This window comes from Salmo salar, chromosome ssa05 (assembly GCF_905237065.1).
Source record: "Salmo salar chromosome ssa05, Ssal_v3.1, whole genome shotgun sequence".
NCBI lineage: Eukaryota > Metazoa > Chordata > Actinopteri > Salmoniformes > Salmonidae > Salmo > Salmo salar.
In genome coordinates this window covers 82,747,838-82,892,016 of record NC_059446.1, presented here as the reverse complement: position 1 = coordinate 82,892,016, position 144,179 = coordinate 82,747,838, and the positions used below count along the sequence as shown (strand labels likewise).

The following is a 144,179-nucleotide window of genomic DNA, read 5'->3' as shown; positions in this document are numbered from 1 at the left end:
TAGGGCATCCCTCCGTGATTAGGAATCCTATTTTCTGAGCTCTGTGACCAAGCTGCCAAATTATACCCCTGATTACCCAAATTGCCTTGTGGGACCCCTCTACCACCACCACATCTCTCTCCCACTCTCCCACCAAGTGCAACAGGCAGGAGGGGGAGTCTTCTCGGTCTGTCAGCGGCCGGCCCGAGAGCACTGCTTGACGTTTTGTTTGATGGTGCTTGCCAGAAAGCATGACCGGCCCATGTTATTTCTGGGCTGGTGTTCCCTGTCCCCCAGTGTGGAGGCAGAGCAGCGTGGGTGCAGGGCTGGCTGGGCTGGCTGGGCTGGGTGGCTGGCTGGCTGGCTGGCTGGGCTGGCTGGGCTAGCAGGGCTGGCTGGGCTGGCTGGGCTGCAGACTGTACTCACTGGCCGGGGTAGGCCGTCATTGTAAAATAAGAATTTGTTCTTAACTGACTTGTCTAGTTAAATAAGGTTAAGTAAAAAATGTATGAATAAAAAAAATACAATCACTGCTGCTCTCTCTGCTTGGACAGGTGGCCAGGCAGGCAGGCCACACCAACGGGACTGTAGACATGGACTATACAGCTTTACCTCCCAGCTCCTAGGTTTGGGTTCTGACTGGAGGTTTGGGTTCTGACTGGAGGTTTGGGTTCTGACTGGGAGTTTGGGTTCTGACTGGAGGTTTGGGTTCTGACTGGGGGTTTGGGTTCTGACTGGAGGTTTGGGTTCTGACTAGAGGTTTGGGTTCTGAGTGGGGGTTTGGGTTCTGACTGGAGGTTTGGGTTCTGACTGGGGGTTTGGGTTCTGACTGGAGGTTTGTGTTCTGACTGGGAGTTTGGGTTCTGACTGGAGGTTTGGGTTCTGACTAGAGGTTTGGGTTCTGAGTGGGGGTTTGGGTTCTGACTGGAGGTTTGGGTTCTGACTGGAGGTTTGGGTTCTGACTGGAGGTTTGTGTTCTGACTGGGAGTTTGGGTTCTGACTGGAGGTTTGGGTTCTGACTGGGAGTTTGGGTTCTGACTGGAGGTTTATGTTCTGACTGGGGATTTGGGTTCTGACTGGAGGTTTGGGTTCTGACTGGAGGTTTGGGTTCTGAGTGGGAGTTTGGGTTCTGACTGGAGGTTTGGGATCTGACTGGGGGTTTGGGTTCTGACTGGAGGTTTGTGTTCTGACTGGGAGTTTGTGTTCTAACTGGGGATTTGGGTTCTGACTGGGAGTTTGGGTTCTGACTAGAGGTTTGTGTTCTGACCGGGGGTTTGTGTTCTGACCGGAGGTTTGTGTTCTGACTGGAGGTTTGGGTTCAGTCTGGGTGTTTGGGTTCTGACTGGAGGTTTGTGTTCTGACTGGGGGTTTGGGTTCTGACTGGAGGTTTGGGTTCTGACTGGAGGTTTGGGTTCTGACTGGAGGTTTGTGTTCTGACTGGAGGTTTGGGTTCTGACTGGAGGTTTGGGTTCTGACTGGGGGTTTGGGTTCTGACTGGAGGTTTGTGTTCTGACTGGGGTTTTGGTTCTGACTGGGGTTTTGGGTTCTGACTGGAGGTTTGGGTTCTGACTGGGGGTTTGGGTTCTGACTGGGGGTTTGGGTTCTGACTGGAGGTTTGTGTTCTGACTGGGAGTTTGGGTTCTGACTGGAGGTTTGGGTTCTGACTGGGGTTTTGGTTCTGACTGGGGTTTTGGGTTCTGACTGGAGGTTTGGGTTCTGACTGGGGGTTTGGGTTCTGACTGGAGGTTTGGGTTCTGACTGGGGTTTTGGTTCTGACTGCGGTTTTGGGTTCTGACTGGAGGTTTGGGTTCTGACTGGGGGTTTGGGTTCTGACTGGAGGTTTGGGTTCTGACTGGGGGTTTGGGTTCTGACTGGGGTTTTGGTTCTGACTGGGGTTTTGGGTTCTGACTGGAGGTTTGTGTTCTGACCGGAGGTTTGTGTTCTGACTGGAGGTTTGGGTTCTGACTGGGGATTGGGTTCTGACTGGAGGTTTGTGTTCTGACTGGGGGTTTGGTTCTGACTGGGGGTTTGGTTCTGACTGGGGTTTTGGGTTCTGACTGGGGGTTTGGGTTCTGACTGGAGGTTTGGGTTCTGACTGGGGGTTTGGGTTCTGACTGGAGGTTTGGGTTCTGACTGGGGGTTTGGGTTCTGACTGGGGTTTTGGTTCTGACTGGGGGTTTGGGTTCTGACTGGAGGTTTGGGTTCTGACTGGGGGTTTGGGTTCTGACTGGGGTTTTGGTTCTGACTGGGGGTTTGTGTTCTGACTGGAGGTTTGGGTTCTGACTGGAGGTTTGGGTTCTGACTGGGGGTTTTGGTTCTGACTGGAGGTTTGTGTTCTGACTGGGGTTTTGGTTCTGACTGGGGTTTTGGGTTCTGACTGGAGGTTTGGGTTCTGACTGGGGGTTTGGGTTCTGACTGGGGGTTTGGGTTCTGACTGGAGGTTTGTGTTCTGACTGGGAGTTTGGGTTCTGACTGGAGGTTTGGGTTCTGACTGGGGTTTTGGTTCTGACTGGGGTTTTGGGTTCTGACTGGAGGTTTGGGTTCTGACTGGGGGTTTGGGTTCTGACTGGAGGTTTGGGTTCTGACTGGGGTTTTGGTTCTGACTGCGGTTTTGGGTTCTGACTGGAGGTTTGGGTTCTGACTGGGGGTTTGGGTTCTGACTGGAGGTTTGGGTTCTGACTGGGGGTTTGGGTTCTGACTGGGGTTTTGGTTCTGACTGGGGTTTTGGGTTCTGACTGGAGGTTTGTGTTCTGACCGGAGGTTTGTGTTCTGACTGGAGGTTTGGGTTCTGACTGGGGATTGGGTTCTGACTGGAGGTTTGTGTTCTGACTGGGGTTTTGGTTCTGACTGGGGTTTTGGTTCTGACTGGGGTTTTGGGTTCTGACTGGGGGTTTGGGTTCTGACTGGAGGTTTGGGTTCTGACTGGGGGTTTGGGTTCTGACTGGAGGTTTGGGTTCTGACTGGGGGTTTGGGTTCTGACTGGGGTTTTGGTTCTGACTGGGGGTTTGGGTTCTGACTGGAGGTTTGGGTTCTGACTGGGGGTTTGGGTTCTGACTGGGGTTTTGGTTCTGACTGGGGGTTTGGGTTCTGACTGGAGGTTTGGGTTCTGACTGGGGTTTTGGTTCTGACTGCGGTTTTGGGTTCTGACTGGAGGTTTGGGTTCTGACTGGGGGTTTGGGTTCTGACTGGAGGTTTGGGTTCTGACTGGGGGTTTGGGTTCTGACTGGGGTTTTGGTTCTGACTGGGGTTTTGGGTTCTGACTGGGGGTTTTGTGATGAAGATAAACAATGATGAAGCCTGATCAATGTACTGGGACCTGAGACCTGCTGGGCTGTGTCCCAAATAGCTCATATTCCCTATGCATTGCACTACTTTTGACCAGGGTCCATAGGGTTCTGGTCAAAAGTAGTGCACTATATAGGGAATAAGGTGCCGTTTGGGACACACTCCTGTCCCCCCCCCGTCAATCAGATTCTGACTTAAAATAAAAAATTATCCTAAAGTAACAAATGTTTGCATATGGTTTAAAGTAACAGTTGTGATGACAGTAGCATACTACCTGGACTACTATAGTGTCATCATAGACAATATAAATTAAAATAGCAGCAAGCATTGAGTCAAAGCATGTTTTGACTTGATACAGTATGCTGTTTCCCCTTGACGTTCAGCTAAAGGCAGTCCAAAACAGGGCTGTAGCCTAGCCACTGGGACCCAGTCATTACAATAACAACCAAGAATTGCAGGAATGGATACATTCTAGTGGGAATTATTACAATCCAGGCAGTCAAGAAAGAAACTCAGCTGTGTCATTGGGTTGTCATTTAAAACGACTGGGCAGAATCAAGGTCAAAGAAACACCCTAGTATCACTGCTAGGGCGGTGACTTGTTAGGGCGGTGACTTGTTAGGGCGGTGACTTGTTAGGGCGGTGACTTGTTAGGGCGGTGACTTGGCCATTTGGCCAACTAAACAGAGTGACTCCGAGGTGTTTTTGTGTACTTTTTCATGTACTACCTTTTGAAATACATGTTTAGTAAACGTATACAATTATCATTGACAACATAGTGAGGACTGTTGATGTTGTTGTTCAGCCAGCTAGTTGAGCAATTCTTCAATACAAATAATACTACTTTTATAATAATAGAAATAAAAAGATTAAAACCAAAACCAATTAGAAAGTTGGGCTGTTTTCTTGACATTTCACCACTGTACATTTTACAACATGATGACAAAACGTCCATTGCGGGTTTGGAATGAGTACCCCAGTCAGATGCTGTGATGATATTTACCAGTTGACCTGATTCTATCTTCCAAATATTATTCTAGTGCAACAGGGGCAGTCTTTAGAACAACAAAACGTTTTTTAAAGAAAAAATGCACTGCCAAAGAAAAACGTGCACATAAACTGTCCTCCCTTTATGTCCTGGGGGGTTGAAAGGAGAAAACTATTTACAAAGCAGGAAGATATTTGATCACCAGAGCCAAGGTCCAGAGTGTTTTAATGACCTGGTCCTATAGGTCCTGGGCTGGCTGCAGGCGAACTCAAACTGCAGAGGACCCAAATGGCATCCTCTTCCCTTTATAGTACACTACTTTTGACCAGAGCCCTATGTGCCCTATGGTCCCTGGTCAAAAGTAGTGCCCTATAAAGGGAATAGGGAGCCATTTGGGCAGCCTGCCAACCCTTGGGTCAGCGTTGAGGTGAAACAGATAAGACCATTGACTCTAATGAAAACCAGAGGGCCGGGTCCCAAGTCCGGCTAGCTAGAGGACTGGCCAAGTTTGCCATCTCCTTTCTCCTGGCTTTTTGTTTAGGGGGAGGGGGAGGGGTTGGAGGTTTCCATCCATGTTGAGCCTGAATTTGAAGAGAGAGAGGAGTTGGTGTGGAAGTTATTCCTTTACTGAGACCCTTCATTCAAACCAAGACCAGGGGTGGCTGGGCTGACTACACCACCAGACCCAGGGGTGGCTGGGCTGACTACACCACCAGGCCCAGGGGTGGCTGGGCTGACTACACCACCAGGCCCAGGGGTGGCTGGGCTGACTACACCACCAGACCCAGGGGTGGCAGGGCTGACTACACCACCAGGCCCAGGACTAGGGGTGGCTGGGCTGACTACACCACCAGGCCCAGGACTAGGGGTGGCTGGGCTGACTATACCACCAGGCCCAGGGCTGGCTGGGCTGACTACACCACCAGGCCCAGGACCAGGACCAGCCACTGCTGGGCTGACTACACACCCAAAGTAGTTCTACTTTGTAAACTCACTTTTGAGAAAAGGGCCTTTGAATGTTTGATACCTACTAGAGAGCTCTCCTTTGTCTACACACTTTCTTAAGCCAGCCCCACCCATCTCTTTAAGGATTCACATTATTACAATTTTTTGTTTAACTAGGCAAGTCAGTTAAGAACAAACTCTTATTTACAATGACGGCCTAGGAACAGTGGGTTAACTGCCTTGTTCAGGGGCAGAACGACAGATTTGACTTTGTCAGCTCAGTGATTCGATCTAACAACCTTTCGGTTACTGGCCCAACGCTCTAACCCCCAGGCTACCTGCCGCCCCATGACATGTGAGGTCATATGCTAAACAGTGACTAGTGTAGTAAAGATTAAGACTAACAGTGGTAGTAGCCTACAATAAGGAACAATTCCAGGTAAACAGAAAGTGTCCAGATAAAAATACTTTATAAATATTAGATGACGCTTACCCAGACACACTTGTCTAAATTGATGGGTCATGTGACATAAATGCTTTAACCCCAAGCCACATCCAGGGGTGGAAAAAAGTACTAAATTGTCATACTTGAGTAAAAGTATAAATCATTTCAAATTCCTTATATTAAACCAGACGGCACAATTGTATTTTTTTATTTATTATTTATTTATTGACGGAGAGCCAGGGGCACAATCAAAAGTAAAAGTAATTAATAGTAATTTCAAATTGATTATATTAAGCAAACCAGACGGCACAATTGTATATTCTCAATATTTATGTACGGATAGCCAGGGGCACACTCCAACACTCAGACATAATTTACAAACAAAGCATGTGTGTTTAGTGAGTCTGCCAGATCAGAGGCAGTAGGGATGACCAGGGATGTTCTCTTGATAAGTGTGTGAATTGGACAATTTTCCTGTCAAAATGTACTTTTGGGTGTCAAGTAAAATATATGGAGTAAAAAGTACATTATTTTCTTTAGGAATGTATTGAAGTAAAAGTTGCCAAAAATATAAATAGTAAAGTAATGTACAGACACTCCAAAAAACTACTTAAGTAGTACCAATTTGTAAGTCGCTCTGGATAAGAGCGTCTGCTAAATGACTTAAATGTAAATGTAAATGTACTTTAAAGTATTTTTACTTAAGTACTGGGCTGACTACACCACCAGGCCCAGGTTTGGCTGGGCTGACTTCACCACCAGACCCAGGACTAGGGGTGGCTGGGCTGACTACACCACCAGGCCCAGGACTAGGGGTGGCTGGGCTGACTACACCACCAGACCCAGGACTAGGGGTGGCTGGGCTGACTACACCACCAGGCCCAGGACTAGGGGTGGCTGGGCTGACTACACCACCAGACCCAGGACTAGGGGTGGCTGGGCTGGCTACACCACCAGACCCAGGACTAGGGGTGGCTGGGCTGACTACACCACCAGACCCAGGACTAGGGGTGGCTGGGCTGACTACACCACCAGGCCCAGGACTAGGGGTGGCTGGGCTGACTACACCACCAGGCCCAGGACTAGGGGTGGCTGGGCTGACTACACCACCAGACCCAGGACTAGGGGTGGCTGGGCTGACTACACCACCAGACCCAGGACTAGGGGTGGCTGGGCTGACTATACCACCAGGCCCAGGACTAGGGGTGGCTGGGCTGACTATACCACCAGGCCCAGGACTAGGGGTGGCTGGGCTGACTATACCACCAGGCCCAGGACTAGGGGTGGCTGGGCTGACTACACCACCAGACCCAGGACTAGGGGTGGCTGGGCTGATTACACCACCAGGCCCAGGACTAGGGGTGGCTGGGCTGACTACACCACCAGACCCAGGACTAGGGGTGGCTGGGCTGACTACACCACCAGGCCCAGGACCAGGGGTGGCTGGGCTGATTACACCACCAGGCCCAGGACTAGGGGTGGCTGGGCTGACTACACCTCCAGGCCCAGGACTAGGGGTGGCTGGGCTGACTATACCACCAGACCCAGGACTAGGGGTGGCTGGGCTGACTACACCACCAGGCCCAGGACCAGGGGTGGCTGGGCTGATTACACCACCAGGCCCAGGACTAGGGGTGGCTGGGCTGACTACACCTCCAGGCCCAGGACTAGGGGTGGCTGGGCTGACTAGACCACCAGACCCAGGACCAGGAGTGGCTGGGCTGACTACACCACCAGGCCTGGTAGTCCAGTTGAGCTCTGATACTGTTTGAAGTTCTGTGAGTGTTCCGCCGCCACACTGTTGGCCTGCTGGGCTTGGTTGCCATGACTACCCTAATTACCACACTTTACTGCCAAACTTTACAACACAGGAAAGGAGCCATTATATGTTTTGCTGGGCATTCGCCTCCCTTCTGGGGCACATGTCAAAGGTCATGCAATGGAACCCCAAATAATTTCACTTTGAGACATTCACTAGGTATCATATAGTACAAACACAACACTAACGAGAAGAGGGAGAGTTTGTATTTTATGCGTGATGTGGGAGAATGAAAGGAAATAATTGGGTACAAAGTAGAACTTTGATAACATCAACAGTTTTGGATGTTTGTTTTTCGTCTGTAGTTACTCAACTACACTGATGTCAATGGGAGATTTTTGCTGTTGACAAATTATTATCTGTAAGTCATTGCATATTTTTAGTCTGAATTCACCTCAATCAAACATCAATCAAAAACAGAGTATGTTGTGTTATATATTACAGGTGACATGCATGATGTCAAACATCTCTTAAAAGGGCCTGGTCCACTTACTCTGAGAAGGGGAACAAAGGGGTCCTACATGAAACGTACCCTTATAACAACAATCACACATCCACTTTCTTTGATTGTCAGGTTTATTTTGGCTACATCAAAGATCTACACGTCATTTAACCCAAATGACAAACTAATTAAGGGAAATACAGAGATGAGACCTATTCACAATCATTTACTTCTCAAAACCACTGAGAGAGGCTCTAGTATGAGCAAACCTCTCAATAACACTTACCCATAAAACTGCTTTTTCATCTAATGTAAAACATTAAATAATTGACCCAGAACTGAGTAATATACTAGAAATGAGTAACAGCACTGTTTTCCCATACAACTTCCGCTTCCAGTATATTCAGACATAGCCCATCGAGAGTTAATGCTGTGTGACACAGAAACAGAGTCATAATTGCATGTTTACTTCTGCTCGTGTAATGGCTGTGTAATGCTGTGGTACCCTACAGATGTAGGATCTTAATTTGATCAGTCTTTTGTTGCTGATAATTTCCCTACATATCTTCCTGCACAGCAGGAAATGCAAACTTGTATTTTAAGTTTAAAAAGGCTTCTAAAGTTTGTAATTTCCACTTTGAAATGTCAGACTTGATTTGCCCTAACAGAAAATATATCAACCACGAACAATAAAAGTCCATTAATTAGAATTCACATAATAATCCACATTTCATGTTGCTGCAGGATTATTTTCTTGCTGTAGAAAACTGGTCCAAATATCTGTCCCCTATCTCTCTCCGCAACCTAATCTAGACAATCAGTCGTACCACACTGTTTAGTTCCCAACCAGCGGAACATTAGACCCAGGATACTGCTGTTGCTGCTGTTGGTTCAACCAGCAGAACATTAGACCCAGGATACTATTGCTGCTGCTGTTGGTACAACCAGCAGAATATTAGACCCAGGATACTACTGCTGGTGCTGTTGATTCAACCAGTAGAACATTAGACCCAGAATACTACTGCTGCTGCTGTTGGTTCAACCAGCAGAACATTAGACCCAGGATACTACTGCTGTTGCTGTTGATTCAACCAGCGGAACATTCGACCCAGGATACTACCGCTGCTGCTGTTGGTACAACCAGCGGAACATTAGACCCAGGATACTACTGCTGTTGCTGTTGGTTCAACCAGCGGAACATTAGACCCAGGGTACTACTACTGCTGCTGTTGGTTCAACCAGTAGAACATTAGACGTACTACTGCTGCTGCTGTTGGTTCAACCAGCGGAAGATTAGACCCAGGATACTACTGCTGCTGCAGTTGGTTCAACCAGCGGAACATTAGACCCAGGATACTACTGCTGTTGCTGTTGGTTCAACCAGCGGAACATTAGACTCAGGATACTACTGCTGCTGCTGTTGGTACAACCAGCAGAATATTGGACCCAGGATACTACTGCTGCTGCTGTTGGTTCAACCAGTAGAACATTAGACCCAGGATACTACTGCTGTTGCTGTTGGATCAACCAGCAGAACATTAGACCCAGGATACTAATGCTGTTGCTGTTGGTACAACCAGCAGAATATTAGACCCAGGATACTACTGCTGCTGCTGTTGGTTCAACCAGTAGAACATTAGACCCAGGATACTAATGCTGCCGCTGTTGGTTCAACCAGCGGAACAGTCGACCCAGGATACTACTGCTGTTGCTGTTGGTTCAACCAGCGGAACATTAGACCCAGGATACTACTGCTGCTGCTGTTGGTACAACCAGCAGAACATTAGACCCAGGGTACTACTACTGCTGCTGTTGGTTCAACCAGTAGAACATTAGACGTACTACTGCTGCTGTTGTTGGTTCAACCAGCGGAACATTAGACCCAGGATACTACTGCTGTTGCTCTTGGTTCAACAGCGGAACATTAGACCCAGGATACTACTGCTGTTGCTGTTGGTTCAACCAGCGGAACATTCGGCCCAGGATACTACTGCTGCTGCTGTTGGTACAACCAGCAGCATATTAGACCCAGGATACTACTGCTGCTGCTGTTGATTCAACCAGTAGAACATTAGACCCAGGATACTACTGCTGCTGCTGTTGGTTCAACCAGTAGAACATTAGACCCAGGATACTACTGCTGTTGCTGTTGGTTCAACCAGCGGAACATTAGACCCAGGGTACTACTACTGCTGCTGTTGGTTCAACCAGTAGAACATTAGACGTACTACTGCTGCTGCTGTTGGTTCAACCAGCGGAAGATTAGACCCAGGATACTACTGCTGCTGCAATTGGTTCAACCAGCGGAACATTAGACCCAGGATACTACTGCTGTTGCTGTTGGTTCAACCAGCGGAACATTAGACTCAGGATACTACTGCTGCTGCTGTTGGTACAACCAGCAGAATATTGGACCCAGGATACTACTGCTGCTGCTGTTGGTTCAACCAGTAGAACATTAGACCCAGGATACTACTGCTGTTGCTGTTGGATCAACCAGCAGAACATTAGACCCAGGATACTAATGCTGTTGCTGTTGGTACAACCAGCAGAATATTAGACCCAGGATACTACTGCCGCTGCTGTTGGTTCAACCAGTAGAACATTAGACCCAGGATACTACTGCTGTTGCTGTTGGATCAACCAGCAGAACATTAGACCCAGGATACTAATGCTGTTGCTGTTGGTACAACCAGCAGAACATTCGGCCCAGGATACTACTGCTGCTGCTGTTGGTACAACCAGCAGCATATTAGACCCAGGATACTACTGCTGCTGCTGTTGATTCAACCAGTAGAACATTAGACCCAGGATACTACTGCTGCTGCTGTTGGTTCAACCAGTAGAACATTAGACCCAGGATACTACTGCTGTTGCTGTTGATTCAACCAGTGGAACATTAGACCCAGGATACTACCGCTGCTGCTGTTGATTCAACCAGTGGAACATTAGACCCAGGATACTACCGCTGCTGCTGTTGGTTCAACCCGCAGAATATTAGACCCAGGATACTACTGCTGCTGCTGTTGGTTCAACCAGCGGAACATTAGACTCAGGATACTACTGCTGCTGCTGTTGGTTCAACCAGCAGAATATTAGACCCAGGATACTACTGCTGCTGCTGTTGGTTCAACCAGCGGAACATTCGACCCAGGATATACCATCAAAGGGTAAATTGACAAGATGGGGTAAAATGCATTATGGAGAATGGTCTATAGAAAAGGATTTGATTAAAATATAATAAAATAGATTTGATTATACTGTAAATTAATAGAGCAACTCAAAGGAACTTGGAGCTAATTCATTACCAATGCTTTGAGACATTTCTCCTGATGAATTAATTAATTAATGACATTTTTATTTTCGTGTCAAATCGCCAATTGGCAACTCATCCCTTATGGGATTAATTGACACATAAACAAATATTACAACAATTCACTATGGTAATTAAATTATCATTATTCTTCCGGTGTTCTCTGCATTGTGCATCACATAAAGAGTGAAAAAAAAGTAAGGTAAAAATCACTACATAATAGTAAATTACATCCCCAGAGCAGTAAAATAATATACATACATAAATAAAAAGATAAATAAATACAGAATTTTTTTAAAAAAAGAAACAGAAGTCTGGCACAAAGAGAAGATTCATATGGGAGACAATACACAATCTACATACACACGCCACTAACCACATAGTAGCAAAATCTTTTTGGGGTTATGATTTAATTATAGGTAGCCTTTTTAAATTTTATTACAGGCTTTATTTAAATATTCCGCAAACGGAATATTTACACTGTACACTGATAGCCATAAACAGCCATTATTTCAGTCCTACAGTACCAGAACGTTTAATAGATCTTATTGCTACTCCTCTAGCCTCCGTTGAAACTCCAGACCTTCATAAAACATTCATCCACCGTGACACCAAGGTCAGTAGAATTAATAAGGGAAGGGTGAAACTGTTTATCCAAGTGTGGCTTCATGTCACATGGACTCCTCAGGAATCTAAGTCTGTTTCCCAAATGTCACCCTATTCCCTATATACTGCATTACTTTAGACCAAGGGCCTAGGACCCATTGGGCTCTGGTCAAAAGTAGTGCACTATAAATGAAATAGGTTTCCATTTGGGATGCACACAAACTCTTCTTGGTTAGTGTTTCATATAACATTACTCTAATCTGATTTCTGTAATTTACTGGAATGGTGGTGGATGGGCGGGGGGTGGGGGTCTATGTGTGATGTTGCCTCAACACATTTGAATAGTGAATGCTATCCATGACAGGTATGAGACTAGCAAACGCAAACAGCCAAGATGTAATAATAAGACAACTGAACAAGTGAGATTGAAAGTGAACTGGGCCAGGGTGTAAGGTGATATCTGTCAGGGTGTAAGGTGAGATCTGTCAGGGTGTAAGGTGATAACTGTTAGGGTGTAAGGTGATATCTGTCAGCGTGCAACCCTCTGCTTTGAACTTGATTTATCACACAGGTTTACAAACAGCAAGGCTGTTCCCTCCAGCAGGACGGAGCCAGCACCCTGGTGACACGGTGATTGGCGAGGGAGATAAGTCAAGCTTTATGTCGTCCTGCAACGTTAAAGCAGGGAGATACCAGGGTCCTCGTAACGGGTCAGCGTCCCAAATGGCACCCTATTCCCTATATAGTACACTATTTTGACCGGAACCCTATGGGCCACTACATAGGGAAAAGGTATGTAGTGCACTATAAAGGGAATAGGGTGCCATTTGAGAGGCAGATGGGTTTCCTGCAGGGATCAGGGTACAGACACATGACACTGTGGTATTATGTCTAAGAGGTTTTGGGTTGTTTAACGAGACTGAACACTTTCAACTCTCAACTTCTGTGACCCCCCGGATTAGTTTCACAAACATTTCAATCTAATATAGATGATACAGTTATCGGGTCATCGTACATAGATGTTCAGTAGTTAAAACAGCCTTCAATGTCTTTAATATTGTAAAACCAAATCTTGTTACAAAACTTTTTGAAGATAACTTCTCATCAAGCACCAAACATTAATATTTGCAATAAAATGTGCCAACATACATTTTCTCTAAATAAATACAAGAAAAGCAAAAATGGGTATTTACAAACTACACCATAATCAAAAAAATACTTGTAAAACATAACATCTATAAATATACTCCTAAAAAGAAAGTGTGTGCAATTTCACTTTTGTAACTAGTGATCATCCACCCATTATTTTGTGGATATCAATTCCTAAATATTGCATCATTGCAAACTTGTCCATGTTAGCTTCAGTATGACTGTTGTTTGTGTCATAAAGTTCTCCATGCTATTCTATCATGTAGTATCATTTTGCATGTATGAGTATCACATCAGTATTCCACACGGTCTCATCTGGAGAAGTTCATTGATGTGGGCCTATTTGTTGTGAGGAACTGTGGTCCTCTCCAGCCCTGTTTAGTCCAGAAGCAGATACACCAGGACATCCATTGGTAGATTCAGTCGGACCTCAATGGAAACTTGCAGTCAGGATCATAGCTCTTACACCATCCAATCAACTGTTGTTTGTTTCTTGTTGTTGTTGTTGTTGTTGTTGTCAGGGTCACCTGACCAGGTGGCAGATGATGAGGACTATATCCTGTGCAGTGTCATCTTGGCAGAGGGACACGGTTCTGGGGCCATGTGTGATGAGTCAGCCTGTTGACGACCTGCTTCACAAACGCCCCTGCTGGGAAATGAGGACAGAGATGCTGGTGACTCATAGATACTAGAACACTAAAGCCTGGCTTGTCGCCCTAACGACCACTCAAAACAAAGAACAAAAGCTAAAACGTCCCCCCAAAAATAATGGTAAGAACTACACTGGAAGACACTTCCAATCCCCAATTTTTTTGCAAATATATATATATATATATATATATATATATATATATATATATATATATATATATATAAAATATACATACATACATACATACAGTTGAAGTCATTAAAACTCTTGTTAATAAACTATAGTTTTGGCAAGTCGTTTAGGACATCTACTTTGTGCATGACACAAGTAATTTTACCAATAATTGTTTACAGACAGATTATTTCACTTATAATTCACTGTATCACAATTCCAGTGGGTCAGAAGTTTACATACACTAAGTTGACTGTGCCTTTAAACAGCCTGGAAAATTCCAGAAAATGATGTCATGGCTTTAGAAGCTTCTGATAGGCTAATTGACATCATTTGAGTAAATTGGAGGTGTACCTGTGGATGTATTTCAAGGCCTACCTCCAAACTCAGTGCCTCTTTGCTTGACATCATGGGAAAATCAAAAGAAATCAGCCAAGACCTCAGAATTCTTTTTTTGCAAATGGGTCTTCCAAATGAACAATGACCCCAAGCAGACTTCCAAAGTTGTGGACTTCGACTTCAACTGTACATACATACACACACACACACACACACACACACACACACACACACACACACACACACACACACACACACACACACACACACACACACACACACACACACACACACACACATACATACATACATACATACATTTGAAGTCGGAAGTTTACATACACCTTAGCCAAATACATTTAAACTCAATTTTTCACAATTCCTGACATTTAATCCAAGTAAAAATTCCCTGTCTTAGGTCAGTTAGGATCACCACTTTATTTTAAGAATGTGAAATGTCAGAATAATAGTAGAGATAATGATTTATTTCAGCTTTTATTTCTTTCATCACATTCCCAGTGGGTCAGAAGTTTACATACACTCAATTAGTATTTGGTAGCATTGCCTTTAAATTGTTTAACTCAGGTCAAACTTTTCGGGTAGCCTTCCACAAGCGTCCCACAATAAATTGGGTGAATTTTGGCCCATTCCTCCTGACAGAGCTGGTGTAACTGAGTCAGGTTTGTAGGCCTCCTTGCTCACACACGCTTTTTCAGTTCTGCCCACAAATTTCTATGGGATTGAGGTCAGGGCTTTGTGATGGCCACTCCAATACCTTGACTTTATTGTCCTTAAGCCATTTTTCCACAACTTTGGAAGTATGCTTGGGATCATTGTCCATTTGGAAGACCCATTTGCGACCAAGCTTTAACTTCCTGACCAATGTCTTGAGATGTTGCTTCAATATATCCACATAATGTTCCTCCCTCATGATGCCATCTATTTTATGAAGTGCACCAGTCCCTCCTGCAGCAAAGCACCCCCACAACATGATGCTGCCACCCCCGTGCTTCACGGTTGGGATGGTGTTCTTCAGCTTGTAAGCCTCCCCCTTTTTCCTCCAAAACGATGGTCATTATGGCCAAACAGTTCTATTTTTGTTTCATCAAACCAGTGGACATTTCTCCAAAAAGTAAGATCTTTGTCCCCATGTGCAGTTGCAAACCGTAGTCTGTTTTTTTATGGCGGTTTTGGAGCAGTGGCTTCTTCCTTGCTGAGCGGCCTTTCAGGTTATGTTGATATAGGACTTGTTGTACTGTGTATATAGATACTTTTGTACCTGTTTCCTCCAGCATCTTCACAAGGTCCTTTGCTGTTGTTCTGGGATTGATTTGCACTTTTCGCACCAAAGTACATTCATCTCTAGGAGACAGAACGCATCTCCTTCCTGAGCGGTATGACGGCTGTGTGGTCCCATGGTGTTTATACTTGCATACTATTGTTTGTACAGATGAACGTGGTACCTTCAGCCGTTTTTTTAATGCACTGCTTCTAAGTGCTAGAGGCATCACCACAGACCCTGGTTCGATTCCAGGCTGTATCACAACTGCCTGTTATTGGGAGTCCCATAGAGCGGAGCACAATTGGCCCAGCGTCGTCCGGGTTAGGGTTTGGCTGGGGTAGGCCATCATTGTAAATGAGAATTTTATCTTAACTGACTTGCCTGGTTAAATAAATAAAATAAAAAACATACCATTGACTATTTTCCATCATCACTCAAACAACGTCCTTGCGTTTATAACTCTCAAACAAGCCTCTGCATAAGATCAAGATGCCGCAGCTCAGCTCATGCCTGCCTCAATTTTCTCTGCTTCCTCTAATACTCCCCCATTTGTTGAGATTGGTTCCAAATTAGCTCGCAATTAAAGTTCCCTGACATGTTAGGAGGACGGAAGAAGGAGATCATTGTAATGCTGTAACAACACATCAGTTATCAGGGTGACATGAGTATCACTGTGTGCTGTGTTGTGGGGGACGCTGGGCCGGCAGGTTAATGAAGGCAGGGGGATTAGCACCCGGGGAGAGAAAGAGAGAGAGAGCGGAACCTAAGGGATAGGGGGGCCATGGCCGCTGTCATTACACTAGCTAATTACCCCCAGGCCAGGACAGGGCCGGGCTAAAGCAGGACAGGAAGAGAGGGGGCCAGAACAGGGCTATAGCAGGACAGGAAGAGAGCTGGCCAGGAAACTAATATTACTATACGGTAGAAACTACCTCGCCAACAAACTGATATTACTCTACGGTAGAAGCTACCTCACTAACAAACTAATATTACTGTACGATTGAAACTACCTCACTAACAAACTAATACTACTGTAAGATTGAAACTACCTCACTAACAAACGAATACTAATTTACAGTAGAAACTACCTCACTAACAAACGAATACTACTGTACGGTAGAAACTACCTGACTGATAAACTAATACTACTGTACGATAAAAACTACCTCACTGCCAAACTAATATTACTGTATGGTAGGAACTACCTCACTAACAAACTAATACTACTGTACGATAGAAACTACCTCACTAACAAACTAATATTACTGTACGGTAGAAACTACCTACCTCACTAACAAACTAATATTACTCTATGGTTGAACCTACCTCACTAACAAACTAATATTACTGTACTGTAGAAACTACCTCACTAACTGTCAGAGTCTAGGTGATGTGGGTAAGGCGGAGTCAGGCGCAGGACACAGAGATGAGTAATAATAGTAACTTTACTCAAAAATAATCCTCCAACAAGGAGAACGATAATCCAGAATCACATAAACGAGACAACTGACAACAATAAACACGCACAAAACCATGATGGCTCCAGAGGGTTAAATAGGGAAATAATTGAAACTAAATGGGAACCAGGTGTGTACAATACAGACAAAACAAATGGAAAAATAAATGTAGATCGATGGAGGCTAGAAAGCCGGTGACGTCGACCGCCGAACGCCACCCGAACAAGGAGAGGCACCAACTTCGGCGAAAGTCATGACAGTACCCCCCTTGACGCGCGGCTCCAGCAGCGAGCTGACACCGGCATCGGGGACGACCCAGAGGACGAGGCGCAGGACGATCTGGGAGGAGACGTTGAAATTCCTGCAGTAAGGAAGGATCCAGGATGTCCTCCACCGGCACCCAGCATCTCTCCTCCGGACCGTACCCCTCCCACTCCACGAGGTACTGAAGGCCCCTCGCCCGACGGCTTGAGTCCATAATGGCTCGCACAGTATACGCTGGGGCCCCCCGATGTCCAGAGGGGGTGGAGGAACCTCCCGCACCTCAGACTGCTGGAGCGGGCCAGCCACCACTGGCCTGAGGAGAGACACATGGAACGAGGGGTTAATACGGTAATCAGGGGGAGCTGTAACCTATAACAAACCTTGTTCAGTCTCCTCAGGACTTTGAATGGCCCCACAAACCGCGGACCCAGCTTCCGGCAGGGCAGGCGAAGGGGTAGGTTTCGGGTCGAGAGCCAGACCTGATTCCCCGGTGCATACACCGGGGCCTATCTGCGGTGGTGGTTGGCGCTCGCCTTCTGCCGCTTGATGGCCCGTTGCAGGCACACATGGGCAGTGTCCCATGTTTCTTCCGAGCGCGGAAACCATTCGTCCACCGCAGGTGCTTCAATCTGGCTCTGATGGAACGGTGCCAGGACCGGCTGATAACCCAGAACACATTGAAAAGGAGATAGGTTAGTGGAGGAGTGGCAGAGGGAGTTTTGGGCCATCTCTGCCCAGGGGATGAAAGCCGCCCACTCCCCCGGCCGGTCCTGGCAATAGGACTGCAGAAACCTACCCACATCCTGGTTAACTCTCTCCACCTGCCCTTTACTCTCGGGGTGAAAACCTGAGGTGAGGCTGACCGAGACCCCCAGGTGTTCCATAAACACCCTCCAGACCCTAGACGTGAACCGGGGACCCCGATCAGAAACTATATCCTCAGGCACCCCGTAGTGCCGGAAGACGTGGGTGAACAGGGCCTCCGCAGTCTGTAAAGCCGTAGGGAGACCGGGCAAAGGAAGGAGACGGCAGGACTTAGAAAACCGATCCAAAACAACCAGGATTGTGGTGTTTCACTGTGACGGAGGAAGATACGTCATGAAATCCCCCGATAGGTGTGACCACGGCCGTTGTGGAATGGGTAGGGGTTGTAATTTCCCTTTGGGCAGGTGTCTAGCTGCCTTGCACTGGGCGCACACCGAGCAGGAGGAAACATAAACCCTCACGTCCTTAGCTAAAGTGGGCCACCAGTACTTCCCACTAAGACAGCGCACTGTCTGACCGATGCCAGGATGACCAGACGAGGGTGACATGTGAACCCAACAGATCAAACGATCGCGGACATCAGACGGAACGTACAGACGCCCAACTGGACACTGGTTGGTAGTGGGCTCTGTACGTAACGCCCACTCGATGTCCGTGACCACCTCCCATACCACTGGTGCCACCAGGCATGAAGCCGGAAGTATGGGAGTGGGATCCGTGGACCGCTCCTCTGTGTCATACATCCGGGACAGTGCATCTGCCTTAGCGTTCTGGGAACCTGGTCTGTAGGAAAGGGTGAAAACAAAAGGGGTGAAAAACATGGCCCACCTTGCCTGACGAGGGTTCAGTCTCCTCGCCGCCCAGATGTACTCCAGATTGCGGTGGTCAGTCCAAATGAGGAAAGGGTGTTTAGCCCCCTCAAGCCAATGCCTCCACGCCTTCAGAGCCCTGACAACAGCCAACAGTTCCTGATCACCCACATCATAGTTTCGCTCCGCCGGGCTGAGCTTCTTCGGAAAAAAAGCACAGGGGCGGAGCTTTGGTGGCGTACCCTGGCGCTGAGACAGCACAGCTCCTATCCCAGCCTCGGACACGTCCACCTCACCTATAAATGCCAAAGAGGGATCAGGATGAGCCAGCACGGGAGCCGAGGTAAACAGAGCCTTCAGGTGACCAAAAGCCCTGTCCGCCCCAGCTGACCACTGCAGTCGCACCGGTCCCCCCTTTAGCAAAGAGGTAATGGGAGCCGCTACCTGACCAAAGCCCCGGATAAACCTCCGGTAGTAGTTGGCAAACTCTAAAAACTGCTGTACCTCCTTTACCGTGGTGGGAGTTGGCCAATTACGCACGGCTGAAATGTGGTCCTTCTCCATCTCCACCCCTGTCACGGACAGGCGGTACCCTAGGAAGGAGACCGACTGTTGGAAGAACAGACATTTCTCAGCCTTGATGTACAGGTCATGCTCCAACAGTCGACCAAGCACCTTGCGCACCAGGGACACATGCTCGGCACGTGTAGCGGAGTATATTAGAATGTCGTCAATATACACCACTACACCCTGCCCGTGCAGGTCCCAGAAAATCTCATCTACAAAGGATTGAAAGACTGATGGAGCATTCATCAACCCGTACGGCATGACAAGGTACTCATAGTGCCCAGAGGTGGTACTAAATGCCGTCTTCCACTCATCCCCCTCCCGGATACGCACCAGGTTGTACGCGCTCCTGAGATTCAATTTTGTGAAGAAGCGCGCCCCGTGCAATGACTCTGTCACACTGGTTATGAGAGGCAGCGGGTAACTGTACTTCACTGTGATCTGATTTATACCTCGATAGTCAATACACGGGCGTAAACCTCCATCCTTCTTCTTCACAAAAAACAAACTCGAGGAGGCAGGTGAAGTGGAAGGCCGAATGTATCCCTGTCCCAGAGATTTGGAGACATATGTTTCCATAGCCGCCGCCTCCTCCTGTGACAAAGGATACACATGACTCCTGGGAAGTGCTGCGTCTACCCTGAGATTTATCGCACAATCCCCCCGTCGATGGGGTGGTAATTGAGTCGCATTCTTTTACAGAAGGCGAGAGCCAAATCGGCATATTCAGGGGGGATGTGCATGGTGGAGACCTGGTTTGGATTCTCCACCGTAGTTGCACCTATGGAAACACCTACACACTTAGCACTGACGTGACCATCCCTTGAGAGCCCCCTGTTTCCACGAAATAGTGGGGTCATGATTGGCCAACCACAGGAAACGCAGGTGAATCGATCAGAAAGAGACTAATTCTCTCCTTCTGATCCCCCTGCGTTATCATACATAGTGGAGCTGTGACCTCCCTGATCAGTCCTGACCCTAAAGGACGACTATCTAAGGCATGTTCAGGGAAGGGCACATCAATAGGGATCCCTAATCTAATTGCAAATGAACGATCAATAAAGTTCCCAGCTGCACCTGAATCTACTAGCACCTTATGCTGGGAATGCGGGGAAAACTCAGGAAATTCTACACATACACACATGTGCGAAACAGGAAGCTCTGGGTGAGTCGGGTGCCTACTCACCTGGGATGATCCACCAGTGCCCTGCCTGCTGCCTCGACTCCATGGAGAACCTCCCCAGCACCGACCAGCAGTGTGCCCTCTGCGGCCACAGGTGGTGCAGGGAGTGCCCCCTCCCCCCTCCGGTCCCCCTCATAGCAGCACCTCCTAGCTCCATCGGCGTCGGATCTGAGGTGCTGGGAGATGGAACTGACGAACCCCGATCCGGACGTCCGCAGGAGGCCAAAAGGTTATCCAGTCTGATGGATAGGTCCACCAGCTGGTCAAAGGTAAGGTTGGTGTCCCTGCAGGCTAGCTTCCTACGAACGTCCTCGCGTAGACCACACCTGTAGTGGTCAATCAGGGCCCGCTCATTCCATCCCGCGCCGGCAGCCAGAGTTCGAAAGTCCAGAGCGAAGTCTTGTGCGCTCCTCATCCCCTGTTTGAGATGATACAAGCGTTCCCCCGCCGCTCTCCCTTCAGGTGGATGATCGAAAACCACCCGGAAGCGGCGGGTAAAATCCTCATAATTGTCCAACTTCGGTCCTTCCCTTCCCCAGGCTACGTTGGCCCATTTCAGTGCTCTACCAGTCAGACAGGAGATGAGGGCGTTTACACTCTCGCGTCCCGGAGGAGCTGGGTGAACGGTTGCCAGGTAGAGCCCAAGCTGGAGTAGCCGTTCCATCGTATACCCTCGGGAGCGCGAGCCGGATCCCACTGGATCCAGATGAAGGAGGGGTGGACAGCGGTGTGGGTTGTTGTGGGAGCTGGGGTGATGATGATGCTATTGCTGGTAAACCCCGTCTCTCCCATCGCTCCATGGTTTGCAGCACGCAATCCATGGCTGTGCCGAGACTTTGCAACATAGTCGCGTGCTGCTGGACGCGCTCCTCCATAGGTAGAGGAGGGCTGTGTGCACCTGCTGACTCCATTGAAGGTGCGTGTTTCTGTCAGAGTCTAGGTGATGTGGGTAAGGCGGAGTCAGGCGCAGGACACAGAGATGAGTAATAATAGTAACTTTACTCAAAAATAATCCTCCAACAAGGAGAACGAAAATCCAGAATCACATAAATGAAACAACTGACAACAATAAACACGCACAAAACCATGATGGCTCCAGAGGGCTAAATAGGGAAATAATTAAAACGAAATGGGAACCAGGTCTGTACAATACAGACAAAACAAATGGAAAAAGAAATGTAGATCGGTGGAGGCTAGAAAGCCGGTGACGTCGACCGCCGAACGCCGCCCGAACAAGGAGAGGCACCAACTTCGGCGGAAGTCGTGACACTAACAAACTAATATTACTGTGTGGTAGAAACTACCTCACTAACAAACTAATATTACTGTATGGAAGAAACTACCTCACTAACAAACTAATATTACTGTATGGAAGAAACTACCTCACTAACAAACTAATATTACTGTATGGAAGAAACTACCTCACTAACAAACTAATATTACTGTATGGAAGAAACTACCTCACTAACAAACTAATATTACTGTACGGTTGAAACTACCTCATTAACAAACTAATATTCCTGTACGGTAGGCACCCCATTTGACATTCTAATGGCCGACCCTGAGGCACTTGTTCAGTAAGATACATCACAGGCCCATGTTAAAGGTAAAAATCTGTTGTTCTGCCACTGAGCAAGGCAGTTAACCCACTGTTCCCCGGGCGCCGAAGACGTGGATGTCGATTAAGGCAGCCCCCCGCACCTCTCTGATTCAGAGGAGTTGGGTTAAATGCGGAAGACACATTTCAGTTGAAGGCATTCAGTTGTACAACTGAGTAGGTATCCCCCTTTCCATTTCCCTAAGGTGACTTCCTTTAAATTCTTAAAATATAGTGCACATGTGACATGATCTGATTTGACGACAAATGCATTGGAAACATGATTCAAACCATAGCCAAATGTGTTGTAGGACTAGGGGCCTTGTGCGGAGCCTGGCTGGATGTGAAGGTGGTATGATAACACAGCCAAAAGACTGAAACAGTTTTGAGAGCCAAACAGTTTACATTTACCAAGGAGGTGTTTCTCTCTGCTTCCTCAGAAAATAAGATTTCTGCTACGCTCTCAAAACTGTAACTCTGGTTAAATATATAGCAGCCTATATTAATCATGATTGGACATAAACAGGAACATTTTAAATCATTGTGTTTGGGGCTGAAACCGCTTTTCCCTTCATATGTGTGTTTATGCCTCCTATGAGGGGCCCTGTAGTTACGGACAACCGGAGAACACAAATAATCATCCCCCTTAAATGAAAAATCAGCATTTATCATCCATGAACGTCTGCAGTGCCATTGTGTACTCTCGTGCTGCCTCCTGATTGCTTGTTTATTATTCCAGGATGGCCTCTGAGCCAATGGGGGACGAGCCAGCTACCTCAAGGTGCCAAGTCATTCCCAGCCATTTCCTGTCTGTGACATCATTGTGTATTCCCCAGAAAGCACCCTGATCCGTGTCTTGTCTGCAGCCTGGGTGGCACACGGCGCACACAGCTAGCGTAAACACAAGGTGCAGTGGTGAACCAGTCATTTAGCCTGTTCTCTGGACAGCTATGAAGGGAGAACTCAGGGCTCTGGACGCAATCTGATGCCACGTTTCAATTACTCAGTCACTTTGGATTACCAATGTACCATTCATTGTGATGAAACACTGACCTGTTATGATTTTATTCAGACGTTTTATTCTTAGTGAATTGTTGAGCTGGAATCTGTCATTTGCCAACTCAAACATACTGTGTGCCTTCAGATTCAAATGAGGGGCCAAATGAATTGGCCTTTCCTCTGACAAGCAAATTAAGTATGCAAATCTTTCTTTAGTCAATTCTCTCTCAACATAGCTCATTAAACTAACCAATGCAAAGTGTAGCAAGAAAGTATTTAATTTACCATAACTTTATACATCGACTGCCAAACTAGATTGTATTGGTTATTTGAGACCTACCTGAAAGTCATATAAAAGGCGTATCTCTGTTGACTTTTCCTCAAAAAGCCTAATTTGATCATCTATTTCTGGAACATTTCTCTAAATATTTCTGTATTCTTTGATTGAATTGTAAGGACATATGACTTATAAAAAGACAAGTCTAACTGGTCTCTGTTTCATTTTCTCTCTTCACACTGATGAAGGCTGCAAAGCCAAAATGTCCATGTACGCTATTTCTGATGCAGTGAAAAATAATTTTAAAAATGAAGTAAGCTTCATGCGACATGGATTTGAGTGCAAACCCATCACACCTTTTGCTTGTCAGAATTCACAATTAGGCACCAGCCAAGCTTCTGGGAGAGCGCCATGATCCCCTTTTGATTAACTCTCTCACCAACCCACCTGAGAGAAAAGCAGCTCTCCCTCCCCAGCTATACATCGATTCACAAATCCAAGGGCAATCCTAATGAAAACAAGCTTTCCTCCAAGGCTGAGATGATATGGGAGCTCGGTCAATAAATTACACCCAATTCCCTACATAGTGCACTACTTTTGACACGAGCACTATGAGCCCTGGTCAAAAGTAGTGCACTGCAGTATATGGTAATATGGGGCCATTTGGAACTGACTCAATATGGTTTCAGTTACACTGAAACAATGATCTGAGATCTGTAAATCAAACATGAAAAGGCCTTGGAGGAAAAGACAGAATAGATTTTTCATTGGTCATCCAGTCAGGCATTACTTTGTCCATCTCTTCAGGAATGGAAAGGTTCAGTCATCCCCATCTGTAGTATTGTACAGCACTGCTTTCCTGAATACGCCTTCTTATCAAAATGACTACTACTTTCAAACATTCTCCAGTTGAATGAAACAATAAAGATATAAGATTTAGTCTCAGTGCTGAAATCGTACATTTAGTGTACTGTGGATGTGCAACTCTACTCATTTCCAGCTTCCAATGGGCTCATTCAATCACTGTCCTATCCTCCTCGCCAAGTTGTTGTAACTCATGTCGCTCATCACTCATGGCACTCTTCATTGACTACAGCTCAGCGTTCAACACCATAATACCCTCAAAGCTCATCACTAAGCTAAGGATCCTGGGACTAAACACCTCCCTCTGCAACTGGATCCTGGACTTCCTGACGGGCCGCCCCCAGGTGGTGAGGGTAGGTAGCAACACATCTGCCACGTTGATCCTCAACACTGGAGCTCCTCAGGGGTGCGTGCTCAGTCCCCTCCTGTACTCCATGTTCACCCACAACTGAATGGCCAGGCACGACTCCAACACCATCATTAAGTTTGCAGACGACGTAGGCCTGATCACTGACAATGATGTGACAGCCTATAGGGAGGAAGTCAGAGACCTGGCCGGGTGGTGCCAGAATAACAACCTATCCCTCAACGTAACCAAGACTAAGGAGATTATTGTGAACTACAGGAAAAGGAGGACCGAGCACGCCCCTATTCTCATCGACGGGGCTGCAGTGGAGCAGGTTGAGAGCTTCAAGTTCCTTTGGTGTCCACATCAACAACAAACTAGAATGGTCCAAACACACCAAGACAATCGTGAAGAGGGCACGACAAAGCCTATTCACCCTCAGGAAACTAAAAATATTTGGCATGGGTCCTGAGATCCTCAAAAGGTTCTACAGCTGCAACATCGAGAGCATCCTGACTGGTTGCATCACTGCCTGGTACGGCAACTGCTCGGCCTCTGACTGCAAGGCACTACAGAGGGTAGTGCGTACGGCCCAGTACATCACTGGGGCTAAGCTGCCTGCCATCCAGGACCTCTACACCAGGCGGTGTCAGAGGAAGGCCCTAAAAATCGTCAAAGACCCCAGCCACCCCAGTCATAGACTGTTCTCTCTACTACCGCATGGCAAGCGGTACCGGAGTGCCAAGTCTAGGACAAAAAGGCTTCTCAACAGTTTTTACCCCCAAGCCATAAGACTCCTGAACAGGTAATCAAATGGCTACCCGGACTATTTGCATTGTGTGCCCCCCCCCCCCCCAACCCTCTTTTTACGCTGCTGCTACTCTCTGTTTATCATATGTGCATAGTCACTTTAACTATACATTCATGTACATACTACCTCAATTGGGCTGACCAACCAGTGCTCCCGCACATTGGCTAACCAGGCTAGCTGCATTGTGTCCCGCCACCCACCACCCGCCAACCCCTCTTTTACGCTACTGCTACTCTCTGTTCATCATATATGCATAGTCACTTCAACCATATCTACATATACATACTACCTCAATCACCGGTGTCTGTATGTATCCTTGCTACTTTTATAGCCTCGCTACTGTATATAGCCTGTCTTTTTACTGTTGTTTTATTTCTTTACCTACCTATTGTTCACCTAATACCTTTTTTGCATTATTGGTTAGAGCCTGTAAGTAAGCATTTCACTGTAAGGTCTACACCTGTTGTGTTCAGCGCACGTGACAAATAAACTTTGATTTGATAACTACATGTTTTCAAACACCTTACCTGGTAAATGCATGTAAGTAAGTGAATAAATACAGAAACAACTCATGCCATGTCAGAGCTTATTTCACTTAGTAAACCTCATAGACATCTTGCCATGCCACACAGCTCTCAGGGTTTTTCACTGTAAAGCACAAGGCAGCTAGAGGTTGAGTCTCAAATGGAACACTATTCCCTATATCGTGCACAACTTTTAACCAGGTCAAAAATAATACACTATAACGCCAATAGGGAGACATTTGGCACGCATCCACACTGTTCCGACAACAGCAAAGCTAAACAGATTCAACAAGCCCTCCCCTTACATTCTAGAACAGTACCGAGCTACAGGGGATATGGTGTGAGTCTCAAATGGCCCTCTATTCCCTATATAGTGCAATACTTTTGACCAGGACCCATAGGTAAAAGGGGTGCACTATATAGGCAATAGGGTTCCATTTGGGATGCAGCCAGGGGCCTTACTCTTCATTTCTGCTGGATGAGTCTCACTTTGTCTGTAATAATAATTATGGCCAGCCTTTTAGCTTTGTGTCTCTGTCTTACCTTCCATAATATACAGCTAAGAGTTCAGGCACCAATGGGACTGGTCCTTTCTTTTTCAGAGACCCTGAGGTGATCTCTCTGACACTGGAGGATGTGTCAATGTAAGCTGGTGTATAGCAACTATATGTGGACAACACCAAATTAATTGTTGCAATTTTAGATACTTATCTTGTAGATCAGCACATCTGGACTGAATATGAGGGGTTTCGTTCATTAATTATTCATAGATTTTCAGTATTCAAACAATCAGCAGACTTACAACCTCAGGGTGTGTGTGTGTGTGTGTGTGTGTGTGTGTGTGTGTGTGTGTGTGTGTGTGTGTGTGTGTGTGTGTGTGTGTGTGTGTGTGTGTGTGTGTGTGTGTGTGTGTGTGTGTGTGTGTGTGTGTGTGTGTGTGTGTGTGTGTTGGTCTCCTGTCTACCAAAGCCTTGTCTGGATTGAAATACTGTATCTTTGATCGTATCTCCAGCCCTGGTCTGGCCTGCACCGCTCCTTTGTTGAATCCTCACATAGTTTCCTATTGGGATGCCACTAGGTCTTAGCTCTGCAGTCTGCACCTGTTTCTTATCGGGATGCCACTAGGTCTTAGCTCTGCAGTCTGCACATGTTTCCTATTGGGATGCCACTAGGTCTTAGCTCTGCAGTCTGCACATGTTTCCTGTTGGGATGCCACTAGGTCTTAGCTCTGCAGTCTGCACATGTTTCTAATTGGGATGCCACTAGGTCTTAGCTCTGCAGTCTGCACCTGTTTCTTATCGGGATGCCACTAGGTCTTAGCTCTGCAGTCTGCACATGTTTCCTATTGGGATGCCACTAGGTCTTAGCTCTGCAGTCTGCACCTGTTTCTTATTGGGATGCCACTAGGTCTTAGCTCTGCAGTCTGCACATGTTTCCTATTGGGATGCCACTAGGTCTTAGCTCTGCAGTCTGCACATGTTTCCTATTGGGATGCCACTAGGTCTTAGCTCTGCAGTCTGCACATGTTTCCTATTGGGATGCCACTAGGTCTTAGCTCTGCAGTCTGCACATGTTTCCTATCGGGATGCCACTAGGTCTTAGCTCTGCAGTCTGCACATGTTTCCTATCGGGATGCCACTAGGTCTTAGCTCTGCAGTCTGCACATGTTTCCTATCGGGATGCCACTAGGTCTTAGCTCTGCAGTCTGCACCTGTTTCTTATCGGGATGCCACTAGGTCTTAGCTCTGCAGTCTGCACATGTTTCCTATTGGGATGCCACTAGGTCTTAGCTCTGCAGTCTGCACATGTTTCTAATTGGGATGCCACTAGGTCTTAGCTCTGCAGTCTGCACCTGTTTCTTATCGGGATGCCACTAGGTCTTAGCTCTGCAGTCTGCACATGTTTCTAATTGGGATGCCACTAGGTCTTAGCTCTGCTGTCTGCACCTGTGGCCCACAGTTAAATCCACCAAACAAAATATTGTCAAGTCCATTGCCCTGCAATATATCCATAGTGTATTCGTCATCGCAATGTATTCTGTCAGATATTTCCATGCAATCTAAATTGTTAAATTCGTCAATCAATCATATTTTTCAATCATATTATCACTTTACATATTATTGCTGAATAATCAGCGAGGGTGTAGTGGAAATTGAAGTTTCCCACTGGTCACAAACTGGTTGAATCAATGTTGTTTCAACGTAATTTGTCAAGGTATTGTGATTTGGAATCTACGTGGAAAATACATTGGATTTGAAAAAAGTTATGAACTGTTGTTTTAAGGGTGAAATTTCAACTACAGGACTATGTCATCATGGTAAACAAACTTCAACATAGACAAACCTTGGATAAAATATGTAATGAACATGTACCTTTAAAACAACGTCAGATGTTCAACTTAACTCCTCTGGCCAGCACCTCCTAGTGGAGAATTGATGTATCTATCTACAGCTACCCTTTGGTCTCCCATCCAGGGTTTTAACCAAGATCTAAGTTAAAGAATAGGCCTAAATCAAATCAAACTTTTTAAAGTGCATTTAAAGTTTGATTTTCTTTGATTTAGTCCTATTCTTTAAATTAGATTTTTGGATGAAATGGAGACGTGAATACAACATATTAATCATTAATTGTAGACAACTGTAATTAAAGCCAGACTAAGTCAATGGCCCAGAGGAAACTATCCAAGCAGAATGTACATTTCTCATATGTTGATATTTGGTTGTGTTGACAACCAAAGACTAATCAATATCACTTTTGAAATACAACAAATTGCATATTCATTTGTCCACACGTTAACAAATTACACTGTATGTTGGATTCACCTCTCTAACTCAACCAAAAATCCAAGTTAAAGAATGTGATGACGCCAGTGGTTCAGATGGAACTGTCCAAGCACTAGATACATCGCCTTTAAATGTTGATATCTGGTTGCGTTGTCAACCAAAGACAATTCAATATTACATTTGTAATATTAAGTTAAGGCTATTTTACAAACTAATGTAACATTCAACCTTAAAATGAGTAACACATCCTTGGCCACATTGAGGTTACTGTAACTATACATGTCTACTTGTGTAAGCGTACATAGCGTACATGTTCTACATAGTCATCGCAGGTCTGTGATATCAATTACTGTAATCATCTGCGCAGAATCTCTAACGGCATTGATCACTTGCGCCATGTACTTTTAATGTAATCTCAACTGCAATCTCGGTCATTCGGTTGTGCTAATATATTAATTAAACACAGTGATAACACATTAATGCTGAATAAATAAACAAAATATTTGACGTTGAATTCCCATTTTAATTTTGCTGTGGTTTAAAAAATTTTTAAGTGCATAGACATTTGGTTGACAATTCAACCAAAACATCTGACACTGTTTTCGATTGGAACTTCGTGGTCCGTCCTTACTTCCTGACTGACTTTATTGTCCCCATGGGGAAATGGTGTTGCACTGTCATGGACACGTTTAAAGTGGCGTTTAAATACAAAACAAAATTGACAATAAACATTCATAACAGTTACATACCAATATTATTTTTTTAAAGACTAGCCTGCTGGCCTTACTGAGTCGATAGGAACATTAGCCCGAGCTATTTAGGAGGGATATCACACCTGGCACAAATGATTGTCTAGTTGTGTTTTCCTGCTGAGGGGTGCTCTATACCTGCGCCCAGAGGGGAGTAGTTAAAGTCCGGGTACAGGGGGTGGCTTGGGCCTAAAATGATTTTGGACGTTTAGATGGTTGAAAGCATAGTGACAACACATTGGAAATTCAACTAACTTTTGGGTGTATTTTTGAGTGGGTGAATAAAGGTTGTAATCTCATCAACGTCTCAACCAAATATTACCCCACTGTCCACGATGAAATGACGTGGCGTGCCCAGTGGGTTGTCAATATTATGATCAAGTTGCATCTACCGACTCACTTCATGTTACAGCAATGCTTATTGCATTAACTATTCATTAAATTATAGAAAACATATAATACAACATTCACAACAGAACGGTATAACAATCATAAAGAAAAAGGAAAGGAAAAATACAAGTAGGCCTTTACCACGGAAGGTTTTGATGCGGCCCGGAACGACTTGGCCATTGAGAATGTTTATATGTTACACAACAATTATAATGGTAGTGTACATATTTAGCCATTGAAAATAGCGTCATTGGAATAGTAGTTTATGCTATTTATGAAAGGATTGTGTGCTATTAGGAAAGCGGCCTGTGGTAGAATAGGTCTATATTCCACCTGTTCTCATGCATGTCACAGCCATTCTTTAAACTGTCCACTTGACCTAGTCCCCTGCTATACCAGAACTCAGGCACCACTCGCCCCATTTGGGTGTCAAGTATATAATAATAATAATAATAATAATGATAATAATAATAACAATCCTAATATTCATTATAATAAATTGTGTATAATTATAAATAACAATTTGATCAAATGTATTTTAGGCCAAAATATTATTTTATGTAATTTACCATGGGCCAATTGTTAAGAAACGAATGAACTGAATATAGAATACTACAGATAGTATCAGAATGCCATATATCCTCGAAGGAAGGAATGCATTCTGGAGATAAAGAACAGCTGTTACCAATGTATGCAGTTACTTATTCAACACTCATTTTCTGATGCAGATATTTGCACCCAGTGATATAAACCGAGACTACAGGGATGAGGGATTATTTCAGATTTTTCTTTTAAAAACACGTTATTTCATTCTTAAATTGCATTTAAATGATACATTCGGTAGGCCTATAATTTGCTTATTAGGAACATCACAATTACTTCAACCCTTATAGAAAACATTCAGTTATTGGTCAACACAGACAATAGTCTATATTATATTGATTTATGATTGATTTTATTTTCTTGTCCTTTTCAAAACCACATATTTGTCATCGAACATTTTACATCCCCATTTTCTAACAAAAAGGTAGCGTTTTGCATCCCGATTTTCTAAGAAAAGATACTCTGCAAAGTATTGGCTAAGGTTTATCAGTCAACGAAGAGCAGGAAACTCACTGCAGGTCGGATTGAAGGCCCATATCAGACTAACCTTTTGTACCAAGGTTCAATTCCACACAGGCCTGGCCAATATTATATTCAATATCTCAATAGATACGCGCGTTTCAATAACTATCAGACGTTATTTGGCGTCTTTCCAACAACCACTAGGCTACGGTATTGCATCCTGCCATTATCAAAACAACTTACATAATACTGGTTAATAACAATGACGTCGATTGCTGTAGGCCTTCTCCCAGCACATATAAAAAATGCTATATTCTCTTACCCCCATCTCCAGCAAATTCCTGCGCGGTTGGAACCGTCCATTTTAGTTTGCTAGATTTCCTATGGGACTAGGCCGAGGTTCCATCGCAGGTGAGGCCCGTGGTAATCTATTATCACCCACACGATGTGCTTAGTCGTTTTTTCTTGTGAATAGAACGCTATTGCTTCTCTCCGATCTTATTTCGAAGCCTTTCTGTCGAGGAATGCTCTCGAACTAAGGCGAGTCCCTGTTCCACAAGAACATCTGTTCATTTCACGTGACTTTTGTAAAATACTAACATCTGTTCAAAATAGGTTTCATTCGGTGCCTCTCTCTGCATCGTGTCAGTTGCCAACTCCTCTCCGCAAACACAGGAACGTATACTTGCTCTTAGTTGTATTACATTTCTGAGTTGGAGAGAGTTTTTCTGACTTAAAATTAAGCTATTTTGCTTGTCAACTGGAACAGCTTGGATGTTCATATAAGCAAGTTGTGTTCTTAGGTAGGCTAAGGACTAGGTTTATCTTTTGCATTCAGGTTTTTAGTTTGCACATAACTCTATTTTGCGTTTTGGAACTTTTCTTGTGATTCTGCAGTGACTGTGTCCATAAAAACAAGCTGTGTATAGGACACTTTCACATATGCTGGCTGTATACTCCACCACCTCCCACTAGCCTACAGGGCCTACCAAAGGCGCCTTGAATTTCATAGACATCTGGGAATTCCATACATGCCTCACAAGCCAATTGCACACCTTCAAACGGACACGTGCTTTGAATGAAACGACTTCAGGAGGGTTGAAGAGTCCAACATGCTTTACCAGATTCAACAAACGGATGGACAGATTAAGCGTCCAGGGGCAGTAATTGCAGGCTATGCAATACTTTGATTGAACATGTATTCTGAGGGAACACGCCTGCGATCGACGATTGACAATCAGTTATTCTGCGTTATTTGCTTTAAAGGGACATGTTTACACAGCATCTACAACTGATGCACATGGCCTTTAATACATTCTAATGCTAATAATCAATCAACACCCGTTCACGTCAAAGAAATCGGTGAAGAATATGGGGATCAATTCATTGGACGTGCTTTGATTTACAGGCGGTTTGCAGGAGCTTTAGCCTAAACGCTTGCTATTATAGCCCGCCATATGGGAAATAACGTGCGATCATCAGTTCGACTTATTAAATAGTTTATGTTTATATGAAAGCCACAGACAGAAAATAAAACACGCCAACAATATTTGTTAACTTAAGCTTAATATTTTACTCTGTCTCGCATCAGTAGCCTATTACATTTAGCAAAGTAACATGACTGTTTGTGAATAGATTAGAAGTAGCCTAAGATAATACAGACAGTCAATTACAATAGGCCTGCTACACCGTCTAGGCTACATACTAGGCTATATTCAATATCATGATTTAAGGTGTTATGAATCGCATATCAATATATATATCACAATTGAATAGGTCTATATTAATTTAGTATGTTTCAGCTTTTGCAAAACTATTCTCCATTTCTCATTAAAGAAAGAAGCAAGTTCACGCAACTGATCAATCATGTCGAATTGCAACCTCATTTATCAGGAAGACTGAATAACCTCATTTATCAGGAAATGGAGTAACTTCATTTATCAGGAACATGGAATAGCCTCACTTATCAGGAACACAGAATAATCGAATTTATCAGGAACATGGAATAATCTCATTAACAGGAACGTGGAATAACCTAATTTATCAGGAACATGGTATAACCTAATTTAACAGGAAAACAGAATAACCGCATTTATGAGGAAAACAGAATATTCTCCTTTATCAGGAACATAGAATAACCTCATTTATCAGGAACGTGGAATAACCTCCTTTATCAGGAACGTAGAATAACCTAATTTGTCAGGAAATTGAATAATCTCATTTATCAGGAACATAGAATAACCTCATTTATCAGGAACGTAGAATAACCTAATTTGTCAGGAAATGGAATAATCTCATTTATCAGGAACATGGAATAACCTAATTTATCAGGAACACTGAATAACCTCATTTATCAGGAAAATGGAATAACCTCATTTATCAGGAACATGGAATAACCTCATTTATCAGGAACATGGAATAACCTCATTTATCAGGAACATGGAATAACCTCATTTATCAGGAACATGGAATAACCTCATTCATCAAGAACATGGAATAACCTAATTTACCAGGAACATGGAATAACCTAATTTATCAGGAACATGGAATAACCTCCTTCATCAGGAACATGGAATAACCTCATTCATCAGGAACATGGAATAACCTCCTTCATCAGGAACATGGAATAACCTCCTTCATCAGGAACATGGAATAACCTCCTTCATCAGGAACATGGAATAACCTCCTTCATCAGGAACATGGAATAACCTCCTTCATCAGGAACATGGAATAACCTCCTTCATCAGGAACATGGAATAACCTCCTTCATCAGGAACATGGAATAACCTCATTCATCAGGCACATGTAATATTAGCAAATGTCAACACTATAGGCTTTAGTGACGCACAAAGTATTGCCACACAATTATAAACGGCAAAGTTTGCCTACTACTATACAATAATAATTAAAGTAGTAGTCTGGTTTATTTTACAAATAGGATAATAATAATATTGTTCATAATAATAATAATATGAATAATACATTATTCCAACAATGTCCGTTCATTACTACAAAACAAACATAATAAATATTATGATTATTTAGTCTTTCATAACCCTCAGTCCCATTGGGTCGAGAGAAATACGATATTCGGAGGCATTTCAGGAGTATGTTGGTTTAAGATGAAGCGTGATTATGTTGATTATAAGACCATGCCAAAAACAACCGTGAAACGTTTCCCAGGTGGACACAGTTTTAACACATTTCATACACCCCTCTTACTGAATGATCTCTGCGAAAGTTGTTGTCGTAAATGTGAATGTTAAGCATGGTCCACTTGTGGATTGGAGCAGGACACATTATAAACATTCCCTTCAATGTGAAGACTTACTGACAATTTATTAACTCTTTGTGTCAGAATAAAAGTCGAAGTAGCCTAACTGGTAGCCCATCAGATAACTCTGCTGCATAACATTGCATGTTTGCATCAAAAGAGGGACTTACTAAAGTATTTGACAGTTGTTCGATCCTACGACATTTAGATTTGTATATTCATACCATATTTGTTTGGTTAAAACTTAATTCATGAAGTAACCAAAACTTAATTAATGAAGTAAAAAGGGCAATAATTTTGTTTTATCATTTACTTTATTGCGGAAAATATACAATTATTTACACAACAATAATAAAAATAGGAATGCATTTCAGACATAATATCTATTCCTCATGTAACATGTGTCATCAATAAATAAATAAATGTATTCTGAAAAGAATAACCTCAATTCTTTTTGCACAGGTTGGCGACACATTATTTCAACCCATTAGCCTATAATACCGCAGTCAGTCCTCATCGAAAGTCTCACACGGAAACTGAGACAAATGCGTCGATGCTGCCCTTTAACCTCCACAGAATACGGTCCACAGAGTCAAAGACATGCATAAAAACATACATTTCCAAGTAACATTCGTCGTCAACAATAAAAAAAATAACGTATATCAGAATGTAGTAGTGTAGTAGCCTAGCACTTGAATGCAGATCCAGGTCGTCCAAAAGCGGGCCTTTCCCAGGCAAAGTGCTCTCCCCACGCCCTGTCCTCTGGTTTTAAATAGTTGTCAAAGTTTGCTCCCATAACCCGCAGCTCTGTGTGTTTCCAGCATTATTCTCCAGAATTGCCCCGTTGTCATATTGATAAGCAGAATCAGCTGTCACCTGCAGATCAGAACATTTATAAAAAGACGATTCATTATTAACCCCAGACTACGAAAAAGTTCAACAAAACACAGCAACCTAGACTTGTTTGTGTCTGCAGTATGACTCACAGATCCAGGAAAGTACAATAGTCTATTAAAGTAGAACACTATTTAAGCTGATACTGTTAAAAAAACCAATAGCCCAAATAGGCTATAGTCAAATGTAGTAGGCCCATAGGCCTAAAGTGATTGTTTTTGTATTTAGCCATTTTTGTACAACGAACATCAACTGAAATGGTTGCTATGTAGTACGGTCTTAAAAAGTAAGACAATGAGTTGGAAAACAGAGCATACCATTTTGGACTACAGCTCTTCGGCCGTGAGCTAGTGAGATGCTGACATGGACCAAGCGCCCTCCATCCTCCATACAGAAAACGCATAGCTTAATCTCTCATGAGCCACATAACTACAACTTGCCATTTTGGAGTCCAATTCATCGCTCTGCAGAACTTGGTACAGGAAATCGATGTACCTGGCAGCAAGTTTTAAGGTTTGTATTTTGCTCAGTTTGTCTGAGGGCAAAGTGGGGATAATTTTCCGCAAAGACGAGAAAGCTTCGTTGAGTGACTGCGTCCTCTGCCGCTCGCGCACGTTCGCCATGACTCGTTGCGTCTGTAGGTCTTCGAAAGAATGTGGACTGCTGCTGCTTGACTTTTTCCCTCTTTTCCCAGGGGTAGGGCTATCTGAATCCTCCCCGTTTTTCCTGCTTGATGTCCTTTTCCTCCCACATCTCTTCGGTTGCCTATCCAGTTCCCCCTCACTGTTGCTGAGACTGTCTAGTGGAGAGCCTGGGGAGCTCGACTCTTCCCCGGTCATTTCCTCAGACATCACCGCTCAGTTAGAAGACAGACAAGCGACAGTCAGTCCGAATGATCCTCGCATCAACTTAACGGTTAATTCCAGTTGCGCCTTCGATTCACCGCCTTTGAAGACACCAATAATAAAGTATCCATACATGGGATCCCGAGACAAGAAATGTTTTCTGATACTTGAGAAAGTTACGGAGTTCTTATAGCCTGTATGGCGTAAAGATTTGGAGAGAGAGAGGATTGGCCAATAAAGTATATTACGTGTAAAGAGGGGTGGGCGCGAGCAAGGAACTATGAGGAACTCCTCTCGCTGCATGGTCTGCTGAAAACAAAGTCGCAGACCGCTGAAAGCGTACTTCATCAATGGCGGGATTGGTATTGTATAGCCTAGAATATAAATTGGACAGGTTTATCAAAGCAACACATTTTGTTTGATTTTAATCTCGTTTAATAGGCTTATGTGTAATGACACTATTAGGTAAAACATAAATAAGGTTAAGCGTTGAATGCAATATTTGTTTTTATGCACAACAAACAATCTAGATTTTAACTCAACGTATGCCATGCACCATGTTGTAATTCAAGATGAAATGAAACACTAAAGTAAAACAGTAACACGATATGGAGCCAAACGATGAATATCTAAACGTTATTCTTATATTCCTCTAGTTTGGATAAACATGATCATTATACGCTGGCTCATTCATGCGCACAAGTGGCGCGTATCCAATTGACCACACACACACCACCTGTAAACATACAACTGGAAACCCTCTGCTGACCCAACCTTTAATTTGCCTAAACAGTTTTCGAGGTAATTATCCTGGATGAGAATTATCCTGGATGAGAGTATACCGATATATTTTTTCTTTAAGGGCATTGAAATGTGTCCTTAACTGGAATCCATGTATTTATGTATTAATATGAGACTTAGCCCATACTTTCTGTTGACTAGGCTACTGCAGTACTACGTTTAGCCCCTTATTCTGGAAACTAGAGATGCGTTTGAGTCCAACAATATCATAGTCCTCTATAGCCACAATTCTTCAGTGTTGTTGAAACTCCAATTCTACATGGGCATCAGTGTTGTTGAAGCTCTCTTGAGAAGACTGTAACTACATTGTCCACAAGAGGGCATATTCCTCTATCGTTATCTCTAGACTCTAGAGCAGAGCTCTCCAACCCTGTTCCTGGAGAGCTACCCTCCTGTAGGTTTTCACTCCAACTCTGTTCCTGGAGAGTTACCCTCCTGTAGGTTTTAACTCCAACCCGTTTCCTGGAAAGTTACCCTGCTGTAGGTTTTAACTCCAACCCTGTTCCTGGAGAGCTACCCTCCTGTAGGTTTTAACTCCAACCCTGTTCCTGGAGAGTTACCCTCCTGTAGGTTTTCACTCCAACCCTGTTCCTGGAGAGTTACCCTCCTGTAGGTTTTAACTCCAACCCTGTTCCTGGAGAGTTACCCTCCTGTAGGTTTTAACTCCAACACTGTTCCTGGAGAGTTACCCTCCTGTAGGTTTTAACTCCAACCCTGTTCCTGGAGAGATACCCTCCTGTAGGTTTTAACTCCAACCCTGTTCCTGGAGAGCTACCATCCTGTAGGTTTTAACTCCAACCCTGTTCCCGGAGAGTTACCCTCCTGTAGGTTTTAACTCCAACTCTGTTCCTGGAGAGATACCCTCCTGTAGGTTTTAACTCCAACTCTGTTCCTGGAGAGCTGCCCTCCTGTAGTCTATAGTCTCTAGACCAGGGTTCCCCAACTGGCACGTTTTTAAAATTATTTATTCATATTTTTATTTATTTATTATTGTTGGACATAAAATACTGTTCCCAAGTATTTCCTCGCATGCGATCAATACAAATGTAAGCAAGGTTTGAAATGATTACGTTTTAGTGAAATATTATATCTGTTTGGGCTTCTTGGGGTCACTTTGCAGTCTACTAATGATTAGTAATTATGTTCCGGCCCCCGGACCAAAATTCATCCCTTGGCTGAATCTAGTTTGATGATCCCTGCTCTATAGCGTTTCTAATTGGAAGATATTCCCCCCTGCTATAAAAGTGATGTCTCATTTACAGTAATTTAGCATAATACAGAAATCTAAACAAAAAACAGCTATCTCATAAATACTGCAATCAAATATGAATGAAGTCAATCACATTTATTCCATTTTGTAACATACAGTATGAATACTTAGTCGTGGTTAAAGTTGTAGCCTAGGCTAAATGTGGGCTCCCATATAAAAGGTTAACACTGCTGCTACCTCGCCCTCTAACCAAGGTGAATTGAGGAGCAAACTGAAGTGCAGAGGAAATTCTGCAACTCTTGGAGGACAGTTCCTCTATATAAAAGGCCTCTCTGTCTGTAAGAAATATTTACCAGGATGTGGGGGTGGTAAACAATAAACAATATCCATCTTGTGTCATAGTAAGAGGATTACCTTCTCTGGGTTCTAGAATCCCCAGGAGCACCAATAGGGGAGCAGGAAGCAGGAGGGCAGGCAGGGTTAGAGGTCACAACACCAGTGACCATTCATTGAAACCAGCGTCCAGCCAGGGCCCAGGGCTCAGAGTGAATCATTGTTCTGACTGGGGGACAGACAGGGAGACACCTTAGGGCATACCTTACTTACACAGAGGTTGGTTAACTGTGACCTGTCCTGACCAATCATTTCATTTCATCTGTTTGACATGTTAGGGGCCAAACTGAAGTACCAGGATCCAGGAACATCCATACATTTGGACTTTAAATCTTATTGCGATTTGCCAACAATTTAAGGGCTCATTTGAAAAAGAGCCCTGGGTCCCAATGGGACTCCCTGTCAAAATAAAGATTCACTAAAATATTGTAGCGACCCGCACAGACAGCTGTGTGTTATGTGTTAGGCTATTAGTTGGTTGTGTTGTACTTACCAGTACCCAGTGTTTGCGGCATCTGCCATGCCAATCAACCAGCTATCTGCCAACCATGGGAATGCCTGGAATGTTCTGATGCCGGGCATCCTGGTGGTTGGCAGAGTGGCTTGGAGGGGGGTTGGGCAGGGGGATGGAGCATTGGAAGTTAAGACCAGGTTTAGCCATTGTTCTCTCTCTTACGTCTGGCCTTCAAAAGAGAAGGTCACGGTTGTTTTATAGGGTATCCTTCATTTATTTGGCGTGGGCTACAGCCAAATAGTAGCCTGTGTGAAGTTGGGTTAATAAACCATACATTCGTAAACTCAAACCTCTATCTGGACAATTGTTCCTTTATGATCTAGTCAGGTCATTACAATAAATATTTTTTTCTCCAGAATCATAAACGTTTTCATAATGATTTAGCACTGAGACTAAAGATTCTACCCATGATATTTCATTAGATTTGAAGACTTTAGGAGCACCAGGTCCCCTCACCAGGTGACTTCACCTGCCTGTGTAGCCCTGTCCATGGTGCTGATCCTTACAGCATTACTTAGCCTGATGTAGTAGTCAGTGTACAGTAAATTATGTCGAGCTATTATCTTGATTATGGAAAACATCACATTCTGCAGTGAGGAGGCAGACAATAATATTACGCTGTTTTGCTTAAGGTGAGGGCTTTTCTTTGATGTTGATATAAATAGGTGCCAAAACCTACAATGTTAACAAAGCAGTAAACTGGACAAAAAGAAGAGCAACATAAACTGGTTTGAAAGTCAGCAGTAGTCTAACCCAGCATTTCTTAAAGTATGGGTCGCGACCCAAAGTGCGTCGCGGACCTGGTAATAGTGGGTATCGACGTGTCAGAGTAAATGTATAAATATTTAACTAATTACTGGAATTGATTTGGTCAAGTGCAACTGCTCACTGTTTAGCAGCGGTGTCTCAGCTGTTTGGCAGCTGCTCGAATGGGAGGAAGATGTGTACTTCGTCGTTTTCGTGAAGATCACTCAGCGACCCACACGCTGCAGCTCTGTTGTTCAGCAGCAGATGATGTGCTGTCAGCCACTGACTTGTCATTCCCACTCGCCATCACTTACCATTGTCATCAAATGTACTCAAACTAGCCACAAGTTCTGACTGAGCTCAATCGTCATGAAACGCAAATACAGCGATGAGTTTCTCACTCTTGGTTTTGTACAAACTTTGAGAAATAACGAGGATCGCCCGCAATGTGTTTTGTGCAGGGAAGTGCTTAGTATTGATTCTCTCAAAACGAACAAATGAAAACGACACGTCCTGACCAAACATCCACAGTATGACGGTAAACCCAGGGAGTTCTTTCAGAACAGGGAAGAATGCTTCAGGAAACAGTGCTTCGACAGCGGAAGAGTAAGTCAGCTAGCAAGGCATTGTTGTCATTTTATAACAGGTGATGATAAGCAGAAATAAGGGAGCACGATTTCTCATAGAAGTAGATGTGAGTTTCTCTTTCCAACAATCCCCTCGTACCCAGCTAATAGCTAACGTTACCCAAAGCAAGCTAGCTAGATACTGATAGTGCAGCCCTAAGTAACAGTACAGATGAAGATGACAAATTCAGTCCTATTGTACATCTTACTGTAGAAATGATTGTTGAAAACAAGTCTAGGTTGAAACTGTTGCTGTTAAAATACAAGCATTTTTTAAAATTCAAAATAAAATGATTTAACACATCATAGTCTAACACTCCATAATGCCTGATTGATGGTCAGATCAGTAGTCTAACCCAGGACTCCATAATGCCTGATTGATGGTCAGATCAGTAGTCTAACCCAGGACTCCATAATGCCTGATTGATAGTCAGATCAGTAGTCTAACCGAGGACTCCATAATGCCTGATTGATAGTCAGATCAGTAGTCTAACCCAGGACTCCATAATGCCTGATTGATAGTCAGAGCAGTAGTCTAACCCAGGACTCCATAATGCCTGATTGATGGTCAGATCAGTAGTCTAACCCAGGACTCCATAATGCCTGATTGATAGTCAGATCAGTAGTCTAACCCAGGACTCCATAATGCCTGATTGATAGTCAGATCAGTAGTCTAACCCAGGACTCCATAATGCCTGATTGATGGTCAGATCAGTAGTCTAACCCAGGACTCCATAATGCCTGATTGATGGTCAGATCAGTAGTCTAACCCAGGACTCCATAATGCCTGATCGTGACAGAACCGTTGTTTAAAGGTCCCTGACAGGTCCTGGTACAGCTACAACAATCCCCAGTTTACCAGAAACATATTATATAACTCCCATAGTTACACAACAATGTAATGAAATGTTGAACCACTGCATGGAAATCATAGAATGTGTCCCAAATGTCACCCTGTTCCCTACATGTAGTGTACCATGGGCCCTGGTCAAAAGTAGTGCACAATATAGGGAATAGGGTGCCATTTGGGACTCAACCATAGGACTAGTATAAAGGGTAATATCTATTTGAGTCTTTTTGGCAGATCTCCCCCTCAGTGTTCCCCTCACCGTGGAAGAAGAAGTGACTCTTGAGAAAACACAGCTGTTTCATGAGAATATGATGTCATCAGAGGACACACAGACAGTCTGGTGTTGATGTTTAATAAAGACAGGCCTTTAGGAGCCTAATAACCTTTAAAATGAGATAGCATCTGTCAGTGGTGGATATTACTAGAGGTAGTAGGTTAGTCATGTCATTAGGACACTGAATAGGGACCAAGATAAGTCCTGTCCTGTCATGCTTATTTTGCTAACAGCTACACAGAATGAGGCTCCACAAACTCAAGCTGCTCCCTTCAGGGTTAAAGTATGCTCATAGTATTTTCTTTCTGAATATTACTGCTGACTTTGTGGTGATTCTTTGCAAGTGGATATGAGCTCCGACCCAATATGTCTGTCCAGCCAACTTTTTAAGTTCGACAAGGGCATTCTGGGTTTTGATAAGATAAGAGGTTTGCACATCTAACAGTTATATATTCATTTTTCTTAATTGTTTTCCTTCTAAATTTTTGATTGTGTGGTAAAAATGGTTTCAGGATGTAACTGTCTCCTACACTACAGGTTACATAAAGGAATAACACAAACTGAGTGTCCCATCCCTCACCACCATGATACAAACCCACTCTTTGTCTTTATGAGTGGTGAGTAGGAGGGGTGATTGTCTGAATGTATAATGGTGATTCATGCAACTTGACAGTCCTGAGTGACCCAGCCCAGAGGATTACTAACAGCCCCCCCCCACTCAGGTCCATCCAGCCTGCAGTCAGAACCGGGTCCAAGCTCCACTGCCAGAGTCAGATCCACAAGGACTGGTGACCTCCAGCCTGCAGTCAGAACCGGGTCCAGCCTCCACCACCACAGCCAGCCCACAGGGACTAGTGTCCTTTCCTCTGTAATTAATCTATCTGCTGAGCCTCATCTCTCTCTCTCTCTCTCTCTTAACCTACTCACATATCTGTAGAAATAACAAACCCTGCACGGTCTCTCCTTAAACATCTCCCCATAATTGCCAGTGATATTCGTGTTCACTCCATTAAGTTGACCACACCGAGTGGGACGCCAGAGAGGGAAGATGGATCAGCTGCTAGCGTTGAGAAAAGACAGGGGCCTTGTCTTCAAAGAGGCAGGCAGAGCTTGGAGGATAAAGTCCCCTCGGGCCTCGCCGACTAACAATGTCAGGCTCTTGTGTTGGATGACAGCAGTTTTCCACCTCAAATTCATTCAACCAAATGACCTCAATAGTCTCAAAACGTGGCGTTCCGAGGAGAAACTCAGACATCATATCTGGGTGTTTGATAGCGGCCAGTCTGGCAGTCGGTCGGGGGAGAGAGGAGAGGATGTGGGGTTTAGATTAGAGCGAGGCGAAGATGAAGACAGGCTTTTATAACCAGTCTGGATGTGAGCCGGGGCCAGAGCTCCTGAAGTAAGCTGTTAAAGAAGCCTTTTAAAAGCACAGGGCTTTGATGCTGGGAGAGGCTAATCATTTTGGTTGGCTATGTATCGCTTTAGCAGAACTCTAAAGAAGTCCCAGACAGACTGCCCAAGAAAAAGACCCTCAGATCTGGCATGGCTCAGAGTACCTACTGCATTGGACACAAAGAGACACCTCAACCTAGTCAGTCACCAATCAGTCATATGGCATAGTACCTGTATGGTTAGTAGATCTTGGTAGACTAGAATCTACTCTATGGTTAGTAGATCTTGGTAGAATATAATCTACACTATACCTGTATGGTTTGTAGATCTTGGTAGACTAGAATCTACTCTATGCCTGTATGGTTTGTAGATCTTGGTAGACTAGAATCTACTCTATGCCTGTATGGTTAGTAGATCTTAGTAGACTAGAATCTACTCTATGCCTGTATGGTTAGTAGATCTTGGTAGACTAGAATCTACTCTAAACCTGTATGGTTTGTAAATCTTGGTAGACTAGAATCTACTCTATGGTTTATAGATCTTGGTAGAATAGACTCTACCATATCTGCATGGTTTGTAGATCTTGGTAGAATAGACTCTACCATATCTGTGTAGAGCAGTAGGAAGATGTCTAGTCTCTATCGACAGCAGCCTGTGCTTATAATGGCTCACTGGGATCTCAGACAGCTCTACCATACATCAACACCTTATTGGCCACCGAACCCCAACAAACCTCTAGCATGTTTTCACAGCTTGGAAGCCAGAGGTGAGGGGAGGTCTGGGAAGAGCTGGGATCCCCACGGTATGCTTTCCCCCTTTTACTTTGGAACACACACACACACACACACACTCACGCACGCACACACACACTCACACACACACACTTGTGGAATTCACACAAACACATTTTTGGAATTCACTCACACACAAATTATTTATGAAATTATTTTATAAAGCCTTTTTTTACATCAGCAGATGTCACAAAGTGCTATACAGAAACCCAGCCTTAAACCCCAAACAGCAATGCAGATGTTGAAGCACATGCATGTACACACACTTTGGAATTCACACACATACCGACTGTCATGCATGCTGTCACGCACACACACATTTTGAATTTCACACATGCACACACACACACACACACACACACACACTGAAAGGCTTTCCCCTAGGGGTGTTTGAAGCTGCCTCTCCAGCCCATGTTTATTATTCCTGAGTGATTCTCTCCACAGAGACAATAGATTTGAAGGGGCACATGACCCTCTTCCTCGAAATCTTTGTTTATATGTTTTCCCCAACAAAGTAAACATGCCTTGAGAAAACAAGGCAGATCGGGTTAGGGCTACACGTTACATCATGGACACACAGCGAGGCAGTATAGTCACTATTTGTGCCTTCTGACAATTGTGAGGAGTTAACAATGAACCATTCTTGCACCTGCTCTAAACTTGCTTGGTAACATTGGAAACATTCATATTTTCGACCATAGCATGTGATGAATGGGAATGTGAATGTGGTGAGTTTCCAACATGATCAAAAGTAGTGCACTACATAGGGAATAGGGTGCCATTTGGGAAACATTCTAAGAGAACAAGGGCCTCTCGACCACTGAACCATCCTGCTCAGCCTTCTGCTACCCATGAAGCACTCTGCCTGCCACCAGGCAGACCCCACACACCTTGCCATCCTCCCATCCTCTGGCTCCTGCAGGAGGCCAAGGCACTGACCCACGGAGGGAAACAGACTCACTACAGATAACTATTTTAGACCACAACAGGAGCTACTGATGTTTTACTGTGCGATGACTGAAAACCTTATTTGAGTGAAGTAGCTAGATGTTTCTGTAGCAGTCACTTCAGGGCAGGAAATCATTACATCAATATTGGTTATGATGTCATGTAATAGCAGGCTGTAGCCATAGCAACATAACCTATAGCTATCGTACCATAAAGCCTTACATTTAAGAACTACATATTTCATTTGTTGTCTAGTACTGTGAGGTGAGGACTCAGAGTATCTCAATGTGAGCTCTGTGAGAGGAGAGAAGGTCACACAGAGTGTCTGCAGCTGCAGTCCAGGATGAATGGTGGACAGGGGGATAAAGATGGGTAGGGGGATGCATGGGGGGGGCAGGGGGTGCTCTTGGCCAAAAACAAGAGAGGGACCGAGGCCGACCCACCACTCAGAGACATGATGGTGTCCCACCTAACCTGTAGTTCTGCTCCTACAAGAAGAGAGAGACAGACACACAGACACACAGACAGACAGACAGACAGACAGACAGACAGACAGACATGGACAGACATGGACAGACAGACTATTTGCACACAGTGAACTATTTAGACATAATATGACATTTGAAATGTTACTTTTGTGAGTGTAATGTTTAATGTTAATTTGTATTGTTTATTTCACTTTTGTTATCTACCTCACATGCTATGGCAATGTTAACATATGTTTCCCATGCCAATAAAGCCCTTCCATTGAATTGAATTGACAGACAGTCAGCAGATAGACACACACAAAGAGAGAGAGAATTCCTCCCTGGTTTCTCAGGTCAACGTGATAAGTATTGTGAATTATGTGGAGTTAAGTGAGAGGAGTCATCCTCCTGTATATCTGAGGAGGGTGAGGTGGCTCTCAGCCAACAACCATAAACACTAGGAGCAACAGAACCATTTACACCATGAGCAATAGAACCATTTACACCATGAGAAATAGAACCATTTACACCATGGGAAATAGAACCATTTACACCATGAGAAATAGAACCATCTACACCATGAGAAATAGAACCATTTACACCATGAGAAATAGAACCATTTACACCATGAGAAATAGAACCATTTACACCATGAGAAATAGAACCATCTACACCATGAGAAATAGAACCATTTACACCATGAGAAATAGAACCATTTACACCATGAGAAATAGAACCATTTACACCATGAGAAATAGAACCATTTACACCATGAGAAATAGAACCATTTACACCATGAGAAATATCAAAGAGATCCCAAAAATGTATCCTAGCAGTCCATCTTAATTATGTGAGACGGTGACACCACCACTTCTCCCCTGAACTGCAGCTGTGATCTTCACTCTGTGTCACAAATGGCACCCTATTCCCTACATAGTGCCCTATGCCCTACATAGTGCTCTATTCCCTATCCTCTACATAGTGTCCTATTCCCTATTCCTTACACAGTGCACTAATAGTAGTAAATAGGATGCCATTTGGTACGCAGACTAAGTTTCCGTCTCCAACTAAAATCCAGTTCCCCTCCCCTCTCATCTCCTCTCGGCTCTTCCAAACTTGTCAGAGGTGACCTCCTCCTCCTCCCCAAGTTAGACCAATCTGTCATGACACAATGGGCTTCCTCTCCTCTCCTCTCCTCTCCTCTCCTCTCCCACCGTGTTGTTTTTGGAACGCAGACCCCCTCATCCTGTCGAGGGCGTCCCAAATGGAGCTTTATTCCGGGAATAGGGTGTCATTTGGGAGGCACTCTTACCTTATTCTCCCTCTGTTGACTGACAGACGTTAGTGTCCGGCGAGGAGTCGAGGGACAGCGCTATGTGGGATTTATCTTCACTCTCCTCAGTTCACACTCATGAAGTCCATTTCACAATGTGTTTCTAAGGAGCTGTTGATTGGAACACATTAATGTGGTGACCGTGGAGTCGCGGTCCTGTGGTCCAGTGATCCTGTCTGACCACCCAGCTTAGACAGCCTCTCTAGTGGTCCAGTGATCCTGTCTGACCACCCAGCTTAGACAGCCTCTCTAGTGGTCCAGTGATCCTGTCTGACCACCCAGCTTAGACAGCCTCTCTAGTGGTCCAGTGATCCTGTCTGACCACCCAGCTTAGACAGCCTCTCTAGTGGTCCAGTGATCCTGTCTGACCACCCAGCTTAGACAGCCTCTCTAAGGTGGTCCAGTGATCCTGTCTGACCACCCAGCTTAGACAGCCTCTCCTAGTGGTCCAGTGATCCTGTCTGACCACCCAGCTTAGACAGCCTCTCTAGTGGTCCAGTGATCCTGTCTGACCGCCCAGCAGACAGCCTGGTCTAGTGGTCCAGTGATCCTGTCTGACCACCCAGCTTAGACAGCCTCTCTAGTGGTCCAGTGATCCTGTCTGACCACCCAGCTTAGACAGCCTCTCTAGTGGTCCAGTGGTCCTGTCGCCACCCAGCTTAGACAGCCTCTCTAGTGGTCCAGTGATCCTGTCTGACCACCCAGCCGACAGCCTCTTAGTGGTCAGTGATCCTGTCTGACCACCCAGCTTCACAGCCTCTCTAGTGGTCCAGTGATCCTGTCTGACCACCCAGCTTAGACAGCCTCTCTAGTGGTCCAGTGATCCTGTCTGACCACCCAGCTTAGACAGCCTCTCTAGTGGTCCAGTGATCCTGTCTGACCACCCAGCTTAGACAGCCTCTCTAGTGGTCCAGTGATCCTGTCTGACCACCCAGCTTAGACAGCCTCTCTAGTGGTCCAGTGATCCTGTCTGACCACCCAGCTTAGACAGCCTCTCTAAGGTGTGTCATACAGGATGCACCCTGTTCCCTATTTAGTGCACAAGGCCAGAGCCATTGTCCAAAGTAATGAACTACATAGGGAATAGGGTGCATTTGTGGACAAGGACACAGTCAGCTAACATGTAGACTGTTTCACATTTACAGTATGAATAGAGGAATTACATTGATTCTGTACCTGTACACATCATTTGACATGATCCTCAAGCCATGGCCACTCAAGAAGCAACAACTCTGGCCATTAGGTTTTAATAACAACACATGGGTTTTATAAACTGCTTTTCATGGACTCTTAGATGCTCCTTCAAACCAACAAAGTGCATCACCAGCTATGTACTCTGTCCTTACGTCTATTATCAAACAGTAGTGGAGGTCTGGGTCTAGTGAACACAGAGCAGTGTGAAGGTCTGGGTCTAGTGAACACAGAGCAGTGTGAAGGTCTGGGTCTGGTGAACACAGAGCAGTGTGAAGGTCTGGGTCTAGTGAACACAGAGCAGTGTGAAGGTCTGGGTCTAGTGAACACAGAGCAGTGTGAAGGTCTGGGTCTAGTGAACACATAGCAGTGTGAAGGTCTGGGTCCCAGTGAACACAGAGCAGTGTGAAGGTCTGGGTCTAGTGAACACAGAGCAGTGTGAAGGTCTGGGTCTAGTGAACACAGAGCAGTGTGAAGGTCTGGGTCTAGTGAACACAGAGCAGTGTGAAGGTCTGGGTCTAGTGAACACAGAGCAGTGTGGAGGTATGGGTCTAGTGAACACAGAGTAGTGTGAAGGTCTGGGTCTGGTGAACACAGAGCAGTGTGAAGGTCTGGGTCTAGTGAACACAGAGCAGTGTGGAGGTCTGGGCTAGTGAACACAGAGACAGTGTGAAGGTCTGGGTCTAGTGAACACAGAGCAGTGTGAAGGTCTGGGTCTAGTGAACACAGAGCAGTGTGGAGGTCTGGGTCTAGTGAACACAGAGCAGTGTGAAGGTCTGGGTCTAGTGAACAGAGCAGTGTGAAGGTCTGTGTCTAGTGAACACAGAGCAGTGTGAAGGTCTGGGTCTAGTGAACACAGAGCAGTGTGAAGGTCTGGGTCTAGTGAACACAGAGCAGTGTGAAGGTCTGGGTCTGGTGAACACAGAGCAGTGTGAAGGTCTGGGTCTAGTGAACACAGAGTAGTGTGAAAGTCTGGGTCTGGTGAACACAGACAGCAGTGTGATGGTCTGTGCCTGGTGAACACACAGAGCAGTGTGGAGGTCTGTGCCTGGTGAACACAGACTAGTGTGGAGGTCTGGTGAACACAGAACAGGGTGGAGGTCTGGGTCTAGTGAACACAGAACAGGGTGGAGGTCTGGTGAACACAGAACAGGGTGGAGGTCTGGTGAACACAGAACAGGGTGGAGGTCTGGGTCTAGTAAACACAGAACAGGGTGGAGGTCTGGTGAACACAGACCAGTGTGGAGGTCTGGGTCTAGTGAACACAGACCAGCGTGGAGGTCTGGGTCTAGTAAACACAGAACAGGGTGGAGGTCTGGTGAACACAGACCAGTGTGGAGGTCTGGTGAACAGAGAACAGCGTGGAGGTCTGGTGAACACAGACCAGCGTGGAGGTCTGGGTCTAGTGAACACAGAACAACGTGGAGGTCTGGGTCTAGTGAACACAGAACAGCGTGGAGGTCTGGTTGAACACAGAACAGCGTGGAGGTCTGGGTGAACACAGAACAGGGTGGAGGTCTGGGTCGAGTGAACACAGAACAGGTTGGAGGTCTGGTGAACACAGAACAGCGTGGAGGTCTGGTGAACACAGACCAGTGTGGAGGTCTGGGTTTAGTGAACACAGAACAGGGTGGAGGTCTGGGTCGTGGACACAGAACAGGGTGGAGGTCTGGTGGACACAGAACAGGGTGGAGGTCTGGTGAACACAGAACAGGGTGGAGGTCTGGGTGAACACAGAACAGTGTGGAGGTCTGGTGAACACAGAGCAGGGTGGAGGTCTGGTGAACACAGAGCAGGGTGGAGGTCTGGTGAACACAGAACAGGGTGGAGGTCTGGTGAACACAGAACAGGGTGGAGGTCTGGTGAACACAGAACAGGGTGGAGGTCTGGGTCTAGTAAACACAGAACAGGGTGGAGGTCTGGTGAACACAGACCAGTGTGGAGGTCTGGGTCTATGAACACAGACCAGGGTGGAGGTCTAGTAAACACAGAACAGGGTGGAGGTCTGGTGAACACAGACCAGTGTGGAGGTCTGGTGAACAGAGAACAGCGTGGAGGTCTGGTTCTAGTGAACACAGATCAGTGTTGAGGTCTGGTGAACACAGAACAGCGTGGAGGTCTGGTGAACACAGACCAGTGTAGAGGTCTGGTGAACACAGACCAGCGTGGAGGTCTGGGTCTAGTGAACACAGAGCAGTGTGGAGGTCTGGTGAACACAGAACAGCGTGGAGGTCTGGGTCTAGTGAACACAAAACAGCGTGGAGGTCTGGGTCTAGTGAACACAGAACAGCGTGGAGGTCTGGGTCTAGTGAACACAGAACAGAGTGGAGGTCTGGTGAACACAGAACAGGGTGGAGGTCTGGTGAACACAGAACAGGGTGGAGGTCTGGTGAACATAGAACAGGGTGGAGGTCTGGTGAACACAGAGCAGGGTGGAGGTCTGGTGAACACAGAGCAGGGTGGAGGTCTGGTGAACACAGAACAGTGTGAAGGTCTGTGTCTGGTGAACACAGAGCAGGGTGGAGGTCTGGTGAACACAGAACAGGGTGGAGGTCTGGTGAACACAGAACAGGGTGGAGGTCTGGTGAACACAGAACAGGGTGGAGGTCTGGTGAACACAGAACAGGGTGGAGGTCTAGTGAACACATAACAGCGTGGAGGTCTGGTGAACACAGAGCAGGGTGGAGGTCTGGTGAACACAGAGCAGTGTGAAGGTCTGTGTCTGGTGAACACATTAGAGCAGTGTTCTTGTGAAACGTGGACACCTGCAGCCCCTGGCTCTGCAGACCATCTGGTCCTGTACGGCCACTCTGGAGGTCAGGGAAGGTAAAGAAGAATGAGTGGCTCCAGACTGCAGTAGTAGAGGAGCAAATTGTAGTCCCATTCCCTATATCGTGCACTACTTTTGACCAGAGCCCTCTGGATACTGTAAGGCTGCTCTGGTCTAAAAAAGTGCAGATTAAAGGGAATAGGGTGCCATTTGGGGCAGGGACTGTGAAAACTCTGACTTTCTGTGGGTTCCAGTTCCACTATGTATATACACTGCACTGGTGAAAGACATAATCGACTCTTTCCACTCCAAAGCATTAATATGACCGAACAAAACATACATTAGTCTACAGTCCTCATCATTATGACCTGACAAAACATACATTAGTCTACAGTCCTCATCATTATGACCTGACAAAACATACATTAGTCTACAGTCCTCATCATTATGACCTAACAAAACATACATTAGTCTACTGTCCTCATCATTATGACCTAACAAAACATACATTAGTCTACTGTCCTCATCATTATGACCTGACAAAACATACATTAGTCTACTGTCCTCATCATTATGACCTAACAAAACATACATTAGTCTACTGTCCTCATCATTATGACCAAACAAAACATACATTAGTCTACTGTCCTCATCATTATGACCTAACAAAACATACATTAGTCTACTGTCCTCATCATTATGACCTAACAAAACATACATTAGTCTACTGTCCTCATCATTATGACCTGACAAAACATCCATTAGTCTACTGTCCTCATCATTATGACCTAACAAAACATACATTAGTCTACTGTCCTCATCATTATGACCTAACAAAACGATACATTAGCTCGGCTAACAGGAGTGAATGTAGGTCTGAAAAAATAACTTGAACCTATCTATGGGTGAACCATACTCAGACACTGGTATGGTATTATAATTGCACATTGTATTTTTCCATTTAGAAATAATGATATTGATAATGTACAATATTTACCTTTTAAAGTGCAGTTTTCCTATTTAAGTGATAATCTGTTTTAATGGATGTTATGACCTAACAAAACATCCATTAGTCTACTGTCCTCATCATTATGACCTAACAAAACATACATTAGTCTACAGTCCCTCATCATTATGACCTGACAAAACATACATTAGTCTACTGTCCTCATCATTATGACCTAACAAAACATACATTAGTCTACTGTCCTCATCATTAAGTGACCTGACAAACATACATTAGTCTACTGTCCTCATCATTATGACCAAACAAAACATACATTAGTCTACTGTCCTCATCATTATGACCTAACAAAACATACATTAGTCTACTGTCCTCATCATTATGACCTGACAAAACATACATTAGTCTACTGTCCTCATCATTATGACCGAACAAAACATACATTAGTCTACAGTCCTCATCATTATGACCTGACAAAACATACATTAGTCTACAGTCCTCATCATTATGACCTGACAAAAACATCCATTAGTCTACTGTCCTCATCATTGTGACCTAACAAAACATACATTAGTCTACTGTCCTCATCATTATGACCTAACAAAACATAGATTAGTCTACAGTCCTCATCATTATGACCTGACAAAACACATACATTAGTCTACTGTCCTCATCATTATGACCTGACAAAACATACATTAGTCTACTGTCCTCATCATTAATGACCTAACAAAACATACACTTAGTCTACTGTCCTCATCATTATGACCTGACAAAACATCCATTAGTCTTACTGTCCTCATCATTATGACCGAACAAAACATACATTAGTCTACTGTCCTCATCATTATGACCTGACAAACATACATTAGTCTACTGTCCTCATCATTATGACCTAACAAAACATAGATTAGTCTACTGTCCTCATCATTATGACCTGACAAAACATACATTAGTCTACTGTCCTCATCATTATGACCTAACAAAACATACATTAGTCTACTGTCCTCATCATTATGACCTGACAAAACATACATTAGTCTACTGTCCTCATCATTGATGACCAAACAAAACATACATTAGTCTACTGTCCTCATCATTATGACCTAACAAAACATACATTAGTCTACTGTCCTCATCATTATGACCTGACAAAACATACATTAGTCTACTGTCCTCATCATTATGACCGAACAAAACATACATTAGTCTACAGTCCTCATCATTATGACCTGACAAAACATACATTAGTCTACAGTCCTCATCATTATGACCTGACAAAACATACATTAGTCTACTGTCCTCATCATTGTGACCTAACAAAACATACATTAGTCTACTGTCCTCATCATTATGACCTAACAAAACATCCATTAGTCTACTGTCCTCATCATTATGACCTAACAAAACATAGATTAGTCTACAGTCCTCATCATTATGACCTGACAAAACATACATTAGTCTACTGTCCTCATCATTATGACCAAACAAAACATACATTAGTCTACTGTCCTCATCATTATGACCTAACAAAACACATTAGTCTACTGTCCTCATCATTATGACCTGACAAAACATCCATTAGTCTACTGTCTCTATCATTATGACCTGACAAAACATCCATTAGTCTACTGTCCTCATCATTATGACCTAACAAAACATACATTAGTCTACTGTCCTCATCATTATGACCTGAATCATCAGTGTCCATATATCCATGCTGTGTCAGTAGTATTGAACCGTTGCCCTCCTCCTCTTCCTCTTCCTCCAGCTAACCATCCCTCTGGTTCTAACGTTAACAGGGGAACAGAGAGTCGAGGTTGATACCTCAGCAAAACCTGTCTGGCCCGCGAGCCCATTTTTTCATTCAGTTGAGTTTTTTGTGTGAAAATTCTTATTTTGGACATATATATTATCACATAACTTCCTTTTTTTTCTGGTTTTTGACAAACATGATTTTGACAAACAACTCTGTGAAGGAAAAAATCTGTGCGGCCTTCCATTGAATTTCAAAATCCTGATGTGGCCCTCTGGTCTAGAGGCTGCTGTTAGACTCTCCTCCGCCTTATCAAAGGGCTATGCTGTGAGGGAATCTCTTTAAGTGGTGTGTAGGTGGCTGGCTGGTGGAAAAAGTGAGAGTGAGAGAAGCACAGTGAAGTGTCCAAGGATGTGGATATGACCCAGCAAACCACAACGATTACTCACAAACAGACTTCCAAACACTTCACATTTCCTCTCCCTGTAGTGAGTCACAGAGCTGGAGCGGCAGATTTTCACCATTCCCAGCGGTGGTGGTGGTGGTGGTGGGGGGACACTGCTCCCTTCCCAATATTGTTTACAGTACCTCTAACTTGTCAAAAGTACGACCACCTCTTATACTACTGTATGTTCTAAGTCTTGTACATAGTGGTGTAGTAATACTCATTATAATGAATTCTTATTATTAGTAATACTCATTATTAGTAATACTCATTATAATAATACTCACTATTAGTAATACTCATTATAATAATACTCATTATTAGTAATACTCATTATTAGTAATACTCATTATTAGTAATACTCATTATTGGTAATACTTATTATTAGAAATGCTCATCATTAGAAATACTCATTATTAATACTCATTGTTAGTAATGCTCATTATTAGTAATACTCATTATTAGTAATACCCATTATTAGTAAAACCGATTATTATAAATACCCATTATTATAAAAACTCATTAGTATAAAAACTCATTAGTATTAATGCTCATTCTTAGAAATACTCATTCTTAGAAATACTCATTCTTAGAAATACTCATTCTTAGAAATACTCATTCTTAGAAATACTCACAATTAGTAATACTCACAATTAGTAATACTCACAATTAGTAATACTCATTATTAGAAATACTCATTATGAGTAGTACTCATTATTAGTAGTACTCATTATTAGTAATACACATAATGAATACACATAATTAATACACATAATTAGTAATACTCATTATTAGTAATACTCATTATTAGTAATACTCATTATTAGTAATACTCATTATTATAAGTGCCAAATCTTTTTGGTAATTTTATGGCACTGTAGGAATGCTCATTTATTTACGTGTTACACTAAGGGAATTGAAATGTTCTCTTAATTGTTCCTGGTCTGTCTTTGGTGTATAACAGCTGACTGATTAATGAGGAGTTGATGAGAGGCTGGTTTCAGGACAGATCAACAAGTGACTCAATGAAACCATGACTGTAGAAAAACACCATCTACAGGCTGCATTCCAAATGGCTCTCTATCCTCTATAAAGTGCACTTCAGATCCCTATAGGCCCTGGTCTAAAGTAGTGCCCTAAATAAGGAATAGGGTGCCCTTTGAGAGACACAGTGCACAGTACATGTGTTATACTCTGCTCTGTCAGAGGTCTGCTTCCATGCGCTGGTCTCAACATTCATCCATTACCTTCCACAGTACTCAACTACCAGAGTGATACATGAACTGTTTTCATTTGGTCTAATTGTTGAACTTTCTCTACCTTCACATCATCTGTCACCAAATTATTAGAGTACTCCGAGGAGGAGTGGGGAGGGATGGAGAGATTGAGGGATAGAGGGATGGAGGGATGGAGGATAGAGGGATGGAGGATAGAGGGATGGAGGGATGGAGAGAGGGATAGAGGGATGGAGGGATGGAGAGAGAGGGATAGAGGGATGGAGAGAGAGGATGGAGGATAGAGGGATGGAGGATAGAGGATGGAGGATAGAGGGATGGAGAGAGACGGAGAGAGACGGATGGAGGGATGGAGAGAGGATGGAGAGAGGATGGAGGGATGGAGAGAGGGGATAGAGGGATGGAGAGAGAGGGATAGAGGGATGGAGGGATGGAGAGAGAGGGATAGAGGAGGGATGGAGGGATAGAGAGAGGGATGGAGGGATGGAGGATGGAGGGATGGAGGATAGAGGGATGGAGGGATGGAGAGAGAGGGATAGAGGGATGGAGAGAGAGGGATAGAGGGATGGAGAGAGAGGGATAGAGGGATGGAGGGATGGAGAGAGAGGGATGGAGAGATGGAGGGATGGAGGATAGAGGGATGGAGAGAGGGATGGAGAGAGGGATGGAGGGATGGAGAGAGAGGGATGGAGAGAGGGATGGAGAGAGAGGATGAGAGGGATGGAGGGATGGAGAGAGGGATAAGGGATAGAGGGATGGAGGGATGGAGAGAGAGGGATAGAGGGAGGGATGGAGGGATAGAGAGAGGGATGGAGGGATAGAGGAATGGAGAGAGGGATGGAGGGATGGGGGGAGGGAGGGATAGAGGGATGGGGGATGGAGGAATAGAGGGATGGGGGATGGAGGGATGGGGCAGACACTACCAGTGTTTTTATAGTGTACATAAATCAAGGGGCTAATAAATTAATAGCTACATGACTTCTTGGCCTCAGCATATATCACAGAGGGGAACCAGACGAAGCCCTGTATACCCCAGAGGACAGAAGAATGCTTCTGTTCAGAACTGTGATTTGTGGACGTCTCAGACACGTCAGCCTCTGAAACTCAAGCTCAAAGACGATAATCAGGCTTCGAGAGGCCAAGGACTCTGGTTACACATACTAACAAGCAGAACTCCTCTGTATACAACAGGTCTGTGTCCCAAATGGCACCATATTCCCTATATAATGCACTACTTTTGTCCAGGGCCCAAAGAACCCTATTCCCTATATAGTGCACTACTTTTGACTAGGGCCCATAGGGCTCTTGTAAAAAGTAGTACACTATATTGGGAATAGGGTGCCATTTGGGACACAACCCAAAACACCTCAGAATCCTGTCTTCCTGCAATGTTATGGGTGTGTTATTGGATAGATAGGGGTTTTGGAGGTACATTTTTTTGTTCGTTAATAAATGGATTTGGTACATTTTCGAGGTGTTAGTTACAGGCTGTTAATGGACTCATAAGAGAGGCCCCTTAAATGGAAAATCTCAGATTCAAACAAAAGCAAAGACTATACATCGTTAATGTAAAAATTCAAATACAGATGTACCAATCCCAGATTGCCCCTTTAAACCAGAACTACACCCTCTGGCAACGTTCTTCTTTCCAGGTTGGCTGAAGTGAACTGTAGTGAACATTTACTTTTGTCTAGACTCTAGTAAACCCACAAATTCCAAAAGATTATAAAGAACCATTAATCTCTATGAGTTTGCAGATTAAAACTTCTTACAGCGAGCAAATGGAGAGGCAGTGGATTACTAGGAGAGAAAGGAAAACAGAGGAAATAATAGCAAAGGACAATCCAAAATAACATGGTATTAGAGACGATATACTGTTCTCATGCCTTTAACCCCTTTTTATCAACACAGACATAAAGAGCTCATTCAGACTGAATAGACAGGAACACAAAGTGCATGTTCCAATCAGTTCCTCGTCTTTTGATACCACAACATACAGTACACCAGTCACCTAGTCATTCAAGGGTTTTTCTTAATTTTTACTATTTTCTACATTGTAGAATAATAGTGAAGACATCAAAACTATGAAATAACACATATGGAATCATGTAGTAACCAAAAAAGTGTTAAACATATCAAAACATATTTTGCATTTTAGATTCTTCAAAGTAGCCACCCATTGCCTTGATGACAGCTTTAGACACTCTTGGCATTCTCTCAACCAGCATCACCTGGAATGCTTTTCCAAAGGTCTTGAAGGAGTTCCCACATATGCTGAGCACTTTGTGGCTGCTTTTCCTTCACTCTGCAATCCAACTAATCCCAAACCATCTCAAATGGGTTGAGGTCGGGTGATTGTGGAGGCCAGGTCATCTGATGCAGCACTCCATCACTCTCCATCTTGGTCAAATAGCCCTTACACAGCCTGGAGGTGTGTTGGGTCATTGGCCTGTTGAAAAACAAATGATAAGCACAAACCAGATGGGATGGCATATCACTGCATAATATTGTGGTAGCCATGCTGTTTAAGTGTGCCATTAGAAGCACCTCCACACATCACACCTCCTCCTCCATGCTTGACATGGGAACCACATATGCAGAGATAATCCGTTCACCTACTCTGCGTCCCACAAAAAAACAGAGATTGGAACCAAAAATCTAAAATGTGGATTTATCAGACCAAAGGACAGATTTCCACCGGTCTAATGTCCATTGCTTGTGTTTCTTGGCCCAACCAAGTATCTTCTTCTTATTTGTGTCCTGTAGTAGTGGTTTCTTTGCAGCAATTCGACCATGAAGGCCTGATTCACGCAGTCTCCTCTGAACAGTTGATGTTGAGATGTGTCTGTTACTTGAACTCTGTGAAGCATTTATTTGGGCTGCAATTTCTGAAGTGCAGTTAACTCTATCCTCTGCAGCAGAGGTAACTCTGGGTCTTCCTTTCCTGTGGCGGTCCTCATGAGAGCCAGTTTCATTATTGTGCTTGATGGTTTTTGTGACTGCACTTGAAGAAACTTTCAAAGTTCTTTACACTTTCCTGATTGACTGACCTTCATGTCTTAAAGTAATTTGGAACTTATTTTATACATAATGTTTCTGCAACCGTATCTTACGGCAAAAAAAGAGCTTCTGGATATCAAGACAGCAATCACTCACCTCGGATTAGACAAAGATTTTTCTTCAACAAGCAAGATGCACAGGACATTCTTCAAACACCCGACAGGGCCAACATCCCCGTTATTTGCAAGAGGAAGCGACACAGGTACAGAGGACAAAGAGCCGGATGCCTGGTCAGGACCCGAAAAAGGCGAGTGGGAAAGTTGCTGTTATCGTCAATACTACTCGCCAACGTGCAATCATTGGACAATAAACTAGCTTCTTTGGGATAGGGGGCGGTATTTTGATGTCCGGATGAAAAGCGTGCCCAAAGTAACCCTGCCTGCTACTCAGGCCCAGAAGCTAGGATATGCATATAAGTTTCTAAAACTGTTAAAATAACGTCTGTGAGTATAACAGAACTGAAATGGCAGGCGAAACCCCGAGGACAAACCATCCGCCCCCCAAAAAAAATTCATCCTACCACTGATTTCAATGACTGCCACTTTTATAATAGGGCGAAATCTTGCCCGATTTCAGTTCCTATGGCTTCCACTAGATGTAAACAGTCTTTAGAAAGCATTTCAGGCTGGTTTTTGGAAAAATTAGCCAGAAATTGTAGTTTTTCTAGGTGGCTCCCATTTTGGCTGTAGTGTTTCCAAGCGCGTGAATGAGAGCGCATTCTTTGGTATTTTTCTCCGGTAAAGACAATAACGATTCTCCCTCTTAAATTTTATAGTTTATTTGCATATTAGGGTACCTAAGGTTTGATTATAAATGTTGATTGACTTGTTTGGATAAGTTTATTGGTAACGTTTGGGATTCATTTTGTATGGATATAAAGAAGGACTTTATCGAACAAAAGGACCATTTGTAATGTAATTGGGACCTTTTGGAGTGCCAACAGAAGAAAATCTTCAAAGTTAAGGCATATATTATATCGCTATTTCTGACTATCGTGTCGCAACTCCCTGGTTGAAAATGATTTGTTATGCATTTGTGTGCTTGGCGCTGTCCTCAGATAATCACATGGTTTGCTTTCGCCGTAAAGCCTTTTTGAAATCTGACATGGCGGCTGGATTAACAACAAGTTAAGCTTTATTTTGATGTATTACACTTGTGATTTCATGAAAGTTTAATATTTAAAGTAATTTAATTTGAATTTGGCGCTCTGCCATTTCACCGGATGTTGTCGAGGTGTCCCGCCTATTCCAAACAGGCTAGACAAGGTACGATTATGAATATCCTACCAATGGGACATCAAAAACTGTAATATCCTATGTTTCACGGAATTGTGGCTGAATGACGACATGGATATTCAGCTAGCAGGATATACGCTGCACCGGCAAGATAGAACAGCACACTCCGGTAAGACGAGGGCCGGTCCGTGCATATTTGTAAACAACAGCTGGTGCACGAAATCTAAGGAAGTCTAGATTTTGCTCGCCTGAAGTAGAGTATATCGTGATAAATTGCAGACCACACTACTTGCCTAGAGAGTTTTCAGCTATACTTTTCGTGGCTGTTTATTTACCACCACAGACAGATGCTGGCACTAAGATAGCACTCAGTCAGCTGTATAAGGAAATAAGCAAACAGGAAACCACTCACCCAGAGGCGGCACTCCTAGTGGCCGGAGACTTTAATGCAGGGAAATTTAAATCAGTTCTACCAAATTTCCATCAAATTTTAAATGTGCAACCAGAGGGAAAAAAATTCTAGATCACCTGTACTCCACACACAGAGACGCGTACAAAGCTCTCCCTCGCCCTCCATTTGGTCAATCCGACCACAACTGTATCCTCCTGATTCCTGCTTACAAGCAAAAATTTAAGCAGGAAGCACCGGTGACTCGGTCTATAAAAAAGTGGTCAGATGAAGCAGATGCTAAACTACAGGACTGTTTTGCTATCACAGACTGGAACATGTTCCGGGATTCTTCCGATGGCATTGAGGAGTACACCACATCAGTCACTGGCTTTATCAATAAGTGCATCGAGGACGTCGTCCCCACAGTGACTGTACGTACATACCCCAACCAGAAGCCATGGATTACAGGCAACATTCGCACTGAGCTAAAGGGTAGAGCTGCCGCTTTCAAGGTGCGTGACTCTAACCCGGAAGCTTACAAGAAATCCTGCTATGCCATGCGACAAACCATCAAACAGGCAAAGCGTCAATACAGGGCTAAGATTTAATCATACTACACCGGCTCCGACACTCGTCTTATGTGGCAGGGCTTGCAAACTATTACAGACTACAAAGGGAAACACAGCCACGAGCTGCCCAGTAACATGAGCCTACCAGACAAGCTAAATCACTTCTATGCTCGCTTCGAGGAAAGCAACACTGAGGCATGCATGAGAGCATCAGCTGTTCCGGACGACTGTGTGATCACGCTCTCCGTAGCCGACGTGAGTAAGACCTTTAAACAGGTCAACATACACAAGGCTGCGGGGCCAGACGGATTACCAGGACGTGTGCTCCGGGCATGTGCTGACCAACTGGCAGGTGTCTTCACTGACATTTTCAACATGTCCCTGATTGAGTCTGTAATACCAACATGTTTCAAGCAGACCACCATAGTCCCTGTGCCCAAGAACACAAAGGCAACCTGCCTAAATGACTACAGACACGTAGCACTCACGTCTGTAGCCATGAAGTGCTTTGAAAGGTTGGTAATGGCCCACATCAACACCATTATCCCAGAAACCCTAGACCCACTCCAATTTGCATACCGCCCAAACAGATCCACCGATGATGCAATCTCTATTGCGCTCTACACTGCCCTTTCCCACCTGGACAAAAGGAACACTTATGTGAGAATGCTATTCATTGACAACAGCTCAGCGTTCAACACCATATTACCCTCAAAGCGCATCACTAAGCTAAGGATCCTGGGACTAAACACCTCCCTCTGCAACTGGATCCTGGACTTCCTGACGGGCCACCTCTAGGTGGTGAGGGTAGGTAGCAACACATCTGCCACGCTGATCCTCAACACTGGAGCTCCCCAGGGGTGCGTGCTCAGTCCCCTCCTGTACTCCCTGTTCACCCACGACTGCATGGCCAGTCCCCTCCGGTACTCCCTGTTCACCCACGACTGCATGGCCAGGCACGACTCCAACACCATTATTAAGTTTGCAGACGACACAACAGTGGTAGGCCTGATCACCGACATGACAGCCTATAGTGAGGAGGTCAGAGACCTGGCTGGGTGGTGCCAGAATAACAACCTATCCCTCAACGTAACCAAGACTAAAGAGATGATTGTAGACTACAGGAAAAGGAGTACCGAGCACGCCCCCATTCTCATTGACGGGGCTGTAGTGGAGCAGGTTGAGAGCTTCAAGTTTCTTGGTGTCCACATCAACAACAAACTAGAATGGTCCAAACACACCAAGACAGTCGTGAAGAGGGCACGACAAAGCCTATTCACCCTCAGGAAACTAAAAATATTTGGCATGGGTCCTGAGATCCTCAAAAGGTTCTACAGCTGCAATATCGAGAGCATCCTGACTGGTTGCATCACTGCCTGGTATGGCAATTGCTCGGCCTCTGACCGCAAGGCACTACAGAGGGTAGTGCGTACGGCCCAGTACATCACTGGGGCTAAGCTGCCTGCCATCCAGGACCTCTACACCAGGCGGTGTCAGAGGAAGGCCCTAAACATTGTCAAAGACCCCAGCTACCCCAGTCATAGAATGTTCTCTCTACTACCGCATGGCAAGCGGTACCGGAGTGCCAAGTCTAGGACAATAAGGCTTCTCAACAGTTTTTACCCCCAAGCCATAAGACTCCTGAACAGGTAATCAAATGGCTACCTGGACTATATGCATTGTGTGCCCCCCCAACCCTCTTTTTACGCTGCTGCTACTCTCTGTTTATCATATATGCATAGTCACTTTAACTATACATTCATGTACATACTACCTCAACTGGGCCGACCAACCAGTGCTCCTGCACATTGGCTAACCGGGCTATCTGCATTGCGTCCCACCCACCACCGCCAATCCCTCTTTTACGCTACTGCTACTCTCTGTTCATCATATATGCATAGTCACTTTAACCATTTCTACATGTACATACTACCTCAACCAGCCTGACTAACCGGTATCTTTATGTAGCCTTGCTACTTTTATAGCCTCGTTACTGTATATAGCCTGTCTTTTTACTGTTGTTTTATTTCTTTACCTACCCATTGTTCACCAAATACCTTTTTTTGCACTATTGGTTAGAGCCTGTAAGTAAGCATTTCACTGTAAGGTCTACCCCTGTTGTATTCGGCGCACGTGACAAATAAACTTTGATTTGATTTAATGATGGACTGTCATTTCTCTTTGCTAATTTGAGCTGTTCTTGCCATAATATGAACTTGGTCTTTTACCAAATAGGGCTATGTTCTGTATACCACCCCTACCTTGTCACAACACAACTGATTGGCTCAAACACATTAAGAAGGAAAGAAATTCCACAAATTAACTTTTAACAAGGCACACCTGTTATTTTAAATTAATTCCATGAAGCTGGTTGAGAGAATGCCAAGAGCGTGTGCAAAGCTCTCATTAAGGCAAAGGGTGAAGAATCTCAAATTTAAAATATATTTTGATTTGTTTAACACTTTCTTGGTTAATACAGGATTCTGTAAAAATAAAGGTAAGACACTGGAATGAGTAGGTGTGTCCAAACGTTTTACTGGTACTGTACATGCCCTTTACTTTATGAATAATCCCTGCCCTTTTCTTGGACTACAAGTCATGATGGGATAGACTCTTTCTCAATCAATCCCTGTGGTATACAATGGAAACAGCACAGGTCAGCTGTGTATATTAAGAGCAGCTTGTGATGTATGGGGATGTTGGATGGAAATAGTTTTACTCCCAATAGGATAGTGCCACCCCTTGGATTGACAGTGTACTGCAGTCTAATTCCCAGTCCAAAATCTTCTGTTCGCTCACACACGACTGAAAGAATACTACAGTCGATAGTACAATATTAACCAAAGTACAAAAAAACATGAGTTATGTAATCAACATGATACCACATATACGTCCAGTACAGTATATAAATGATGATAGAAGTAAATATCAGGTGTAAACAGTACTTGATTATGGCAGAAACTCACTGGAACTGAGTACAGGCACCTCTAATGTTATTCTGCTTGTGTTCCTCTTCCTCCTGTTGAATATTACCTCAGAAGTATTGCACCTAAATATAAACGCTACCAGCACCCAAAATGAGTAGCGGCCCGTATTTCAGTCCAAGTCAAGCACGGAGTGTAAAATGAGACCTGTATGATCACAGAACACTTGTGGCTGAACCTGTGGGATGTCTGTTGTTCACCTAAAAAAAATCTACATTGATATTCAGTGCAGAAAGAACAACACTCACACACACACACTCAGGATGCATCCCAAATGACACCCTATTCCCTTTTTAGTGCACTACTTTTGACCAGGACCCATAGGGCACCATGCACTATGTAGGGAATAGGGTGCCATTTGGGACCCTATCTCAGTCTGCTCTGTGTACAAATCACCTCCCAAATATTGTGGGGGCTGGCTCTTTCTGTGGCTCCAGGATTAACCTTCAGTCATATATCATCAGACACTCCCTTCTGAGGCAGGCAGGCATACACACAGAAACATAGTCAGACAGACAGATAGACAGAGTCAGACAGACACAGGCAGACAGACAGACACAGAGGCAGACAAACAGAAACAGGCAGACAGACAGACAGACAGACAGACAGACAGACAGACAGACAGACAGACAGACAGACAGACAGACAGACAGACAGACAGACACATAGGCAGACAGACAGAAACAGACAGACACATAGACAGACACACAGGCAGACAGACAGACAGACAGACAGACAGAAACAGACAGACACACAGACAGACACACAGACAGACACATAGGCAGACAGACAGACATACAGTACAGTATGGACCTCTCCACCGGGGAAACATCGTGTGCATCTCAAATGGCTCCCTATATATGCCCTATGGGCCCTGGTCACAAGTAGAGCACTATAAAGGGAATAGGGTGTCATTGGAACACATCCACTGATCCATCACTGTAGTACTCACTCAACATTCCCTGAAAACATAAAAGATGGCATATGTCTGTCTGAGCTCTTCCCCTAAAGACTCTCATGAAGGAAAAACAAATACCAATGAATAATAGAAGAAGTTATTATTGGCAGTCAGCCAGTCAGTTAGTCAGTCAGTCAGCCAGTTAGTCAGCCAGTCAGGCAGCCAGTCAGGCAGCTAGTCAGCCAGTCTGTTAGTCAATTAGTCAGCCAGTCACTCAGCCAGTCAGTCAGCCGGTCAGTTAGTCAGCCAGTCAGCCAGTCAGCCAGCCAGTCGGTTAGCTGGCTGGGAGTAGAGCCAGGTGAAACAGTTAGCCAGTCAATCAGTCAGTCAGTTAGTTAGCCAGTCAGCCAGCCAGTCAGTCAGTCAGTCAGTCAGTCAGTCAGTCAGTCAGCCAGCCAGTCAGTTAGTTAGCCAATCAGCCAGTTAGTTAGCCAGTCAGTTAGTCAGCCAGTCAGTCAGTTAGTCAGCCAGTCAACCAGTCAGTCAGTTAGCTGGCTGGCTGGGAGTAGAGCCAGGTGAAACAGTCAGCCAGTCAGGACTAGAGCCAGGTGAAACAGTCAGTCAGTCAGCCAGTCAGGACTAGAGCCAGGTGAAACAGTCAGCCAGTCAGTCAGCCAGTCAGTTAGTCTGTCAGTCAGTTAACCAGTCAGCAAGCCAGTCAGTTAGTTAGCCAGCCAGTCGGTCAGCCAGTCAACCAGTTAGTCAGTCAGTTAGCTTGCCAGGAGTAGAGCCAGGTTAGTCAGTCAGTCAGTTATTTAGTCAGTCAGCCAGTCAGTAAGTTAGTCAGTCAGCCAGTCAGTTAGTCAGCCAGCTAGTCGGTCGTCAGTCAGCCAGTCAACCAATCAGCCAGTCAGTTAGCTGGTCAGGACTAGAGTCAGGCGAAACAGTCAGCCCTAGAGCCAGGTGAAACAGTCAGTCAGTTATCTGGCTGGGACTAGAGCCAGGTGAAACAGTCAGTCAGTCCGTCAGTCAGGACTAGAGCCAGGTGAAACAGTCAGTCAGTCGGTCAGTCAGGACTAGAGCCAGGTGAAACAGCCAGTCAGTCGGTCAGTCAGCCAGTCAGGACTAGAGCCAGGTGAAACAGTCAGTCAGTCATTCAGGACTAGAGCCAGGTGAAACAGCATTTTGTTTTTTCACCAAAAAGGGGAAAGAGTAAAAACCTAGCAGTCAGTCTCCCACACCCCCACGTAGTTCACCGTGGCAACAGATTTATGGTAGAAAGAACTGGGTGAGGACCTTGAGGGGAGCTTTGTTTGGGAGGTCTCACCCTGTCCAATGTCCCCATGAGAGGAGGGGTGGCCATGGAAGGACCAGGTTTCACTTTACAGGAAGTTCTGGTGGTTCTCACAGCTCCCTGGGATATAGTCTTCTGTGTTCCAAATGGCACCCTCCCTATGGGCCCTGGTCAAAAGTAGTGCACTGTGTAGGGAATAGGGTGCCATTTGGGATGTAACCCATAATCTGTATTCTTACTTTGCAAGGGATGAGGGAGTCGGTAAGAGAATACATAAATGTAAATTCATGGAATGTTTTTCCTTGTCCTTCCATGCTGTGCTTATCTTCTCTGGACAACATTTCCATAAATAGGACTGGATATTTTCAGGTTAAGGGCTTTGCTCAGGGATACACAGGAAGTAGGACTGCAATTTCAATCTGTCTGCAACACTCTGCTCATTTATCCATAACCTTCCATATTTATTATGCTGTTCAAATGTTCTACTACAAGATTCAACATCTGAGTCCCAATTCCCTATATAGTGCACTACTATTGACCACAGGGCTCTGGTCAAAAGTAGTGCACTATGTAGGTAATAGGGTGCCGTTTGGTAAGAAAATAAATTTAAAAGATGGAGTGCTCCCTCTAGTGGGGAAATATAACTATCACTACTGCCTCCTACTGGTGGTGGTCTGCTGCAAAATATACTAATTCATATAGAATGAATTTCCTAATGGATACAATAAAGCCATCAACATCATCACCATCAACATCATCATCCACTGTAGTCATCATCATCATCATCATCATCATCCATCGTAGTCATCATCCATCACCATCATTAAACCTTTAATTCATTATAATGCTCTAAATTGTAAAAACCTATCACAGATGGGATGTTATTATATTTGCATGCTTATGAATAAACACACATATATTTAAATAATAAATAATCATTAAAATAAATAATAGTACTGGAAACCACTTCCACTGTATGACATGATCTCTATGACCAGTCAAACCCTGAAGCAGTTATGTCTTTCACTGTCTCAACACTGACAATCTCAAGTGGTTTAGTTGTTCTTTTTGAGCCTTTGGAGGTGCCATAGCTTTGTCCCCTCTATCTGCTGTTTCCATGTCCCCCAAAACCATGTCTGGGGACTATCCAGGTGCATCATTCAGCCTACATCGTCACTGGTAAGCCGATTGTCAAATCTCACAGCGCCTTCTCATAGTGTTGCCGTAACTTCAGTTGATTCCTTTGTGTATCAGTTAATTGCAAGAGATCACGTCCCCTGCAACCATTGGTGTTGTATGGAACCAACATTGTTTCCATGTTGCTTTGAATACAGTAACACAGCTGGGCTTCAGCCTAATGACAATGGAGGTGAGGACTTTCCATTGAAGGAGATCTGGGGAATGCTGGCTGCTCTCTCAGATCTCTCAGCCAACTCCTGGAATAAACAGTAGTACAGCAGGGTTATATGAGCTTCTCAATTAGGACTTTTCATCATTATAGTTAGCAGACACTCTTATGCAGAGCGAATAAAAATAGGTTCACTCCAGTGGAGGCTGCTGAGGGGAGGACGGCTCATAATAATGTCTGGAACGGAGCAGATGGAATGGCATCAAACACATGGAAAACATGAGTTTGATGCATTTGATAACATTCCACTCATTCTGCTCCAGTCATTACCATGAGCCCGTCCTCCCCAAGTAAGGTTCCACCAACCTCCTGTGGTGTGTTCATATCCCTCTTCAGAACAGTGGTTCCCAACTCCAGTCCTCCAGTACCCCCGTCAGGACACATGTTTGTTGTAGCCCCGGACAAACATGCCCCATTCAACTCATTGAGGGCCTGATGATTAGTAGACAAGTTGAATGAGGTGTGCTTGTCGGGCTACAATAATAATGTGTAGTGTTGAGGGTACTGGAGGACCGGAGTAGGCAACCACTGCTTTAGAAATACATAGTGACAGAAATGACAGGCCATTCACTCTGTCCAATTCTAGATTATTATTGACTTTTCCGTTCATGTTTTATCTGAGCTCACCTTTTCATTCATCTCATGGGAGTGGTGCAGGGACAGCTCTCTCTCCAGGTACATCCTCTGCTGTTCGCTGCTGGCCAGACGACAGGTGAGCCAGGTAAACAGGATGGACACTCCGATGCCCAGGCAGGCCATCACCATGATGGCCAGGTAGAGGGACGGCAAGGCATCGGGACGCTTTGCCACCACACGCACAAACTGGAAGTTTAGGATCCCACTGATCAACCCACAGATACAGCAGGCTGAAAATAGGATCATCTGAAGAGAGAGACAGTTTTAAAGCACATTTTTTGCAATTCTACACTTTTTGCCATGGGGTAGAGAGACAGTTTTGCAGTTTTAAAGTTAATTTCCTACAGTTCTACACATTTTGCCATGACTTATGCCATGTAAATGATATCTGAGTGAGAGTGACTAACAAAACAATGGGGGTCCCCCTGCAGGTCAGGGCCACTGGGCACGTGCCCTGCATGCCTGGTTGGTATGCAGGCATTATTACTACAAGTTTAGATGGCTGGCTAGACTAATTTACCAATCTAAAAATGTTTAGCTGACACGACTAATTGAGTGACTGTCAGTGACTGACACAACAAGAGCAAAACTGCTGATGCACAACCAAATGGTGAACTTGCACCTTGTGTATTCTACTATTGTAACGTTAACTGTGAACAGTAAGTTGAGATCCTGACTGAGTTCTCTAGCGGCCTGGGGCCCTAAGTGACCGCTTATGTTACTTATGCCTGGAGCTGGCCCTAGGCAGTGGTGGAAAAAGTACCCAAATGTCAAACTTGAGTAAAAGTAAAGATACCTTATTAGAAAATGACTCAAGTAAAAGTGAAAGTCACCCAGTAAAATACTACTTGAGTAAAAGTCTAAAAGTATTTGGTTTTAAATATACTTAAGTATCAAAAGTAAATGTAATTTCAAAAATATACTTAAGAATCAAAAGTAAAAGTATAAATCATTTTAAATTCCTTATATTAGGCAAGCCAGACCGCACAATTTTCTTGTTTTTCTTTTATTTACAGAAAGTCAGGGGCACACTCCAACACTCAGACATTACAAACGCAGCAAGTGTGTTTAGTGAGTCTGCCAGATCAGAGGCAGTAGGGATGACCAGGGATGTTCTCTTGATAAGTGCATGAATTTGAAAATGTTTCTATCCTGCTAAGCATTCAAAATGTAAAAAGTACTTTGGGTGTTAGGGAAAATGAATAGAAGTAAAAATGACATTTTCTTTAGGAATGTAGTGAAGTAAATGTAGTCAAAAATATAAATAGTAAAGTATACAGATACCCCAAAAAACTACTTTAGTAGTACCTTCAAGTATTTTTACCTAAGTATTTTACACCACTGGCCCTAGGTGTGTTTCAAGTTGCGGGTCTTAATGTCACAAGCATAAGTACAATGAAATTACTTTCTTGCAAGCTCTAACACCAACAATGCACTGCATGCACTGTACATTCTTAGAAAAAAAGCACTTTGAAAAAAAGGTTCCAAAATGGTTCTTTGGCTGTCCTCATAGGAGAAACATGTTGGGTTCCAGGTAGAACTCTCTGTGGAAAGGGTTATACCTGGAACCAAAAGGGTTGTACCTGAAACCAAAAAGGGTTCTTCAAACGGTCAAATGGTTCTCCTATGCGGACAGCCAAAGTACCCTTTTAGGTTCTAGATAGCACTTGTTTTTCTAAAAGTGTACCCACGTTAAATACATCGTAATAAAATCAACTTACAATCAATCCTGACCTCTTCTTCGCACACACCATCCCACATAGTCCACAGATGAGAAACTGGGGGGGAAATAAAAAGTTATACCCTCCCATTCCTATTAACCATAGAGGTAATAATACTGCAAAAGCGAATTATTTGACTTACACAAATTCCGCTCCATATAGGAGAGGCATCCCCCAGCTGCAGCTTGTGAACCGACCGGACTCGGATGATGCCGAACACCCCGAGCGCGATGCTGGACGCACCGAGCCCCATCTCCAACACCGACAGTACCACCAGACTCCAGATGTTACATCCTCTGTCCGGCATCACTCATTCCTTCACAGCGGGTCATTCAAGAGGTGGTGGTGGTCACCCCCTCGAACCAGCCAAAAAGCAGCGAGTATTGGTTTTTGCGCTAAAAGCATTAATCCATAAATCAAAATTACGCAGGTGGACTTTTGCGCGAGGGAATGTTTCTATCCAGTATCCACCAAGTGATCCACCACGTAAGGGCTACTTACATGTTCCCTCTAAATACTCCACTGTTAGACTTTATAAAGGTATTCTAAATCATATCTTGTCATAGTCTACATGGATTTATCAGGATTTGCACTGGACAGCTCTGTGGACTGCTAGTATGCGTGTTTGATCTACTGTAAGACAGTCACGCGTCATTCTCGCCAGTTGCCACCCTCTCAAAACTTTTCTTGCCCACAGCTGCAGTGCTCGCGACTCACGTGACTTCCTTGACGTCTTTAGCGCTCATGTGTGCAGTTTATATACATGAGGGTGATTTAAGGTAACTCGCTAGTAAGATTATATAACTAACGAATCCCATGAATTGCCCCTAAGGAAATAAAAATAGTAAAATTAAATTAAACACCCAATCAATGCATAATGCAAAGGCTAATGCACAAGGCATAATACTTGATATTGTCAATTGCATAGCTTGTATGGTCCAATGTTACAGTATATAGCTGAATGAATCCATTCTTGAATTTATTTTGTGCACATAATTACATATTATAAACTGGGTGGTTCGAGCCCTGAATGCTGATTGGCTGAAAGCCGTGGTAAATCAGACCATATACCATGGGTATCACAAACATGTATTTGACCTGTTCTAATTAAGTTGGTAGCAATAAGGCACCTTAGGGGTTTGTGGTATATTGCCAATATACCACGGCTAAGGGCTGTCTGTATACAGGCACTCCGCGTTGCGTCATGTTTAAGAACAGCCATTAGCTGTGGTATATTGGCCATATTCCACACCCCCTCAGGCCTTATTTCTTAATTATATTTAAACTGTAGTGTTAAAATTTTTTTGTATGGCATTATGAAATATGTGTAGTAGGATTACTTCCTGTGTAGTATAAGACCCAGCAACATGTTGTAGGGCTGGTTTCCCAGACACAGATTAAGCCTGGACCTGGACTAAAACATTTGAATCCAAGAATAAGCATAATCTATGTCCAGGAAACCAATCCTTAAATGTTGCATAATAATTCGCAAACCCTTCCAACCTGATCCTTTACTCCAAGCCCTGGAGAACAACTCAGTCTGACATAGTAAGAGGCTTGCTATTTTTAGCACCTGTAACAATACAACATGAACACTTCCCTCTATAGAGGCAGACATTCATGTTCACACTGCTAAACCCTACAAACCTACTCTCTGAAAGGGATAACACTACTCTCTGAATGAGATAACACTACTCTCTGAATGAGATAACACTACTCTCTGAATGAGATAACACTCCATGTTCAGTGTGTGCATTCCAAATTGAACACTTCTTTTGACCATGACCCATAGGGCACTATAAATGGAAGAGGGTGCCATTTGGGACAGAGTGTGACAGTGAATGGAAAGGCTACAGTATAAAAGGCTCCCTCAACAAAAGTACTCATATCTCATTAATCACAAAATGCACTGCCTCACTGAGTCTGAAAAGGCAGAGTGCTGGTCCATTCTTTGTTGAGGTTGGTTTTGCCTGGGGGCATTTTGGGGTTTTGCTCCTCTGGTTTCGCTGCTATGGGTGAAGTCTCTCCGCTGAATCCTCCCTTGGCTTGTTAACAATAAGCAGGCAGGCAACAGGTACATTCCAGATAGTGTTCGTGTTCAGTTCACACAGACAGTCCATGTTTTTGGTGCTGACAGTCTCAGACAACCTGTTTTGTGTGTTTCTGTGTGTGTTGTTCTGTTCTTGCTCTACTGTCGGTGCAAGGAAGACACCAGGAGAAAGAAGTTGTCAAGCACACATTACGTTTTACGCTCGACAAGCTATAGTTTATGTTAATGCTGTTGATGTTAGTGTTGTATGTTGTTGTATGAGTGGTGTATGTTGTGTGTTGTTGTATGTTATTGTATGATGTATGAGTGTTGTATGTTGTACATTATTGTATGATGTATGAGTGTTGTATGTTGTTGTACATTGTTGTATTATGTATGAGTGTTGTACATTGTTGTATTGTGTATGAGTGTTGTACATTGTTGTATTATGTATGAGTGTTGTACGTTATTGTATTATGTATGAGTGTTGTACATTGTTGTATTATGTATGAGTGTTGTACATTGTTGTATTATGTATGAGTTTGTCATTTTGTATTATATGAGTGTTGTACTTGTTGTATTATGTATGAGTGTTGTACATTGTTGTATTATGTATGATGTTGTTTTTGTATTATGTATGAGTGTTGTACATTGTTGTATTATGTATGAGTGTTGTACATTGTTGTATTATGTATGAGTGTTGTACGTTATTGTATTATGTATGAGTGTTGTATGTTGTTGTATGTTGTTGTATGTGGAAGAGGATGCATCCTTTAGTCATGTTATCTTGTTCCTGAAAAAGAAACAGTATTCAAAAAGACAAGCTACAGTTGTACTATTAATACAGTGGGCCCCTCCTAAACGGCACCCTATTCAATACATAGTGCCCTACTATGAGCCCTGGTCAGAAGTAGTGCACTATACAGGGAATAGGGTGCCATTTGGGACACATCCTGTGTGTTTGGAAATGGCCGTCATCTTTAATAGGCCGAGCAGAAGAGACACTGTCTGATGTGGTTGATCATGTGACGTCAATGAGTAGAATGACGGTGATTTACAGTAATGCCAACATCAAAACAGGGTCATGGGGATTAGCTGTCTGTCTTATTCAACAGGCACCGACGATCTGTCTCAGATTTAGGGGTTGACTCGGTACATTACAATATTTTAATTAACTCTGTAATCGACTATTAACTCTAACCTACTCTCACTGCAACACGTGCGGGAAGTTGCGTTACAGATGAGCACGGTTAAAAACAGAAAGTGACTATACATGAGGCATGTTTCACACATTTCTTGAGCTTGAGACATGACATTTAAATGTAGGACAGGTTCATACGCTGTAACCTGACACCTCCGATTAGGAAACATGTCAGGTGTGTCGTTGTTTCATCTTCACAGAGAAGCTGCGTACCTCCGTCAGGTACTTCTCTTCCTTCCTGTTTACTTTAACTAAAGAAAACCCTGCCATTGAAACTATATTTGATCATGTAAGCTCAGACCTAAAGAAATAGACAATATATCAATGTCTCTTCCTATATGACACTAAGAGAGTGATAGGCAGGCATGTTGACATCTCACTCGTGACGATCTGTGCTGTCCCAGAGAGGAGGTGAGTGCATTTTACAGCCATTACCTCCATCATCACACTGCTCCCAGTAATGTGGAGTGTCAGAGCCATTTTAGAGAACAGCTCACCAGGTACAGGCAACACTACCTGCCTGTCTCAACATGTCTAGTGAAGGGAAACCACAAAGTAACTATTACTGTACAACAATAACCTACATGGTGTAATTCTAAAGGCCCAGACCGTTAGATGCAGGGTTGAGTCAATCAATTCTGTTTGAACTTCCTGAATGGCAGAAGATTACAGTGTAGACGTGGCTATCATTTGTGCACGTTCAAATGGGACATGGTGAAAGTGTTTCCTATGAAGCAGAACTATGGTGGTGACTGGTGATTGAAGGAAACTGATTGAAAAGGAAACTGACTATTTAAACTGATTAATCTGTTGTTGGTTTTTTTACATTGAGCAACCTGTTTCTTTATTGAAACAAGGAAGTGATTCAGATGAATTGTCCCAGAAAGTGTGGACATGTCAATGACTAAATAGGCAGACATCCTGGCCTGTGGTGGAAATCCAGACTGACAGAAGTCTCTCTAGCCTGTCACATCAGAGAACTGTCATGACTTTGGAAGCTCAGGACGGTAGATTAGTATCTATGTTCAACCACACGCTTTTATACTGTGGTTCTAGCTCTGCCTATTATTCAAATGTTTTAATGTTAATAGTGAGGAATAAACACTAAATGTCTCCTCCATGTTCCTCCTGTCTTCTCCTAGGAAACAGTCGGACACGAGCCAGATAACTGAACTGGATTTGGTGTCCTCCTTGTGTTACTGCCTGCTCACCCGTGCTTTAACCTCACCCGGAAAACAGGACGTCTTTGTCTTGGGTTACGTCACATTGAATGGCCAACTAAATGATCTGAAGGCTGGGATTGGTTTAATTTTTTTTTATTCACTTTTATTTTATTTGGCAAGTCTGTTAGGGACAAATTCTGATTTACAATGCCGGTCTACCCTGAGACAAAAGGATTTCTACTGGGACGGGCGCTGGAATAAAAAATAAAACTGTATTACAAAACACACATCACAACAAGAGACACCACAACACTTCATAAAGAGAGACCTAAGACACCAATACACTTCATAAAGACAGACCTAAGACACCACAACACTACATAAAGAGAGACCTAAGACACCACAACACTTCATAAAGAGAGACCTAAGACACCACAACACTTCATAAAGAGAGACCTAAGACACCACAACACTACATAAAGAGAGACCTAAGACACCACAACACTACATAAAGAGAGACCTAAGACACCACAACACTACATAAAGAGAGACCTAATACACCACAACACTACATAAAGACAGACCTAAGACACCACAACACTACATAAAGACAGACCTAAGACACCACATAAAGAGAGACCTAATACAACAACACTACATAAAGAGAGACCTAAGACACCACAACACTACATAAAGACAGACCTAAGACACCACAACACTTCATAAAGACAGACCTAAGACACCACAACACTTCATAAAGACAGACCTAAGACACCACAACACTTCATAAAGACAGACCTAAGACACCACAACACTTCATAAAGAGAGACCTAAGACACCACAACACTACATAAAGACAGACCTAAGACACCACAACACTACATAAAGACAGACCTAAGACACCACAACACCACATAAAGACAGACCTAAGACACCACAACACTTCATAAAGAGAGACCTAAGACACCACAACACTTCATAAAGAGAGACCTAAGACACCACAACACTACATAAAGAGAGACCTAAGACACCACAACACCACATAAAGAGAGACCTAAGACACCACAACACTTCATAAAGACAGACCTAAGACACCACAACACTTCATAAAGACAGACCTAAGACACCACAACACTTCATAAAGAGAGACCTAAGACACCACAACACTTCATAAAGAGAGACCTAAGACACCACAACACTTCATAAAGACAGACCTAAGACACCACAACACTTCATAAAGACAGACCTAAGACACCACAACACTACATAAAGAGAGACCTAAGACACCACAACACTACATAAAGACAGACCTAAGACACCACAACACTACATAAAGACAGACCTAAGACACCACAACACTTCATAAAGAGAGACCTAAGACACCACAACACCACATAAAGAGAGACCTAAGACACCACACAATAAAGACAGACCTAAGACACCACAAAACTACATAAAGACAGACCTAAGACACCACAACACTACATAAAGAGAGACCTAAGACACCACAACACTACATAAAGACAGACCTAAGACACCACAACACTACATAAAGACAGACCTAAGACACCACAACACTTCATAAAGACAGACCTAAGACACCACAACACTACATAAAGACAGACCTAAGACACCACAACACTACATAAAGAGAGACCTAAGACACCACAACACTTCATAAAGAGAGACCTAAGACACCACAACACTACATAAAGACAGACCTAAGACACCACAACACTTCATAAAGACAGACCTAAGACACCACAACACTTCATAAAGACAGACCTAAGACACCACAACACTTCATAAAGACAGACCTAAGACACCACAACACTACATAAAGAGAGACCTAAGACACCACATAAAGAGAGACCTAATACAACAACACTACATAAAGACAGACCTAAGACACCACAACACTTCATAAAGACAGACCTAAGACACCACAACACTTCATAAAGAGAGACCTAAGACACCACAACACTTCATAAAGACAGACCTAAGACACCACAACACTACATAAAGACAGACCTAAGACACCACAACACTTCATAAAGACAGACCTAAGACACCACAACACTTCATAAAGACAGACCTAAGACACCACAACACTTCATAAAGACAGACCTAAGACACCACAACACTACATAAAGACAGACCTAAGACACCACACATAAAGAGAGACCTAAGACACCACAACACTACATAAAGACAGACCTAAGACACCACAACACTTCATAAAGACAGACCTAAGACACCACAACACTACATAAAGACAGACCTAAGACACTACATAAAGACAGACCTAAGACACCACAACACTACATAAAGACAGACCTAAGACACCACAACACTTCATAAAGAGAGACCTAAGACACCACAACACTTCATAAAGACAGACCTAAGACACCACAACACTTCATAAAGACAGACCTAAGACACCACAACACTTCATAAAGACAGACCTAAGACACCACAACACTACATAAAGAGAGACCTAAGACACCACATAAAGAGAGACCTAATACAACAACACTACATAAAGACAGACCTAAGACACCACAACACTTCATAAAGACAGACCTAAGACACCACAACACTACATAAAGACAGACCTAAGACACTACATAAAGACAGACCTAAGACACCACAACACTACATAAAGACAGACCTAAGACACCACAACACTTCATAAAGACAGACCTAAGACACCACAACACTTCATAAAGACAGACCTAAGACACCACAACACTACATAAAGACAGACCTAAGACACCACAACACTTCATAAAGACAGACCTAAGACACCACAACACTACATAAAGACAGACCTAAGACACCACAACACTTCATAAAGACAGACCTAAGACACCACAACACTCATAAAGAGAGACCTAATACACCACAACACTACATAAAGAGAGACCTAAGACACCACAACACTACATAAAGACAGACCTAAGACACCACAACACTACATAAAGACAGACCTAAGACACCACAACACTACATAAAGACAGACCTAAGACACCACAACACTACATAAAGACAGACCTAAGACACCACAACACTTCATAAAGACAGACCTAAGACACCACAACACTTCATAAAGACAGACCTAAGACACCACAACACTTCATAAAGACAGACCTAAGACACCACATAAAGAGAGACCTAATACAACAACACTACATAAAGAGAGACCTAAGACACCACAACACTACATAAAGACAGACCTAAGACACCACAACACTTCATAAAGACAGACCTAAGACACCACAACACTTCATAAAGACAGACCTAAGACACCACAACACTACATAAAGAGAGACCTAAGACACCACATAGAGACCTAAAACACCACATAAAGAGAGACCTAAGACACCACATAAAGAGAGACCTAAGACACCACAACACTTCATAAAGAGAGACCTAAGACACCACAACACCACATAAAGACAGACCTAAGACACCACAACACTTCATAAAGACAGACCTAAGACACCACAACACTTCATAAAGACAGACCTAAGACACCACAACACTACATAAAGAGAGACCTAAGACACCACAACACCACATAAAGACAGACCTAAGACACCACAACACCACATAAAGACAGACCTAAGACACCACAACACTACATAAAGACAGACCTAAGACACCACAACACTACATAAAGACAGACCTAAGACACCACAACACTACATAAAGAGAGACCTAAGACACCACAACACTACATAAAGACAGACCTAAGACACCACAACACTTCATAAAGACAGACCTAAGACACCACAACACTACATAAAGACAGACCTAATACACCACAACACTTCATAAAGACAGACCTAAGACACCACAACACTTCATAAAGACAGACCTAAGACACCACATAAAGAGAGACCTAAGACACCACATAGAGACCTAAAACACCACATAAAGAGAGACCTAAGACACCACATAAAGAGAGACCTAAGACACCACAACACTTCATAAAGAGAGACCTAAGACACCACAACACTTCATAAAGACAGACCTAAGACACCACAACACTTCATAAAGACAGACCTAAGACACCACAACACTTCATAAAGACAGACCTAAGACACCACAACACCACATAAAGACAGACCTAAGACACCACAACACTACATAAAGACAGACCTAAGACACCACAACACCACATAAAGACAGACCTAAGACACCACAACACTACATAAAGACAGACCTAAGACACCACAACACTACATAAAGACAGACCTAAGACACCACAACACTACATAAAGACAGACCTAATACAACAACACTACATAAAGAGAGACCTAAGACACCACAACACTACATAAAGACAGACCTAAGACACCACAACACTACATAAAGACAGACCTAAGACACCACAACACTACATAAAGACAGACCTAAGACACCACAACACTACATAAAGACAGACCTAAGACACCACAACACATAAAGACAGACCTAAGACACCACAACACTTCATAAAGACAGACCTAAGACACCACAACACTACATAAAGAGAGACCTAAGACACCACAACACCACATAAAGAGAGACCTAAGACACCACAACACTACATAAAGACAGACCTAAGACACCACAACACCACATAAAGAGAGACATAAGACACCACATAAAGACAGACCTAAGACACCACAAACCTTCATAAAGACAGACCTAAGACAATAACACTACATAAAGACAGACCTAAGACAATAACACTACATAAAGACAGACCTAAGACAATAACACTACATAAAGACAGACCTAAGACAATAACACTACATAAAGACAGACCTAAGACAATAACACTACATAAAGACAGACCTAAGACAACAACACAGCATGGCAGCAACACATGACAACACATGAACTCTGTCTCTCATGCTGCTGACCAGTCTGGCAGAGAAAGAAAGAATACTGCCCTGCAAGCTGGAGGAGTGATATCATCCCTCTTTTTACATGTATATGAAAATACATAGTAACAATTTATTGTTTCCTCAGTGCAGAATGAGGGGTTGGTGTTGACTGTTACTGTACATTTACCTCCATGTAGGGCCGGTTTCCCAGACACTGATTAAGCCTATATAGTCCTGGACGAAAAATGACTTTCAATGGAGATTCACTGTTGAGATGTATTTTTAGTCCAGTACTAGAACTAATCTGTGTCTGGGAAACAGTCCGATAGTGCTTAAGTTGTAATATAGGATCTCAGCTATTGCCCCGCCTTTTAAAGTGCACATTCAAGTGTCGGTCAGAGTCACAGATTCCAATTATAAATCAAGTTAAAGTTTCAGTCAGTGCGGGCAATTGACTTCAGTGTATCCTCCACTCTGGTGTTTTAAAGGACTCTTTGTGCCTCCACCCTCGCATGGCAAAGTTTTGACTTGGTCAGCCTTATCTGGGATCGGCCCGGACTTCCATTTCAGTGGGGAGAAATTAGATCGCCCAATTAATCCCAGAGATTTATCCATCAATCACTTGATGTTTTGCCCAGTGAGATGTAGTCTTCCCATGTTTAAATGAAGTGTCGCAGCTCCATAATTAATCTGCACTTGATGCTGGTCCAGTAACATGTCACTGGTCCACTATCTGGATGGAATATTACCAGGATATTGAATAAGACCATTGTCTCTCTGTTGTCAACAACAGATGAACTATAAATCATTTCAATGACAAGATATTTCAGTAGTTATAATGTAACAGCCATTGTTTAAAGCTATTCAGAACATCTTTTTGCTTTAGGACTGTAAATGTATCAGGAAGGAGATACATACAGTATATTATATATTTATTTGTTCTTCTATTTTAAGCCAGAATGTATGCAGTCATAACATTTACCTGTAATACAGAACAGAAACAGGATAGACATCCTGAGCTTTCCCGTTGCCAACGCCAACAGATAAAGACTAAAGACCATACAATGCAACTCTCAGTTGAAACCAGCTTAAATAAACAGAGGAGAGAAAGTCAAACTAAAAAGGTCAACAAGAGTAAGTCAACAGAAAACACACAGCCAGGAAATTCTAGGACAGGATTCAATTCTGTATAGGGTTCAAGGACAGGATTCATTGCTGATAAATTGGGGAGATAGGATTGGGAATTTCAGTTTCAGGTCTTTTAAATGAAGGGTTTCCTCTGTGGATACAACCTGGCTGTACAGAGAATGTGATCTAGGCCTATGTAATTAAAGTGTTATTTCCATGGTAAATCAAGTCGTTTCAATCATCCCCCTCTATGAACAGACTTCAGTATTAAGGTCAATGGAGTCCCTAACGGAACCCAAATATTGTAATTTATCTTTAACTGAACGGATGTGACATGTTAGAGACCAAAGTGAACCGCATGACACTACTCGTAGTATCTTGTCACATTATTACACTACCCACAATGCAAGACACAGACCCTTACTGCTCACTATCCCTGCTACTCTTACAAGACAAGACATGTGACTCACAACCTGGTGATGAACTAGAACATAAATAATGGGTCTTCTCAATTAACTACTTTAGTTGACAATTCATTGAAAATAGATATATATTACTTATCTATCAAAATGTAAGTAATATTTATTCATACTTCATACACACCAGGTCACCATTTCAGTTATAAATCTTCATTGTGAAATATTATATTTCAGATAAATCACAACAAGGTTGTTTTACATTATATTACATATTTAAAATATATTTCAACATAATATGCTATTTTCAAGTAGACAACACTAAATGCACTGAAAAAGGTTTCAATGGATGGGCTTAAGACACGGAGTTAAAAAATATCAATCTAAATACTGAGGATTGGATTTGGCAGATAAAACAAATGTAATCCCTTCCAACCTTAATCAAAATGAGCGTAAATACAGCCTCTAAAATAAATGTAAAATGTAATGAAAAACCAGGGGGACTTCATGTAACATTGTAACATAAAATATAAAGGTATAAAAACGTGTGACAACTGGAAGCGCTAACTCTACTGTATGTTACCTTACTATTAATGTAAAATCAATAACAAGTACTAACACATAGTGTCAAACAGAAAAACCCAAAGTAACAGGCCTCAATATAGTTTCTGCTGTTTTGTCTTAAGAAATGACGTCAAAGGAAGCAAATATCTGTTAGACAAATTATCAAAACGAATCCTTTATAAAAACTCATGTAAAGACAAATATGGTTAATATGGCTGAGATATGTTCGTTTGCATCCTGTGTAACAGAATGTGTTCATACACTGGTTCTGGCTTTGTATGAACAAAATCTAGCAATATAGTTTAAGTATCTGCCCACAATGAAAAATGTAATATAGCTATAATTATGTTTACGACATGAACTGAACTCTAAGAAGAAACTCTGACAAAGTGGGTAAAGACACGGCACAATACAAGAACAAACATTGACTTCATCTTCGCCTCACCCTCTGCATCGTAACAAGGACCTCCATATTCAAAGATAGTGGGAACTGCACAGTAAGCTTTATCAAAGGGCCTCTGTGGCCTCAGTTCTACAGTTCTTACCCATTTGAGCGCTCCAGCGTGCTCATTCTGCTCCTCAGTGGGATTCTATGGTTCTATGGTTTGGGGAAGGCCGAGACCCTGAGGATCTCCAGACAGTTGACTGCGATTAGCGCCCCGGTCAGCTGCCTCCACTGTCTGGTGATTGGGCTCTTCATCTTGTCCAGGGCCAGGTGGAGGTCCTGGATCATGTCCTGGTAGCCCTCCCCGTACAGCTGGCTCCATGAGTACAGGAAGTCATAGGCAGGTTTCCACATAGACTACAATAGAGAGAGGAAGATCCACAAGTTCAGTTCAGTTGATAGTTGGGGAATCTATCAAATCAGAGTTTATTCGTCATATGCACAGGATACAGCAGGGTGTAAACGGTACAATGAAAGCAGTGGAAATAAATCTATAGCCCATCTATAATGGACTATACAAATAAAAGTATTGGTACAGCCTTCCTAATCCTTGTCTGTTGATCCAATGAGATCATGAATGGGTGATCTCCTAAGAACAACACATTTTCCTAAATACAACAAATAAAAGTAAAATGAACTAACCACGGCGCTAACTTCTCCACTCTTCCCCCGGTGTGGTGCCTCGTAAGCAGCGATCTGAGCACTGGAGAGTTTCCCCAGCCTCTCAGCGAGCTCCCTCCACCTGATACCCAGCTCCACCGCCGTGGACAGGATGACCATGTTCTGGATCAGATGAGCCACTAGAGCCTGAGAGTCCATCTTCAACAGACCCTAGGATGGAAAAAGCAACATACAAAACACTTACTTGAAATGCAATAAATGAAGCGCATTTGGCAAAGAGAAAAAGTCATTCAAAATAAAAGTCAAGCTGGTTTGAAGATTCTTCTCTAAACCTGAGACCTATCAAACATGCCCCTTCCTTTTCTACACTTACGATCATGAGCTTGTGCTGGAACTTCTTCTTGCTGTTCTCGGTGTGGCAGTCCTCCTTCAGTTTCTCCAGCACGCAGGCCACCTTCTCAGCCTCTGTTTCAGCATGTCTCCGTGTGATTGTGTCGAGCAACAAGCTCGAGTAGCCCAGGGCATCAGCGAAGCCCCTCCAGCTGGGGATGTGTTTGGTCACCAGTGTCTGGATGTCTGAGTAGATGTAGGTGAGCTTCTTGAACGGCAGTGCCATGTTGTCCAAGAGGGTCTCGGTGGTGAAGTCAGTGCCATTGAAGTCGATCACTTGGTCTCGGGTGATGAGCTTGACGTTCTTGCAATGGACCAGGCCGGTCCTGCCTCGGAGGAAGCCGATGTACCACTCCTTGACTTTGGACTGGCCCACCGACCTCACGGTCTCTCTGGAAAGGAGAGCCACGGTGTCACCCTTGAAGTACTCCAGGAGGTACTCCACTCGCGGTTGACGGAGCACTGACTTCAGTGCCACCCCGTAACACTGCACCTTCACAGGTCTGGTCCCGAATTTGGGGAACTCTGGGACGGATTCCTCCGGTATAGCTAGCGATTGACACATTTTGTTTCGCATGGGACCTCGCTTTTCAGAGTGAATAGGTGCCGCTGCAGGGGAAGACACCTGGAACTCTGCTACAGTGACACTGTTTGAATCCCTCACCTGGAAGCGTAGTTTAAAGGAATCCATCTCCCCATTGCCCATCTTGGCCAGCTCAAGAGGCAGGTGAATGACTTTACCCAGTTTGAGTAGCCCTTGTCTCACCTCTTTCCTTTTATCCTGGGCTTTGACTTCGAACTTTGACGCTATGACGGAAGTCGCGATGTGTAGGTCATTCAGTCTCTCTGGGCTAAACTGGTGCTTCTCCCAGAGCTGTAGCACCAGAGGGGGCAAGTTTCTGCTGCCCCTGTGGATATCTGAGAACGGAAGCCTCGGTGGAACGTTATCGTGGCAAGAGACGACCACGACCACTTTGAAAGATGGATGGATATACTTTGGGCCATAAACGGCGACGGTGACTTGACGATCCAGGTAATCCCAAACGGATGTAGCAGGGGGCTGGATAACCGAGGCCTCTGCGGCTACAATAACATAGAAATTAGACTTTAAGTCTTGAAGATTCATCTGCATGATGTTCTTGTAAATGTAACAGTCCTTGACTTTCTGATAAGGTCCCTCTCTCTTGTTGGACACTAGTCCCACAAATGTGGTCATGACCTGACTTATGGGATCCTTCTTGACCTCCGCGACCATTTTCATTTCCAGCGAGATGGATTCCTTTCCGCTCGTGTTGCTGAGACTCACCTCCAGGAGCGGACTCACGGTTGTCATGTAGTTGTTGTTCAGCCCGTGAGGGGGCTCCAGGATGGCTTTCAGTGCAACCTCCTGAACCTCCCCAGCAGGAACATGGCCCTCTGGAATATGGGCGGTAATATCCGAGTCTGGTAACTGTAGTGACCCTCCGTTGTGACCTATCTTGCAGACTATCTGAGAGTCGGTGGCTTGGGTCTGGGCCCATCCAGGACTCTGACTCATCAGGCCTAGGTCAAGACATGACCTCGTTAGCTGCCTGTGACTCAACCAGGCCATTTTGTAAGCCTCCCGGTCATTTTTCAACCACTCAAAATCTGCATTCAGAAATGGGCCTGCTGACAATTTGAAGCTGTTTTCCCTTTTCGGTTCCTTTCTCTCCAGGTCGCCGAGAATATCCGAGGCACTCTTCCATCTCCCTGATTGTCTTATGCTCTTTCGCTTGGTATCCGCAAAATGGACGAAGTTTGTTTCGTCCGAAGATGTGCTACTGGCATCAAAGTTCTCACTGTCAAACAGAGTTGAAAGTTCATCTTTCTGTATTGATAGATCAGCGTTCATTAACGTTTTGTCATTGTTTGTGTGTAAAATGTCATCCAAAAATGGATTGGATATAGACAGTTTGTTCCAGAATGGATTTGTGGTTTGACTTCCATGTTTGACCTCCGGCTGCAACACAGGCCACTCAGAATGTTTTGTCACTTGATTTATTATGTAACTACTCCCTGTAAAAATACAAAATATCTGTGTCAAATCAAAGCCTTACTTACTAATATAAAACATACATATGAGCGCATGGTAAAATCACACAGAATGGGCTTCAATACTGGTTGTTGCTCTTTAAACAGGCATTATTTTAAATGAAGGTACCACTCAAAGGAGCTACTGTACAATACACATAATGCAATCCGATATTTGAAATTGTTTCATAACCAGGGTTGCAAAAATCTAGTAACTTTCCCAAGACTACCAGGTTTTCCAAAAATCCCGGTGAATCTTCCAACTGGGATCTCTGGAAAACCTGGGAAAGTTACCTGATTTGTGGAAACCTATTAATGACATCTAGTTCAAAGACAATATATTTCATAAACGTTAGAGTAGGCTACCGTTTAAATTGTTGATGTTCAGCGTTCCAGTGTCGTCTAGATCAATCAACGTCCCCTCAGATTTGCTCCTAATGAGACTTCCTTGGCGACGAAATGACTTTGCTCTGACAGCTGCCATCTTCACATCTGTAAACATTAAGATTCATAAGTTACATACACAATTACTACACCTCAAATTGCAATCAGTTCGCATAATAATATAGAGTACACAGTATAACCTATATACTATTTTGCTGAATTCGGAGGGTTGCCGTGGCTCGAATTCGGGTCCAGCGGCTGTCAAGCCAAGACCTTAATCGCTATGCCAAGAGGTCCGAACCACTTGACAAAGTCGCTAGGTGTCAAGTTAAGGTCGCTAAAATATATAGGCCAATGTCGTACACTGTTATATGTTTTCTACCCTGGCTGTTTATTCTATAACGCGTGGCTACAAACATGATAGTTTAAGAATACGGATAAAGTAGCCAACAGCGGAAGCGAAAGAAAAGCCTATGAAAACACAGAGAAACAACATATCTAGATAGGCCTACAGTTTCTTTCGTTTACCAAAAGTAGTTTTGTGGTGCCGTAGTAGGGATGGCCGATACCTCGAATTTATATTTTTAGGCCATATGGCCCAGCTCTATGCCATTGTTAGTCCATTTCCTCCACACTGGTTCAGACCTGAGATTCTTTACCTGGGGCTACCTGTGGGTTTAGTTTGAGGTAACCTATTTTACAGAGCAGAAATCATGAACTCATTCAGACTGTCATTTGTTTGCGTAAAGGGAGACTTCTTATCATTCATGTATAGCCTATGTTGCTGTCGCAGTGAGTCAGTCATAATTAATTTGGGTTGTACACGAGTGCACACAAACAGGTTGCTCTTGTCTGGGATTCAACAATCAGTTATTCCGCAAAGCCGCTTCTTGAATGTGTGGGTGGGTGGGTGGGTAGCCAACCCTCCTGCCAAATTTCACCTTATCTCGAAATACAGAAGCCTAGTTCAGGCGCACCTGTTGGATAGCCTACCTTATCGTGGAGAAAATATATAGAGACAGAGCTAGATCTGAATAAACCATCATCATCAACATTAGGCTACATACAGTATGACTACTGTAATAGTTGTTTTTTCCCATGTAGAAATGCTGCTCCGCTGTCTCTGCCATATTTACAAAAATACCGTTTCCGCAGAGTCAACAGGTGTATTACAAACGCTCGCTTGTGCGCTTCAACTACGGTAAACCAGTGCCTATGTAGTTCTGTATGATTATATATATATATATATATATATATATATATATATATCCTAGATGTCAAACGTTCAAACACAAGATAGACCAACCTGTACTATGTTCATACAAATGTTATGATTCCGTTCGGCTACTAGATTTGCACACTTGCCTACAATTTCCAACGTCGGTAGAAACAGCAGAAACATTGTAACAATATTTACTTACCATGTCTCCCCAAACTGTGTATCAGAGATTTCGGGGAATCTCACTTTTGATCAATGGTAATAAGGTTTCCACCATAGCCTTATTTAGACACTAACTTTTTTTTAGGAAGCGAGTCAGACCAAATCATATCTTTACACCTTCAAGCCACAACTCTCGCCTTCTGTTTGCTTTGAAACTACAAGCATTCCGGGACTAGTAGTTCAAAAACAATGAAGCTACTCTTCAAATGAGCTGGTTTAACTTTATAATAAAACTACAATATCCCTAATGCAATCCTGTATTTACGCAAAGAGTGTTGCAACACCTAAAACTGCAGCAGAAACTAGGTAGTTTCAGTGTTCTGTCATTACCGTAGAGACACTTTTTTTCTCCCGCGGATGCAATTATGTGAAGGGCAGACAGTTCAATTACAAAATTGGCCTCATCATGCATAATCATTTAAGCTATTATAAATTATGGGTCATAACACATGTATAAGCTATTTACTGTTTGCTTTAAACAAAGAGTTTTGATTACAAGTTATATATTGAGTTACTCAATTAGTTAATGTAGTGTATTGCTTGAAAGTTTTGTCATCACTTGTAGCCTAATATGGCCTAGATAGCCTACATTAAATGTACAGTACCAGTCAAAAGTTTGGACACACCAACTCATTCAAGGGTTTTTCTTAATTTTTACTATTTTCTACATTGTAGATTAATAGTGAAGACGTCAAAACTATGAAATAACACATATGGAATCATGTAGTAACCCAAAACGTGTTAAACAAATCAAAATATATTTTATATTTGAGATTCTTCAAATAGCCACCCTTTGCCTTGAAGACAGCTTTGCGCACTCTTGGTATTCTCTCACCCAGCGTCATGAGGTACTCACCTGGAATGCATTTCATTTAACAGATGTGCCTTGTTAAAAGTTAATTTGTGGAATTTCTTTCTTTCACAATGCATTTGAGCCAATCAGTTGTGTTGTGACAAGGTAGGTGTGGTATATGTATATAAGATAGCCCTATATGGTAAAATACCAAATCCATATGATAGCAAGAACATATAAAATTAGCAAAGAGAAACCAAAAAAGTATTTTAGATTCTTCAAAGTAGCCACCCATTGCAATGATGACAGCTTTGCACACTCTTGTCATTTTCTCAACCAAGTTCACCTGGAATGTTTTTCCAACAGTCTTGAAGGAGTTCCCACATATGCTGAGCACTTGTTGGCTGATTTTCCTTCACTCTGCGGTCCAACTCATCCCAAACCATCTCAATTGGGTTGAGGTCGGGTGATTGTGGAGGCCAGGTCATTTGATGCATCATTCCATCACTCTCCTTCTTGGTCAAATAGCCCTTACACAGCCTGGGTCATTGTCCTGTTGAAAAACAAATGATAGTCCCACTAAGCACAATCCAGATGGGATGGAGTATTGCTGCAGAATGCTGTGGTAGCCATGCTGGTTAAGTGTGCCTTGAATTCTAAATAAATCACAAACAGTGTCACCAGCAAAGCACCCCCACACCATCACACCTCCTCCTCCATGCTTCACGGTGGCAACCGCGATGTCACCCGTTCACCTACTCTGCGTCTCACAAAGACAGTGGTTGGAACCAAAAATCTCAAATTTGGACTCATCAGACCAAACCACAGATTTCCATCGGACTAATGTCCATTGCTCATGTTTCTTGGCCCAAGTAAGTCTCTTCTTCTTATTGGTGTCCTTTAGTAGTGGTTACTTAGCAGCAATTTTACCATGAAGGCTTGATTCACACAGCCACCTCTGAAAAGTTGATGTTGAGATGTGTCTGTTACTTGAACTCTGTGAAGCATTTATTTGGGCTGCAATTTCTGATGCTGGTAACTCTAATCTACTTATCCTCTGCATCATTGGTAACTCTGGGCCTTCCTTTCCTGAGGCGGTCTTCATTAGAGACAGTTTCATCATAGCGCTTGATGGTTTGCACTTGAAGAAACTGCACTTGAAGAAACTTTCAAAGTTCTTGAAATTTTCCGCATTGACTGACCTTCATGTCTTAAAGTAATGAGGGACTGTCAGTTTTCTTTGCTTATTTGAGCTGTTCTTGCCATAATATGGACTTGGTCTTTTACCAAATAGAGCTATCTTCTGAATACCACCGTTACCTTGTCACAACACAACTGATTGTCTCAAACACATTGAGAAGGAAATAAATTCCACAAATTAACTTTTAACAAGGCACACCCGTTAAATGAAATGCATTCCAGGTGACTACCTCATGAAGCTGGTTGAGAGAATGCCAAAAGTGTGCAAAGCTGTCATCAAGGCAAAGGGTGACTACTTTAAAGAATCTCAAATATAAAATATATTTTGATTTGTTTAACACTTTTTTGGTTACAACAGGATTCCATATGTGTTATTGTATAGTTTTGATGTCTTTACTATTATTCCACAATGTAGAAAAGAGTAAAAATAAAGAAAAACCCTTGAATGAGTTGATGTGTCCAAACTTTTGACTGGTACTGTATGTGAATAACATTGTGATCCTCTCTCTTAGTATAAACGTGGGTGTTTCTTCCAGCCAATGACTTTATGCACATCTTATGTTTGTGGTGTTGAGTTTGCACTCATATATCTTGTCTAAACTCAATATCCAAACCCAATATCCAAACTCAATATCCAAACCTAATGTCCAAACTCAATGAAAAGTTGAAGTGGCTGAATTGTGGCCAGAACCACTATTATTGTGGCCAGAGCTGATGTGGTGTCGTGCTGACCTTGGCCTCTGAAAGTAGCTGGTGTTGGAGGAATGCGACTAAGCTCTCCTGAGTAGATTATGAATGTTAATTTTTTATGGGGAAAAGACGGTCATACAGCACCTATTTAAAACTCTGGGTAGCACATTCAATTATTGTGAAAGGCAAAATGCAAATAAAACTTCACTTACAGATTAAGGTTATGCCCTTTTGGTGCTCAGCCCTCAAATTAATGCTTTTTTAAATAAAATATGATTGATAAAATATTTCAGTATGGTACATATCATACCCCTGAAACTGGTACTGTAGTAGTCGATGCTTTGGACAACTCTACTGACAATGACGTGAAGGAAGTGAGACAGATATGCCTCCTACTGGTCATCCTTAAACAAACTCGCATCACAATGCTGGTTCGATACTATGCTGTTGAGAAAGTTGACTAAAGTCTGCTCTCTAGTGGTGCTCTTAAGGTGTTGTTGTGCCAGGATAAAAATGTACTTGACTGACTGTACATTGAGTGAAAACGTCTTTCCCCCTCATATAGAGCCTTGCTACTCAAAAATGAGCCATGAGCATCATCATAAGGCCCGTTTATACCTGCCACTAACATGCATCCTTTGTCCTGATCTTGTCCCAATCTTGTCCTGATCCTATCCGTTTACACTTATAAAATCTGATCAAAATCAGTTCATAATGCATCTGTTAATCATCTACACCTGTCTAAAAATGTGGCCACAATCAGAATGTGGACAAGATCAAGACAAGGGACGCATGTTAGAACCAGGTATAAACGGGGCTAGAGTCTCTGTGGAAAGTAGCAATATGTGAATCACTTTGTATTAAAGGGATAGTTCACCCAAATTACAACATTACTTACATCAGTGGTTCCCAACCAGGGCTACTTGGACCGCTATGGGTACTTGACCTACACACAGAGGGTACTTGAGAAGACTCATGAGATCATAGGCCTACTGGTAAATGGCACATGAGAGGCTCCTTCAGGGGCACTCCGGGCAGAGCAAAATTAAATTGGTGGTACAGTAACCAAAAAAGGTTGAGAACCACTGAAAGTCATCTATGAGCCAGAAGAGACTGTATTCAACAGTTCAAATATTTTTTTACTGTTAACTTTGGGGCAGCAGCATGTTCGAATTGCATGAAGATAGTTTACCCAGATGTTTTAATGTAACCTTTTTTAATTGAACCTTTATTTAACTGGGCAAGTCAGTTGAGAACAAATTCTTATTTACAATGACGGCCTACACCGGCCAAACCCGGACGACACTGGGCCAATTGTGCACCGCCCTATGGGACTCCCAATCAGGGCCAGTTGTGATACAGCCTGGATTCGAACCAGGGGGTCCGTAGTGAAGCCTCTAGCACTGAGATGCAGTGCCTTAGACCGCTGCGAACTTCAGACCAGCAACATTTATGAATTGCATGGCCAAACCAGCTAGGAAGGAGAGAAGTACAGTACCAGTCAAAAGTTTGGACACACCTACTCATTCCAGGGTTTTCTTTATTTTTTATATTTTCGACAATGTAGAATAGTAGTGAAGACATCAAAACTATGACATAACACATATGTAGTCATGTAATAACCAAAAAAGTCTTCAAAGTAGCCACCCTTTGCCTTGATGACAGCTTTGCACACTCTTGGCATTCTCTCAACCAGCTTCACCTGGAATGATTTTCCAACGGTCTTGGAGGAGTTACCACATATGCTGAGCGCTTGTTGGCTGCTTTTCCTTCACTCTGCAGTCCAACTCATCCCAAACCATCTCAATTGGATTGAGGTCAGGTGATTGTGGAGGCCAGGTCATCTGATGCAGCACTCCATCACTCTCCTTCTTGGTCAAATAGCCCTTACACAGCCTGGAGGTGTGTTGGGTCAATGTCCTGTTGAAAATCAAATGATAGTCCCACTAAGCACAAAGCAGATGGGATGGCATATCACTGCATAATACTGTGGTAGCCATGCTGGTTAAGTGTGCCTTGAATTCTAAATAAATCACAGACAGTGTCACCAGCAAAGCACCCCCACACCATCACACCTCTTCCTCCATGCTTCACGGTGGGAACCACACCTACTCTGCATCTCACAAAGACAGTTGGAACCAAAAATCTCAAATGTGGACTCATCAAACCAAAGAACAGATTTCCACCGGTCCAATGTCCATTGCTCATGTTTCTTCGCCCAAGCAAGTCTTGTCACGCCCTGATCTGCTTCATCTGTCTTTGTGTTTGTCTCCGCCCTCTCCCAGGTGTCGCCCATCTTTCCCATTATCGCAGTGTATTTATACCTGTGTTCTCTGTTTATCTGTTGCCAGTTCGATTTGTTCGTAGAACCTACCAGCATTTGTTTCCCTGCTCCTGCCTGTTTCTTGGTCCTGTTTTCTAGTCTTTCCCAGTTTTTGACCCCTGCCTGCCTGACCCTGAGACTGCCTTGCTGTTCTGGACCCTTACAACCTCTCTGGATTATTGACCCCTGCCTGCCTTGCCCTGTCGTTTGCCTGCCCCTGTTTAATTAAGGAATAAACTTTTGTTTCTTCAACACTGTCTGCATCTGGGTCATACCTTAAACGTGATAGTATGAACTGGCACTGACTGACCCAGCAGACTCGTACCAGCTTCGCAACGCCCACTCCTCCCAAGGATCCACCATTGGAAGGCACGAGGAGTTGCCTCGTGGTCTCTGCAGGTTCCCATGGTATTGGGATTCTCTTGGCTCCAGCGACACAATCTCTCTATTGACTGGTCTACTGGTGCTATAGTGGGCTGGAGCCCATTCTGCCACGCTCATTGCCTGAAGTCAGTTCTGCCTGCCCCAGGACGTCTTCCTGGGGGCTGGAAAATTGCCCCGGACCTCTCCGCCATTTCCGCGGAGTGCCAGGACCTCCGGGAGGGGTTCAGTAACGCCCAGGCCACTTTGATTCCGCAGCACCGACCAATAAACATAAGTATGATTTAAATAATAACAACATCACTACGGCGAACCTCTATGGGGTTAAAGAAGGATTACTTTACCCTATCCCAGGTATTGCTAAAGGTGGGGTTTCAGGTGTCTCCTACAATGTCTAGCCAGACGTGCTGGCACGCCGCTATAGCCCTGCGACTACACCCCCACAAGTCGAGACCATTCTCCCATGCTCCAAGATCATTAGCCCCTCTGCTGTTCGTCTTCTTTTGCCCTGTACCCTCCGTATACATCCTGCTTGTCATATGTCTAGAGTTAAACCCATGTCTCGCAGCCCTTTGCATCATCTCTGAGTTCCAACGCCGGAATCCTGTTCAACCAAGTATGGCGCTCCTGGGGGGGGGTGGTACTGTCATGCCCTGATCTGTTTCACCTGTCTTTGTGTTTGTCTCCACCCTCCTCCACGTGTCGCCCATCTTTCCTGTTATGCCCTGTGTATTTATACCTGTGTTCTCTGTTTGTCTGTTGCCAGTTTGTTTCATCCGTAGAACCTATCAGCATTTGTTTCCCTGCTCCTGCCTGTTTCTTGCTCCTGTTTTGTCTTTCCCAGTTTTTGACCCCTGCCTGCCCTGACCCTGAGACTGCCTGCCGTTCTGGACACTTGCCTGCCTTGCCCTGTCGCTGGCCTGCCCCTGTTTAAGGAATAAACTTTTGTTTCTTCAAAACGGTCTGCATCTGGGTCATACCTTAAACATGATAAGTCTCTTCTATTTGGTGTCCTTTAGTATTGGTTTCTTTGCAGCAATTCGACCATGAAGGCTTGATTCACGCAGTCAATAACATTTACATTTACGTCATTTACGTCATTTAGCAGACGCTCTTATCCAGAGCGACTTACAAATTGGTGCATTCACCTTATGATATCCAGTGGAACAACCACTTTACAATAGTACATCTATATCTTTTTTTTGGGGGGGGTTAGAAGGATTACTTTATCCTATCCCAGGTATTCCTTAAAGAGGTGGGGTTTCAGATGTCTCCGGAAGGTGGTGATTGACTCCGCTGTCCTGGCGTCGTGAGGGAGCACCATTGGGGTGCCAGAGCAGTGAACAGTTTTGACTGGGCTGAGTGGGAACTGTGCTTCCGCAGAGGTAGGGAGGCGAGCAGGCCAGAGGTGGATGAACGCAGTGCCCTTCTTTGGGTTTAGGGACTGATCAGAGCCTGAAGGTACGGAGGTGCCGTTCCCCTCACAGCTCCGTAGGCAAGCACCATGGTCTTGTAGCAGATGCGAGCTTCAACTGGAAGCCAGTGGAGTGTGCGGAGGAGCGGGGTGACGTGAGAGAACTTGGGAAGGTTGAACACCAGACGGGCTGCGGCATTCTGGATGAGTTGTAGGGGTTTAATGGCACAGGTAGGGAGCCCCGCCAGCAGCGAGTTGCAGTAATCCAGATGGGAGATGACAAGTGCCTGGATTAGGACCTGCGCCGCTTCCTGTGTAAGGCAGGGTCGTACTCTACGAATGTTGTAGAGCATGAACCTACAGGATCGGGTCACCGCCTTGATGCTAGCGGAGAACGACAGGGTGTTGTCCAGGGTCACGCCAAGGCTCTTAGCACTCTGGGAGGAGGACACAATGGAGTTGTCAACCGTGATGGCGAGATCATGGTACGGGCAGTCCTTCCCCGGGAGGAAGAGCAGCTCCGTCTTGCCGAGGTTCAGCTTGAGGTGGTGATCCGTCATCCACACTGATATGTCTGCCAGACATGCAGAGATGCGATTCGCCACCTGGTTATCAGAAGGGGGAAAGGAGAAGATTAATTGTGTGTCGTCTGCGTTGCAATGATAGGAGATGATAGGAGCAATGATAGGAGAGACCATGTGAGGATATGTCAGAGCTAAGTGACTTGGTGTATAGCGAGAATAAACCTTGAATGAGTAGGTGTCCAAACTTGACTGGTCCTGCACGTGGCTGTAACGTGTACGCTAAGAATCGGGAAGCAAGTACAGGTAGTGAATTTAGTATATAACAGAACAAAACATGAAACACGATTAGTGTAGACATGAAACAGAATCAGAATCAATAACGCCTGGGGAAAGAACCAAAGGGAGTGACGGATATAGGGAAGGTAATCAGGAAGGTGATGGAGTCTAGGTGAGTCTCATGAGGTACAGGTGCGCGTAACGATGGTGGCAGGTGTGCGTAATAATGAGCAAACTGGCGACATCGAGCGCTGGAGAGGGGGAGCGGGAGTAGACGTGACAGTGGCAAGGGGTTAAGCTCTCTCACCTGGTTAAAAGTTAAAAGTGTGTACAGATGTAGAATCTTAATTTTACCTATATTGTCACAACAAAATAAGCATTTGAACGTTTAGGCCATAAATTCTGAGCAACAAAGGAGTGATCAAATTAAGATCCTACACCTGTAGATTATATCAGTGGGACTATTTACTTCCAGGGAGCCTAGTGGATGCAGGTTCCTGGTGCTTCAAATGCCATAGAAGGTTAATTTAATGTGAAGGAAGTTAATTTACTGTGTGCTATGTCAGGCCTACACATGTGTAGACTAGTATTGACTCTTACAATACAATTATATTTTAAGCTCTACTGATTCACAAACAATTGATATGCAAACATCATTCATTGTGATATAAAACGGTCTTTACTTCTTATGCTTTTCCAAATGTTGCATTTGAATGCAATATGAACACAGCATCTACTGTCCATAAGCTTCAATTAAGCCTTAACAGTTACATTTTGTCTAGAGTGGGACCAACAGCTGTTGAGAGAACATAGTTAGCCTGAACCCTATTTCTAGATTAAACAGTAGGGTAGTAGTTTATGTAATTCAATCTGGAATGCATGGTTATACAAGCCAGTATGTTCAGAGTTCATACATGTTGAACAATACAGTTCTCCAAATACTCAGACAAACTTGTTTTTCTAGATAGCATCTCAAACATTGTAGATAGCATCTTCTGCATTCTCGCCATGACCTGTGCATTATTCAAACACACGCACACAGTTGTGCACACACACGTACACATCAGGTATATCTCAGTGCCAGATCATACTGTATTTCCTCAACAACATGGTGTTAGGAGAGTTCATGTATCTTGAGTAGCACGATCACTAACATGTCATCAAAGTAATGAAGTTTTCCTGAGATTCGCCATTAAGTAGAGGAAAAAATCTGTAAGGGAAATCAGATCAATGTCAGGTTGATTAATCTGACTGGATCACTGGGTCGAGATTCTTAATATTAATATAATTAAACATTTAAATGCTCATTCAAATTAAAGTCTTGGTCCAGATATTATTCTGGACATAAAAACAAGAAACAAGATTCTTAGGTTGGCATCTAATTTAACCATACGTTTAATTCTGGAAAAACTTGAAAAACATCGTTGTCTGATGGGAGACTATCTGCTAGTAAGAGTGTTCTTATTCCACTTATAAGGATTATATTTATTCCACTTTTACTGATATGTGACGGGATGAATGTAAAAGTACGACAGCCATTGGCTTTGAGGGGCCAGTGTTTTGGGCAACCATAGTCCTGAAGAAGACCCATAGTGGGGCCAAACATGGTATTGATTATCCTAATATTCAAACATGGTATTGATCCTCATAATATTCAGACATTGGTTTGATTATCCTAATATTAAGACATGTTATTGATCATCCTAATATTCAAACACGGTATTGATAATCTGAATATTCAAACATGTTATTGATTACCCTAATATTCACTTGGCAGGATACTGCAGTGTCCAAGCCCCTGGCAAATATCATTTGAATGAATGAATGTCATTAGAATGTCATTAGAACAATGGTACAAATGTGTATGCTGAATATTCATTAATGAAATAAATAACATTTATAATAATAAGCTTACAATGACATTGTGTCTCTCTTTTCCTTTGAGATTTCAGGATCCTAGTTGAGGACAATTTCAGATTAGCACTTGGATGCATTTCAAAGGTTATGAAAGTTGCTTGTCACACCGACAGAAGCAGAAATATGATGCCAACCATATGACTTTGAGGTGTGACAGCGCACCTGTCAGAGGAACTTCAATTCAAAAGTTCATACACTTATCACGTAAATCTGCGCTTGAGTGACTGACTGACTGCATAGAATGATTCACTGACCTCATGGTCTGAATAGTCGGTCAATGATATGGTCAATGCTATGCCACATATTGTAAGATATGAAAATGTGAGGCAATAGAAAAGAGAAATATTTTCACCATTAAAAATAACAATCATTTTTGAAAACCACTAAAAGGAAAACATTATTCAGACAATAACAGAGCTATCTTTAATTTATTGATGTAACGCTTGTCGGGGACCAAAGTGCAGCGTGGTAAGTGCTCATGATTTTTTCATTTTCAAGAAACACTCAAACAAAATAACCAAAAGGGAAAAACGAAAACACACAGTTCCGTCAGGCACATACGCTAAACAGAAAATAACCTCCCACAAAACTCAGGTGGAAAATAGGCTGCCTAAGTATGATTCCCAATCAAAGACAACGATAGACAGCTGCCTCTGATTGGGAACCACACTGGCTCAAAAACAAAGAAATAGAAAACATAGATATTCCCACCCGAGTCACACCCTGACCTAACCAAACATAGAGAATAAATAAGATCTCTAAGGTCAGGGCATGACAATTGAGCAAATGTTTATAAGATGTATTAGACATGAGTCTAATCGAAGGCAGAATAAATCATTATCAAATTACCTCGTTTTGTAAATACTGTCTATGAAATATGCCATCAGTGACTTGAAGTGTCATTATTGTGTCATTATTCAGAAAATTGGAACGGAAATGGCGCCACACCAAACTTGGAAGTCTTCTGACTAGCTTGGAAAGACAGTACCGTGCAGTATCGAAGAGCCCTCACTGCTGCTCGATCATCCTATTTTCCAACAATTGAGGAAAATAAGAACAATCTGAAATTTCTTTTGATACTGTCGTAAAGTTAACTAAAAAGCAGCATTCCCCAAGAGAGGATGTGCTCTCACTTCAGCAGTGATGAATTCATGAACTTCTTGAGGAAAAGATCGTGATCATTAGAAAGCAAATTACAGACTCCTCTTTTAAATCTCAGTATTCCTCCAAAGCTCTGTTGTCCTGAGTCTGCACAACCCTGCCAGGGACCTAGGATCAAGGGAGACACTAAAGTGTTTTAGTACTATATCTCTTGACACAATGATGAAAATAATCATGGCCTCTAAACCTTCAAGCTGCATACTGGACCCTATTCCAACTGAAACTGCTGAAAGAGCTGCTTTCTGTGCTTGGCCCTCTATGTTGAAAACATAATAAACGGCTCTCTATCCACGGATGTGTACCAAACTCACTAAAAGTGGCAGTAGTAAAGCCTCTCTTGAAAAAGCAAAATCTTGACCCAGAAATTCAAAAAACTATTGGCCTATATCAATCTTCCATTCCTCTCAAACATTTTTGAAAAAGCTGGTTGCGCAGCAACTCACTGCCTTCTGAAGACAAACAATGTGTACACGAAACGCTTCAGTCTGGTTTTAGACCCCATCATAGCACTGAGACTGCACTTGTGAAGGTGGTAAATTACCTTTTAATGACGTCAGACCGAGGTTCTGCGTCTGTCCTCGTGCTCCTAGATCTTAGTGCTGCTTTTGATACCATCGATCACCACATTCTTTTGGATAGATTGGAAACCCAAATTGGTCTACATGGACAAGTTCTGGCCTGGTTTAGGTCTTATCTGTCGGAAAGATATCAGTTTGTCTCTGTGAATGGTTTGTCCTTTGACAAATCAACTGTAAATTTCGGTGTTCCTCAAGGTTCCGTTTTAGGACCACTATTGTTTTCACTATATATTTTACCTCTTGGCGATGTCATTCGAAAACATAATGTTAAATTTCACTGCTATGCGGATGACACACAGCTGTACATTTCAATGAAACATGGTGAAGCCCCAAAATTGCCCTCGCTAGAAGCCTGTGTCTCAGACATAAGGAAGTGGATGGCTGCAAACTTTCTACTCTTAAACTCGGACAAAACAGAGATGCTTGTTCTAGGTCCCAAGAAACAAAGAGATCTTCTGTTGAATCTGACAATTAATCTGGATGGTTGTACAGTCGTCTCAAATAAAACTGTGAAGGACCTCGGCGTTACTCTGGACCCTGATCTCTCTTTTGAAGAACATATCAAGACTGTTTCAAGGACAGCTTTTTTCCATCTACGTAACATTGCAAAAATCAGAAACATTCTGTCCAAAAATGACGCAGAAAAATGTATCCATGCCTTTGTTACTTCTAGGTTGGACTACTGCAATGCTCTACTTTCCAGCTACCCGGATAAAGCACTAAATAAACTTCAGTTAGTGCTAAATACGGCTGCTAGAATCCTGACTAGAACCAAAAAATGTGATCATATTACTGCAGTGCTAGCCTCCCTACACTGGCTTCCTGTTAAGGCAAGGGCTGATTTCAAGGTTTTACTGCTAACCTACAAAGCATTACATGGGCTTGCTCCTACCTATCTTTCCGATTTGGTCCTGCCGTACATACCTACACGTACGCTACGGTCACAAGACGCAGGCCTCCTAATTGTTCCTAGAATTTCTAAGCAAACAGCTGGAGGCAGGGCGTTCTCCTATAGAGCTCAATTTTTATGGAATAGTCTGCCTACCCATGTGAGAGACGCAGACTCAGTCTCAACCTTTAAGTCTTTACTGAAGACAGATCTCTTCAGTAGGTCCTATGATTAAGTGTAGTCTGGCCCAGGGGTGTGAAGGTGAACGGAAAGGCTGGAGCAACGAACCGCCCTTGCTGTCTCTGCCTGGCCGGTTTTCCCTCTTTCCACTGGGATTTTCTGCCTCTACCCCTATTACGGGGGCTGAGTCACTGGCTTACTGGTGTTCTTCCATGCCGTCCCTGGGAGGGGTGCGTCACTTGAGTGGGTTGAGTCACTGACGTGGTCTTCCTGTCTGGGTTGGCGCCCCCCCTTGGGCTGTGCCGTGGCGGAGATCTTTGTGGCTATACTCGGCCTTGTCCCGGGATGGTATGTTGGTGGTTGGAGATATCCCTCCAATGGTGTGGAGGCTGAGCTTTGGCAAAGTGGGTGGGGTTATATCCTACCTGTTTGGCCCTGTCCGGGGGTTTCATCGGATGGGGCCACAGTGTCTCCTGACCCCTCCTGTCTCAGCCTCCAGTATTTATGCTGCAGTAGTTCATGTGTCGGGGAGCTAGGGTCAGTCTGTCACATCTGGAGTATTTCTCTTGTCTTTTCCGGTGTCCTGTGTGAATTTAAATATGCTCTCTCTAATTCTCTCTTTCTCTTTCTTTCTTTCTCTCTCTCGGAGGACCTGAGCCCTCGGACCATGCCTCAGGACTACCTGGCTTGATGACTCCTTGCTGTCCCCAGTTCACCTGGCCGTGCTGCTGCTCCAGTTCCAACTGTTCTGCATGCAGCTATGGAACCCTGACCTGTTCACCGGACGTGCTACCTGTCCCAGACCTGTTGTCCCAGACCTGTTGTCCCAGACCTGCTGGAACCCTGACCTATTCACCGGACGTGCTACCTGTCCCAGACCTGCTGTTTTCAACTCTCTAGAGACAGCAGGAGCGGTGAGATACTCTCAAAAGATCGGCTATGAAAAAAGCCAACTGACACTTTAACTTTGTTGTTGTTGTTGACAAAACCCCTCTTATTGTGATTCATTCATTTTAAGTGTTGAACTTAGTTCCACAAGATATAAAAACCAATATGCACTTTTTGATATGTAGCTTAACACGGTATTAGAACTGTAAAGACATTATTACTATAATATTACATTTGCCAATATTTGCAATTTAATACTCTCATAATGAATATTGAAAAATTAAATAATTTGAGCTTCAGTAAGAAAAGCAAGTGTTGATGAGCATTACCCTTGTACTGCCTCCCCGGCTCCCCGGCCTCCCCGGCTCCGGAAAGAACCCTCCATTAAAATACATTACTGTAATTATTTGCTAAATGACATCACAGTTTATAGACGTAACAAAATCAAGTTTGTCTAGTTAAAAGCAGCTTAAAACATGTGCTGCAACATGTGTACATACATGAAGGCAAACCTCAACTCGCCCTAGCATAGTATTCAACAGATTGTTAAGTACAGAAATCATTATTCACTTTTCAAAATGTACATTACCTCATTCATTTAGGGTCTGCAAATATTCTCATATTTACTATATTGAAATTACAGTTCAAAATCGCTTTCTCTGAATTCCAGGAACGCAGCGTCTGAATTCATTCACCATGGGGAGAGAGGATGGGGACATGCCAGACTCTCTACCAACCATCCCTGAGGGTAATGTCTGTCTCACATCATTTACTGTCTTATTTATTAGCATATAATTCCTAGTTAAGAGTAGATTAGAAGGAGTTGTGGTTGATTGATACAATCAGTAAGTGAAATAAAATAATTCTGTACTGTCTACACCAAAGTGAGAGGTGTCGTTCAACCTGGTCTCAGAGCATTTCGTATTATTCTCTATGCAAATCGTAAAATCAATTTAGTATGATATGCTAAGTTTTGTATGGTATGTATTACTTTGTGGATGTCCATCACCCATTTTGTATGACATGTCACGAATAACAATTTGTGTTATATGTTACGAATTAGAAAAATATCAATATGTTCGAATTTGCTAAAAGTATGATATGTTATGAATTCTAGCGAGGTGGCTAGGTGGCTAGCTTGCTAACGTCAGCTAGGCTAGGGGTAAGGTTTAGGGGTTAGGGTTAAGGTTAGGGTTAAGTTTAGAGTTAGGTTAAAGGGTTAAGGTTAGAGTTATGGTTATGGGAAGGGTAACTAAAAGGGTTAGGGGAAGGGTTAGCTAAATTGAGCTAGCTAATTGATCATTGGTAAATGTTTAATTGATTCAGAGGTAATTGCACAAGGCTACCCCAACCTGGCCTTCCATGAGGATAAGAAGCCTCAGGAGCGGATGACAGAGGGGCAACCAACCGTTGACATGGAGCCCAAGCCAAAAAAGGGCCTTTTGTAAGCAACATTGCCATAATGGTATTTCTACTTTATTCCTATTACAGTGTGCTATTACTGTTAAATATATGTTGGTTTTCTCATGAATCTATGTTTCATTTTCAAGAAGGAAGAAAAAAGAACCAGCAAAAGCAGTGGGATTTTTCCAATTGGTATGTCCTGATTTTGGTTTCAGAAATAGTAGGAAATACACAAGAATCTTTTGGCAATCTGTACATACACTGTAGTACATGTAGTATATGTCAAAATGGGATCATTTGTTACAAGTGATCATGACAAGATTCATATTCTCCAGTCATTCCAACGTCTGCTGCATTTGACTGTGGTTTTATGTGTGTTGTGGTTTCAGTTCCGCTACGCTACTGGTTGTGAGGTGCTCCTAATGATAATCGGCCTGCTATGTGCTGCTCTCCACGGGATAGCCCTGCCCCTTATGTGTGTTGTGTTTGGACAGATGACCGACAGCTTTGTGCAAAGTGGACAACAGCTCAACCTGACAGGTACATATTCTGTTTGACAAGGTACAGATGTAGAATCTTAATTTGATCACTCTGTTGCAGGACAAGGGCTCTATTTTAACAAACCTAATGCAATGGTAAATCTAAGCGCTGGCGGTAGAGCTTTAGGTTTGGAGTTTATCAGAAATATTTTTCTATTTTCACAACCAAAAATTATCGGCGCAGTGCAGACGGTGGCGAGAAAGGGCTTCATTTTGACGATTAAACCAGTTGTGGGTGTGTCAGGCTTGGCCCCTCACTGGCCAATCAGAAAGTGCTCCATGGCTAAATACATGGTTTATTCAAGTTGTGTATTTATGGTCTTTTATGTATCGCCTTGGAATCAACTCCAAATCCAAAGTTAGTCTATTATAGTTTGTTAAACAGCATACAGAAATTAAATAACACGATGTAGACCTATCCTATCTTTGCTAAATATGTCAACTTGAACCTGTTTGCAGTCTTCATTGTTCTAAGTAATTCCATGGTTTCAATGTGGACATATAAACATAGCATTCACACTGACATAGGGGCTAGGCCTACTGTAAATTGCATTATGGCTGAGCATGGACATGCCAAAAGTTGTCACTAAGCTAGACACAATTCATTATTGATAAGGCCTAAAAAGAAAGATGATCACATTTGAAACAAAACGAAACAACAACTTGTATTAAATAGGCTATGTCTAAATACACTTACAGGCACCATAATTATATTAGAACAACGCAGACTGTGGAGGGTTTTCTTTTCACAGTAGCTGGACAGAGATCCAATATAAAGAGAAAGTGAGGGGCCCCCCGAGTTACATGATGGGCATGGACACATGTAGCCTACATCATGGAGGGGGTTTAATGCACGTTCAAAGCATGGCTAAAATAATGTACGCCTGCCTACAATACATAGATAAAAAGGGAACGTCAGCTCACTGTTTTGTTCCTCTTAAACTTGATCTTTTAATAAAGTTTTGGTGATTAAGATTTGTTTCCAACCCTTTATACGATCTTGACTAACCTACTTGATTGACAGAAGCGGAGGCAATGCTTGGTTTTTAATCAAATAAAACGAAATGGAGGGAAAATATAGTGTTTTATGTTTTGAAATACTATGAAGGCCTATACAGGCACCAAAAGCACATTACTCTTGTTCCATATTCATAGGGCAGTGGGAGTCACGGCTGGATATCCGCTGAATAAATCGGTAAAACCGGCTTCTGTTTGGTCTTATATATCCCTGCCAGCACTCCCTGAAATTAGCACTTCAATCATGTTTTTAAGGACGCACCTCAAATATTTCCACCCCTCCCATCTGAGCGCAAACAAGCTGGAACAAGACAGGGAAATTACCAGTCCTTGTGCAATAGTTTAACAATAGCAGAGCACTGGTTTTAAGAGGTCGAAATTGCAAATGAACGTGAGTTTGACACTAGCCCTGCCTTAACGCCAGCCAAAAATAGAGCCCTATCGGTGGAATGCTTACTCACGGGTCCTTCCCAACAATGCAGAGAATGTTTACTGTTTATACTTCACCCTGTCCCCACTGCCAGTGTATCCCACTTCGTGAATGTTTAGTGTATATACTTCACCCTGTCCCCACTGCTAGTGTATCCCACCTTGTGAATGTTTACTGTATATACTTCACCCCTCCCCACTGAGAATGTTGACTGACTCCAGCACTTCCTGGTTCTGTCAGCAGTCATTGTCCTGTTGGATTGTAAATCTTCGCCCCAGCCTCTTTCACGTGCCTTTTTTTTTGCAAACTCCAACTGTCATGTGCCTTTTTCTCAGGAGTGGCTTCCATCTGGCCACTCTCCCATAAAGCCAAGATTGGTGTAGTGCTGTAGAGACTGTTGTCCTTCTGGCAGCTTCTCCCATCTCAGCCAAGGAAAGGGAAAGTGGATCTCTAGTCAGTTGTCTTCCGCATTTAACCCAACCCTTCTGAATCAGAGAGGTGCGGGTGGCTGCCTTAATCGACGTCATTGGCTCTCGGGGAGCAGTTGTGGGGGTTAACTGTCTTGCTCACCTTGCCGGTTCAGGGATTCGAACAAGCAACCTTTCGGTTACTGTCCCAACGCTCTAACTGCTAGGAACTCTGTAGTTTTGTTAGAGTGGTCATTGGGTTCTTGGTCAGCTCCCTGACCAAGGTCCTTTTTGCCCGGTTGCTCAGTTTGGTCAGACGTTGGTCGGATGGCCAGCTCTACTCTGGGTAGTTCCATATTTTTTCAATTTCCCAATGATGGAGACCGCTGCGCTTTTGGAAACGTTCAAAACTCTACAAATTGTTTTATACCCTTCCCCAAATACTGTATATGCCTCATCACAAATCTATCTCGGAGATCTACAGACAGTTCCTTGGACTTCATGATATAGTTTCTGCTCTGACGTGCACTGTCAACTGAGGGACCGTAAACTGAGTATAGAAAACATTAAGGACACCTGCTATTTCCATGACAGGTGAACCCTTATTGATGTCACTTGTTAAATCCACTTCAATCAGTTTCGATGACGGGGAGGAGACAGGTTTAAAGAAGTGTTTTTAAGTCTTTAGACAATTGAGACATGGATTCAGAGAGGGTCAATGCAAGACAAAATATTTAAGTGCCTTTGAACAGGGTATGGTAGTAGGTGCCAGGCGCACCGGTTTGTGTCAAGAACTGCAATGCTGCTGGTATCCCATGTGTATCAAGATTGGTCCACCACCCAAATGACATCCAGCCAACTTGACACAACTGTGGGAAGCATTGGAGTCAACATGGGCCAGCATCCCTGTGGAACACTTTCGACACCTTGTAGAGTCCATGCCCCGATGAATTGAGGCTGTTTTGAGAGCAAAAGAGCCCTTCAGGTCTTACTCAGACTGGCTACGGAGAGTGTGATCACACAGTCATCCGGAACAGGCGGTGCTCTCATGCATGGTTCAGTGTTGCTTTCCTCGAAGCAAGCATAGAAGGATAGCGGGATGGTCAGATTTGCCAAATGGAGGGCAAGGGAGAGCTTTGTATGCATCTCTCTTTGTGGAGTAAAGGTGATTTAGAGTTGCACAGGTGACATGCTGGTAGGATTTCAGTTTTCCTGCATTAAAATCACCATCCACTAGGAGCGCTGCCTCTGGGTGAGCATTTTCTTGTTTGCTTATGGTCCTATACAGCTTGTTGAGTGCGGGCTTAGTGCCAGCATTGTTTTGGTATTTGACATTTATTAGGCTCTTCATTAGCCGCTGCAGAAGCATCAGCTACTCTTCCTGGGGTCCACATGAAACATACTAACATCATACATAGTACAGCACATTTTTAGTCAAGGACTGAAATACATACATTTGAAACATCACACATAGCCTACGTATTAGTACATACACACAATATCTAGATCTAATACATAGTGCAATTAAAATTACAATACAAAATATATAAAATGGCTGTGTCTCTTCACAGTCCCCTTTGTGCAGCAAGGTGTTCTTTTACCTGTTTTTTAAACTGATTTTATTGCTAGCTTGAGTTACCTGGAGTGGCAGAGAGTTCCATGTTGTCACAGCTCTATTTAATACTGTACGTTTCCCAGCCTCTGTTCTGGACCTGGGGACTGTGAAGAAACCTCTGGTTCATGTCTTGTGTTGTACCGATGAGTGTCCAAACTGTGTTCCAACTGCTTGAACAGACAGTTTGGTATCTTCAACACATCAATACCTCGCACAAAGACCAATAGTGGTTCAGTCAATCTCTCCTCACCTTTGAGCCAGGAGAGACTGATATGCATGTTACTTACCCTCCAAGTACTGTACATCTAAGTGCGATATGTGCTGCTTTGTTCTGGACCAACTGTAATTTACCTATGTCCTTCTTTGCTACACATGACCACAGTAGTCCAGAAGCGACAAAACTAGGGCCTGTAGAACCTGTCTGGTCAACTGAGATATCAAGAAGGCAGAGCAATGCCCTATCATGGACAGATCTCTTCCCATTTTAGCAACCATTGAGTCTATATGTTTTGACCATGACAGCTTACTATCTAGGGTTACACCCGGCAGTTTAGTCTCATCAACTTGCTCAATAGCCACATTATTCAATAATAGATCTAAACGAGGTTTAACGTTGAGTGATTGATTTGTTAAATAAATTATGCTTTTAGCTTTTGAGATATTTAGCACCAGACTATTGCTAGTTACCCATTCTAAAACTGACTGTAGCTCTATATTAAATGTCTCAGTTATTTATGTTTGTCAAGGCTGTGGGTAATTGGTGAAAGGAGTCAGGTGCAGGAGAGCTGAGATGCGTGGACAAGGTATTTAATTCAAGAAAACACCAGTATAAACACAATACTATGGTGCTGGAAAATTAGCTGGTAACACGAATTAAACGGGCGTAATAAAAGAATCCGGTAACAATATACCAGCCGTCAGATACAGCCTTACAATAAAACACACACGCGCACAAACATGGGGGAAACCAGAGGGTTAATGAACATGTAATGGTGGAATTGAAACCAGGTGTGTAAAAAACAAAGACAAAACAAATGGAAAATGAAAAGTGGATCGGTGATGGCTAGAAGGCTGGTGACGTCAACCGCCAAACGCCGCTCGAACAAGGAGAGGGACCGACTCCGGCAGAAGTCGTGACAATGTTACTGTTGCAGAAGACGTGTATACTGTTGATTTTGTCCGCGTACATAGACAAACAGGTTTTATTCAATTTCAGTGGAAGGTCATTTGTAAAAACAGAAAACAATAGTGGCCCTAGCCGGCTGCCCTGCGGTACACCACACTCAACGGAATTTGCATGAGAGAGGCTTCCATTAACGAAAACCCTCTGTGTTCTATTAGATATGTAACTCTCAATCCATAATAAGGCAGAGGATGACTTTGCGTTTTGGTGTACTGAAAAATACTCTGATGTCCGTCTTTTTTCTTTTTTCTGCCATTTTTCTACCTGGCTGGCTGGCTGGCTACACACACACAGTGTGTAGGTTATTTACAGTTGGAGATGGGCTTCTATCATCTTATCTTCTATCATTCTATATGGGCTTCGATCTAAAAGGTAGCTAGCAAATGTGAAACGGATTGCAGTGACAAGAGTTGACAGCTGAATGAGTTCACCATTTACACAACATATGCTGCAACCTTTTGTAATTTTAACCGTTTGTTTCATATTGGCTGGCTTCCAACAAAAGCTGAATTTGCAAAGCTAGCGAGCACCAATTCCGTTTCAGTGGTGTTTGCTATAATCTTTGCTACCCGGGTTAAATAAAGGTGAAATAAAATAAATAAATAAAAGTTCCCTTGCGACAATTTAGCTTTTGCAACAAGACCATTACATATACTGCTCAAAAAAATAAAGGGAACACTTAAACAACACAATGTAACTCCAAGTCAATCACACTTTTGTGAAATCAAACTGTCCACTTAGGAAGCAACACTGATTGACAATAAATTTCACATGCTGTTGTGCAAATGGAATAGACAACAGGTGGAAATTTTAGGCAATAATCAAGACACCCCCAATAAAGGAGTGGTTCTGCTGGTGGAGTCCACAGACCACTTCTCAGTTCCTATGCTTCCTGGCTGATGTTTTGGTCACTTTTGAATGCTGGCGGTGCTTTCACTCTAGTGGTAGCATGAGACGGAGTCTACAACCCACACAAGTGGCTCAGGTAGTGCAGCTCATCCAAGATGGCACATCAATGCGAGCTGTGGCAAGAAGGTTTGCTGTGTCTATCAGCATAGTGTCCAGAGCATGGAGGTGCTACCAGGAGACAGGCCAGTACATCAGGAGACGTGGAGGAGGCCGTAGGAGGGCAAAAACCCAGCAGCAGGACCGCTACCTCCGCCTTTGTGCAAGGAGGAGCAGGAGGAGCACTGCCAGAGCCCTGCAAAATGACTTCCAGCAGGCCACAAATGTGCATGTGTCTGCTCAAACGGTCAGAAACAGACTCCATGAGGGTGGTATGAGGGCCCGACGTCCACAGGTGGGGGTTGTGCTTACAGCCCAACACCGTGCAGGACGTTTGGCATTTGCCAGAGAACACCAAGATTGGCAAATTCGCCACTGGCGCCCTGTGCTCTTCACAGATGAAAGCAGGTTCACACTGAGCACATGTGACAGATGTGACAGAGTCTGGAGACGCCGTGGAGAACGTTCTGCTGCCTGCAACATCCTCCAGCATGACCGGTTTGGCGGTGGGTCAGTCATGGTGTGGGGTGGCATTTCTTTGGGGGGCCGCACAGCCCTCCATGTGCTCGCCAGAGGTAGCCTGACTGCCATTAGGTACCGAGATGAGATCCTCAGACCCCTTGTGAGACCATATGCTGGTGCGGTTGGCCCTGGGTTCCTCCTAATGCAAGACAATGCTAGACCTCATGTGGCTGGAGTGTGTCAGCAGTTCCTGCAAGAGGAAGGCATTGATGCTATGGACTGGCCCGCCCGTTCCCCAGACCTGAATCCAATTGAGCACATCTGGGACATCATGTCTCGCTCCATCCACCAAAGCCACGTTGCACCACAGACTGTCCAGGAGTTGGCGGATGCTTTAGTCCAGGTCTGGGAGGAGATCCCTCAGGAGACCATCCGCCACCTCATCAGGAGCATGCCTAGGCGTTGTAGGGAGGTCATACAGGCACGTGGAGGCCACACGCACTACTGAGCCTCATTTAGACTTGTTTTAAGGACATTACATCAAAGTTGGATCAGCCTGTAGTGTGGTTTTCCACTTTCATTTTGAGTGTGACTCCAAATCCAGACCTCCATGGGTTTATAAATTGGATTTCCATTGATTATTTTTGTGTGATTTTGTTGTCAGCACATTCAACTATGTAAAGAAAAAAGTATTTAATAAGATTATTTCTTTCATTCCGATCTAGGATGTGTTGTTTAAGTGTTCCCTTTATTTTTTTGAGAAGTGTATATTTAAGACAATGGTAGAAGAGAGTGTAGTTCTTTTCAGTTTGGACTTCAGTTTATCGCTAACCTTATCACAGGGACTTTGAAGCACTAACTTACATCTGCGTGCTGACCTTGGAATAAATTGACGATAGCAAAGATTCCATCTTTGACGACGCCACATAAATGGAATCGGTACTAGCTAGCTTAATAGTTAATATTTGCGCGCTAGCTCTGCAAATTCAGCTAGTGTGTGTGTGAACCCTGCCAACATAAAACAAAACATTGCTATGCGCGATTGACTGGATTAACCTCACGTCAGTTACGTGCATTGAGTGCCTTTCAGACAGTAGATAGGAACCCTCTGTTACCTTGCCAACTAAGGAACTGGCAGTGGATCAAACCATTGTGAGGCAAAGGGTGGAGGGTCGCAATCTATTGAAACTTAAAAACGCGCTATTAAGTGTATATAATCAGCACAATTGCTTTCATTGCGTATTTTTAACATTATTTAATTTACATAGTTATGTTTACAGTGATATATTGGGGGGGACAAATCATATTTTTCCCAGGATGGGGGGGTCGTGCCCCCCCCCGTCCCCCCTAGGATTTCCGCCCCTGATATTTGCAGTGATATTTCCCTGATATTTGCCCTTCTTTTTCAAGACCTCTGCAATCCGCCCTGGCATGCAGTCAATTAACTTCTGGGCCACATCCTGACTGATGGCAGCCCATTCTTGCATAATCAATGCTTAGAGTTTGTCAGAATTTGTGGGTTTTTGTTTGTCCACCCGCCCCTTGAGGATTGGCCACAAGTTCTCAATGGGATTAAGGTCTGGGGAGTTTCCTGGCCATGGACCCAAAATATCGATGTTTTGTTCCCCGAGCCACTTAGTTATCACTTTTGCCTTATGGCAAGGTGCTCCATCATGCTGGAAAAGGCATTGTTCGTCACCAAACTGTTCCTGGATGGTTGGGAGAAGTTGCTCTCCGAGGATGTGTTGGTACCATTCTTTATTCATGGCTGTGTTCTTAGGCAAATTTGTGAGTGAGCCCACTCCCTTGGCTGAGAAGCAACCCCACACATGCATGGTCTCAGGATGCTTTACTGTTGGCATGACACAGGACTGATGGTAGCACTCACCTTGTCTTCTCCAGACAAGCTTTTTTCCTGATGCCCCAAACAATCGGAAAGGGGATTCATCAGAGAAAATGACTTTACCCCAGTCCTCAGCAATCCAATCTCTGTACCTTTTGCAGAATATTAGTCTGTCCCTGATGTTTTTCCTGGAGAGAAGTGGCTTCTTTGCTGCCCTTCTTGACACCAGGCCATCCTCCAAAAGTATTTTCCTCACTGTGTGTGCAGATGCACTCACACCTGCCTACTGCCATTCCTGAGCAAGCTCTGTACTGGTAGTGCACCGATCCCGCAGCTGAATCAACTTTAGGAGACGGTCCTAGTGCTTGCTGGACTTTCTTGGGCACCCTGAAGCCTTCTTCACAACAATTGAACCGCTCTCCTTGAAGTTCTTGATGATCCGATAAATGGTTGATTTAGGTGCAATCTTACTGGCAGCAATATCTTTGCTTGTGAAGCCCTTTTTGTGCAAAGCAATGATGACGGCACGTGTTTCCTTGCAGGTAACCATGGTTGACAGAGGAAGAACAATGATTCCAAGCACCACCCTCCTTTTGAAACTTCCAGTCTGTTATTCGAACTCAATCAGCATGACAGAGTGATCTCCAGCCTTGTCCTCGTCAACACTCACACCTGTGTTAACGAATGACTGACATGATGTCAGCGGGTCCTTTTGTGGCAGGGCTGAATTGCAGTGGAAATGTTTCTGGGGGATTCAGTTCATTTGCATGGCAAAGAGGGACTTTGCAATTAATTGCAATTCATCTGATCACTCTTCATAACATTCTGGAGTATATGCAAATTGCCATCATACAAACTGAGGCAGCAGACTTTGTGAAAATTAATATTTGTGTCATTCTCAAAACTTTTGGCCACGACTGTAGTTTTGTCAGGGTGCCCGCACGTCGGCCTCTCTTGCACTTTCTCCTCCGAGTGCGGAGGATTAGGGTCTGGTCCGGGGTGAGCAGTATGTCCTGCACCGCCAACTGGTTGAAGTAGAAATCTTCATCCAATACGAGATTAGTTATCGCTGTTCTGATGTCCAGAAGCTCTTTTCGGTCATAGCAAACAATGGGGGAAACATTATGTACAAAAAAGTTTTGATCAGCACAATGGAGCTTGTTTCTGGTCTCAGTTTCAGGAATGGCTGAAAAATTATTACATTTACCTAAAATTAACTCTGCAAATAGCCCTGTTGGGAGATTTGGAAAGTCAATCATTCAACAATATTATAATAATTTTAGTAAAGATATTCATCTTTAACTTACAATCTTTGGATACTGTGCAATTAGAAAGGTTCAAATTTCATATAAGACATCACAGCACAGTGGAAAGCTATATGGCACGTGGAAATCAAAAGAGGATGGTCTTACAGAGATACATTTAGGTGTGCTGGACTGAGAGTAGCAGAGGGGTGGGATTAAAAAGCTCATGATCAGTAATAGTTATTACTGAAAACACTATATAGATGTCTGAGTACACATCCAGTATCTATCCAAAATGTAATGTGTATAATCCAGAAAGAGATATATTTGTTGTGTAATTACTGTGTATAAAAGTACCATGTATGACTGCAGCTGGTTCAGAAAATAATCATTTATGCGGGGTTAACAGCAGCAAAAAAAGTTATCCTTAGTGCTTCGATTACCCCTGCAATCATCATATTTCCAGGATATTTTTCATATGGAGCGATCAGTGGCTGTGATAAACAAAGCTCAGGCAAATACAGTTGATGCATGGGATGTATTATGTGAAACTCTATCAGATGTCAGCAACTCTTGACCAAGCAACGGACCTACACTGTGAGTGAGTGGTGGGACGACATTTTATTTTCTGAGAATAATATAGAACATATTGTATTGTAAACTCTACTTCCTTCCTGTAAAATGTCATATTGTGTACTCAAATAATTGACTCCTGAAAAAAAAGTGCCATGTATGTAAAACGTGTGTAAAATGTATATGTAGCCTAACAAAAAAGAGCATCAAACACAGGGGGGATATGCAAAAAAAACACACAAAAACAAACTAAACAGCAGAATTGGTCAGGAACTAGTAAAACGGCCCCTATCCAATCCAGCACCATTCTTAATGTATCAACCACTACAAAAATGCCCATTAATTATAATCCACATAATAATTCACCTGTCCTGTTACTGCAGGATTATTTTCCTGCTGTAGCAACTGGCTCAAATTAAGATCTTACATCTGTGTATTGGCTATAAAGTGCAGGGATCCTTTGTGGCCATGTATTACAGTGAGATGCACATACAGTCCTATGTGATTATTTCTATTATGGGTTGCATTGTTTAGGTATATCTTCACCATATATAATGGTGACTTGTGGATTATGTTTTATACTACACAATTCATATGTTAGTCACGCCAGATTGTGAACATTGACTACTGGTATTGTCATTTCTCCATAGCCAATTTCACTGTGGAGGAGATCAGCGCTTTATTGAACTCAACTGATGGATGTATTCAAATTCCTGGAGTTGATATAGAGGCTCTAATGACTCGGCAAGTGATAATGAGTACAGTAGATAACAGACACACATTATCAATATATTATATCATAAATATATCCTCATGTAAATACAATGTCGCTTTTATTTATGATTATAAACTGGGTGGTTCGAGCCCTGAATGCTGATTGGCCCAACAGCCGTGGTATATTAGACCGTATACCACGAGTATGACAAAACATGTATTTTTACTTATCTAATTACATTGGTAACCAGTTTATAATAGCAATAAGGCACCTCTGGGGTTTGTGGTATATGGCCAATATACCACGGCTAAGGGCTGTATCCAGGCACCCCCCCCCTCTGTTGCTTATTGCTTAAAGATATACTGTGTGATACATACATTTGAATTTCCAGACATGCCTATTACTTCATCGGGATCGGTTGTGCTGTGTTCCTGCTGGGGACCTTTCAGGTGATGTTGTTCTTGCTGACAGCCACCAAACAGACCAAACGGATTCGGGAGAAATACTTCCATGCCATCCTTCACCAACAGATGTCCTGGTTTGATACACACCAGATAGGAGTTCTCAACGTCAGGTTGACAGAGTAAGTTTGATACATTGGATGAATGATTGGGATTTATTTTTTTATCAAAGACAATGTCATATTTTAGCATATATGATCATATTGAGAAACTACAGATATAAAAAATGCTATTAAGATTGTTTAAATAATGTCAATTATTATAATATAAATCATTTATAATACTTTTACTTTCTACAGTGACATCAACACAATCAACGAAGGCCTTGGAGACAAGATCTGTGTGTTTGTGCAGTTCTTCTGCACCTTCTTGTCAGGGTTCATCATTGGTTTCATCTTCGGCTGGAAGCTGACCCTCGTCATCCTGGCCGTCAGTCCTCTCCTGGCAGGATCAGCTGCCGTCTGGTCCAAAGTAAGACTACCAATGACCTGCAAAGACAACGGCTTCATGCCAAATGGTACTCTGTTCCCTATATAGTGCACTACTTGAAAGTAGTAGACTATATAGGGAATAATGTGCCATATTGTTTTCATATGTGTCACTAAACAGTGGTTGCATCACTACTCTTGTGCCCAATCCCAAATCCACCCCTAGTTTATACTTATCCAATCCTCTCAGTTTTCCACAATCGCATTTCTTTTATAAAGACATTTTTACATCAGCAGTGTAAGATACCGTATTCATGAACATTTTGTATTTGATTTCAGATACTTGCCACCCTGACCAGTAAGGAGCTGTCTGCCTATGCCAAAGCAGGGGCGGTAGCTGAAGAGATACTGGTGGCTATCAGGACAGTTGTGGCTTTCAATGGGCAGAAGAAAGCTGTGGAAAGGTTAGTCAGTTATTCACTAACTAATGTGTTGCATAAAACAGTGTTTCTTTCCATAATTATTAATACGATCTACCAAAATCAAGACACATTCCCCTATTTAGGCATGTCTTCTATATATTTTAGGTATGAAAACAACTTGGAGGATGCTAAAAACTTTGGAATAAAGAAGGCCATCACCACTAACGTGTCCATGGGCTTCACCCAGTTTGTCATATTTGGGACGTACGCCTTGGCTTTCTGGTACGGGACCAAGCTCTCTGTAGACGAGCCTGAAAACTATACCATTGGAAAAACCATTACAGTAAGCTTTTATGGAAGATTTTAAGTAAGAATTTACTATTTTCCAATAGATACATTTTATTGTGAAAAGGCCTCTGCAATGTCTTCACACGTGTTACTCTGTCTGGCATTAATATAATTCCTTTCTTCATTACATTCTTTGTTGCTGCTGTTTGTAGGTCTTCTTCTCAGTGATGATTGGGTCGTTCTCTTTGGGCCAGGGTGCTCCTAACTTGGAAGCCATCGCCAAAGCACGGGGTGCTGCCTATGAAGTCTACAATACCATTGACCAGGTACTGGAAGAATTCAGTTTAACCCCTGAATCACCATAGCATTGAAACAGTATGAACTCACTCTAACTCACTCAGAACAACATGATCTCAAGAACTCAAGTCGAATTTAGACATTTGTCCTTTCTGCCGCGGTTGGTGAGTTGATTTGTTTGTCATAGCCGCGGCCCATAGACAGCAGTTCAAAGGAAGGTCACAAACCAGACTGTGTGAAAGGAGACATTGAATTCAAGAACATCCACTTCAGCTACCCCTCCAGGAAAGATGTCAAAGTAAGTAGTGGATTTGAATCGAACCAGATCTAGACACTAACCTGTCCCCAAATGATTTGAAAATGCACAATAAGGAAGAAGCTAAGTTGAATTTTCAGTTTCCAGTTGGATTAGAAAAAACAAAATGACAAGCCATACAATTATAAATGACGGTAAAAATACATGTTAAATACGTTGTGGGATGTGTTCCCTGTCGCTGTAGATTCTTCAAGGAGTGAATCTGACAGTGCCTCGTGGGAAGACCATAGCTCTGGTTGGAGCCAGTGGATGTGGGAAGAGCACCACCATTCAGCTGCTGCAGCGCTTTTATGATCCAGACTCAGGAGAGGTATGAACAAATCTGATCAAGGTTTATTCAAAGTCATAAAGAAGAGACACACGTCCCACTGTAAAGACTCCAGAGGAGGTTGGTGGGTGGAGCTATAAGAGGACGGAATAAATTCCAGCCATTACAATGAGCCCGTCCTCCAATAGCACCACCCACCAGCCTCCAGTGAAGGACTCACATGCTTTATGATCCAACCTCAGGAGAGGTACGCAGGACACGAGCGCATTAAAGTTCAAACAACTGACTCATAGTGCATACAGAGACTCACATGTACACACACACACGTGTAATGTGTACACACACACACACACACACACACACGTAATGTACACGCAAACATTCACTCACGTTCACTCATTCCCAAATTCTGGCTTATCAGGTTTAGTGTTGACTTCATTTCAGTAAAAAGTCAAATAGTATTATAGTGCCCTCTTGTGGAATGTTGATATATCATTTGTCAGGAACGCTGTTGGTCTGGGTTGCATAGCCGAGGGAAGTAGGGGTGCTGAGGCTGCTGCAGCACCCCCTTATAAATGAAAATAATAAATAAAATAACAACAATAATAATAAACAACATTCCCACCTTTATTACTCCTGTATGAGCATAGAAAATACTCATCAGCAAAGCAGAGAAATTTGCATGCCTAATGAGTATGACCCTGGTTTGTTGTCAGATTACCCTGGATGGTCGGGACATCCGGACCCTGAATGTGAAGTGGCTGAGGGAGAATATGGGTATCGTCAGTCAGGAACCTGTGCTATTCGGAACAACCATCGCAGAAAACATCCGCTACGGCAGAGAGGATGCCACAGATGAGGACATCGAACGGGCCGTGAGAGAGGCCAACGCATACGACTTCATCTCCAAACTCCCCGATGTACGTGGGATAGGATACTGACAAATGAGTTCCTGACAATGGCTTCAGTGTTTCACATGTACTATATATTAAATTATCTATGGTGTACAAATGATGTGAAGTGAGTAGGACAGCAGATATTCTGTTGTTTCTATGGCGACTGTGTTGAAATGAAATGTTTTTTTGTTTTGTTTTGAAATTGTATACAGTGTAAGGAAATGGCCAAATAGTGATGATCTTATCCAAATGGACAAATTTAAACATGATTATTTCATCTCCATCCCATTCCATGTGGCGTTAACAGAAGCTGAACACCATGGTGGGGGAGCGGGGAGCCCAGCTCAGTGGAGGACAGAAGCAGAGGATAGCTATCGCCCGGGCCCTGGTCAAAAACCCGAAGATCCTCCTGCTGGACGAGGCCACCTCCGCCCTGGACACCCAGAGTGAGTCGGTCGTCCAGGCCGCTCTGGATAAGGTCAGTACCCTCCCTGAGGACCAGACCCATGGTTAAGGTTGTTCTCAAACTTGGTTTTGCGCAACCTAATAGGCTAATTCGATTGTTTGACTGCAGCCTTGCAAGTTCACGTTTGCAGCAGTTGACAAACGTCAAGAATCAGAGTGAATCCATGAGATCCTGTTGGAATCCATCTCAGCGAAAATGAAGAAGTAATAAAAAAATGATTTGTAATAAATTATGACAATATTGTCTCCCATTCCCATAGGCGAGGGCGGGTCGCACCACAATAGTGATCGCCCACCGCCTGTCCACCATCAGAACAGCTGACGTGATCGCTGGCTTCAGCAACGGAGAGGTGGTGGAGCAGGGAACACACAGGGAACTCATGGCCAAGAAGGGGGTCTACTATTCTCTGGTCATGCAGCAGGTACTGTATCACGCTCACTGCATCCCAAATGTCACCCTATTCCCTTTATAGTGCACTACTTTTGACCACCAGGGCCCCAACTCTGCCTCAACAGTAGAATCAGTCAACGTCTAAATCATGTTGCTCAGAGTCATATTTGGAGACGTATATCATCAGTATCAGAGCAATATACCTTATCAAGCCTGTGTCTATATGAATAATGATCAGTAATAAACAGGCTCTGTATGTAACATGTTCAAATCCACTATCACACCTTGTCTGTTGTTCAGAGTCAAGGGAAGCCAGAGGAAGATGAAGAGGGCCCTGTGGAAGAGGATAACCCTCCTAAATATGAGGATCTGGATTATGTCCTATATGACTCATCTGACATGGATGAGCTGGAAGTGGTAAACGAGGAAGGAATAGAAAACGGCGGCTTTGAAAGGACCTCAATCAGCAGTGGCCGTGTGGAAATGAAACCGACCAGGAGGAAATCTAAGAAGTCCAAGAAAGACAAGAAGGTACTATTACACAATCCTTTAGGGCACAATATGACGTTCTTTATGTGTTATATAGGAACATGGCTTTGTTATAGTGCTATTGCTGAACTGTCATCGTACTTATTATATAATGTATGGTATATAATGTATTGTTTCTAATGTATGGTTTATAATGAATGGTATATAATGAATGGTATATAATGAATGGTATATAATTAATGGTATATAATGAATGGTATATAATGTAAGGTTTATAATGTATGGAATATAATGAATGGTATATAATGAATGGAATATAATGAATGGTATATAATGTAAGGTTTATAATGTATGGAATATAATGAATGGTATATAATGAATGGAATATAATGAATGGTATATAATGTAAGGTTTATAATGTATGGTTGCATTCATTTACATTTTAGTAATTTAGCAGAAGCTCTTATCTTGAGCAACTTACAGAAGCAATTAGGTTTAATTGCCTTGCTCAAGGGCACATGGACAGATTTTTCCCCTGGTCGGCTCGGGGATTTGAACCTGCCACCCTACTGTATATAGTGATAGTTCATTGTCATCAGAAATAAGATCTGTTACATCATGTTGGTCCTTGGTCATTTAGTTTTGTCATTGATGACAATGTTTGATGACAGAAGGAAAAGAAACCAGAGGAAGCTCCAGACATCCCCTTCACCAGAATCCTGGCCCTGAACAAGCCCGAGTGGCCGTACATGTTGGTAGGAACCCTGTCTAGCTTGGTGGGGGGAGCCGTTTATCCCTGTGTCGCCATCATCTTCGCCAAGATCATTGGAGTAAGTGTTTCACAAGACCACCTCCTTGTGTTCATAATATGAAGAATTGTTAAATACTGCAGAGACTACTCACATTTCCTTGGTCTCTTGATTGAGTTTGATTTAAACGAGGTGGTCTTATTTTTCCACATCATTTATTTGATGGTCGTTGGTTGGTGGGTTTTGGCTCTTATTTTCCAAAGCAACCTTTTCATTTTCTGTTATCTATTTTGGGGGGATTCTCTCCATCCCGTGACCTTCTCTAGGTGTTTTCCGAAGTTGACCCGGAAGTCAAACGACAGAAAACCATGATGTTTTCCCTGCTCTTCCTTCTCATCGGAGGAGTGGCTTTTGTCACCTACTTCCTAAAGGTTTTCTAATTTATAGATCTAAATTGTGTCCAAAATGGCAACCTATGCCCTATACAGTGCACTACTTTGGACCAGAGCCTATAGGGTGCCATTTGGGACGCACTTTAAAGTACAATTCTGTATCTATCTTAAACCCTTAATATGTTGTGGGCATGCCTGGTTGGGTAAATTTCTGCTGTATGTTCTATGTTTCAGGGTTACATGTTTGGAAAATCAGGAGAGCTTCTTACCATGAGGCTGAGGAGACAGGTATTCCATGCCATGATGAGACAGGTAGGACAAACTGTCATGCGGGAAAATATATACTTCATCCATTGTACATGAATTCAAAAAGACTGACTTGTCATTGCTAATTGACTTTACTGTATTGATAATACCAGCAAAAGGATGATTCTGAAATGCCACTTTGTGGTGTTCTGCCTCAGAACCTTACTAAAATGCATTCCTTACAGGAGATTGGATGGTTTGATGACAACAACAATGCAGTGGGAGTTCTAACCACCAGATTGGCCACAGATGCATCTCTGGTTAAAGGGGTAAGCACAATGCACTGATTTACACATTGAGATAGCGATCAAAACCTATCAAGTCAATGTCAATTCAGAATCATTCTACTGTACAAGTCTTTAAAAATGTCTACCTTTACATGTGCTTCTATGTATTTACAGTTGCATTCTTTAGAGTTACAATGTCTGGTAATGGATGGAACCTACTTGTTTCCTCTCTCCTCACCACCAGGCGACAGGGTCTAGGTTGGGTCTGGCCACCAACACAGTCTGTGCTCTCACCATTGCCATTGTGGTGGCCTTCATCCACAGCTGGCAGCTCACCCTCCTCATCCTCGCCTGTGTGCCCTTCCTCATTGGAGCCAACGTCATTCAGATGAGGGCCATGGCAGGCCACGCCTCCAAAGACCAGGGTGCCCTGGAGCAGTCTGGGAAGGTAAACATCAACTTTCTATTGCAATTGGGGTTGCAAAATTCCGGTAATGTTCCCAAAATTCCCAGATTTTGCAGTAATCCCGGTTATAGGTTTTCCGGAATCAGGAGGGAATAAGCAGGAAATCAGGGAAACCTTAAAACAGGATATCTGGATAACCAGGGAATTTCAGGAAGGTTACTGCTATTATGAAATCCCAATTGCAATGCACTTTGGGACAGTGGGCTATATCAGTGTGTGATACCATGTGTTCAAATAAAACGCTAATATATCTTTATTATTCTTTTGTAGATATCTACTGAGACCGTTGAAAACTTCAAGACAGTTGTTGGATTGACACGGGAGGACGTCTTCTTTCACAAGTTCATGGACAGTCTAGAAAGACCATACCAGTAAGAGTTCAGTTATTCACTTTGTTATAGACTCAGCTTTTGGATTGTTTGACCTTATAACCTACAATCAAGTACTGATTAGATTTCAATTGAATACACCAGGAACGGTTTGGTGAAGGCCCCCATCTACGGACTAACATTTGCCGTTGCCCAAGCAATCCCTTACATGGTCAATGCTGCAATCTTCCGCTTTGGGTCCTGGCTTATTGCTCACTGTCACACAGAATATGAAAATGTTTTCCTGTGAGTATACATACTGGTACTGTTATATCCTCATCTAAAATGAATACATTCACACCAGGGTTGGGATCAATTCCATTTCAATTCCAGTCAATTCAGGAAGTACACTGAAATTCCAGTTCTCTTCAATGGTTTTCAATGAGGAAAATGTGGAATTGGAATTGGGTTTTGAATTGACTGCATTTGAAATGGAATGTACCCCAACCCTGACTAGAAGCCCTGGCTACCACATTGTCACTACACGGTAATATAATAATAATAATTTCATTATAACATTAATTTGGTGGGTGCTTATATTTGTCCTATTTCACACATGTACACACGTGTATTAACGCACATGTGTGAAATGGAAGTGTGTTTTTTGCATATCCCAAATCTCTCTGAGACGCCCTCGCTGAGTTGGGTCATGACCAGAGTCTGCCAATATAGTGGCAGTGATAGTCCAACATTGTCCTTTTCTTTCGCAGTGTGTTTTCTGTGATCATATTTGCTGCCATGAACATAGGAGAATCAGCATCTTTTGCTCCTGACTTTGCCAAAGCGAAAGCAGCTGCAGGGAGAATTCTTGGCTTGTTGGAGAAGAAACCAGAGATTGACATTTACAGTGAGGAGGGAGAGAAGCCAGTGAGTGAGCTACAATGTCTCTTACTCCAATGTAAACAAAAAAACAATGATATGACATTGTGTTTTTTCTGGAACAATGATCTGGAACAAAAATGTTGTCTTTTCCAGACAGACTTTGTCGGGGACATTGACTTCCGAGGGATCCACTTTGCGTACCCGACCCGTCAGAACGTGAGGGTTCTCCAGGGGTTGAGCCTGTCAGTGGGGCCTGGTCAGACCCTGGCCCTGGTCGGGGAGAGTGGCTGTGGGAAAAGCACCTCCATACAACTACTGGAGCGCTTCTATAGCCCTGCTGAAGGACAAGTGGTGAGACCAACCCCAAAAATAATCATGTAATATAAAGCAAGCTTTTCAAAACTATTTCAAAGTGCTAAACCAGTATACTGTGAATTGGGATGCAACATATATAGTAAAACTGTTAGGCCACTTTTTAGCATTTTAATATTTAATATTTGTAACATTGGTGGATTATTAATTCCTTTGGTATTCCAAGATGTTACTTCTTTTTAATCTGAACATTTTAAACATTCTAAACCTAAATCTGTGGTATTATTATGGTGTCTCAGTTAGTGAAGGTGTTGACCTAACTCTGTAGTATTATTATGGTGTCTCAGTTAGTGAAGGTGTTGACCTAACTCTGTAGTATTATTGTGGTGTCTCAGTTAGTGAAGGTGTTGACCTAACTCTGTAGTATTATTATGGTGTCTCAGTTAGTGAAGGTGTTGACCTAACTCTGTGATATTATTGTGGTGTCTCAGTTAGTGAAGGTGTTGACCTAACTCTGTAGTATTATTGTGGTGTCTCAGTTAGTGAAGGTGTTGACCTAACTCTGTAGTATTATTATGGTGTCTCAGTTAGTGAAGGTGTTGACCTAACTCTGAAGTATTATTGTGGTGTCTCAGTTAGTGAAGGTGTTGACCTAACTCTGTGATATTATTGTGGTGTCTCAGTTAGTGAAGGTGTTGACCTAACTCTGTAGTATTATTGTGGTGTCTCAGTTAGTGAAGGTGTTGACCTAACTCTGTAGTATTATTGTGGTGTCTCAGTGAAGGTGTTGACCTAACTCTGTAGTATTATTGTGGTGTCTCAGTTAGTGAAGGTGTTGACCTAACTCTGTAATATTATTGTGGTGTCTCAGTTAGTGAAGGTGTTGACCTAACTCTGTAGTATTATTGTGGTGTCTCAGTTAGTGAAGGTGTTGACCTAACTCTGTGATATTATTGTGGTGTCTCAGTTAGTGAAGGTGTTGACCTAACTCTGTGATATTATTGTGGTGTCTCAGTTAATAAAGGTGTTGACCTAACTCTGTAGTATTATTGTGGTCTCTCAGTTAGTGAAGGTGTTGACCTAACTCTGTAGTATTATTGTGGTGTCTCAGTTATTGAAGGTGTTGACCTAACTCTGTAGTATTATTACGGGGTCTCAGTTAGTGAAGGTGTTGACCTAACTCTGTAGTATTATTGTGGTGTCTCAGTTAGTGAAGGTGTTGACCTAACTCTGTAGTATTATTGTGGTGTCTCAGTTAGTGAAGGTCTTGACCTAACTCTGTGATATTATTGTGGTGTCTCAGTTAGTGAAGGTGTTGACCTAACTCTGTGATATTATTGTGGTGTCTCAGTGAAGGTGTTGACCTAACTCTGTAGTATTATTGTGGTGTCTCAGTTAGTGAAGGTGTTGACCTAACTCTGTAGTATTATTGTGGTGTCTCAGTTAGTGAAGGTGTTGACCTAACTCTGTGATATTATTGTGGTGTCTCAGTTAGTGAAGGTGTTGACCTAACTCTGAAGTATTATTGTGGTGTCTCAGTTATTGAAGGTGTTGACCTAACTCTGTAGTATTATTGTGGTGTCTCAGTTTGTGAAGGTGTTGATCTAACTCTGTGATATTATTGTGGTGTCTCAGTGAAGGTGTTGACCTAACTCTGTAGTATTATTGTGGTGTCTCAGTGAAGGTGTTGACCTAACTCTGTAGTATTATTGTGGTGTCTCAGTTAGTGAAGGTGTTGACCTAACTCTGTGATATTATTGTGGTGTCTCAGTTAGTGAAGGTGTTGACCTAACTCTGTAGTATTATTGTGGTGTCTCAGTTAGTGAAGGTGTTGACCTAACTCTGTAGTATTATTGTGGTGTTTCAGTTAGTGGATGGGTTGGATACTAAGACCCTGAACCTGTCGTGGCTGAGGTCTCAGCTGGGCCTGGTGTCCCAGGAGCCCATCCTGTTCGACTGCAGCATCTCAGAGAACATCCAGTACGGGGACAACAGCAGAGAGGTCTCCCAGGACGAGATAGAGGAGGCAGCCAAGAACGCCAACATCCACGACTTCATCATGGGCCTGCCAGAGGTATAGTAACAGTATAGTGAGGGAGATGGGAGGAGACATAATAGGCTGTAGCTGTAGGATGATATTTGAAGTCTTCTCAAAGGGGATCCAAAAAATTTCACTGATGAGGTCACAGTAGAACCTAAACTAATGTTTCTCTACAGATATTCATATAGAATAGCTATTGACTAGCCCAAGACGGGCTGTTATGACTTTATATTTTAATTTATATTTTAAAAGTGTTCAGTATAGACAAACACTATAAATTGTGCTGTTGTTTTGTCAGAAATACAATACCAGGGTTGGGGACAAGGGGACCCAGATGTCTGGAGGTCAGAAACAGAGGATAGCCATTGCCAGAGCACTGGTCAGGCAGCCTAAAGTACTGCTGCTGGATGAAGCCACTTCCGCCCTGGACACAGAGAGTGAGAAGGTAAGTCACATGGACATAGTGTGTCGGCCATCTCATTTTCTACCTATTCATTCATTCATTCATTCATTCATTCATTAATGGCCTGGTCACACACAAGCTTATCTTCACACAGTATGTCCTCTCCCTCCTTCCCAAACAACCTCTCTGTCTTTCTGTTTCCTCCCTCCTTCTCTCCCTCCCTATCCCTCCCTCCCCCAGATTGTCCAACAGGCTTTAGACGCCGCTCGGCAGGGCCGCACCTGCATCGTGATCGCCCACCGCCTGTCTACCATCCAGAACGCAGACCAGATAGCTGTAATTCAGTATGGTCAGGTGACAGAGCAGGGTACACATACTGACCTCATGGCTAAAGGGGGGGCTTACTGTGCCCTGGTCAACGCACAGGTCAATCACTAACTCATATTCAGATTGATGTTTTGCAGCGTATGTACTGTTCTGTTGAATGTTGTTTTGTCAGTTCTTTTTATTGAGCTGCACTTCTTAGCCAGGTCCCCCTTGAGAAAGAGGTCTCCTGTCCACAATGAGACTTCCTGGTTAAATGAAGGTGATATATAAAGAATAAGGAATCTATATGGATAATGGTATGGCAGCCATAACTCACTTTGAATGGACTGCTAAAATTAGGTTCAATTGCATGATACAAACTGTCTCAGTGTCAATTGGTTTGATCACATGTAGGTGGTGCACAGTAGCCTATTGGGTTAGTGTGCTATTGGGTTACTCACTGTATTACTCACTTTAGCAGTAATGCTGGAGCATGGACATCAGCGTAAATACATTTTGATAAGCTGCTTCGAATGAATGAACTGTTCTTGACCATGGCACCTTTCATTGTCTGAAGACAACAAGTACAGTATGTATTTCTATAAGAAAAACTGTAAGACACATTATCACAGTTAAATGACTGGATAAAAGCAGTGATTGGGAAAGGTTGTATACCTGTAAATATGAGAGGTTGATGTTCAGAAGACTGTTGTATGTTATTATATACTGTGATATTTTGATTATTTTAAACAGGGACACTATGCTCTAAAAGGCAAAGTATGCATTTGAAGAATATCTATATATTTACATTTGTACACTATGCAAGGCTATTACTTGTTTGTAAATATGCATTCAAATAAAACATTAGATCCCATAACATGTTATTTTTAACCTGATTCTAAAGTGACATAATGATTAATCTATAATCTAAATTAGATTGTGGGGAATATGTCAATACATTTTCAAATAAACTTGGAACTCGTTCATTTTAAATGCGACTAAATAGGCTACTGAAGTCTACAGAGGGCTGATGGACACAAGATGGCGCCCGTTGCCAATGAAAACGACTTCAATTCGATTGAGTCCTATTTCAAATGCCACTAAATGTAGCCTATCTCCAACCAAGGCTAACTTCGGTAAAAATGCCACTTGTTTTCAACTGTAAAAGAAGTTTTAAATAACACTAGGTGGCATAATTGTGTTAGGCCTATGCAAAATAAATTGTAGAAATATATGACCACGTCGTTTTAGTCTAGTGTTATGGAAATGATCTTATTTGGTTTACATTCTAAAATAATTGGTGTAAAGTTAACATTTCTTGCACGCCGGCAACATTAATTGTATTTCAACCTCCCGAATTCAATCAGAATAATAGTCTACAGCTTGCCATAAGAGAATGATTTAAAAAACACGTTAAAACATATCGTAGTGGATCTTAAAATGATAAAATCGCGATAGGCCCAGGCTTGGTGTTAAACGATGTCGGCCTATTTCAAAAGGCCCAACATGAAGCGATGAACCAGTTATCCCTATCGCACATGCCCTTCTCAGTCAAGTCAATCTAAAACATTTTGGTGGAAATGTATTATTCTTCGCCAATGTATTCACTTTGTTACATATTTGTTTTATTTATTAAGAGTTGTAAGAGTTTTATAAATTAACCTACATTTTAAAGTAAGTTTCCCACAGCAGGTGAAACATGCACCGCTGCACTGTTTCCCAAATCCAGTAGCTGATTTGGTTCTGGGTTCCACTGCCGAGATTACTCAAATATATACTATAGGCAGGCTATAGTTTTTTTAAGCAATAAATATAATATAGTCTTTCGTGGGAATAATTTTGTTGATCTAGAGAAGTTTTGCACTACGATAGTTTTGCACTACAATAAATATAATAAGTATTATGATGGAAATTATTTCACGGATCTAGAAAAGTTTTGCGCCTCAACTTTTTCATCCGACATCCGACTTTTTCATCCGACTTTTGCCCATTTATATATATATAATATATATATATATAATATAATATATATATATATATATATATATATATATATATATATATATATATTAATAATGCTGATATTAATAACATCCTGTACATATTACCTTATGGCAAATTAACAAGTGCTGTAAAGTTATACATATTAGAAAGAAAAACTACTTCTGCCTATTTGTAAAAGTGACACGTACATTCGCAACCAAATATGGAACACGTTTTACGCACGCAGCAGTTTCTTTCTCTGGACGGGAGCTTTTATGTTCAGAAAATGAGATAGTACCACAAGAAAATGATAATACTTCAAATAGTAGTTACAGTATTTATTTTTCAAACATGGTCATGCAATCCAGCTAAAATGTTTGTTTTTAATGTGGATGTTCGTTTACTCAAACTACCCAAACTTTCAGACACGTATCTTGGCGTGGAAACGTCACCTGCGTGACACATTTCTCTATATACTTTTATTATAATTGCCCATCGGTAATAACAATTTCATTACATACATTCAAATATAGAATTTTATTTGTTTTTATATAAAATGTTTTGCACATCTGCATGTAAAACGTCACAGAAAGGAAGTTCAGCGCTAATAGTAATTTATGAAGAAAAACTAAACCTATGGTTTATTCTATGACATTCTGATGAATTAATATGTTCTATTAAATAGTTTGTTTGAACTTTCTTATTTGTTTAAGAAGCAGCAGATCGGAGAATCAAAGACAATTTGATTGAATGAAACTTGTAATTGTACATACAATTCATGTGGAGCATCGGCCTATGTCAACTATACATGCAATTGCCACAGCATAGCGACATTTTAGGTGGGCTCTACCAATAACAATTATAGCCTACTTCTAAATAGCAGAGAATAGCTTTGTCGACTGTGCCAATGACGTGTTCAATTTCAATTAGGAAGCAAACAAACTGAGTCTAAACGAATTGATTCTGAATCCATACCGACTTTATTGAGTGGCTTAAAGAAAGCCAGTCTCTGAGAAATGATGCTTGTGAATTTAACGTCACTTTACAACATGCTTACTTAAATTAAAAGATGAGAATAATAAACAGTGAATGATTTCGAAATCATCTTACAAATAAATTCAAAGTGCGTCTATTAAAAGACTCAGAAATACAAGTAAAACTCGTGGTTAAATATAACTCCCCACAATAACATTTTTTATATCCTGACAAACAAACAAAACAAAATAAAACAGTAATGTCAAAATACACTTCCGTACATGTTCAGATATTTACTAGAGCCAAATGTACAACTAGAAATGACTATACAAAATCGTCTCATGGACAAATACATAACTCACCTTTACATTGGTGCGGAATAATTTTCTAGGCTATTACATTTCTCATTATATACAGCCTCGCAGTGACGTGAAATTGAAGTATTTATTATAGACTTGGTCAGGCTCTTTCTGATAGTATCCGTGGAGCGTTTAATCAACGGGCGACATAACTTTTCCTCCATTATTGATAAACAGGTGATGTGTTCGATAGGGTAGATAAGGACAGAAAGAAAACGTGGATCACCACACATAGACAGCTACAGTGATTTGTTCTTACAAAGGAGCCGTCGAAAAGGACCGTACTGATCATTTCAGTGTTCAACAGGCTAATAAAGTGCCACAGTTTGGTTTTGAATAAAAGGACGTCAGCACAGCAGTAACACGATATTGCAGGACACATATTATCACCAAGTGATAGAACAACGTTGTCTATTTCTTGCTTATTGTAATACCCATGTAATAACCATGTTGCGTAAAAACACTCAAAAAGGGAACATACACCAAAGTATAGGCCTACCCGGTGGGATCAGTCTGTGCGTTAGAAGAACATCGATGTGTTTACATTGTGCCCCAGTGTTCCAGTGTGCCTTCAGGATTCCTTTACCACTACTGTAATAGACCTGTACACCCACGGCATCAATAGGCTACTAGGAGATATCATTTGATCAGTAGTCTAAATCACTTGATTAACTCAACTTGCACACATTAGCATAATTACGCATACTCGACGTATGTCCACTGTAGTTTAGCCATTTCCCTCAGATCATGTGTTTTTCTCAGATATTATACTTAGTCGAGAGAGTTTAGAAAGGCCGTTCGTTTCCCGTTCCCGGGGTAGATTCGGGAACTTGCAAAGGGTCGGGGGAATGGCATCGAGGGCTCCCCGGGGCGCTGTGCTCACTGTCGGTATCGCTTCCCCTCTTTCCCCCGCTGCCAGAGCCAGACCCGGCGGAGCCCCCGGCGCTGTGAGTCTTTACGTGTTTACTCAGATGGTCGCTCCGCATAAACCTCTTGTTGCAGACCGGACAGGCGAATCTTTTCTCCCCGGTGTGCGTGCGCAAGTGTCGCTGGAGCTCGTCAGAGCGCGTAAACCTCTTCCCGCAAAACAGCCAGTTACACACAAACGGTCTCTCTCCGGTGTGCCACCTCAAGTGCGCCTTGAGGTGCGACGTTTTGCCGTAAACCTTGCCACAGCCCGGAATGTGACAGCTATGGAGCCCTTTCCTCCGCAGACTTGCTCCCGCCGGCCCCAGCCTCTCCGACTCCTGACAGTTGGGACAGTCGCAGGTGGCTCTGCCAGAGTAGCGCCGTGCGGAGGACCGGGGAGACCCCGCTAGAGAGGCCGTTGGCCCCCAGATAACATAGTCCCCCCTGCTCCGCCTAATGGAGACGGACTGGAGTCCGGATAAGAGGATAACACCGGCTTGTAACCGTCCATCAGGTGTTGTCCGGTTGTCAAAAGGTGTGGAGAGGGATTTGTACTGAAGGCTGAGTGACTTAGGCTGGAGTAATCGGAATTGTAGCCCCCTAAAGGAGAGTGTAACGACGTCTGAAGTCCACCGGAGTGCAACGAGGACTGTAGAGCTGCTCCGCTCGGGTTCTGAACATCAATCCAACCCGCTCCCACATCCCACCATGCAGAGGCGCCGGTGGTGCCAACCTCTCCTGTGGGGATACCATGATGGGACGACTTGAACCAGGACTCGTACGGATGTGCAACGCTCATTCTCGGGTAGATGCCTTGCAGACTGTCCACTGAGGAGTGCACCTTGGAAATGAAGACGGGCTGGTGGCTGGGTTCTTGAGAACTGTTTGTAACGGAGGCCTGAAATACAGAATAGTCGTTTCCAAAGTGGGGCGTGGATGAGTTTCCGGACGTCAGGGAGAAGGCACTGGTTCCGGGGGAGCTGTTGGTGCCAAACGAGTCCGATAGACCAGCTCCGTTACGGGACACTCCAAAACCGGACAGGCCGGACCCAAGGCTGCAGCTGCTGGCGGTGGCTCTCTTCCACGGGTGGAAGCCTTTCCCAAAAGATGAAGAATTATCCGAAATGGAGGATGGTGATGGGCTCGGACTCCCTATCTTGTTGCATGTCGCAGCCAACATGGCTAAAGGAGTCGATCCTAGCCTCGGCTCCTCCTGAAATGACAAGAAACAACATGTTGATATCGAACCTTTCAGTTTGCTTGGTCAGTTAGTGCATAAGAGCCTTTCCTATAGTAGGCAAAAATAACAATGATTATTTGCTCGGTGAAAAGTTCATTCCGTGCTAATGCAAAAGCTACTTTGTAAACTATTTCCATTTGCAAAAGACCAACTAGCGGGACAGTTTAAACAGGCATCTTTTCCAAGTCATAACAGAGTCATAACATACCTGTAGACTGAGATGAAATAGAACGCACCAAAATATAGCTATAACAAAACTATTAAAAGACGTTATATGTGACATGCACAACAACATGCGCGTCTTGTGCACATCAGTAGAAAGTTATATCCCGCGCGCGTGTCTCTGTCGTTGCGAAATGAATCTCAGCTTTTTACTCGTGACCCACTTGCTTAAAACATAATCAACGAACTGTCTTTCCTAGTGTGACGGAAGCAATGTTAATCCCCTCCGCTGGACAATAAAATAACTAATTAAACCAGCAAGAAAGCCCTTACACTCACCCCTAGAAGTGAAGTTGCCATCACAAAAAGTGCCCTCCTCAGAGGATCTTTTTATATTTATGAATCACAGCAGTGTTTTTTTAGAGGTGTGCAATACAATGATGTGTTCCGCCCATTCCACCACAATTGTAGGTCCTCTCCGGCTTTGAAGTACCGCTGTGACACGGGCGACCAATCAGCGCCCCTGTTCCACCACACTGCCACATTCTAACGTGAGGTCATCAGTAGACTACTTCAGACAGCTCTCCGCCCCTTCACCACCCTCTTCATAATAAAAGAACGGAAGAAGGTAAAGTTAAATGAGAGTGAAAATAATTACTTATTGAAATCTGAAAGAGTACATTTGGGAATTGTATTTATTTACGATAAAAATTAGACTACTTGTGCTATTATTTATTGTTAACGTAATTATTGTTATTAGGTTATTATTCGTTGTTGTTGTTATTGTTATTTATATTTTGGTGTTATTAGAGTGCTATCAAACATTTGTATGTGACTATTTAGGAGATTTTCAATCCCTTTTTTCAAAACTTTTGCTCCACTTTCTACCAGTGTTACATTGAGGACATAAATGTCTTAGCTAACCTTCTGTGACGTATTTCCCTTGGAAGTTTTACATTAAAGTTGTCATTACTTTAATTAGTTCATACAAACAACGATTATGAAGCCTACAAAAGACTCCACTGTTTTCACATGCAGGACCAATATTACCTTTTTTCAAAATGTCACTTTACTGTAATTGCATTCAATTATTTTGACAATTTTGATTAAAACTACAATGCACTGCATTCCTTAAAAGAGATGACTGACTTTATCATTAACTCCATAGTATGACAAAATAATTATACACTTCATTTAGCTAGTTCGTTTACATTGGTACATCAGTCCATGGAGTTACACTGTGTGTGTGTGTGTGTGTGTGTGTGTGTGTGTGTGTGTGTGTGTGTGTGTGTGTGTGTGTGTGTGTGTGTGTGTGTGTGTGTGTTGTGTGTGTTTGTTTGTTTTTTTTTGTGTGTGTGTGTGTGGGTGTTGTGTGGTGGGTGGGTAGAAAGAGAAATGGAGGAGGCATAAAGGAGAACAGAGCACATCTCAAATAAAAGGAAATTAACTTTATTTAATTGAATCATTTTTACCTTTCCCTGTTTTGTGTGTCCAGGTGAGAGCTGTTATGCCTCATTATATCGTTGATAATGAATCAATGTGATCTTAGATTAAACAGTATAGCGTACAAGCGCATTACAGCCGTACAATCTTTTTTCGTACAGCCTATACGGATCTTACACATTCGATCAAATATAAAATTAAAGCTATTTTGATAATATCGAATATGTTCCATCACATCTCAATTGTAATGAGCCCATGTAGCTAAGTACATGTACATAATAATAATAATAGCTTCCGTTCGTTACATAACAGGGACTTGAAGGCCATAACAACCCGGGAACCCTCTCCCTCATTTTTCTCTGTCGCTCTCTCCTCTCTCTCTATCATTCCCTCTCTCTCTCCCTCTCTCTTCCCCTCGCTATATTAGCATGCAGTGTGCATTGGCAGCATAAATTTCATTTGAATTTCAAATTTAATAACGCAGGAGGTTTTTAATCATGCGTAGTTTTATATGTTTGATATTAACATGCTTATTGACCGGGTCTGTTGACCAGCTTGGTCATTACAAGACAGCGAAAAGTTAATTAAAACGACCAGGGATTATTCATCACATCATCTGCCTAACCCATGTCGCTTCCTTTATTACACTGTGTGATAGATGGACTATCTGATTCATTCCTCTGTTTCTTCGATTGGACAACAGCTTTTTGGATTTAATTTACGCTGCTAGAGCGAACAAGGTGCAGCCAAAATGTGTCCATAGTGCTGTAAAAACCCAATATGAAATGAATAAATATCTAGGCTGAGTAACAGAGAGCGTTGGTCTAAAAATGATGACTATACATGTAGCTGATATCGCCTTAGTAACAGTTGTGCTGTGTCATGTCTATGCACCTGTCTATTTGTAGCATAATATTAACATTATCATTTCTCGTGTTCATGCAATAAATGTAGAAATAGTTTAACAATTGTAGTAGGCCTATGATAAAAAAAACTACTTTGTATTTCTCTTTGAGTTCTTCACATCTCAGTTTGACATTTTGTCATTGGTTATTACTAACTGTAATTTCTGCAAATATTGAAATAGAAACCTTCTCTGAAATAAATCAAACTTTAGATTTGTAAAACTTTCCTGTAGCTTAATTAATGCAACCCATTCATTTAACTTATAATTTCGAGAAAACTGGGTCTCCAATATCAAACTTAAAACTCACTAATATGCTATTTAATATTTATGATAACCATAAAAAAGCAATACAGAGTTTCCATAAGAACAGAAGTACACGCTATACTAGAACTCAATCAGTGGATTAGTTGACGTCATTTCTCCCTAAACAATTTAGGTCAAATGACGACAACAACAAAAAGTCAGAAAACGTTAAACAGATACACCAAACGAAGTGAAAAATACAATGTGTAGCCTGGATAGAAGCTTACATACCGTGCTCCACTCGGCGCCATATTGATATCGATTGACCCTCGGTGTTTCTGTGTGTAGTGCACGAGGCTGAGCGCAGCGCTGCATCCCCTCCACCCGCAGGCGGTACAACAGTAGACCCTGTCTCCTGCAAGATAAATGGTACTTTGGGAATTGCGTTTAATTAGGAATAACTGAGGAGAGAGAGGCTTGCTCATCCACCGGTGGTCTAATCACAACATGTGTTCAAGCCAACTGACAAGGTTGCGCAGTCATGTGCTTACCTAAATATCCCAGGTAGGTATGAGAGCTAACATAAGGGATGCAAGAATGTGATGCTGCGTTTTGCTATGATGGGGAAAGATGGAGAGGTTATCTTTTTAAACAAGTCCCCATGTGTGGAAACCATGGTATGTCACATTGACAAATTGCTGGATTGAATTATCAAGCAGACTGATTTGATAGGTCAGCAAGATAACCGTTCCCCATGCAACATGTTTCAGCATGTCACTGATGGACAACTACATCATTCATGGTAGAGAGAGATTGGACACTTCCAAATGGTTAATTTACTTTCACATGTTTACTAGGGTGGTTTTACGGATCCGTATTTTACAATTAAAATAATTCCCTTTTTCGGCTATTTGTGCGCACAGACTCTCTCCCATAAACCTTCCGGTCACAGTGAGGGTGGGTTGGCCTGAGTTCACATGGTGAGGCGGACGCAGGTTGTTCTTTCTGATCCTCTATCTCCCCACTAACTAACTGTACGTCACATTGAACAGATGTCCCCATTTAGGGCTTTCTTTCTCCTACACGCATGGACTATATTACCGTCATGAAATCTAACTCCAAACCTGTCGCTTTCACCGCCATAATGACCGCGTTATTCAGGGCCGCTGAGCACGAACAAAATGTGCTCAATATTGTCTTCTTTAGAATTATTCTGCATAGAAAATGAAGGGAAGGAGAGTCTGGGGGGGAGTAGCCAGATGAAAGGGATGGAGAACTTTACTCTAAATGTGGTGATTTACAAAGCAACTCGATCATCTCAGGGTCTTACTGCTGAAGATCCATGCTCGGAAGTAAACTGCATGTTGAGGCTTGCCACAGCAATTAGTCGACTATCATGGTTAAATTACATTTTTGCATAAAACCATGCAAATAACTGTCTTGGAAGAATAACAAAAACCAAACCATTGTTTGTAGGTTTAGGGGCACCACCTCATTTCACTTCTGACCTTTAAATGAAGTTACACGAGAAATAAAGAGTTGAGTGTCCTAGGGTAGCTTACAGATGCATAGTGTCCTAGGGTAGCTTACAGATGCATAGTGTCCTAGTGTAGCTTACAGATGCATAGTATCCTAGGGTAGCTTACAGATGCATAGTGTCCTAGGGTAGCTTACAGATGCATAGTGTCCTAGGGTAGCTTACAGATGCATAGTGTCCTAGGGTAGCTTACAGATGCCTATCAAACCCATGTTTCAACCATATCATACTTAGCCTATGTTATGTTGTTTTATGCAATATATCTCAAGTGACATAATAGGATTTCAGGACAGTGTTTTTGAGTGACTCCACTATTCCACTATTGTTACTCACTCTGCCCATAGATGTGATCATATCTATAGCATGGTGTTAACTCAAGTGACAGAACAGGATATGGGGACACAAGTGTTTTTGACTGACTGACTGCTGGTGTGGGCTAGTGGTGGTTCTCTCCTCTCCTCTCCTCTCCTCTCCTCTCCTCTCCTCCCTCTCCTCTCCTCTCCTCTCCTCTCCCTCTCCTCTCCTCTCCTCTCCTCTCCTCTCCTCTCCTCTCCTCTCCTCTCCTCTCTCCTCTCCTCTCTTCTCTCTTCTCCTCTCCTCTCTCTGTTCACCATGCAGGAGGTTAGGAGGAGCAGATGTCTGTCTGCCCTGTGAGCTGCCAAGTAGGTCTGAAGCAGGGGAGCCACAAGACACAAGGCCCCAAATGGTGTGACAAAGGATGTGCAGGAAGCCTGTCTCCGCCTGGGTGAGCCACACTCACTGAGGGCCTCCCCTCTCCCAGAAAGCCAGCAGGGACACAGAGGTTGTGTGTTCCAAATAGCACCATATTCCCTATATAGTGCACTACTTTTGACCGGAGCCCTATAGTGAAAAGGGTGCAATTTGGAATGCATCCAGAGGGACAGAGCCAGGGACACAGAGAGCCAGGGACACAGAGAGCCAGGGACACAGAGAGCCAGGGACACAAAGAGCCAGGGACACAGAGAGACAGGGACACAGAGAGACAGGGACACAGAGAGACAGGGACACAGAGAGCCAGGGACACAGAGAGCCAGGGACACAAAGCCAGGGACACAGAGAGCCAGGGACACAGAGAGCCAGGGACACAAAGAGCCAGGGACACAGAGAGACAGGGACACAGAGAGACAGGGACACAGAGAGACAGGAACAGGGACAGAGTCGGGGCAGCAAACAAACCCATGTGTTACATAGTATACTGTTGTGGTTCAGAGATGCATGCACACATTTACACATATAAACACATACACACATGCACAGAGAGACTCACATGCATGTATAGATGGTTGCACTCAACCACTCAAGTATCTCTCACACACACACACACACACACACACACACACACACACACACACACACACACACACACACACACACACACACACACACACACACACACACACACACACACACACACACACCAATGGGTGACCAAGATGACCATATTTTGATTGAGAGTAAATATACTTTCTAATCACAGTGTCATGCAACAATGCAACATACAGTGTAATTTAGCTTATTTCAGTGGCTTTCACATCACATCCAACTCTGTATCAGTAAATTACTGTCAGTGGGTGGTGCTCCGCTCAGAAGAGATTTAAAGTCTCCTACATCTCTTATCACAGTGTGTTGGCTAGATTTACCTAACGTATAGCCATTACACACATCAGACAACTTGAAGACATTGTTAAGAAATGACATTGAAACTGTAGCTAGCATTTTCAAAAACCAAGCAAAGCTATCATAATGATTCTATTTTTAAAAGCTCTCAAAGATATGCAAAATGTTTGTTTTCATGTGAACAAACTCTGAACAAGACACTGTGTGCTGAAACTGGTGTTTATCCGTCACAGTATTGGGAGCTTTTATAGAGCGTGCAACTCTCTATATTTGTTTTTTACACGTTTTGAAGTAATCTACTTTATCTGGGATGTCACTTCAGTCAGAGAGGGAGTGGTGTGGCAGGCAGGTTTTCTGGGCCAGGCCAGGAGGTCATCAACACTGGGAAAATAGTGTTCCCTCATAGTGTTCCAGGCACAGGTGTGCAGCATGGCCTGTACTGAAGAGAAGCACTGGACCATAAACACTGATATAAATGTCTGGCAGATCAAATGGCTAGTTAACAATCTTTTGACTGCCTTAACCTCTGATCTTTTGTGGCATATCGATCAGCCAGCTGCTGGCGGTATTGTCTAGCAGGACCTCTTTGGTTCAGGGATGAATGGACTGGGGCTGGGGCCTCCAAAAGCTTTTTATCCTCGTATATCTTAGCTTTTTTTTGGGGGGGGAATAGTGTAATAAAATGTTTTATGTTTAATTAAAAAAAATAGCTTTTTTATGGCAATGTAATAGTTAGGTAATGGAATATAGTTGATAGTTAATAAATGCTTTACTTCCTTGCGGACCATGTCCTAGTTAGCTCCACGGTTCTATTTTAGAGTTTTAACAACCCACAACAGAACCGTATTCTCTGTTTCCTGCACAGGTGTTGCTGACGCAACGCAGTACGTTTCTAAGTTTACAGGGAAAAGATTCAACACCAAGAGAGCTACTATGGTAATTTACATGGACATAATTGGTCCTATGTATAATATCAAGCTAATTGTACGCTAAACAACACATGTCCCCAGAGGCTGAAGTGAAGCCTGGTGGAGGCTGTAAGACCATGATGGCAGTGATGGTGTGCTAATGATCACTCTTAACATCTGTCTGTCACTGGGACTATGTACATCAGCCTAGATGCACGTCTCCAGCTGCTTGGGCTGTTAGGCATGTAGGCTCAGATCCAACTGTAGGAACCAAGGGAAACGGAACAGAAGGAACAAAAGAGACATTATGGAAGTTTAGTTGCTACTTTTAGGTCGTATTTAGGCTTTAATGTTGGCTGTATGGTCCATACATACAGTATATGATATAATAATAATACAATTCTTATCAACGCACTGTTGTTCCCCAAGCTGCCTGTGTGTTTGACTCACTTTGGGATCAATACGTATCATTGATGGGAGACACTCAGACATCTTCTCCAGTAGTGTGTTGTGTGTTCAGTGTGAAGTTATTGTTTTCTTCTGATTTGACATATGCTTCACAGTTCACGCAAATGACTGGCCATCTACGACAGATACAAAGTGGTTGCATTATCCCTATAGCGAGTCCTGATTAACTGTTGGCCTAGCTGATAACGCCTCGCTCACTCTTTTCTATGTCTAGTAGCTGTGTGTTTGGTACATGATTGGAGCGATAGATTGCTGCGTCTGAGGCGCATCCAGGAATAAGGCAGTTAACAGTATATTGTGCTGCCATTTGGTTTGACTAGTGCATCTGCAGGCCACGAGGTCGTCTTATTGGCATTCAGCGAGCCGAAGCGTTACACTTTGTCTGTGTGAGCGGCAGAGACAGGCGGGCTGGCGGAGAGGGAGGCAGGCAGGCATACAGAGTCAAGTACCTAGGATTAGCCCTGGCTCTTCAAGTTTCTCTAATTATCCGCCTGCAGGCATTCTGGCCGTGTGGGATAATAATGGAAGTCTGTGTGTTCGCCCATCACCTCTCAAGTGTGGGTGGAGAAGGCGAGCGAGAGGAGAGAAATGTTTGCTTTCCTTGTTACGTCACCCATGGAACACAATAGATACACATGACTTTGTTTTGTTAGTTCACTGAACGGAACGGATGGGGGCTGAAGTATGGCTAGCTTAGAAAGTACTTAGCTACCCACTGGGCACAGACATCAGTTCAACGTTTAGTTTTGATTTACATTTGGTTGAGTTGTCAACTAATGTGAATTCAACATGAAAACAACCAAAAATGTGACGTTGTTGGATTTAGGTTCAAAGTTGAGTGAAAAACATACGAAATTACCTTACGTTGATTACTTTTTTCATCATCACATAAAATGATTGTGTTGAAATGATGTGGAAACAACATTGATTCAAGCAGTTTTTGCCCAATGGGTAGTTTCTTTATACTTGTGAACTGTAGCCAATGAATCGGTCCCGTGTGGCTCAGTTGGTAGAGCATGGTGTTTGCAACGCCAGGGTTGTGGGTTTGATTCCCACGGGGGACCAGTACGGGAAAAAAAAAAAAGAAATGTATGCATTCACTACTGTAAGTCGCTCTGGATAAGAGCGTCTGCTAAATGACTAAAATGTAATGTTCACATTGCCTTAGTTGTGACTTTAGAGCTGCAGCACGGCAGGGAAACAAAGTTGTGGGCGTGATAATAGACTTGTGAAACGCCACGTTTCAGATAAGTCAATCTTTCCAGAACATTGGATCAAAGTTTCCAATCTGTGAACATATTCTATTGTGACGGAGGATCAAAGTTTCCAATCTGTGAACATATTCTATTGTGACGGAGGATCAATTGTTACAATCTGTGAACATATTCTAGTATGAGGGAGTGAGCAGTGACACAATTATCACGTTTCGAGAACATTATTCAGTTTTAATTACTGAATGTGTACTAAACATTTCACCTCTCTATTATCCTACATTGACAGACAACAGGGCCGGTCCTCTGCTGTCATCGCTCTTCATCTGATGTCTTAGTTTCTTGGTAACGTCCTTATTCTTCTCTCAAGTACGTACACGTGGAGATAATACAGAAAGCTGAGCGAAAACACAATGCTTTAATTAACAACTGGAGCGATTTCCCTGAGGGGGGAGATTGTCTGCTTCCATGAAGTTAGTTTATCATGCAGCAAAGAGGTTGCCTTGTCCTTCCCTTCCCTGACAATTGGTTTTAATCAGCTAGCATGCCTCTCCAGGCTGATCATTTCTGCTAAATTGAGAAGGGTGGTGGATACCTCTGAAAATCACTATGACAGGGCTAAGGCCACTGGCGTCAATATCTTTGGCTTTAGTGCTTTTTAAACAGCATATCCTGGTGTACATCTATATTTTCTCTACAAGGATATTTGTTGCCGTGGCAGCCTATACGTCCCTGGTGTTGTTTCGTCTTTGAAGAATAGCAAAGTGGTGTGGGGTATTTTGGAGCAATGTTTTGCTTTGCTGAGAGAAACATAAACTGTGAGGCTGGTTTGTAACCCCAGCAACACAATCTTGTAGGTTGCCAAAACATTAACAGGTTTCGCTGGCTTTCTTTCACTCCTTTGGGCGCAATACATTCATGTAATGTTCATGGGTTGTTGCTAGAATGACAACGTCATTTATGTGTCAAAGAGAAACCCACAATGCATATCTTTGGATTATTTTGATGATTTCACGAAATGTCTGTTTTCACTTCACGTGGCACCTACACATGCAGACTGTGCAAGTGTGGAAGTACAAACTGTGATTTGAAATAAAGGCGGGTGGGTGGGGAGGGAGGGAGAGATAGAGGAGGAAGGGGAGAGGATAGAGGGATGAGTATGAGGAGGAAGCTGGGACCCACTTCTCGCCCTGCAATTTAATCACTGTACACCCAGGAAAGTATTGACAGTTGTCCTGTGGAAGCTATTAAAGTTGCTGTCCAAGGTTAAATGAAATTGCAGTTTATCAAGGCAGCGTTGAGAAAATAAGGGAATCTGTTCATGGCTGTTGATTAATGTGGAGCCTGATCAACACAAGGGGTTCATTAAACTATACATCACCGGGGTAATTTAACATGTCATCACGCCTGCTGCGGTCTCTTCCCGCAACACGTTTTGCGCGTGTGTGTGGTGTGTGTGTGTGTCTGAGGTGCTCCCCATGGTCGTTTGCAACAGTTGACACATGCAGCCACAGTCTCAGAGGGTATGGACGAGGATGCGGCCCGTCGCCCCCCCTTTGTGACAGTCTGTATAATCTCCAAACCAACCTAACCCCCAGTTATCAATGTTGACAACTACTGGGATAAAGACTAGCGTGACGGCAGCATTACAGAATAACATATCAGAAACTTTATTTATACTGAATATGGCAGTAGTACACATGACTTAGTGCAGTAATACATATGACTTAGTGCAGTAATACACATGATTTGGGCAGTAATACAACATGACTTAGTGCAGTAATACACGACTTAGTGCAATAATATATATATGACTTAGTGTAGTAATACACATGACTTAGTTCAGTAATAATCATGACTTAGTGCAGTAATACACATGACTTAGTGCAGTAATACACATGACTTAGTGCGGTAATACACATGACTTAGTGAGGTAATACGTATGACTTAGTGAAGTAATACACATGCCTTAGTGAAGCAATACACATGACTTAGTGCAGTAATACACATGACTTTGTGCAGTAGTACACATGACTTGGTGCAGTAATACACATGACTTAGTGCAGTAATACACATAGCTTAGTGCAGAAATACACATGACTTAGTGCAGTGCATATCAGTATAGAAGACAGAGATAGTATTATAGTCATAAGTCACCACACCATCATTAAGTTTGCTGATGACACAACAGTGGTAGGCCTGATCACCAATAACAATGAGACAGCCTATAAGGAGGAGGTCACAGACCTGGCAGCGTGGTGCCAGGACAACAACCTCTCCCTCAACGTGATCAAGACAAAGGAGATGATCATGGATTACAGCAAAAGGAGGGCCGACCACGCCTCCATTCTCATCGACGGGGCTGTAGTGGAGCAGGTTGAGAGCTTCAAGTTCCTTGGTGTCCACATCACCAACAAACTATCATGGTCCAAACATACCAAGACAGTCGTGAAGAGGGCACGACAACGCCTATTCCCTCTCATGAGACTGAAAAGATGTGGCATGGGTCCTCAGATCCTCAAAAAGTTATACAGCTGCACCATCGAGAGCATCCTGACTGGTTGCATTACCGCCTGGTATGGCAACTGCCCCCCCAACGCGCCCGGGGTAGTGCATACCGGCCCAGTACATCACCAGGGCCAAGCTTCCTGCCATCCAGGACCTCTATACCAGGCGGTGTCAGAGGAGGGCCCTAAAAATTGCCAAAGACTCCAGCCACCCTAGTCATAGACGGTTCTCTCTGCTACCGCATGGCAAGCGGTACCGGAGCGCCAAGTCTAGGTCCAAAAGGCTTCTTAACAGCTTCTACTCCCAAGCCATAAGACTGCTGGACAGCTAATCAAATGGCTACCCGGACTATTTGCATTAACCCCCCCCTTTTTTTACGCTGCTGCTACTCACTGTTTATCACTTTACCCCTACTGTACCTACATGTATATATTACCTAAATTACCTCGACTAACCTCTACCCTGCACACTGACTCTGTAAGGGAGTGCGTAACTGGCGGCAGGGAAGTCAGGTGCAGGAGAGCTAAACTGGGTAATCAACGGAGCAGTTTTATTCATTAAAACCACCGGAAACCAGAACAACAAACAAATGGGTACAAAACCCGTCGCGCACCAGAGAAAACGTGCACATGCACTTACAATAAACAATTCCGCACAAAGACATGGGGGGAACAGAGGGTTAAATACACAACATGTAATGAGGGAAATGAGACCAGGTGTGTGGGAAGACAAGACAAAACAAAACAAAAGTGAAAAGTGGATCGATGATGGCTAGAAGACCGACGACGCCGAGCGCCGCCCGAACAAGGAGAGGAACCGACTTCGGCGGAAGTCGTGACAGACTCGGTTCCAATACCCCCTGTATATAGCCTCGTTATTGTTATTTTACTGTTGCTCTTTTATTTTTTACTTTAGTTTGTTTAGTAAATATTTGTCTTAACTGCATGGTTGGTTTAGGGCTTGTAAGTAAGCATTTCACAGTAAGGTCTACACCTGTTGTATTCGGCACATGTGAGAAATATAATTTGATTTGGTTTGACATTTTATTTTCCATTACGTTCACAAATTTTCAGATGCAATGCATACGGTGCATAATATTTTTGGACACTTGATTAAACAGTTATTGAACTCAATTTAAAGTACATCTTTATTGCTGCAACCCAGCCTCAATGCACATTGTACAATACATATTGAGAACCAGAACCAGGCCACAGAAGGTCACTATTCCGCCTCCTTGTCATGGACTCCTTTCTTATCTGTTATGGTCCCTAACTACATCCACCGTCCATCTCTGTCATCAGGGCAGGATGGATCCTAACTACATCCACCGTCCATCTCTGTCATCAGGGCAGGATGGATCCTAACTACATCCACCGTCCATCTCTGTCATCAGGGCAGGATGGATCCTAACTACATCCACCGCCCATCTCTGTCATCAGGGCAGGATGGTCCCTAACTACATCCACCGTCCATCTCTGTCATCAGGGCAGCATGGATCCTAACTACATCCACTGTCCATCTCTGTCATCAGGGCAGCATGGATCCTAACTACATCCGCCGTCCATCTCTGTCATCAAGGCAGGATGGACCCTAACTACATCCGCTGTCCATCTCTGTCATCAAGGCAGGATGGACCCTAACTACATCCGCCGTCCATCTCTGTCATCAGGGCAGCATGGACCCTAACTACATCCGCCGTCCATCTCTGTCATCAGGGCAGGATGGATCCTAACTACATCCACCGTCCATCTCTGTCATCAGGGCAGGATGGACCCTAACTACATCCACTGTCCATCTCTGTCATCAGGGCAGGATGGATCCTAACTACATCCACTGTCCATCTCTGTCATCAAGGCAGGATGAACCCTAACTACATTCGCTGTCCATCTCTGTCATCAAGGCAGGATGAACCCTAACTACATTCGCTGTCCATCTCTGTCATCAGGGCAGGATGGACCCTAACTACATCCACCGTCCATCTCTGTCATCAGGGCAGGATGGATCCCTAACTACATCCGCCGTCCATCTCTGTCATCAGGGCAGGATGGATCCTAACTACATCCACTGTCCATCTCTGTCATCAGGGCAGGATGGATCCTAACTACATCCACTGTCCATCTCTGTCATCAGGGCAGGATGGATCCTAACTACATCCACTGTCCATCTCTGTCATCAGGGCAGGATGGATCCTAACTACATCCACTGTCCATCTCCGTCATCAGGGCAGGATGGACCCTAACTACATCCACTGTCCATCTCTGTCATCAGGGCAGGATGGTCCCTAACTACATCCACTGTCCATCTCTGTCATCAGGGCAGGATGGATCCTAACTCCATCCACTGTCCATCTCTGACAGCCAGGAGAGAGGACAGCCAGGAGAGAGGACAGGCAGGAGAGGGGACAGGCAAAGGACACAGACAGGACACCAAGAAGGAAGGCAGGAGAGGGGACAGGCAGGAGACAGGACAGGCAGGAGACAGGACAGCCAGGAGACAGGACAGCCAGACCTGCATACATAACATAGAGGTTAGGTCCCTATTGCTCCATATTCCCCATATAGTGCACTACTTTTGACCAGGGTCTCCAGGGAATAGGGTGCCATTTGGGATGCAAACGGTGCTATGCTAATCAGGCCTCCCTCTCGGTGTGGTTGTGATTTTTTCTTCTGGGGGATTTGTTTACGGGCGGATAATTGATGGTGCTTGAGGGACAGGCGTGAGTTGGACATGAATCACGGGGCGACGCGCCTCACGATAAGGAGCTGAAAGTCGTCCGTAATTAAGCAGGGCACTAGAGACCAATTGTTTGCAGAATGATTTGGCCGCCAGCTAATTGACACTAATTGTTTAATCTGATTTTTTCCCCCTCACAACACCGTTAACTAAAAGTCAGGCCACTCTCTTGTGCACTCATCCACAGCACTGTGCATTAATACAGCAGAGGCTCACACAGTGGGGGAGTCCCAAATGGAACCCTATTCCCTATATAATGCACCTCTTTTGTCAAGTTTCCTGTCAAAATTAGTGCACTATACAGGGAATAGGTTGCAATTTGGGACACAGTCACTGTGTTATGATGATGGGGGTGTTGGGGGGGGGGGTGAGATAGAAGGTGGATCAGATCATGATGTACAGTTCATTCGAAAAGTATTTAGAAATGTTTGCTAATTTATTCTAAATAAAAAACTGAAATATCACATTTATATAAGTATTCAGACCCTTTACTCAGCACTTATGGCAGCGATTACAGCCTCGAGTCTTCCTGGGTATGACGCTACAGGCTTGGCACACCTGTATTTGGGGGGTTTCTCCCATTCTTTTCTGCAGATACTGTACTTTCAAGCTCTGTAAGGTTGGATGGGGAGCGTCGCTGCACAGGTATTTTCAGGTCTCTCCAGAGATGTTCGATGGGTTTCAATTCCGGGCTCTGGCTGGGCCACTCAAGGACATTCAGAGACTTGTCACGAAGCCACTACTGCATTGTCTTGGCTGTATGCTTAGGGTCGTTGTCCTGTTGGAAGGTGAACCTTCGCCCCAGTCTGAGGTCCTGAGCGCTCTGGAGCAGGTTTTCATCAAGGATCTCTCTGTACTTTGCTCCTTTCATCTTTTCCTCGATCCTGACTAGTCTCCCATTCACTGCCGCTGAAAAACATTCCCAAAGCATAATGCTGCAACCACCATGCTTCACCGTAGGGTTTCCTCCAGACGTGAAACTTGACATTCAGGCCAAAGAGTTCAATCTTGGTTTCATCAGACCAGAAAATATTGTTTCTCATTGTCTGAGGCCTTTAGGTACCTTTTGGCAAACTCCAAGCGGGCTGTCATGTACCTTTTACTGAGGAGTGGCTTCCGTGTTGCCACTCTACCATAAAGGCCTGATTGGTGGAGTGCTGCAGAGATGGTTGTCCTTCTGGAAGTTTCTTCCATCTCCACAGATGAACTCTGGAGTTCTATCAGAGTGACCATCGGGTTCTTGGTCACCTCCCTGACCAAGGCCTTTCTCCCCCTATTGCTCAGTTTGGCCGGGCGGCCAGCTCTAAGAAGAGTCTTGGTGGTTCAAAACTTCTTCCATTTAAGAATGATGGAGGCCACTGTGTTCTTGGGGACCTTCAATGCTGCAGAAATGTTTTGGTACAGTTCCCCAGATCTGTGCCTCGACACAATCCTGTCTCGGTGCTCTGCGAACAATTCCTTCGACCTCATGGCTTGGTTTTTGCTCTGACATGTACTGTCAACTGTGGGACCTTATACAGACAGGTGTGTGCCTTTCCAAATCATGTCCAATCAATTGAATTTAGCACAGGTGGACTCCAATCAGGTTGTAGAAACATCTCTAGGATGGATAATGGAAACAGGATGCACCTGAGCTCAATTTTGAGTCTCACAGCAAAGGGTCTGGATACTTATGTAAATATGATATTTCATTTATTTGTATTTTTTTATTTGCACAAATTTCGAAAAGTCTGTTTTTGCATTGTCATTATGGGGTGTTGTGTATAGATTGGTGAGGATTTTTTTATTTAATCCATTTTAGAATAAGGCTGTAACGTAATAAAATGTGGAAAAAGTCAAGGGGTCTGAATACTTCCCGAATGCACTGTATAATCATCCCATTTTCTTATCTAAAAACAATTATCAGTAAGAAAAGACTGATCAAATTAAGATCCTACATCTGTAGTTGATTTATAGCATTGAGAGAAGGCTTATAAATTAACAACGTTAATCCCCTCTTCCTCCTCCCCTCCTCCACTATTTTGTCTGAATGACATATACTGCTTTTTAATAGCAGCAATACTTTATAATTAAGTGGTCAACATTACAGCAAAGGAACATATTTTATGGCTCATTAACCAAAAATATTAGGATCACAACGGAGACTAGGCTATGTTGTAAAGGGATGTTGGCAATCATGTCAACTCTACCCCTACAGTATATGGGTCATAGAGATTCTATGGTATACAATATTACAGCATTCTCATTCTATCCTAGAAGTGAATGACATGATCTTTATCGTCTGGGTAGTAAGTACAGAAACCCTCAGGACTATTGTTTTGATAAATACAGGACTTGAAAACACTAAGAATATGGGATTTGACACCTGGTTATTGAGGATGAAGGATAATGGATATATTTCTGATATATTTCAAGCTGTGTCACGAGAGTGGGTATTGAGAAGACACCTCACATTATTACAGAGCTGTAGCCTTTATGTGGCATTCGTGTGCTTTTGGGAAGTGGGAAACTTGGAATTAGGAAGTCATTAGTCTGACTTGATTGTGTTCAAGTGCTTTTGAAGTCGGACCAATTCTTCAACCAATACAATTTTAGCTACCTTGATAAGCTCACTAACATTTCTAAGCTTTCCTGTGGCTCAGTTGGTAGAGCATGGTGTTTGTAATGCCAGGCTTGTGGGTTCAATTCCCATGGGGGGC

The 144,179-nt window shown here is 43.2% G+C and overlaps 5 protein-coding genes and 2 long non-coding RNA genes across 12 annotated transcripts; 1 reads left to right on the top strand and 6 right to left on the bottom strand.

The window, feature by feature from the left end:
- Nucleotides 1-12,858: 12,858 nt before the first annotated feature.
- LOC123743191 (uncharacterized) lies at nt 12,859-31,673 on the bottom strand. Its single transcript, XR_006770016.1, has 2 exons — nt 31,188-31,673; nt 12,859-13,620 (listed from the first exon to the last, which is right to left on the bottom strand). It is a non-coding gene; the product is annotated as an uncharacterized lncRNA (long non-coding RNA).
- A 2,761-nt stretch (nt 31,674-34,434) lies between these two features.
- LOC123743190 (twist-related protein 2) lies at nt 34,435-36,121 on the bottom strand. Its single transcript, XM_045719158.1, has 2 exons — nt 35,351-36,121; nt 34,435-35,015 (listed from the first exon to the last, which is right to left on the bottom strand). Exon 1 carries the CDS (start codon nt 35,882-35,884, stop codon nt 35,381-35,383), a length of 504 nt encoding a protein of 167 aa, XP_045575114.1. The 5' UTR covers nt 35,885-36,121; the 3' UTR covers nt 34,435-35,015; nt 35,351-35,380.
- A 29,259-nt stretch (nt 36,122-65,380) lies between these two features.
- LOC123743189 (transmembrane protein 196) lies at nt 65,381-71,261 on the bottom strand. Its single transcript, XM_045719157.1, has 4 exons — nt 68,924-71,261; nt 68,782-68,838; nt 67,052-67,306; nt 65,381-66,452 (listed from the first exon to the last, which is right to left on the bottom strand). Exons 1-4 carry the CDS (start codon nt 69,086-69,088, stop codon nt 66,366-66,368), a joined length of 564 nt encoding a protein of 187 aa, XP_045575113.1. The 5' UTR covers nt 69,089-71,261; the 3' UTR covers nt 65,381-66,365.
- An 8,454-nt stretch (nt 71,262-79,715) lies between these two features.
- On the bottom strand, nt 79,716-85,654 carry LOC106573372 (metastasis-associated in colon cancer protein 1). Of its 2 annotated transcripts, none has more exons than XM_014148377.2 (5): nt 85,473-85,654; nt 84,034-84,159; nt 81,599-83,652; nt 81,247-81,435; nt 79,716-80,961 (listed from the first exon to the last, which is right to left on the bottom strand). In XM_014148377.2, exons 2-5 carry the CDS (start codon nt 84,149-84,151, stop codon nt 80,758-80,760), a joined length of 2,565 nt encoding a protein of 854 aa, XP_014003852.2. In that variant the 5' UTR covers nt 84,152-84,159; nt 85,473-85,654; the 3' UTR covers nt 79,716-80,757. The 2 variants fall into 2 exon arrangements, with proteins under 2 accessions (XP_014003852.2, XP_014003860.2); XM_014148385.2 differs by lacking the exon at nt 85,473-85,654 and adding an exon at nt 85,358-85,417.
- Nucleotides 85,655-93,039: 7,385 nt separating this feature from the next.
- On the bottom strand, nt 93,040-112,160 carry LOC123743188 (uncharacterized). Its single transcript, XR_006770015.1, has 3 exons — nt 111,970-112,160; nt 111,521-111,678; nt 93,040-93,096 (listed from the first exon to the last, which is right to left on the bottom strand). It is a non-coding gene; the product is annotated as an uncharacterized lncRNA (long non-coding RNA).
- LOC106591193 (ATP-dependent translocase ABCB1) lies at nt 99,350-123,130 on the top strand. 5 transcript variants are annotated; one of them, XM_045719153.1, is made up of 28 exons: nt 99,350-99,454; nt 100,033-100,150; nt 100,260-100,302; nt 100,500-100,650; nt 111,079-111,172; nt 111,535-111,726; nt 111,904-112,075; nt 112,372-112,496; nt 112,620-112,797; nt 112,955-113,068; nt 113,227-113,337; nt 113,540-113,665; nt 114,340-114,543; nt 114,827-114,997; nt 115,245-115,406; nt 115,676-115,906; nt 116,536-116,694; nt 116,940-117,044; nt 117,240-117,317; nt 117,497-117,580; nt 117,783-117,986; nt 118,275-118,375; nt 118,478-118,618; nt 119,083-119,239; nt 119,348-119,545; nt 121,374-121,580; nt 121,846-121,992; nt 122,191-123,130. In XM_045719153.1, the coding sequence occupies exons 1-28, from the start codon at nt 99,403-99,405 to the stop codon at nt 122,386-122,388; spliced, it is 4,023 nt and encodes a 1,340-aa protein (XP_045575109.1). In that variant the 5' UTR covers nt 99,350-99,402; the 3' UTR covers nt 122,389-123,130. The 5 variants fall into 5 exon arrangements, with proteins under 5 accessions (XP_045575109.1, XP_045575110.1, XP_045575108.1 ...); XM_045719154.1 differs by having other exon boundaries at nt 100,257-100,302; nt 116,539-116,694; XM_045719152.1 differs by having other exon boundaries at nt 100,257-100,302.
- Nucleotides 123,131-125,200: 2,070 nt separating this feature from the next.
- Nucleotides 125,201-131,130, bottom strand: LOC106573674 (transcription factor Sp8). The gene is given in 3 exon segments (XM_045719151.1): nt 125,201-126,909; nt 126,912-127,695; nt 130,769-131,130. Coding segments are annotated over 3 exon segments (1,419 nt in total). The 5' UTR covers nt 130,853-131,130; the 3' UTR covers nt 125,201-126,358.
- Nucleotides 131,131-144,179: the final 13,049 nt, after the last annotated feature.

Bases quoted from the DNA above. Each gene is read 5' to 3' on its own strand.
- LOC123743190 (XM_045719158.1), bottom strand. From the start codon at position 35,884: ATGTCTGAGGAAATGACCGGGGAAGAGTCGAGCTCCCCAGGCTCTCCA.
- LOC123743189 (XM_045719157.1), bottom strand. From the start codon at position 69,088: ATGCCGGACAGAGGATGTAACATCTGGAGTCTGGTGGTACTGTCGGTG. The intron at 68,839-68,923 runs GTAAGTCAAATA...TTTCCCCCCCAG, and splicing joins CTATATGGAGCGGAATTTGT to TTTCTCATCTGTGGACTATG. The intron at 67,307-68,781 runs GTAAGTTGATTT...CTCTCTCTTCAG, and splicing joins AGAAGAGGTCAGGATTGATT to ATGATCCTATTTTCAGCCTG.
- LOC106573372 (XM_014148377.2), bottom strand. From the start codon at position 84,151: ATGGCAGCTGTCAGAGCAAAGTCATTTCGTCGCCAAGGAAGTCTCATT. The intron at 83,653-84,033 runs GTAGCCTACTCT...GTATTTTTACAG, and splicing joins GAACATCAACAATTTAAACG to GGAGTAGTTACATAATAAAT. The intron at 81,436-81,598 runs GTAAGTGTAGAA...TTTCCATCCTAG, and splicing joins TCCAGCACAAGCTCATGATC to GGTCTGTTGAAGATGGACTC.
- LOC106591193 (XM_045719152.1), top strand. From the start codon at position 99,403: ATGGGGAGAGAGGATGGGGACATGCCAGACTCTCTACCAACCATCCCT. The intron at 111,173-111,534 runs GCAAGTGATAAT...TTGAATTTCCAG, and splicing joins ATAGAGGCTCTAATGACTCG to ACATGCCTATTACTTCATCG. The intron at 119,240-119,347 runs GTGAGTGAGCTA...TGTCTTTTCCAG, and splicing joins GTGAGGAGGGAGAGAAGCCA to ACAGACTTTGTCGGGGACAT.